Source organism: Stegodyphus dumicola, chromosome 6 (genome assembly GCF_044657685.1).
Source record: "Stegodyphus dumicola isolate Sdum_Otavi_A_Nest chromosome 6, ASM4465768v1".
NCBI classification, from domain to species: domain Eukaryota; kingdom Metazoa; phylum Arthropoda; class Arachnida; order Araneae; family Eresidae; genus Stegodyphus; species Stegodyphus dumicola.
The window spans coordinates 113,291,939-113,414,804 of record NC_140773.1 but is presented as its reverse complement, the minus strand read 5'-3'; the positions used below and the strand labels follow the sequence as shown (position 1 = coordinate 113,414,804).

Below are 122,866 nucleotides of genomic sequence, written 5' to 3'. Positions count from 1 at the left end.
AAGGGAAGTCACAGGAGAAGATGAAAATGACGTGCCACTTGAGAAATTAAGAAAAATTTATTTAAAAATTGCTGGATGTTCAGAAAGTTAGTGCTGAGAAAACGGCGGAATGGATGCTGTGTAATTCGTCAGACCCTGAGTTTCAAATTCTAAATAATGGTGAATTTATTGAAAGCGTGAGAAAAGAAAGTGAAAAGGAAGATGACCTTTTAATTTCGAAAATGAAGCAGACACGGGACCATCAGCTGACGAAGTGTTTGCTTGAAACTTTGTTGAAGCGGATGGAACGTCAGCTCGAGTATGACCGCATGTAACTTCTCATTGTCAAACGGATGCGCGACTTGGCTGCCCGAAAACGGATGAAGACAGTCAAACAGCTTACTTTGACTCAGATGTTCAGCAAGCAATGACTTTCAGCGCTTGTAAGTACTGTTTAATACGCTATATAACATGTACATAAAAGTGTTTCCTTTTCATTTCAATCAATTGAAATCTCATTTTCTCTAAAAATAGTTTTTTTTCTTTCATTTTCAACATACAGTAATTAATTAAGGTGTACTTAGAATCTTTCTTCCGGGGGGAGGGGAAATCCGAATTTTTGATTATGGGTCCGGTCCCAATTGATTTGGATAACTGGAGTTCTACTGTACCTTAATTCTGAAATTTAAATAAAGTGCTAAATGTTATAAAGAACAACTTTTAAATTACCTTCTAACAGGTACAAAAAAAGCTACTGTAAATATGTTGAAATTATTTTTATTTGCCTAATTTCCCTCTTTTGATGATAAGTATTTCCCCCTCTGTAGTTTCAAAATATTCAGATATGTGTCACGTTTTCTCTGTAAAATCCATTTCGTCCTTTTTTCTGAATATTTTTTACAAATTTCTGATTTTTACTCTCATGAAGTTTGCAAGTTAGTCCAATTAATTTAATTTTCATTAAATGGGGGAAAAAAAAGGAGAAAATAATATTTCAGATTATTGAAAAACTCTGTGTCTTGTAGCTTGTTTCTCAGAAAGGAATATTTTATTTATTTACTTATTTATTTTAACTACATAAACTTGATTTACCTACAGGGAGGGGAAAGGGAGATAGCCAATTATCCGGATTTTTCGCGTATCCGAAAGTGTTAAGATCCCAGATAATCTGGATATTTGGATTTTTCTATTGCGTTTAAATCATGGAGTGTAGAATTTAAAGTCCTTTTCTCTATCTTAAGCAAAATAAATGTAACTTATATAAAATTTTACTAACATTATTGATCATTTTTAGTTTTTTGAAAATGCGAGAATTTAATTTGAATTTTATTTTCCAAGAAATTTAAATCATTACAACTATTGTTAATTCCAAAGTTTATCTCAAACAACTAGTTTGATTTCAGAGATGCATGCTTAAATAATCATAAAATGGTTCTAATTAATTTTTCAGTTACATATGATGAGTAGGGTCAGCATTTCTCACCAATACCAAGCACGCAATTCCATTCTGCTTTTCGTCTAGAGTTTATCCAAGTCGAGGTCTGAAGTACGATTTATCGATGAAATATACTGGCTTCATACGTGTGGCAACTGTACCAATGCAGCTCATGGGGTCTTTAAAGTAGTGGCAAAGTTTCCTCGGTGCCATCCTATGTCGTCGAAGTGTTTGGCAACACATCCCTTTGCTTACATCACAATCAGAACTTGTAGTGCATTCGTCATCTGAAAAGTTAAAACAAGCTTATTAAAATTGTTCAATAATTTATTTGTATAAATTATTTTTTAATTAGTGGAATATTTTTGATATGTCTTCTTACCTCATATTTTGGCATCTAATATTAGTCCTCTCTCCTCTCTCATGAATTAATGTCACCGACTTACTTTTGAAATTGGTTAGTTTCTTTTCTATTAACCTTGTCATGATTGACAAATTTTAAAATATTCTTTAAAAATATGCTGTTGATTCAGTCACACTGCTATCAAACAATAGAGCCATTAAAATTAATAGTACCGCATATTTGGCAATGGTTTGTCCGTTTATGTATTTGCTTAATTTTATCTCATCTTTTGTATCTCATCTTCCGTCATTCGTGTGTAAAATTAAGAGAATTTTCAAGTTATGTCTATTTTTACGAAAAGTATTGAACCAAAGGTACTAATTATGCCACCGAAGAATAATGCAAATTTTCAGAGTGAAATGCGTGCATGCCTGCGCAGCTGTGATTGTGAAGGGGATTTAAGCGCGCGGAGGGGTTTTCGGCGCTTTGACGTACTACCCTTCATATTAAACTTCGCCAACGCAGACCCAAAAGTGCAATAATCTCGTTTTTCTCCCTGCTCATAGTTAATAAATCTCATCAAAGCAACAGATATTAGACTAAAGAATGTGATTTAAAATTAGCAAAGTATTAGGTTTTTTGTTTTGAATTCTCCAAAACGGTAATAGGACTTCGTGTACCTTATCAACCCATATTATTACTCTCAACGCATTTTCATTATTCTAGCATTAGCGCATTTAAACTTAGCAAATAATTTTCAAGTCCTCATCGCAAGAATACTATTTCTTGATATATAATTTACTTCATCTATGTTTATTAAGTTTCAACTTTATTAAGCATTTTCCATAGAGCAAATAAAATTTTCATATTTGTTTTACTTAGATACTAATCTAAGTCGCGCAAGAGTGCTTATTCTTCTATTTCCAGCCAAAGGCCTCAGAGCACAGCGCCAACCTAGAGGTCAAAACTTCTACCTCTAGGTTGATACCTCAAGAACCACTAGCTACGTCGGATGTCCGATTTCGGCGATTTGTGTGCTCGTACTCCTTCACGACATTCGCCGCGTTTCTCGCAAGGTTTGGGTGAAAGAGGTTATAATAACCTAATCTAGTCTATTCTAACCTTCTTAGTTTGGGTTATATTGATCATTTGCGGTCAAGTCGTAAATTACCAAGCGAGGGGCGGGAGACGAAGATGTTAGAAGAAGGGAAGCTCGGATTTAAGCAAAAACCTAGGCGTCCATCAAACATTTAACTTCTTTCATTCTCTTTTATTTTGATTTTAGCTGTCGAATAACATTTGTGACGCTGAGAAATTACTTAAAAGATATTTCTGAGTTTCAAAGACTTTCGAAAGCTTTCCTCCAGGCTTAGGACTGGCAGATTAGATGCAAATTTAACAAAGGGCTGAACGAGCTTCCCTACAGCTTACCAGTGCATTTTTGTGGTTTTCCTTAAGTTTAATATAAATATGAGCTTTATATAAAATCCTTAAGTTTTATATAAAAAGTTTAATATACCTATTCTTCCTGGAAAATTCTGCACAAAAGCTTGCCTTTGCCAGCCCTTTACCATATTCAATTAAATAAACACACAAAATCTCCTTATAAACATTGATCGTATGAATGCAGTTATTCGCGAGAACTGGCACATCACTATTAAAGAGCTCATGTCGATGCTTTCAGTCAGTCTTGAGGATGTAGATACCATTGCACAGAAAAAAAAAAAAAAAAAAAAAAAAAAAAAAAAAAAAAAAAAACATTTTTAAAGTCTATAGCGACCTCAGAGAAAAGTGGGTTCCCTACATCATTGCCGAGCTCCAGGCTTAAATTCCACTTGGAAGGCATGCAGTTTTGTGGATAATAATATCGTCAACGTCAGTGCTTAGAAGTGGATTCACGGCTTGAATTCAAACGTCGTGAATTTTCATCTGCTAATAGTCTTAAATTTTTGGAACCTAATGTGAGAATTCTTACTTTAAAAAGGATTTAAACAATAACTACGTAGTTCGCTGTTTGTTTCATGTCATAATTTGTTATCTTTTGGAGTTACTTGATTGTTCAGCAGATTTTTTACATGAGCATTTATTATTTATTGTTCTTTCTTCTTTGCTAAACAGTATATTACTAAAGATTGAACAGTGAGTAAAGGATATTTTTTATTTTTCATAATTCTAGCAGTTAATTGAATTAATGTATAAAGTCGGTTATATGCGTCTTATAAGTATAAAATTAAATAGAATCTTAAAATATTTTAATTCTATTTCGTAAACTATATAATATTCAGTTTTCACAATTATTATTTCTCAGATTATATAAATTCGTTGTTTCATCATAAAAAATGTTACCTAAGTTGCATTAATTCTTCCCATTTTTTAGATTTTATAACTAACTTATATAATATTTAAGGTTAATATACTATGACCAACTCTATATATGTATAATGTAGGAAGCTCAGCACAAAGATATCACATTCAGAATTTATCAGTCTTGGGCTATTCTAAGATTGAATGGATTTCATACGAATCTTAGGAGTACATTGGAACATAGACATAAATATATGTAAAAGTTTCCGCTCCTACAATAAGCGCATTACTTTTCACCAATCTTTATTGAATCCACTACTTTAAAAGTATCCACATTTTGTCTGTATAATTTTAATATAATTAATTATCTTCATACGACGTTATATAATCTAGCGCATATTTTCAAATAGTTTTGTCCTTGGAGCTCTTGATATATAGTGAGTATTTTGGGAGTAAAAATTACGGAATTTGTAATTGTTTTATGGCAGATTGTCCAATATCTTTACAGATCCTATAATGATCTGCTGTGTTGTTTGTTGTTACTAATACCAAGGAGTGTAAACTCTCTGAGTCCCTGATTTCGTTAATTCTGAAAAAAATTGAAAAAATAAGAAAAGGGTCGGTGAGGAACTCTTGTGTAGTAAATTAAGCATAAGACAGAAAATGACAAGAGCTGGTTCGTTCAAAATTTCATTTATTGCAAATATGAAAACCTTCAAGATGGCGATTCAGTTTGAGAATCTGAGACACTTGAGAAGATCATTGACGAGTCTAGAGAACATAGTTTGGTAGGAACTTCATGGTTGAGAATATTTCCTAGGAATTTCATGGTTGAGAATATTTCGAAGGTAAGTACAATGGTACGAATCATGGGCAGGTGGAAAAACTCCAAATACGCCAAAACTTTTACTAATTTTTTGTCTGATACCAATGTGAAGAGATTCATTTCGATATAAAGAAAAAAAATCTCGAAGAATGAATGCTAGTTTAAAATTGGCTTGACAGAAAAGATTTTTTGACTTCAATAGGGTCAAGCATAGGATTCGTCGTTACATGCAGACGAAAACCTTCTGTTAGTTGCTATTTCTGTAAACGTTAAATACAAACATTAAATGCTAGTTTTGTTGATGCTTTTGAGTTATCTTGAGAGAGAAAAACTCTTCTTCGCAAATAAGAATAATTTTATTTTTTTAAAGAAACACAACAAATTCCCCATGTATCACATAGTATCACATGGGGTTTACAGAAGTAAGTATGAAACACAATACAAAATAAACAGAAAATAAAACTGAAATAAAATTAAGGATGATTACAAAGTTTTACAATGAATTGACAAAAAGTGTCAAAAGCACTTCTCTCGGAAATAAATTGGTAAAACTCTGGAGGCCAGTTAATATTAAAATTTTTCAGTCCCAGATTCAAGACTTTTCTTTCGCTCTCATATTTAGGACATAGAAGAAGCACATGTTTAACATTCTCCTCGCCGCCGAGGCCACAGTCACATACAGACTCAGGACTCAACTTAAATCTGTTCAAATAACTCTTAAAATTCCCATGTCCAGTAAGAAACTGGGTTAATTTGTAATTTGTGAAGAAATGATGACATGACAATCTCATTTTAATAGAAGAGAAAAATCTCCTAGTTAGACTCCCTTTATTTGAATTAATGAATTCGTGATTCCACGACTCCACAATGCTTTCATACATGACCTTCTTATAAAAGGAATTAGGGATATTGACCAAAAGTGTCAATTTCCCGCTTAGTCGCAGTCTTAGCAAGGAAATCGGCTCGTTCGTTCCCAACAACACCTGTATGACCACGAACAAATGAAAATGAAACCGAAATATTTTTATCCTTTAAATTTTTTAAATTCTTTTTGAATCTCGATAATGATATTATTAGAAGACGTACATTTTAAGATCTCCAAGGATGAAAGGGAATCAGTACAAATCAGATAGTCTGAAACAGCACTGTTTTGTTTAGAGACCCATTTGACGGCGAAGTTTAAGCACAAAAGTTCAGCTATGAAAACGGTACATTCATCTCTGATTCTAAATTGAAAGTGTTCAAATTTAAGACCATTTTTGAAGACAACAAATGCGAGACCAACCTTGCCATCAATTTTGCTTACGGTACGATATCTACATATGACCCGAAGAAGTATCCGCCTTTGAACACGTCGTAAATATCTATAATTTATCTTCTTCTTGAGCAATATACCTTAGACTCTAGAGCCATACCTAATGAAGGGTGCAATTTTTTTTATATAAATGAGCGAATGAACGTTGTAATTAATACCGTACGTGTTGCGTGCAATACGACTTAATCCACGCTGTAATTTATCACATTTCTCTGATATATAAGTGTTGTTTCCAAGAAAATTTACGGTCAAGAAAAACCCCAAGATATTTCATTTGCTTTACTACAGTCAAAGGGGTGCCATCGAGAGATAACTGAAATGCATCATAACAGATGTTTCGCTTTTCAATAATCATAACCCTGGTTTTATCAGGATTAAAATCTAATTTAAAACCTTTTGACCAGTTTGAGGCGAAATTTAAAGTCTCTTGTGCCTGTAAAAAAGTAGCAGAAAGGTCCCTACTCTGGAAGCAAAACAAAACATCATCCGCAAAGGCTATAGTATCACAACAAGCAAGATTTTTCAGCTTTAATAGGAGATCATTAATAATAATATTCCAAAACGTAGGTCCTGAAACAGAGCCCTGAGGGCAACCCCTTTCAAGGTGACGGATCGCAGAAGCCGAGCCCAATTGCAGTTTGGCCGCCCGATCATTTAAAAAATCAGCAGCAAGTGAAAAAATATTCATTGGAAGGTCCACTTTTTTGAGAAGACTGAGAATAGTCGCATAGTCGAAGGCGCCCTTAATATCCAAAAAGACCAAAATAGTGTGCAAGTTTTTCTTTTTTCCTCTCTGAACAATTTCATTTAAGCGTAAAAGAGCGTCTTCGGAACTTTTTTGAGGTGTAAAACCATACTGATTACCAGAAAGAAGATCTCCATGGCGGAGATACCAGCAAATTCTGTTAATAAAAAGTTTTTCCAAGCACTTACCTAAAACAGGAAGTAAGCTTATACATCTAAGGTTATCTAGGTGAGGAATCCTAGACTCATTTCCTTTAGGAATAAGAATTACTTGAGCATGTTTCCAAATACGTGGGAAAATGCCAACATTTAGGCAAACGTTAAAAAGTTTATGGAGAAATTGAGGAAACATTAAATGAAACTGTTTAATAATCTCATTCGAAATAGAGTCAGGACCAGGTGATTTATTTGGTTCCAGCATAGAAATAACTGTATTAACTTCATCACAAAAAAACATAGGATCTACAAAAGAAGAATAAGCAGTACGCGCAGCTTGACGGTATTCCTTATGCAAATCATCACCATTTTCCTCTAGATCCGAGGGGAAAGATTTCTGAAGCACAGCAGTAATCGTCTCTTCTAAAGAGTTGGTTGTCTCTCCAGTGGAAAGACAAATACCAGTTATTTCAATTTTTTTCATGAAATCTCTTTTAACTCCATACGTGTAAATCTTTTTCCATATACTGTGAACATCAATGGTCAAAAGAAATGTTTTCCAAGACTGAGATTTAACATCAGCAAGCTTTAGATTGTAAACTTTTCTATATTCGAGATATTTACTTTTATAAAGTTCTCTAAGAAGCGGATTTTTACAACGCTGAAATCTACGCCTAGAGGCATTAAGCCTCTTTCTCATACAAAAAATTTCGGCAGACCACCAAGGAACATTGTGCTTACCATGATTCCTAACAGGTATGGAAATTTGAGATGCCTGAAGAAGAACAAAACTAAAATTCTCAACAAGATTATATTTAGGCGAGAATCGTCAGTACAGTCGTTAAGAATATCAATGAAACGGGTGATGCGAGAAGAACAAAATTTTCGAAAACGATCCCAATTTGCTTTTCCTGTATTGAAGATTTTAAAAGGAACATTTGAGGTGTCTCGTAAAAACGTAGAGAGACAAAATTCAAATTCAATCATCATGTGATCAGAAAGGGATTCTTTTTCAGACAGCCGCCAACTCGAAACATCCTGGAGAAGATCTGAACCAATAACAGTAACATCAATATAACTAAAACCTTGAGTTGCCTGAAACGTAGGTCCATAATCTTCATTAATAACAAATAGGTTGTTGGCAGAAATAAATTCACTCAGTTTATCTCAGAGTCTGAATAGGGACTAAACCATAATTCAGATTTGCCATTAGAGTCCATGCACCAAACCAGTCGATTAAGATTTTTGGACAAAAAGACTTGACTAATTTTATGAAGATCTAAGTCAATGTTTCTTGAGGGTTCAAAATAGTATGAAAAAAGAGTGAGCACAGTTGAGCCAACAGTAATATCCAAGGTGACCATATTATAATCCGTATTTTTATAATCAAGAAATGTTGATAGATCACATGATCAAATGATGATTGCCGCCTTTACATTGTCAGAATTAGGATCACAATAAAATCTATAAGTGCCAGGATATCCTGGAAGAAATGTAATAATGAGGTTCCTGAACCAAAGCACAGTCAATATCATCAGCTTCCATATTTAAAATTAGCTGTTGTGTCGCAAATTTGGATTTATGAAGATTTAACTGCACACACTTTAGAACGCGTCTAGCCAATCTAGCCATAATTAATTCGAGATTTAATGTTCTTTCTCATAAATTCATGACTAGGACAGCATTCTGAAAAGGGCTTGTGATTAACATTCACTTTTTTATAGCTTTTATTTGTTTTATGATTGAAGCGGATGCAATTTATACAAGCTACAGCATTCCTATTCGAACAATCCTTTGCCTTGTGTTCTCCAGAACAGTTAAAACAGGCTGTTCGCTCACGACATTCATCAGCACGATGGTTGTATCTAAGACACTTAAAACATCTATTGATGATAATAAAATTGTCAATTTCACATATACTCCAATTAATTTTCAACCTGGCTTGATTCAAAATACGTTTACGAACCATAGGGTGCGTTTCAATCACAATGTGCCTCGTGAACTGGAAGGTTTTTAAAGTAAAACAAACACTACATATACTTCTGTTTTCATCAGATTCAACAACTTCGGGATTTTGTGCAAAAATCACTTTCAGAAGATCTTCATTAGGTATTTCATTTGGCACATTTTTTACAAGTAAAACAGGATTCCTCTTTTTTGGCAAGGACGTGTTCAATCCCGGAGACTTTTCATTAATCTCGGCTTGAAGTCGATTCCGATCATTTTCTGTCAAACACTTAACCAAGACTTTATCTTTTCCAATATTTTTTAAAGTATATACACCTAACTTAGCTTCTAATGGATTAATTTTCAGTTTAATAACTTTCTTAGCATCCTCAGAAGAGCAGTTTTCAGAGTCTACAATTAAACAACAATCCGAAGAAATCAAGGACTTTTCATTAATCCTTGTAACATCAAATGGCACCACCACACTAGCATAATTAGGTCTTTGTTTCACATTGTTTACAGAAGATGGCAGCACAGCACTAGCATACGTTGGTTTTACGAAAATGTCTTTAAGACTTTCCCTACAAGCTTCACGGTAACCCAACGACTTAATACGTTCAAAATTCTTAGCAATCAAACACTTTAACTCACACATTGCATGCCTTGCCTCTTCACGAATATTTTGGTTCATATTACACTTTGACTCAATAGCCGTTTCAAGTTTATCATAGCAACATTTAAGCGCACTATAAAACGCATCATCGTCTTCTTCGTCCATCCTGGCATTCCTTTATTTCGTAATACTACTCAAAGAAGTAAACAAATCGTCAAGCTAGGCTTAACCATGCCGAAATCTTGCAAGAGCCATAATGTTAACAATACTTCTTTCAACTTGAAATAAATTGCACAAATATAAAGCAGAACACTTACACAAATAAAATTCATTAATTACCGCAAGCTGAAAATCAGAGCTCAAGAAAACACACACAGCAATGGCCAAACAATAACAACAAAATGTTAAACGATTTCTCTTTTATGAAAAAAGGCGAAATATGAGAAAAATAACTTTAAACGCTTTTATAGACGAAAAGTATTTTAGTTGTAGGAAACAATGCAATTTTTGAAAGGGAAAGCTTTCGAGTTGTTTTTAGCGCTCGTAATTTTTGAATTTGGAATTTTTTGATGGAATTTTTTGAGTAATCAAGCATGCAGTCGTTTTTTCAAACCTTTCACTTTCAGGCAGAGAAAACAGACTTTCGACCTCGAGGGCATGCAGGCAGACATCGACGACTTGAGTGATCTGCTTGCAACACGATTTCAAACGATGATTATACCCGTTAACTTGTTTTTTGTCTACCTTCCTTTCTTCTGTACCTCTTCCCACGCATACTGCTAATCATACAACGAGTGATCATTGTTTCTCTAATTCTGAAATATGAATTGCCCTGAATATTTCTATTTTATATAAGCTCTGCATTTATAATACCATCTTTACTTTTACTAATGATAGTATTATTTTATGTTATATGCGTCATTAGGTATTAGGTAGCCGGTTATACTTTGGCTAAAAAGGCCTAAAAATTTCCCTTGTTAGGTTATAAAAATTGCTTCTTGACTGTTCTGCATTTTTTGCATTTGTTTTGCGAAAGCTCTCAAAAGAACGTTCAATTTCACAACAACGTGAAAAGTTGTACTTTTAGATACCGTCCGTGAAACCGAGAAAGCGTGAAGCACTCTTTTGCATATCGGATGTGCCTATGTAAGGTTTCCTAATAATATTTCATAAATTAAAAACTTTCATAAAAGGCATATCGTATCTGGAGTATTATACAATGAAGTGAAAATAAATAACATTCATTTCAGTTACAATATCTTATTTATTTATTTTTTTTTTTCTGATTCCTCTAAAAATTCTAAAATTTTTACAGTTTATCCTAATCTAGGTTGCAGGAAACTATCAAAATAAAAAGAAGGTGAGGGTCTAGCGTCAGCAGACAATGCTCCAATACAAACTGAGGGATGGAGGTACCTATGACACATAGAGTCATAAAAAAGGAATCCAGTTTTTTGACAACAGAGCCAATTTGGAATTTTGGCATTCCTTACTTGTTGAACAGTATTCCACTGCTAGCAAAGCTACAAAAAGACAGATAAAGAAAAGAATGGTTTTGAAACGGTAAAAATAACGGAAAGGAGTTTTAGAAAGGTGTGAAATTTAATCAATAAAAACTCAAATAATAATAATAAATAAAGTTACAGAAATAAAATATAACATAATGTATAAGTAAATAAAAAATGGTAGCATGCTATTTGCTTTCAAACTGATTTGAAAATATAAGCTGCATAAAATTCTGCTACAAATAGAAATGAGAATGTAAAAGAAAGGTAATATTGCTTTTAGTAAGCAGAAGACAGGCTATTATGGCAATTCTGTTTCAGCACAACAGATATCAGGTACTTGATCCCCTATTCTGGAACCCATTTTAGATCTAGTCGTTGTAATATGGACTCAGGCTCATGGATCGAATCGGCAGGTTGAACGTCAGGATTTCATACGAGGAAAACCCGATGTCTCCAACAATCAGCGATAAATAGCACTGCCACCGCAAGACTTTAATTACATCAGTGTGATTTGCTGCTCTCAGATGATCCGAAATTGCAAAGCGTATCCCTATAATGTTACTAGTGAGTATTGCAAAGAATTTTGAGGAAAATTAAACCCCTTCCCTAAGCGGGAGAAGGAAAGGAGGGAGTTTTAAAGAGTAAAAAATTAATGTGTATTTATTTCCAGCCAAGTACATCTTTTAATATAAAGGTTTCAGATTGCTGACCTCACTATGGAAACGGTTGCAGCGATGTGCACAGGACATGATAGTTATCAGTCTGAATTTTATTGATTCGAGGTTAATTTAGTACCTTCAGTATTTATTTTCGCCATAAGTTTACACATGATTTATTACCATATGACTACGGGCGATTTTAATGTAACAAAAGGATGAAGCGCAAGCTATCTCCAAACTGACATATATTCTTCGGTAATGGACACAGCTTCAGCAAAGCTACATCAAGATTATTACATTTATTAAATAATAATAAAGAGAGTTTGGTAGGTTTAAAACAATTAAAACTTATCTAAAATTAACGTAAATTAAATATGAACCTGACACTTTCAGAAGAGATTCCTTCTGTATTCACATGCAGGTATTAGAGCTTTCATTATGACATAAATGTTCTCTCGAATTTTATGAAGTTAAAGCTATTGGTTTAATTTCTAATTAATGACTTAAAACAAATCAATTGTCTTCAAAAATTAATGATTTCGATATCCTCAAGACCAAGAAGCTAAGGAACGCTAAACACGACTTTTAATATTGATAAAACGATTCTGCTTGAATAAAAACGTTGTCTGAAGAACTTTATGCGTCTAGAGAATTTTGGTAATTATATCGCATTTGTAGTGATTTTGACGCATTTATAGTGATTTGGTAAAATAGAAAATAAGTAATTTTTACTGAGATGTTTTAAGGCGGTAAGAATAGTCTTGCAAAAGGCAAACATGACGAAAAAAACTGAAAACTTCACGAAGATTACGCACAAGACATAGTACTCTGGAGAAAACAATAGTTTCTGGTAGAAACGAAATTCAGAATCGTCCGTCATTCGCATAATTGTCAGATTCGGTAGCCCCCCCCCCTAGTTTTTCTTTTATTTGCATGGCTGAAATCCAGTGTAAAAGGTCAGCGTTTTGACTTAGATTTTTTTATTCAAGCTGATCAGGTAAGGATAACTTTCAAAATTTATTTCCTCCATACTTACACACACGTCAACAATTGAAGATTAATTAGTTAATAAGTATTATTAATGTCGCGCAAACTGCTGTGGTATTAATTAAGAAAGAACTAAAATATGTAGAATCAATATGAACCAAGATTGGTAAATTATCTAACAAGAATGCAAAAATTAAAAACAACTGAAGCAAAAACGTGGAAAACAAAACTGAAATAAAAGTAAATTAATACAAAATAAGACAGTAAAAAGAAATCTGAAATGTTTCAGATTTTAATGTTCGGTCGAAAGGGTTTGATAAGGTTTTTCACGTTCTCGCTGACCTACTAGTCCACCAGTTTACTGTTGCAATCACTCCTGAAGTATTGTAATCGCGAAAAGTTTCAGGCAGCGTATTTCAACGAAAATATCCATTTTGACCGCTATCGAATGAAATTTAACGATGTTTTTTCGTGGTATCTGCACGTAAAGACAGAATAAAAGACGCTTTTCCTCCAAAAAAATTATAAAACTGCTTTAAAATGAATTCTGAAGAGAATTTTTCGTGGCGTCTGTACGAACGTATGTACTTATCTCGCATAACTCAAAAACGAGTAGTCTCAGGAACGTTGAAATTTTGTATATAGGACTACTATAACATGTAGATGTGCACCTCGTATTTTGGTTGCAATCGGCCGCGCCAAAAGTATATAAATATATTTATATATATATCCACTTTGTTACCCGGCTCAGTGATCTCAGTTTCTTTACTCTTATATCTTTGTAAATTGTACATTTTTTGCTTTAAAAATGATTGAATTATGTTGTTCTTATCTTCCGGTTAAGGTTTTTATGCCTTTAGTAAATCTGTATGCAATATTTTTAGAACTATCAACAATTTTAAAGTTGTTTAAGTGCCGCTAAGCCTAATAATTTTTTTTGATGTTGGCCATTGCTTGTTTACATTTGAAACAGCAGACTAGTGGATTTGTTGCCAATCTAGAGAAACGTAGCTTCGCAACAACAAAAATAACGCCTTCATTTATTATTGCGAATTAAATCCTGCTTAATCCTTTCTGGAATTTTTTCGAGGAAGTAAGTGTTTAAGATTTACTTCGTAAATTTTAATACAGATATTTTGAGTTTTTATGTATTTTTGCCTTGTCGCGAAGTAAGAACTGAATTAATTGAATCAGAAATACTCAATCGTCTGTGGAAAACTGTTTCTTTTTTGTTTTGTTTGCTAATTTCTTTTATACATCGTTCTAGCTTCTATTTGAATAGAACATGTGGCAATGATTAGATAATTCTTTAAATGATATAAATTTTGTGCATTCTGAGTTATAATATGAACGAAATATCATACTGTTGAGTGAACCTAGCGCCAGTGTGTCGCTATGGTAAATAAATAGAGTGGATTTTAAAGAATGCATTTATTCTATTGTGGTTTATGCGCTGTCTGCGAAGTAGATTTAATTCAATCCAATAAGTTTAAACGAAATGCTAGAAAAAATGCGTATAATTTAATATTCCGTACAAGGAAGTCATGTGGTGTACACATCAGTTTTTTTTGTGGCTTTATTATTAAGTATCGTTTTCTTCGCATTTACGCCATGTTCAATTCAATAGTAAAATCATAAAAATTTTAAAAGCAGCATAGCAGCATATGTTTTGAATTCCCGATGCAGTGTTAAAATGTGGGCATACATTTTTCTATTTTTCTTTTCGGTCTTTTCTCAGTTCATCATATCAAAGTTCAGTTTTCTTAGTAAGATGCTTATAATTTTTTTTGTGTGTGTTTTATTATTAAAATTTTGTTTATAACTTTATTTATTAAATATCACGCTCTTCGCATTACGTCACGAAAACATTGAATATTTTTAATTAGATAGATGATGAATTAAACGCATTTTTATTATTTAAATCAATCCGATTCAAAAGTAAGAACCGAATATTCTTAAAGAACTGCATCTATTGGTTTCAAATAGCTTAGCTTGTTAATCCACAACAGACGGATTCAATTTGAAAGATAAATATCTTAAATTTTGCCAAATGGCAACAGACTCGAATGCGACGCATCATTTATAGTGATCTGACGGAAAATCGAGTTTCCTTTTGGGCTACTAAGACAGTAATAATAAAATATTAAATAATAGTTTCCAAATAATTTTTTACTATTCCTTGGTGTTTGTCAAGGTACAACTAAAAGATTTATTAATAAAACTATGTTTTAAAGTCTATCTAGAGTAAATTAAAAAATATAATTATTGATTTTAGGACTTTTTAATTTATTATTATTATCATTATTGCGATTCATTGCTTCATTTATTTCAATCGTTTTTAATTTGCGCGGTCAATTAGATAGCACAGCGCTCTAGCTTGATGTTAGCTCTATATACTTTTTCTCTTTATATATGCACATATAAGAGTAGAAAATAGGGAATTTTTATCTTTCGTTAAGAAGCAGCAGTTTCTAAAGAAAAACTGCATAAATGTTTAAAATTGGCTTAATCTATACATATATAAGCAAAATACTACTGACTCATCACGAGATCTCCGAAACTATACACCCGATTGACTTGAAATTTTGCATGGTCACTCATTCCACGATATAAACCTGCACTAAGAATGGATTTTACGTAAATCTTGCCAAAATGGATTTTTGTCATACAATAGAAATTTCTCATACATTTGGTTTTCAAATCCAAGTTCAGAATTTTCTTTTCTTGTTGCCGAAACAAGATATGAAATACAATATTGCCAATGAATGCATTTACTTTAAAATTATTAAATTTGTAAATAACTTGCATCTATCCAACGAATAAAAACAAAATTTAAATGATAAGATTAATAATAACATTTATATTTAAGTTAAATTAAGTTTATATTTAAGTTAAAATACTGTTATCATAAGTTTCACGAAAATAAATCTTATTTTTAAGAGAAATAAATGATAGTGATAAAAAATAAAAATGTTGTTCTTTTTTATAAAAATTGCCATACATAAAAAATCAAGGACAAATAATTATAATTGATTTAAAAAATTGATAACAAAGATAATAACATTTATTTTCATGAAACGTATGATAACAGTTAAATATATATAAACCTTAATTTTATGTTGGCAATTTTTCATGGTGTAGGCCTACTGGGGATCCCGCCACGTTAAATAATGGGAACGCATTCCAAAATGCAGTACCTCATGGTGATGGGGAAATCAGTGTATGACAGATTCACTGACTGGCACTATATTTCTCGGCTTTAAATTTAAAAAAAATTTACATTAATTATCAATTCGTAATTAGACATTTCATCCATATAAGAAGTCTAGGTTCACATTTAAATAGATAGTGTGCCCAGCAAAGCGGGCGGTTATAATCTAATATATTATAACGCAGATACCGAGATATTAATCGTGGAAGTGAGTGAATAAATAGAAAGATATAATTTAGTACAAAATTAAAAGAAAAACGAGTTGATATTTCTTATAGTCTTTTCGATAAACAGCCAAAGGAATTATGCACGGAACCGCGATTCTGATTCTACAACTAGATAAACTGCTGATTCTCTGCTCCCCCCAAAAAAAGAAAAGAATTAAGAGAAAAATGCAAAAATTCTTATAATTTTAATCGTTTGATATTTAAATGAAACATTTATCAAGATACATAACTGCTACGATGTGGTTTGACTTAAAAAGTTTGTTAAGTGACTTATGAAACTAAATTCTAGATTGATTCAATTACGGAAAAAGAAAGGAAAAACTCCACCATCCTTTGCCATGAAATCCGTACTTAAAAATCCATAACATTCACCTTCTTTCACCCTTGCAAAGATTTCGTTATGCTTTTAAGATGACTAACCAACTGATTTGCTATCTTATCTCTATCACCAGCATGCTGCCATTCAATAAAGCGTAGAATATTTAACTTTCACATTAAACATCCAATTTAACATCCGGTTCGCCTGTAATCGAACCCAGGTTTAAATACTAGTTTAGTGAGTTTATTATTTGGCTACTGACGGGCACGTGATGCAAGATGAGTTGATTTTATTGATGTAGGATATTCAAGCACAAGTCTTATTCAGAACAATAACAATTGGCCAACTTCACTTTTTGAATTTAAAAAGACATTCGAGAGAAATATCTACAAATAAAAGATTGTTACCGAACTAACATTATTCATTTTCTTCTCTTCTTATCTACTAGAAGTAGTTTCTAGTCAAGTTAATAATTTACTACAGAAAGTATGAAAAACGTTAAATCTTTTTGAACGATGTGATTTAAGTATCAAGTACTTTTGTGCCAAATATTTAAAATTCGGTCAATACATCAAGCGCAGCAAACACATTCATAAAAATCGAGTTTTGGGGCAATTAGAATCTGTGATTTTGTTCTTGAAAATTTGTTTTTATTTGTAAAATTAGTAATAACACAAAAATAATAAAATGCAAATTTAATAAACCTCTTTCTTCGAAACTTTTTATTTTTTTATTTTTAATGTACTTGCTATCTTAAGTTATTTATGTGTAAATATTTGTGTTATGCTTATATTATATGCTGTATTATTATAGGGAAAAATGCAAAGAGGTACAGAAAGAAAGCCATTCTTTTAAAACGAGTAGATGAAAGAAAAGGGTTAGAAATTCCTGATATAACATCGTCCGTTACAAGCAGCTTTGGAATGCCAGTAAGTGAATAATGGGTTTATGCTTTGCTGATTACCTTGTTAGAAATGTGCTCAAATTAAATGAAAGGATGGATAATTTTCTTTAACTGTGTATAAAAACAGCATATCCTCCGCAATTTAGTTAATTTAACATTTATGAATAACTGGTCATTGTGAGAAATTTAAAAGTGATTTTTATTTATATTTAGTATTATAGTTATATATAAAATGGAATATATTTATATTTAGCCTAAAGGGGCAATTTGTCCTGAAGGACTATTATTTTCGTTTTGCGATTTTGCGCTGAAACCTTTAAAAGTCTGTTTCACTTTTCAAAGCGTTGCCATCAAATATTAACGCCCTGTATTATATCTGAAGAAATTAAATAATGAAGAATCTTCATAAATGTATGAATGTTTCTTGCATTGTGATAAAACAACGGTACCTAGAGCCATCAAAATTTGACTAACGTAATCTTCCACAGAATATGGAAGCCCTAATTTGAATTTGAAATTTGTTTTATTATCGATTTCATATTTTGTAACACTTCAACGAATTTTTGATTAAAAAACTAAACGATTTCAAAGCGAGAAATCTTCTTCCCAAGGCAAAGTGGTAGTGAAATATAAAATGGAAGAAGAATGTGCCAGATTCCCAGCAAAATGTAAGCATCTGAGTATGCCAAATATGAATAAGAAATAAGCATTTTTTTCTGCTAGTTTTCTGAATGAGACAAATCTTGACCTTACTTAAGCAGTTTCATGAATTCTGCAACTTTAAATACAATTACCGTTTTTTAACCCATTATTTAATCAAAAAGCTTCCTTTTCGCTGACAGTATTCTATATTTAGAAGCAAGCTGATAAATTAGAATTATTCCGTTTTCTGAAGATCCAGGTTCAGACACATTTCAAAGAACAAAAAAGTTTTAAACGACAATGGAATATACTGCTGCCAAGCGAACGTGATAAAGTATATTTTCGTTGTTTTTATAAATTCTCAAATAGGTAGCAAAATTGCAATGGACTTTTTAAAAATTTATTACGATCGCCTTGCTTTCGATTACATAGACCTTTTAGGAAACATTTCATGTTAATATATCGTATTTTGTAAGAAATATAAATTTATTTGTTTAATTTTAGTACATTCTTAGTTTAAAGTATTGAAAGAAGATAAGAATACTTTTTTTAAATATTGATTGTATTTTGACTCAAACATTACTTCTTTATTACCTTTGAAGTAACCGACTGAAAATATAATTAACTTGGCTTGATCTAACAGCTTCTGGTCTTGCTTTTAATTTTTATTACTCGTGCATATCCCGCAAATGCCTGAATGAAGTCAAGTTTAACTTAGCTAGAGAATTTAAATAATATTTTTTCTAATAAATCTTTATTGCCTTTTCAATGAAGTTTTATCAAATTCAGTGTTTAACTATTAATTTAGCTTCTATTCGAAATAAACACATTCAAACATCATAATCGAGTAAATAGATATTATTCTGCATTTAGGCCATTTCCTAAAAATTTCATTTACAGTGAAATTTGATTCATTCTCAAATAGTGAAAAGTTTACTATTTTCGCTTCCGAATGCATTTTGAATCTTGTATATGCAATACTTATATATTAAATACCTTATATTATCTTATATTACAAGTATCTTATATATTACAGTGAATTACTAATAAACAAGTAAGTAAGTATAAAGTTAACGGATATTTCCCCAAAATTCTCCACGTTTCATTTCAGAAAGTTTACAAGAACATCTTTATTTTTAATCCTTTTATGTTTAATTTCCTTCATCTCAAATAATGTTTCGAGCATGTTTCTTAAAATTTTCAGTTTTCCAAAATTCATTTGCGAATAACTGTAATATTATGCTTTCAAAATATATTTTTTTTAGGAAAATTCCTTATTGATAACCTTTTGGACCTTTAGAATATATAATCTCTTTTTTTTTTTACATTGCTACAACTGCTAATCATCAAAATTTCAGTTATTTTACTATTACTACTTATTTTTACAATGCCTTCTACGGATTTGGGAACATATTTTATTAAAGTTACAGTGGTTTATTTAATACTTTTTTGCGTGTTTGGGAGATTCAGCTTGAAAGGAAATAGAATTTATATTATATAATACTGTACTAGATTAAATTTCTGTGACATTGATATATTCTTAGGCACATGTCATTTTATCATGTTTTTTAGTAAAATGTAAAGCAGAACGATTCCTTAGTCGTTTTGAAAATTCTTGCTATATTTTGCTCAAAGTAAAATGTTCGTAACTTACTAGCAAAGTAATTTATGCATATAAAACTTTGTTGAATTCTTGGCTAATTTTCAAACTGCTGCTAATCTATGAAATTTGATTTCTAGTTAAATGCTGAAGTGATTACTGACTTCCAGGCATTTCTAAAGGATTTAGTTGTCAGTTCGTATTAGTGCTGAGTACACAACATTCTTCTAAACATAGAAGTTAGGAGATTACGTTGTCAGTTCGTTGTAGTGCTCAGTACAGAAAATTCTTTTGAACATTTAACCGTTGAGTCCAAGTAGGGGCATTTTTCAAAAAAATTCCCTTATCTTCTTTCAGTACTATAAATTAAATATATGCTAAAATTAATAAAATAAATTTAAATATTTCTCATAAAATATGGTATATTAACACAAAAGGTTTCCTAACATGTGTATGTGGTGGAAAACAGGTGATCATAATAAATTAAAAAAAGAGTTGATAGTGCATTATAATTTTGCTACATATCTGATAATTCATAAAAAACGCAAAAAAGTAGTTTATCGCTTTCGCTTGGTTATGGCATATTTCACTCTCGTTCGAAACCTTTCGGAATTTTAATTGCAATATTTCTAAACCTGAATCTTCAGAAAACGAAATCATTCAGATTTATCAACTTGCTCCTAGAAGTTGAATACAGTCATAAAAACTGAAGATTTAGAACAAGTAATGTGTTACAGATAAGGAAAATTCCTTTTATATTTTGCTATTGCTGCATGCTGTGGAAAGAAGTTTTTTCCGTAGATTTTGTAATTTCTCTTTTCTCTTACACGTCTGGGATTGTTGTAAGAAATTGCTTTACATACTAGTGTTTAAATTCCTTCTTACATAATAATTATTTAAACTCTTTAAAGTGATTAAACTCAAATGAAAGATCATCATCTTAAGATTCATCTGTAGAATAAAGTACACTTGCTTTAGGACCTCTTCCACGAATGCGTGTTTTTCTTAATCCTTTACAAGCTTTTCCCTTATTGTAAATTATTTAAATTGCTTTCCCTACCTTTTCTTAAATTTGTGAAGTATTCTTGTGTGAATATCTGTATTTGATTTTATTTAGTTGTCTTTAAAGTGCATGTATATTTTGATAAATGTGTAGCAAAGGAGGATCACTAACAACGAATGGTTGCAAACGCTTACCACTGTATCTCTTTTTCTTCATTTTTCTCAAGCATACAACCAGTTAAAAGAGAAAATATGCTTCGCACATTGCGGAATGTGTTTCATTTATTTATTTTGTACGGTGGTCATGAGAAATTAAATAGTATATATGTTCGAAGAATTGTATTGCTCAGTGTTTAATTAAAATAAGGCTTTTTTTAAAGTGTGTTATTTTTTAGATTAAGTCATACTAAAATTGTATTAATTTTTTTGACGTTGTTGATTATGTTGGATCATTATATGAGGTTTATGACAATATTACCTGTAGTATATGAAGTTTAAGCATCATTTCATTTGTTAAGTTATGATAAAGGAAATATTAAATGTTGTGCATAACCTGTAAAAGTTCAATGTTAAATAACATCATCATCAAGTAATGTCAATTTGAAGTGCGGGCCTCAGATTAGAATGAATGTGCTAAAACGCTAAAATTATGTCAATGTGAAATGTGTATGTTCTTAAGTTAGAATAAATATGTGTCAAAAAACTTTAAAGTTCATAAAAATGATGATAATGGTTGAAAATATTATTCCAAATCGGGGAAAGGGGAGAAGCTTTCATTTTGACGCTTGAACATTATTTGTATGGGTATTTTGAGACTCTCTTTTGAGTTCGCCCTCACCGACGTGGATATAATTCCAGTTTAACATATTAAAATGTGGAAATTCTTCTCTATAGTTGAAAGTAATTCAAATTCCATGTACCTTGTTACGGAAGTCAAAGCCCTTTAAATTTGAATATAGTAGCGGTTATGAGGCTGTATCGTAGATGGTGGCATAAAGTTAAGAATCGGTGTAAAGTTTTCACATGAAGGAAACCAAGTTTCAGCTTATATTTAGTGGTTCAAGGTAGGATATATACAATAAAATCCAAGATGTTTTTGCAAAATGTTTCAAACAGCTAACAGGCTCTTTGTTAGAAATATAAATGAGCCCTTCTCTTGAATAAAAAAGGAATGTTCTATGTAGATTCCCATAAACGTCTGTATCGTAAAATAATAAAAAATGAATTATTTCTAATAGGCATTTCAATTAAACTGGGTAGAAATGCGTATGCATTTGTTTAAGAAGACTTTATGCAATGAAAATTTATTATTACTGAATTATAAGATTTAAATCAGTTGAAGTCAGGTGTTCTTCCAGTAAAGAAACTTGTGTAAGTCTGTTTTTTAATTTTAAAAAGTAGGAATTAGAAACGTAACATGAATATGCTTTAAAAGTAGGATAAATTTTAAATATAAGAAAAAAATCTGTAAATATAAAATGAAAAGAGTAAAATTTACATTTGCTAGACATACTTTATTGAATCTTTCAACTGAAAATAAAATGTATGAAAGAGATTTCGTGATGTTTTACATAGATGCAATTCGGTGAAAATTTTAAATAAAAATAAGACGTATAAAAGAGAATCCGTGATGTTTCATATAGTGTTTTGAAAATGTCAATTAAAAATAATTACAGATTAAATAGTTAAAAGTAATAAAGTTGATTAATTAAAAAGTAACGTTATTCAAACAGGGAGCTAAAAAGGACGTTGCCAGAAAAATGGAAAAAAAATTTCGCTGATACGAAACAAACAAACAAACACACACACACACACACACACACCAAAAAAAAAAAAAAAAAAAAAAAAAAAAAAAAAAAAAAAAAAAAAAAAAAAAACTTTGAAAAAATATTGTCATTGCACAAAATAAAACTAAACTTTGGTAAATTTTGCGTCATTCAAGCATATCTACGTCATTCAAGCACATCTACGTCACTTCCGGAAGAATCCAAGATGGCGACATATTAGCCGGCTGCAAGATGGCGGTGGCCATGCCCTTTATGTGACGTCAATTGCGCCTGCCATGTTCTTCTGGCTACTACTACTTCCGTCACCCGGTTACCTTGCCTTACTATTTGTAATTAAACAGTTACATAAGTCTTCATACTTCCATCTATGGTACCTTTATTATTATTCAAAATAACATAAGTCAGAAGGTTGTGCAGCTTTCGACGTGCGAATGAGAGAGGATCACTTTCGGAATACAATATCATGAAACATTTTAATTCGTGTAAATGAAATATACAACCGAATGGAGAACTTGCTTGAATAATTAGTGACGAAATATATAAGAACGCAATAAAAATTATTATGATATATGTAGAATGCTCTGCAAACATTTCCCAAACTTTGCATAACGGTCTTTTGCCTCTGAATACATAAAAACTGGCCAATAACTATATTCTTAAGACCTACAGTGTTCGTGAGAAAGCGGACTGAAAGATAGCGCTACAGCAGGTTCGCGAAAAATAAATTTTATTTGATATCTTATAAATGTCAGATCCATTGAAAATATGTTAATTTACCAATATGTTTAAAAAATGTTAAGCGATATGTTAGGTATACGTAGGCTATTTACGATGGATAAATTCATTATAAAAATTTTCAAAGAATATGTTAATTCAAACCTATTGGGTATCAGAATACATATTATTAGTAAGTGGTTATTTTGCGCTTCCTCTGAAATCAAGTAAAACGTGTACTGGTGTATAAGGTCTATATTTTCCTTGTATGAAACTGGCGTTACATTTTACAGTCCTACATTTATTGAAAACTCCGACTCATGCTTCGTCGTTACTTTTTTTTCCACTCAGAGTTACAAATAATGTTGTGAAATTTTTATGCGGTATTTGTGAAGCATTCTTGCTTATGCGAAATACCACTGACAAAAGGTGAGCCCAATCATTCTACGATTGAGTTATTTGTAGTATGAATAACGCATTACATGTTTTGTGCCTTTATTTACAATTCACCCATGACATGACACAAAATCAAACTTTTATCAAAATGCAGTCTTTCAATTACAGTCTATTGTTTTAGAATATACAGAACTTGGAGGCCCTTTCTCCCCTTTCTCTGACTTGTCTCGTAACCAGAGTTTCTGTGACTGTGATCTCTTCGCCAAAATGAAAGAACTACTAAGAGGGATTAATTACAACAACCGAAAGTAATCGAAAGAAGATACCCTTATCAGCCATCGCTATCTTGGTGAGGCATTGACCAAAGGTGAAAGTGCTGATGGTGTGCGACTCTTTCCAGTAACTTGTCAGAAAGGTGGTAGAAACGGCAAGGGATTATATTCAGAAACTCTAATTATTTGCATCTGTGGTAATAGATTAACTAATGAATAATTTTGACGATTCGTCACCAATAATTGTTCATTAGTAATAAAAACTAATGAACAATTATTGTTGACGAATCGCATTCTCCTACATAACAATGTGCGGTGCCATGATGCGAGCGCTTTCCCGGATCGTCTACGATGATGGCATTGAGAAGTCCAGAAACACCTACCATACTGACAGGATATGAGTTTCTGTGACTATGATATTTTCGCTAAAATGAAAGAACCATTCAGAGAGATTAATTACAACAACCGAAAGTAAGATATCTACCCTTCCAGGACTATCTTAGTGAGGCATCAACGAAGATGAAAGTCCTCCAGCAACTTGGCAGAAAGGAGGAAGATATGGCAAGTGATTATATTGAGGAAGTCTAATTATTTGTACCTGTGGTAATAAAGTATTTTCAGAATTATTGACATGTTTCCACTACTTTTATACTACCCCCGTAGATTCTTTGCACTCTGCTTTTATAGAAAAGGCTACAGTTTACTCAGGAGGACGGCGCAGCAAATGCTCTTAATTAATATTATCTGTCGTGGAATTAAATCCAGTTTTCCATTTTGCTAACTTAATAAAACTATTAGCAATGAAAAAAGAGCTCGACACTGACAAAATATTTATTAATTCTTTACATCCGTAATGTAATCAAACATCCATTCATGTAATATGTATATCATTTATTTTTTCAGCGTTATGTTTTCTTTATTGTTTCTTTATTGTTTACACTTATAAATTGAAAGATAGTCTAAAAATAGATAAGTGTTCGCGTTTTCTAGTCGTTATTCTTGTCGTAACACAGTTTTAATAAGGGAAAGAATGTTGAAATTTTAACCTAATCTGGGCTGATTAAGAGGATCAAAATATGACATAGGTGCCGGTTTAGCATCAGGAGATACGGGTCCAATGCAATCATACGTGTCAAAATATAGTTGGCAAGAAGATCTATAAAAAGGGAATCCAGAATTATGACAACATTCCCCTTCAGAGTTTTTGCATTCCTCACTTGTTGTGCACTCTTCTCCTAAATTTCCTAATTAAAAAATAGTAAACATGTAGATTTTAACTTATTTGAGGAAAAATAAACGAAAACTCAAGTATATATTAACAATAACATAAAGATATATAAAAAAGTCAAAACTGAAAAACAAATCAAACAAATCTATCAAATCTGAAAAACTAATCTATTTGAGTGCTGGTTTTATTCAAACTACAATAAAAAAAATCTTGCATGAAAAAAAGTGTAGAAATAAAAAATATGAAAATATTCGCTTGAAATCTTTTACAAAATATGAAAATTATCTATTAAAAATTAGGCAAAATGGAACGTTAGATGAGTCAATTTCGTGTAGTAAACCATAATTTTGATTTTGGGTTTGCAAAAATTATCCAAAAGGCTTCTTCCATAGGTGAATTGGATTTTCTTGAGGCTTTTCACATTCACAAAGCTTTAGCAGGTTTAGTTAATGATTTGAAGTCCAATCCAGTCCTTCCTAATGCCTTTAAAATTCTACTATCTTAATTCAGTTATGTTTGCCGATATATGGCGTTACCTCCTCGCGTTTGGTACTACCAGAGGGTATAAAAATCCGTTCACTGGTTGCTTTCCATTATTTGAAGTTCAGATGAAATCCATAAGGTGCATTTGCCCCTCGCTCCCTATTTTAACTTCGCTAATTTTTCTTGTCCTTTATGCTTGATCAGATAGCCTGGCTCAGTAAAATTAGGCCGCCAGTGCAACTCTAATTAAAAATCCAGTTATAACCACGTGCAGTGCTGATAAGAACCACGTGTTTCTGTGACTCCTTCTCCTTTATTTTCTTCTTTCTAGGTATTTCTTTCTCTTGATGAGGAGGGACCTGTAGCTGCCCTCGAAATCGATTGAGTGTTTCATTGTACCTACGCTAAATACAAGGTTGTCTTTACGATTTTGATTGTCACATTAGCGTGTTTCTCTTCTAGTCCTGAATAAAAAGTATTGGTGAAATTTAGTAACAATCAAATATTTAGGAAAATTGCATTTTGTTGAACTAAGTTAAAAAGTACAGGGAGATGTTGATGACATAGTGGCAGGCTGGGAAGACGAACAGATGATGCCGACACAAAAATTAATTAGAAGAATTCCCATTCTTTATTTCCACGCATATAAAATCATCTCAGTAGATATTTATCCACTCTTTATGAAATCAGATACATTTCTATGTTTCGGTCATAATGTAATATGACAAATTTCTATGTACATTGGTTTTTTAAAGATAAGACGCAGGCATTTTAAACAGGGAAGTAAAGCAGTTTGAATCTTGACGTAGCGGAAGCTAGGAGAAGACGCAGTTTATTTGCGAGTAGTATTTATACTAAGTACATGCAGAAAGTACTCGAAACTAATGACTGATTAACTTGAGGTTGTTATATGATCATGGAAGAATCACGAATTTGAGAGAACAAATGCATTTAAGGGGAAAACACCAAATCTAGAATATTAATTTTGAGGTTGCCAATTATTGTTAAAGCAGCTATCGTATTTTCTTATATCTTACATATATACATATATTAGTCTTAATGCAGTACACATATCTAGGATAACACCTAATTAATAAAAAGAAGGATGCGGACACTTCCCATTGACTTCTCGCAAACAGCTAGCATTTTCATCGACCTTTCACATTTTTGTAGGCAGGCTTCATGTTAGTCAACTAACTACACTCGATCCCTTATTCTCTTTCAGATCGTTATTTAAATTTAATGGTTATTTGATTTTTCAATATGAGAAGGCTACGCAAGCCAGCTTTCCATTTTATTCCTTTCACATCCATGGCAACACTGTTGACAATCTTTTAAGTTTAATTTACTAAAGTTTACTTTCTTAGGATTTACATCACATAACGTTCAACAGCAAATTAAAACTTTTTTCCAAACTTCCTCTAATTTTTAGAATTTTTCCTCCTTCTTAAAAATAATTGTCTCCGCGAGACCAACTGCTTTTTGGTTGCCATGTTATATATGATGAAAGATCAGAATTTGTTGAAATACTAAGATCAAAGCTCCAAATTTTACCCCAAACCTCTAAACCTTCCGGAAAGTGCTTTTTTGGACTCAAAACTAAAAACCGTATTACCTACTTTCAGCGCAGCTGTAAAGGAAATGTAGACGGATCTTTAAAGCTTCATTTTTGGCATCGCCATTTTCATATCGAAATTAATATTCGGATACTTGATATTTGGGTCGAGGATTTCAAGTTTCATTTTAATACTAAACTATTTTAAGCAATCCATTTCGTCTTGAATAAAGACTAGTTAACTACTTCTCCTGCAGATTAACCTCATATAATTAATTACTCGTTAATCTCTATTGAAAATACAAGTTTTTCTGGAGGGGGAAGGAAGGCTAGCTTCTCTTTCTTTTTTCACCAAATAACTATACTGCAATGCGAATAGAAAATATTAAATTTGCTTGGTATTCCGTTGATACAATCCCTTCTTCTCACGGTTTGAACGCGAATTGTGGGCCCGCTATGTGTGTTTTGGTACGCTGATTAACAAAGCAAATATAAACTATTCTTGCCTAGCGGGCTCCCAGATCGCTTTTTTATAAAGTCTGCTTTTTAAAATTAGAAACTCATCTGAATAACGGTACAGTCATCCTTATGCTAAAGACCCTTTCGAAATCTTTTGTCCTTTCGAACAATGGTCAATTTGCGTAAAGGTGCAGGCACCTCTATGCAGATTTGCCATTATCTGCAGTCGTATAGTATTATATATATGGTTCCTGTATACGCCGTTGAGCATGGTATTCTTGTAAATGTGTTCTTATTACCTGATGTTACAGATGAGAACACGATTGTGCCATATTGCAATAGGACGGTAAATTCTGACTAAATTATTTTTTAACCTTAAAATTAGTAAATCTACCTTAAATTTACTTACGAAGTGTCTTCTTTTTGATGGATCTTTCTTCTAATTGGCAAGTTTTGAGAGGTCCAGCAGTACCAGAATCCGCACAGATGAGACCAGATCCACATTCTGAATCTTCTTTGCAAGGCTGATAGGAAACTTTGCGGAAGATGGGTAAACAAGTGCCTGAAGCTAAACAGAATAAATAACAGAAGAATTTCACTACGCACCCAAATTTCCTTTTAGTACACATTTTGAAAAACACTAAGACATAAGAAAATTTTAATAAAGAGTTTAATTTTGTTAAAATTTAACACCCTATGTTTTTTGCAAATCTGATCTCTCTAAGTATATGAAATTACAGTTTTAAATTTCTGATGGTTTCCTTAATACTCACGCACTCAGATTTATTTAATTTAATTTATAATTAGTTGTTTTCCTCTTAATAAACTCAGATTGTATTACTTTTATAAGTTCTCAATTCCGTTTTCTGAATTATACCATCAATTTCATACTGAATTACATTCAAGTAATTTGCATATAAAAATATACATAAAAAACATTGAAATATTCCATTTCTAAAAAAATGTATATTCTATTTTATAAGTAAAATGAAGTTGCTGAGCAACTGCGAAAGTTGTGACTATAAATTCTCTTTTTACAAAGATAAACTTATAACTTTTTAAAAATATAAAAATAACTTCCACTAACAACAATTTATGTAATTAATTTATCATTGACAAACTAATTAATTTAAGCATTTTTCATCAGTACGGAGATTCTTCTGAGATTGTATCATTTCACTCCTCATTGCTTTTATTTTTCAACGTTTGAATACTTTTAAACCTACTAACTTGATGACTGCTGATATTATTACTTCTTGGGAGTGTAGAGGAAACAGATGTATAACAGACTCACAAAGACAGTTAGTTCTCAAAGATACGTTCTAATCTTTCTGTGAACAGAAAGAATCTCTCTCTTTTTTTTTTTTTTTTTTTTTGTTATATCACGGGATTACTCAGGGATATTCAGGAAATTTCAGTTAAGCTTTTCATGTGTGGCGTTTTGTGAAAGATGCCGTTTGTTAAGCAGCATGTAAACATTAAGTTTCCTGTGTACAGACAGATGTCCAAAAGTACACAGATATGGTTGCTCACAAATTAAAAAAAATAAACAGAAAACATTATCCTAATATTCACTGGTAAATAATTTATGGAAACAAAATACAAAGAGCAAAAACCACGAAGAATAATCGTTGAAAATATTAAAGCATTTTGCTTATAAAATATGCTGTGTGAGATATGACAGCAATGAGAACTGAGTGAAAATATAGCTAAACATTACTAATTACATTAAGAGATTACTATAACAATTACAATATATTTAAGTATTTAAACTATATCACAATAAAAATTTACAAATCGTTAACTTTAAAATTTTTGAAAAGCTTAATATCTTTTTCTAAATGAGCTGTTGCATGCCTTAATTAAAAAATAATATAATTATTGATTAGGTAATTTAGAAGCAGAAGACGTGCAAAATGCGCAGTGCCCTCGTTAAGATTCGAACCTGGATCTCTTGAATACGCGCCGAGTCTGCCACCGTTTACGCCACGAAGGCATGCTGGAAGGATTGAGAAAAATACTTTATATACTACCCCCTTTAAAGGGCAACTGGGGATTAGGGGACCCAAATACCAAATCTTGGTGTTGATGAATTATTGTCCACCACCTCTTAGTTCAGACGCCACTGTACAGCCATTAGGATTATTTTTTTAAACAGGAAATGTGAAGAATGTGCAATGCTCTCGCTGGGACTCAAACCTGAACCTCTCGAATACGCGATGAGTGCACTACCATTACACCGCGAAGACATACTGGAATTAGGAAGAAAATAGGGAACGGTCAAACATAAAGTGTTTAAAGACGCCTGATTAGTTAATTGAACCTTTCATAAATTTGTAAGAAAGCTATAGTTCACTTTTTGACAGACTAACAAAAAGAAACATCAGATATTAAGTTTTAAGTATATAAATTTATAATTAAACTTATAATTTAACTATATAAACCTCAGCCACTTATAATTAAAAAAAATATTATTGAAAACAACGGTTTCCTAGCGAAAAAGTAGAAATGTTTTTACACTTTTGATAGATCTCTATATATGAGCAGATTGCTTTAAAAGTCCAGTATCTTAGGAATAAATTGCTATTCTCCACGACGACAGTGGTCTCGCCATTGGGTGTTTCTTACGAAAACCAGACTTAGCATCACCTAACTTGAACTTTCATCTTATCACTTTGAAATTTCGCTTTGTGACAAGAAGATCACTTCTTCAAGGCTTCCTACATCAATATTGCAGCTCTTGAAAGAAAAGTTCCATTCGTTCCTGTCATCAGATTGATCTCACTGTCATCGATAGGGTATTATTGAAGTAAAAGCCTCGACTGATTTTATGCGTCTAAGTAAGGGAAGTCGTTTTGAAAAAATTCTGTAAAATTCTATAAGATTATTTACTTAAGTGAGTCCATGTTTTTATTTTATGTAACAATATTTTCCCCATATACAGAAGAATATCAAATATATAGACTAACTAAAACCACAACACATATGGATTCGAAAAGTTCGGATCGCTGTATTCTTCTCATAGTTTGCAGTTAAAAAAAGTATTATATTTCAAATTCAGTAAAAATACTACTGTATTCCTAAGAACAAATATACTAGACAGATATACAAAACTAACAAACATCCACAGATTAAAAAAAATCTGCATATAAAACAAACAGCGATCTAAAAACAAAATCAAAATTTTTTCTCAAAGATTAAAAAACGCATGCCCCCTGTTCTCCCCAGAACAGTGTATACTGTTCTGGGGAGGGAAGAACAAGACGTCCAGCAAAACTGGAATTATGAGTAAGTTGTTAGAATGGGGCAAAGCACAAGAAAGGTTAGCTGCCTAAGGAGAGGGATACCTTCGTGGAGGACTTTCGAATATTCACAATATTCAACTGCAATGTTACACAAAATATTTTTTTTTACTAAATATTTCGAAGAACATAAATCAGAGCATACTTTTAGTTATAAATATGCATAAGTTAGAAAACTGGATGAATATGATAGATACTACGTATATTTTTGCGTGCTGCAGTTTCATAGAGATATACTTAAATAACTAGTCGAGATGAATAGAAAGATTTGAATCTTTCCTAAAATCAGTAATAGCTTATAAACTAGACAAACGGCTATGTATAGCTTAACGTAGGGAAGAAGAGAGATAAGGCGAAATTCTCCTTATCATGCGAGGAATATCGCAAACCACTAAAATCGTTCATAGAGTAAATACTCAGCAGTAATTATCCAATCAGATGCTCTCTAGCAAAATAATCGCAGACTTAATTGACTGATTGACTGGAGGCTATAATACAGCTATTATTTATTGGGTTGCTCAAGGGATAGGATAAGCACTTCTGGGAACTTTGAGAAAAATCTTAGCACCTCGAAAACGCTTTTATCAAAACCTCACAAAATTGAAAAAAAATCTCGAAATGATGCCAGGTTGACGAGTGAACGTATTGTGATGGCCTGGTAGGATTGCTTTGCCCATATCTCTAGTTTTACTTGAGCTGTTCTTATAATTCAAACATCAGCTGCTTCAGAATTAAAAAATGCATTATGCAAATAGCATGGTCCAATGTTCAGATGTTCGAAAGATGCAGGCAGGTTCATTATAAAAACTCACATGTGCGGGGAATGCTTGAAGAAGTAAATAATATGGCATAGATAGAAAAAGTATTTATGGTAAATGCAATTACAATTAGCAATCGAAAAATACATTAAACTATAAAGATAAACATAGAACAGTTACATAAGTTAGATAAAGCATGTGGTATCCACATTAGTTTATTAAGGATGGCCACAGAATGATTATTAAGAACATTTTCTGGGGAGCAATAGTTATAATTATACATTAGGGTAATGTTCTGGTCTTTAATGAGGAGGTACATAAGTTGATTAATACCAAGTTCTTCGTGAATTTTGTTATTTCTGATGGTCCATGGGCCAGCCAGATATTTGTTTCAGGATGCAGTTCTCAGCCGTTTGTGACTGTTTTGCGATTGGTGCGGCAGGAGTATGCCTAAATTAGGAAGAGTAATAAAGTGTGGGACGCAAAAGGATTTTGTATTTGAACAACTTGTTGTCAACAGATAAAACGCTGTTCCGCACAGTTAAGGGGCAGTTTTGCTTTACGTGCCTGGAGCTTCTCGACAGTAGAGCGTATGTGTGAAGACCTTAAAAGATTTCGGTAGAGGATTACACTGAGATGTGACTCGTCTAGACAAGGTCAATGTGGTTTCATGTTTTCTAACAAGAGAGCCAGCGATTTTGCTATTCTTGACGAAGACAATTGCTGTGGATTAAATTAAGAGGCCTCAAATTCAAAATTAAATATATTGCCCAGCAAGTGAACTTAAACAATTAATTAATTAAATACCTATGTGAATTAATATAGTAATACAATAGTCAAATTAAAGTAAAAAAATCTAATTATAAAGGTGCTAAATACAAATAGAATTAAAAAAATTTACAACAGTACAAAGCTCCTAATCAAATGATATCAAGGCAAAGGAAAAACACAAAAATAGAAGTGTCAAATAAAATATGACTACAATAAAAAAATACTTCCTGTCTTTTACCTCCTTCTATATCTACGCATGCTGCACCCTTGCAACATTCTTCTGAATGCTCGCATTTTCGTCCAAAGCAACGATCCTCTTCTCGATCCATAAGAGCTTCTAACATTTCTCCGTCTTTTTTCTCAGCCTGGGAAAAAAAAAAAAAAAAAAAAAAAAAAAAAACAATTCACCGCCATTTTAAAACTATATATTGAGACAGTTTTTCAAATCATTCAATACAAAACTTGAGGTGACTAAAACAGCACAGGAAAGTACCTATTGCTTAATTCTCAATATTGTTTTCGAAAGAATTTTTTTTTTGGGGGGGGGGAACTTGTATACTGTGAAAATAAAAATAATTTATTAAATTGCAACTGTAAAAGGGCTTCCCTTAAAAAAAAAAAAAAAAAAATTGACAGAACAGAAGGATTAGAAAGAAACTAGAAGCAGACCTCGGCAAGTGTTTCTGCTAGGCGACACATAAGAGCTTTAATTTATCGTGCTCACGATCTCGCGCATAGCGGATTATCGAAGCGCTGTCATTCGCAAAAGCATAAGATTTAAAATTAGGGAGAACAGCAACCGTTCACTGGCGTAGATTTTGAATAAAATCTTGCTGATTTTAAGTGCTATCAGACATAAGTAAACATTCTTCAGAACCAAAAATGTTTCCTAAAATAGGAGGAGCAACAATTTTATTTACATGCAGAAGCATTCATGAAACAAAGTGAATAGGAACGTAGCGCCATCTCTTGAGGAAAACAGTAATAAAAAGCTGTAAAAATTATCTTTACTGTATTGCATTACTGTTTAGAATTTGAAATTAGAATTTAAAAAGTGTTAGGAAGAAATGCGGCTAAAACTTTCAAAATAATTAACATATGTAATCATCATAATAGAATGAACAGATATTAACAGAACAGATTTTCTTTCCGATGTTCTGCTTAGCCTTAATTCAGCCCTGCTAGGGTGATTTATAGAAAAAAGACTTAAAGCTAAATATAAAAAAATGATTATTTCGAAAGAGGATATCCATGATTGCAGAAAAATGCTGCGATTTGAAGTTATATTTAAATCTGAATATGACAGGCAATATATTTTAGAGTTGACCACTATTTAAAAATTAAACTTATTTCTATTATTCTTAAATTTGTTTATAAAGTACCAAAGAAAAAAATCATACTCAAAGGTGTTCCGCAAGGCAGCGTTCTCTCGCCAAAATTATTCCGTAACAATATATGTACATATACATACATACATACATATATATATATGTATATGTATTGTTACGGATTTTGTATTTAGTTGGCTATTTTTAGTAGAACTGTAATTAAAATTGTTTTATTTTCCAGTGCAATGAAGCGCGTGACGAATTTTAAGAGAAAGCTACGCCAGAAAAGTAAAAATATAAGAGCACGTCCATTTAACATTTTAATAAAAGTTTATCTTCATAATTGATATTTAATATGAATAAATGTAATTGACTACAATGTTAACTGTAACTGTAATTCTACGCTTTTTGCTTTCGAAAAGTTGCTAGAACTCTCTCATGCGGCCGATTTAAAAAACTATAAAAGCCAGAGAGAGAACATCTCAACTCAGTGGTTTTTAGATAACTGTTGTTTATTGACTGTAGCGAATTCGCGGTGAGATCGAATTCGCTTTCGCTGCGCTTTGGATTGTGTTCTATTTAATGTTTTAGCAGTTTAAAATTTAGCTATTGATTATATTGCGTGATATTGGGATTTTGTACGAATATCTTTGAAGAAAAATCCAGCGTTTTTGTTATATTTCTTGTGATAAGAATAAATTTTGTTAACTTTTATCGGACTTGTGCAATCAATCTATTATGAACCCCTATCGCCCGCAACAATATTGTTACGAATTTGGTATTTAAAAAGCTAATGTTAGTTCAATTATAAATTAAATGGTTTTATTTCTCGCGCAGTGCAGCGCGTGACGAATATTAAAAGAAAACTAAGCCGGAAAATTGAAAATACAAGAGCGTGTGCATTACATAAATAAATATCTCTTTTTGATTTCGAGAAAGTACTAGAAAATTCTAGCGCGTGATTTTTTAAAATCTTATAAAAGGAGGAAAACATCTCAGTTCGTAGCACTTATGGACATGATCCGTGTACCTGGATCTTCAAAGCTCTGATTATTTATTGCTAGTGTAAAATGTTTTTCACCATTTGCTACTTCGCTCAAATACCGCCGTCCCTATATGTACATAGTGTATAGTTTCAGTAACTCATGTGGCTCAGTGTTGTACAAGAACTTAGTGTTTCATTTCTCAGACCAAGACTTCACTGAATTGTGATATCTACTGTTTCAAGATGCATTGGCTGTGGACAGTTCACGGGAGAGTGACCTCCACGTGACTACCACTGTCCAATCTGTGTTTTACAGCAAGGATGAATTTGAATATTTTGTTTAGCTAACCTGTTGCACTTAGTTGTGCCATTTCTTCATTTAGATCGCGATATTAGTTTAATTATTCCAATCTGGATAACCTGTTTCAAAACTTGATAATTATTAACATATCCAATATTTCTCATTGCACGCGTAGGTTGCTTTGCTCGGAGTCTGAGCTTGGGTGGGTGACCACCCACGTGACAGGCTCCTGCCAATCATCTCCCTCCACTCCCCCTACATTTCACAAAATTTGACAAGTTTCGCCTAGTTGGCGCGGCGTAAATCGCCTTAATTAAAAACTTAGTACCAACGCCTTAGGACAATTTACCAACAGAGACGATTAAAGTAGCGGTTGGCTACTAATTGCCGCCTAGCCATTGACTCGATTTCGATTTCGATTTCAGTTCGTAGTAGTTGCTTAGTTTGTTGTTGTTTAGAAAACTGCTCTTGTTGATTGTAGCGATATCGCGGATTAGCTTTCTTTAGCTGTTTTGAATTAAGTTCTATTGGACATTTGAGTAGTTAAAAGATAACTACTATGAGATATTGTAATACTGCATGATAACTTGAGAAAATTTAAGCATTTTTGTTGTGATAATAATAAATTTTTGTTCATTTTTCATTGGACTTGTGCATTCATTTCATAACGAACCCGTACGCACGCAACAATGTTTGGTGTCAGGAGTGGGATTTGAATGCCAATAACAAGAGCGATGGAAGAACAATTCAGGCAAATGATGACTGCATTTGCTGCTTTCCAAGAAAAGATGGAAGGAGCTGTCAACTCCGTTAAGGAAGAAATGAAATTGGGCCAAGATTCCGTTAAAGGAGAGATGAGATCCGTTAAAAAGGAAATGGAAGCCGTTCACGAAAAGTTGGAAGCTGGTCAAGTAACTTTTAAAGAAGACATAAAAGCTGAACAAGAAAAGATTGAAGCAGGTCAAGACGAAATGAAAAGAGAAATAACCTGCGTAATAGAAAGTAAATTTGAGGCTATGGAAGACAGAATAGGAGCTGTCGAAAATAAAGTCGGGCAAATTGAAGAAAAGGTTTCTTCTGTCAGAGATGAAATAGACGATAGAGTGTCGGCTGTGGAGCAACGAGTCGAAGGAAGAGTTTCGGCCTTCCAACAACAAATTGAAGAAAGAGTTTCTGCCGTCCAAGGACATATTGAACAACAAATCGAAGACAGAGTTTCTGCCGTCCAAGGACATATTGAACAACAAATCGAAGACAGAGTTTCTGCCGTCCAAGGACATATTGAACAACAAATCGAAGACAGAATTTCTGCTGTCGTCGCTAAAGAAGTTGACACTATAAAGATATTCGTAGCGACGGCAGGGAGCACTTCGGATGGTTTAAAATTTCTACCCATGCCTGCTCGTTCCTCTCTGAAGCTATCGACATATGATGGGAAGACCTCCTGGCAGGTGTATAAAACACAATTTTCTATAGTGGCGGATGCGAATGGATGGGATTCCCAAACTAGTGCCTGTCATCTCGCCGCTTCTCTGAGAGCAGACGCAGTGGATATCCTGCAGACGCTTCCCGAAAACCAAAGACATGACTTCGAAGCTCTAACCGGCGCATTGGAGCTGCGCTTTGGCGAGAAATGTTTAAAAGACTACAGCTGGCTTCAATTAAAATCTCGTCAACAGAAGCCCACCGAATCACTCCAGGAACTCGCCACGGATGTTGAAAGGCTGTCCCACCTCGCCTTTACGGAGTGCTCGAGAGAAACGAGGGAAATCCTGTCGCTGCAATATTTCGTCGATGGCATCCGGGACCCTGAAATACAGAAAGCACAGCGAATGGCGGATGTTAAAGATTTGAAAAGCGCTTTAGTGTATGCCATGAAATTCGAGGCAGCCCAGCAAGCCACTCGTCGAGACCGCTACCCAGTCAGAGCTGTGCGAGTCCATGAGCCAGTAGATCAATTGATGGCTCGTTTAGATGATTTATCCAGACAAGTCGACGCTTTGATACGGAGTAGCAGTGAGAACAAAGTGGCTCTAAGGTGTTGGAGATGTGGTTCTGAAGGTCACCTACGACGGCATTGCAGAACACCCCAGGGCACGGATAATAAAACGGATGAGTTGACAAGACCAGTGAATGCTTTAAGACGGAATAGTGGTGAAAAGAAACCGACCCTAAAGTGCTGGAATTGCGGTGTTGAAAGCCACCTACGAAGGAACTGCAGAACACTCCAGAGCACGGAAAATAAGGCATACGATTTAAACAGACAATCAAATGCCACGGGGAGGAAAAGGACTGACAAGAAACCGAAGTGCTGGAACTATGGAGTTGAAGGCCACGTACGAAAGAATTGCAGAACACCCCAGGGTACGAAAATTGAGACCATTTCTGAGCAACGACGCAGGAAACAAATTAATGACCATATCAAGGAACGGAGGTTGCCAGATAATGAAAAACCCTGTTTTAAAGCGCTTAAGATCTCTATAGTGAGTGGCAACAATAACGGACTGTCCATCAATGGGAATATCGATGGAGTTCCTTGCACTATGATCATTGACACAGGAGCTAATGTTACCATCATTAGGAAAGATTTAGCTGAACAGTTTAAAGATAAACTTATTTGGACGCCATCCTGTGTTACCCTTCAGACTGAGCCTGGTGATAAGATCGACATAACTGGGAAGTTAAACGTGAGCATCACGTTTGGAAGTGCCGCCTACCATCACACGGCTTATGTGGCGGATATTACAGATCCATGCATACTCGGATTGGACTTTTTAAGGAAATACAATTTTTCCTTAGGCTTCAAAAACAACAAACTGCTTTCAGCATCTGGTGACATGACTATCCATCTTCAGGAGAGATCCTCACCTGGAAATGTCGACGCCTTGTCCGAAAGACCCAGCTCGGGAAGCCGCCGAAATAATGCTAGGGTCGAAAAGAAACGCAAGAGTATCAGCTATTCTCCATCCCAGAAACTCTTCGGTCGAGACCTTCGTCTGCCTTGTGACCGCCTGTTTCATCGCCGTACGGATGCGCCTTCATCGCCTGAGGAACACATCCAAGATGTCCAGGCCCGGTTTGAGGGGATGCACCGTTCTGCAGGAAAGCGAGTCAACTTGCCGACGGAGAAACCAAAGACCAGATACGACACGAGAGCTACTGGACACAGATGCAACAAAGGAGACAAGGTGTGGTTGTGGAACCCGATTCCACGAAAAGGACTCAGTCCTAAATTACAGTCACCTTCGGATGGTCCATATACAGTGCTGAACAGGCCGAATGACGTCGTGATTCGAATCCGTAAGTCTTCGAACTCTGAACCTAAAGTCGTTCTTTACGACAGGTTAGTTCATTACTATGGCCGTAGTACGTAATGTAAATAATTGTAAATAGTATAAGACCATGGTCCTTTTTGTTTTTAAATGTGTATTTGATTTGATTTGTATTTAGTATTTGATTTGTATTTTGTATTTGATTTGTACTTTGTATTTGATTTGTATTTTGTATTTGATTTGTATTTGATAGCATTTGATTTGTTTTATTTATTGCATTTATTGTTCATGTTGTTTATTATTGTAATGTAATGCTTATTATTGTATTTATACTTTCAGTTGTAAGTTTGGCTTCCTGTCCAGGGATTGTACTGCCCGGAACGTGCAGTCCTTGGGAAGGGGGCAGTGTTACGAATTTGGTATTTAAAAAGCTAATGTTAGTTCAGTTATAAATTAAATGGTTTTATTGCTCGCGCAGTGCAGCGCGTGACGAATATTAAAAGAAAGCTAAGCCGGAAAATTGAAAATACAAGAGCGCGTGCATTAAATAAATAAATATCTCTTTTTGATTTCGAGAAAGTACTAGAAAATTCTAGGGCATGATTTTTAAAATCTTATAAAAGGAGGAAAATATCTCAGTTCGTAGTAGTTGCTTAGTTTGTTGTTGTTTAGAAAACTGCTCTTGTTGATTGTAGCGAATTCGCGGATTAGCTTTCTTTAGCTGTTTTGAATTACGTTCTATTGGGCATTTGAGTAGTTAAAAATAACTACTGTGAGATATTGTAATACTGCATGATAATTTGAGAAAATTTAAGCATTTTTGTTGTGATAATAATAAATTTTTGTTCATTTTTCATCGGACTTGTGCATTCATTTCATAACGAACACGTACGCACGCAACAATATTATTTGTAGAAACCCGTATGAAATCATTATTAGAATTATGACGAAAATAAATATGTCTCAAAATTAAATCCTGAACTTCCTTATTAGATTCTTTACAGCAAATATTATGGCGGCGCATTTCTTTTCTGTGGTAGAGTACTTTTTTTCAGTTTCTGTAAACTTCTTACTGAGGTATAATACTGGATGTTTATTGTCTCGTTCATCTTTTTGAGCTAAAATGACACCCATACCAGAGTCTGAAACATCAATTTGCAAAATAAATTCCTTATTGAAATCAGGCGAGTGTGACAAAGGCTTTTGTGGCAGTTTTGCTTCTTCAACAACTCGCTATTGTCTGTTTAGTTTCTTTAAAAACTTCTCTTTGACTTGCATCTCAACTTCAGAACTTGGCAATTCATCTGGAACTTTTAACTGAGAATCGTTTAATTTTATCAGTTCTTTCTTGTAAGATAGTTTTTGCTCTTTGCGAGATGAATCTTTGTTCTTATCTGCTACTTGCACTCTCATTGAATGTGGCAACTTTGAGTATCCTTCATCATGTTTGTGCCTCTTTGCTAACTTTTCTGACGTGTGCGTAGATTCTGAATGTATTTTTAATTTCTTAGCTTTAGAAGCATCTTCATGAGTTCTTTTATCAGAAGTTCTTTGATCTGCTGTTAACAAACTGTCAAACACATCTTTACTTTTTGGAGAAGAAGGAACTGGGGAACTTGTAGAGGAATAATCATACACATTATCCATAGAAGATGAATCACCAGGTAAATAAGGTGAGTCAACTTCCATATAAATAACTTCAGTTTTCTCATCAAGAGATGAACGCTTAGATTGTTTGTCAGATTTCTGTGAAGCATTGATAGAGGCTTGACTCTTAGGAGGGTGAGTATTGACCAAATTACCCTGAGTCTTAGCACTATTATTTGTTTGGTTCTGAATCAAAGTTGTGTAGTTCTGCATTTGATCTCTATATTTTTCAAGAATAACAATTACTTCCCTTTCATTTCCATTTTTATCTAATTTATTTTTCTCCTTTATTTTGAAATAACTTCCGAAATTTTCACTTTTAGCTTCGCTAAGCATTGAGATTAGATCTCTGCTTTGATGCTGAGATTCAATTAATTCCTTTGAATTAGCATTAATTATTTTCTTAATTTCTTTGTCTTTCTCATCAGCTTGCGGTAAAATATCTTCGTCAGACTCAATAACAAACAGTTCTTCTTTTTTCCCCATTTCGGTGTCTCTACTTCGATCTCCTTCTCGAGATCGTTTTACTTGAGATCGTGTCAAAACCGCATTTATCCTTTCTAAATTTAAGAACTGCTTATCTTTGAACAACTGAGCAGTTTTGTTACCCAATACATATCTGCCAGGATCATTTGTAACAACAGCTGCTTTTGTCTTTATATGACCAAGTTCGCAATTAATTTCAACTTCCGCTAACGGTAGACACACTAAATGGTCATTTAATAGATATTGTATCCAGACATGTTCTCCAGTCATTTTTGCGTTATCTATGTATTTCCGACAAATAACATCAACAGTGGCTCTTGTGTCTCGAAGAATAGGCATTTCATGCCCATTAACTAAACCGTTAATTGTATATTTCTTTAACAAATCATCATTCGAAAATACGCAATTTACCTTTTCATTTGGTTTTAAGCGAGGGCACTGAGGCTTAAAATGTTCGTATGACCCACACTCGAAACAACGTGGTCGATATCTTTTGTCACATAAATTTTCTTGGTTTGTTTTGAAATTGACTTCTTTGTCGGTGACCTTTCTGGTATTTTGAATCGTCCCATTTATCAGAATGCTTAAAATGAGGCGGATGCTCTATTTTTTTCACAAAGTTATCACAACGTGGTTTAAATGATCCTTTGTTAATTTTCTCAGTCTGATTGACAGAAAATTTCAGTTTTATTGTTTTCCTCACATCTTCAATTTTCTTAACTATTTCAGTAGGTGAAATGATGGTTGTCCATTGATCCATAAAATGTTCTTTGAAATCAGGAGAGGTATGCTTTTTTATTTGATCAAACAGCATGAGATCTTTTAGCTGTTCAAAAGTTTTAATCCGTTAAGCCATCCTTCTAAATAATTCTTTAATTCATAGTAGAAATCATACCAAGTACTTTCAGTAGATTTTTGGTGTTTATTAAATAGTTGTCGAAATTTTTCCGCACTTAATTTAAATCGTTGTAACAGTAAAGTTTTTACATATTCATACTTTTTCGCGTCCTCTTCTGGTTCTCTAGCAATAAGCTGAACAATGTCGGGAGGCAGCAATGAAATAAGTTGAGTCACTTGATTTTCAGCAGGTATATTCATTATTTTAGCTTGACGCTCAAATAACACCAGAAATAAACTTATTTCATCTTCTTTAGGGTTGAAACGTGGCATGAGATCGTGAATTCTGATTTTTAAAGGCTACTCAGGTAACTGCGTAGTTTCTACCGGCTGTGCTGTTACAGTCATTGCTTCCAACTGAAGTTTCTGTAGCTCAAAGGCTCTAATTCGCTCTTCTCTCTCACGCTCTTTTTTCTTTCCCTTTCTTCTCTTTCGCGTTCTTCTCTTCTTTCCCTTTCTTCCCTTTCGCGTTCTTCTCTTTCTCTTTCTTCTCTTTCGCGTTCCTTTTCTCTTTCTTCTCTTTCGCGTTCTTTTTCTCTTTCTTCCCTTTCGCGTTCCTTTTCTCTTTCTTCTCTTTCGCGTTCTTCTCTTCTTTCTCTTTCTTCTCTTTCGCGTTCCTTTTCTCTTTCTTCTCTTTCTTCTCTTTCGCATTCTTCTTTTCGTTCCCTTTCTTCTCTAATTGTAGCCAGTAGTTCTCGAGTAAACTCCTCATCATAATCGGGACTTTCAGTAATCAGTTTATGCAACTGAGCAATCTTAAATTCAGGTTTCACGGTTAAACCTAACTCTTCTGCTAGTACTTTTAAATCCTGTTTTTTACTCCTAGCTAAGAATGACATGTTGACAGAAGTTACTTTTAATAGGCTTCCTTTTGAAATTCAATCTAAAAGCTCGTACTTGTATTAAAACTATATAATTTCTGGCGAGATTTAATTTCTCGAATACGAAATTCACACTAACCAATTGGAGAGAATTATTTAAACAACTTTGCCAGGTTGGCACAAAATAATTTAATACTACGTCGGGTTGACGTTTTAACTCACTATTCACAAGCCTCGTTAGCTATAACTATATAAACACCTTTGCCAGTTAGGCAATACAATGGAATTTTACCAACGTCAGTTTGACGATTTTACTATCTATCTTCACTCCTGGTTGGCGATAACAAAAACAATTTTTGCCAGTTTGGCAATACAACTTTTAGAATATACAATCTGTAATACGTCGGGATGACGTTACTATCTACCACACGCCTGAATGGCGAGAACTTAGACTTTGCCAATTCTGCAGTATAATCAATTCACTTTACGTCAGTTTGATGTTATTACTTATTTTCACGCGCCTGCTTGGCAACAAATTCAAAAACTCAGCTAGCAGTTCTTTTTTTTTTTTTTTTTTTTTTTTTTTATAAATGCCGGATAGCTTACACATATCAATTATCAACATAAAATTTCAATACAAATAAAAGTAAAGCATAAATAATAATTTTAAAATATTTCTTTACCACAAATATCAATTATAAATTTAAGCTGAATATTTTTAGCGTTAGTTATTTTAAACAAAATCTTACACGATAAACTATAATTCTGAAACAAAGTATTAAAATTCAATGAAAGCTTTTTTAAGAAAACCAAATGTTAATCTTATCTTCAGAGATCACCAGTATCCTGTTTTTGATAATTTTTTCTCGGACGCAAGTTATAGAAGCACAGAAGATAACCTTAATGATCCGCTTCAAATCTGGCTTTAAAACAGCAGACTTCTTGCATCCATTTCTCCTTGAAATAAACAAACTCGGCAATTGGTATTAGCAAACTTGTTCTAAAAAATTCAGCAAATTTCTGGGATTAGGAGACCAGCACCATCAAAATTGATAATTGCACTCCTAATTTCCAGTATCTCGGTGGAACCTCCAATTTATTAAGACTGTAATGTATTTTGCAGTAATTTACAAAACAGACAATCTTCTTAGTAGAACATAAATTTTATTTCTAGTTCTCGGTGATAGACAAATTTTATACAATTCTTAAGTGGCAAAATTTTAATACTACTCCTAGCAGGCAAAATCTTCAGAATACAAAATCTTTTTAAAACAATATCTCTCGTTGCTGAGTAACGGTTTGATACAAATATGGCGTTGCCACTTCAACAATAATTATATTTATTTATTAAATAACAAGATATTACACTACCTAGTATAGAAATCAGAAATTTATTTAATTTATAAAGAAGTGGAGACCATAATTATAGTTATATGTCGAAAAACGTAAAATACTTCAAAAATCTCGACGGGAAAACACCCAGGAATGGTCCAATGACGATTCGACTGAGCTGGACTTTAAGTACTTCGAGTGATGCGAATTACCATTTAAAATGTCATAAGAGTAGAAGAGGCAGAGAATGATGTTAAAAATACAAGCGAAGAAGATACTGATGATAACAATAGTCGCACCGCCCAACTGGTAAAATTGTTAGCGTCGCTGATTACTGTGTCCTAGGTCCCGGGTTGAATCCCCGAGAAGGATGGATGCTTGTAAATATATAGTGTCCGTGTGGCATGGAGGTACTCTAAATATGTGCGAGCCAAACGTCCTCTCGAGAGAATACTGGTAGGGGAAGAAGGGTGAGAGACCCTCGTACTTGTTTTCCCGGGGTGCTCTCCATCAAAATTGAGGGGTGGAACTGAGCTATTTCGCACTGTTGCCAATGACAGGCGTATCTTGTGCTCCTTGCCACGAGGAATTTTGGGGGCTTGAGCTGACTACAGATCGGAAAAGTGAGCATTAGTAACAACAACACAATAGTCTCGAGACAGCAGCGACTTCTGTAGAAACTCTTATTGGACTTTCGTCAACCAAAGGGGATTCGAATACAATGAGAAAATCATATTTCGAAAAATACGCAGTGAAATTCCATAAATATTTAAACGCTCTCAAAAATAAAGTAAAATTACTGAATTTTTAAAGAAATAAACGCATACAAAGTTCATGACAATGGATAGTTAGGATTATCCGTAACTTGCTTCCCCAGCCCAAATAATCGAAAGTACACTGTATACCTACATTCTGGAATTCGTTAAGAAATAAGATTCAGAAATATTTTTAACAGCCTGCGATTATAACTCATTTCTTAGCTGTAGAGCCTACAAATATCTACGAAGAAAAATTTGCTGACCCCTATATAAGGCATTAATTATGCCTCTTACTATTTTGGTAACCGATGTTATTATTCCGTTATAGATATCATTGAAATTTTATTATTATTTTATTTATTAATAAAATATGTCTAAGAAGTTTTTCTGCTTAAGGAGTTTATTTCACAAAGTTCTAAATACATTTTGTTGTTTCGATAATATTAAATTTTCTCGCATAAAATACTTTATGTCTTTTCTTGCTTAAGAATTTCGCACTTCCTAATTCTTGAAACTTTTTCATTCTTTGCAATGTCGTTTTTTTTTCCTCCTCTATTTTTCTCCAAACAAATTCTTATTGAATGCAGTTATTTCCTCAGTTTGAACTAGAAAATGAACACATCAATCTAGTTTTTAAAACAGTGTAGGCTCTTTATACAGTGTTGCCAATGCCTTCGACTTACCACATACCACTTGCTGTCATCATAATAGTTAGCAAGTTACCCAAGTGAAATAGTCACTTAAGATGTCGGCAGACCCTGCTAAATTTCGATCCATTTTTTTAACCTTCCTTTTACGACATGGAGCATATAAAAGCGGACTACTTAGAACAGAAAAAAGAAAACCTTTTAGTTAGCCTTTTTCTAATGCTTTGAATATGTAAGTGGAAACCAAAATCTTATTAACCGAATTTGGTTCCTGTATGTAAACCGTCAGGCGACATTTTGCCCCTAACTTAGTAAAACAACTCAGGATAAGGTTAAAATAAACCTTTTTGTTACAATTGAGTACAAATACACAGATCACACTTGCAAAATCAAACCCCGCTGAAGGAATTTAAGCTAACAGAAAATATTAGATGAAGCGTTAAAATGCAATTAACGCTTGAAATTCGCTAGGCAATTTTCTATTAAGCTTTGATCCAGATTTTTCAATGCACGAGTTACACAGCTAGTAAACTTATCTAACAGCTAGTAACACTTCAGCCGACTTATATAATTTTACGAGCTGGGCATGGATATGAAAATATCACGAAGGTCAGCGTGTCTGCCAAAAGCTCACATCCTAACTTATAACTTGTATAGTTAACATATATAAGAACTCTGAACTAACTAATTTATTATCTTATAACTTATTAGCTCAAAAGGATCGTTAACCTAAATCGGCTATTAGTCTTGAAAAGGGATTTTTTTGTTGAATCGCTACGAACGGCGGATCACTTTTCAAATTCTTGCCACCAAATGTTATCGCCCTGTATTATTTTGAGAAAAATTAAACAATGAAGAAGCTGCATGAATGTGGGATGTTTTTCGAAATGTGAAAAACGACGGTACCTAGAGCCATCAAATTTTGAACAACGTAGTCCTCCAACCGAAAATGGGCACCTGGAAGCCCGACTTTTGAATTTCGAATTTGATTTATTATCTATTTTATGTTTTGTAAAACTTTAATGAATTTTTGATTAACAAATTCAACGATTTGAAAGCGAACAGTGGTAATACTGTATGAAATAAAACATTTTTATCGACAGCGCGCGAGACTGTCAATCGAAAATTTTTAAAGATATACTTTTTTTAAGTATCTGGTGACTTTGCAGATTATGTGGCTTAAGTGCGAAAATCGTGATGTTTAATAAATAAAGTTAACACTCAATACCTTAATAATAAAAAGACAAAACCATTGTTGCTAGCCATTTTACTAAGAAAACTGAACACTGATATGATGAACTGAGAAAAAAGTGAAACAAACAATAAAAATATATGTGAATGTTTAACACAGCATCGAGAATTTTAAATTTTATAAAATCAAATAAAATTTTTGTGATTTTGCTGTTGAACTGTATATGGTATAATTGTGAAGAAAATGTTGCTTAATAATGAAGCTAAAAAGGCGAAAACAAAGGTGTTAGCAAAAGGGAGTGCAACAACAGACTAAGTAGACAGTGAGCTCAGTGAGAGAGTAAAAAGAACCTTAACAAACTCTTTTTGTCGATCCTTAAAATTTGAAACATTTCAGATTTTTGGTCGTCGTTAATTAAGTTGGATTTCGGGGAGAGCCGAGAAAAGTGATAGTACAGATAAAATAATAAGATAATGTGTGAATTAATAAAAATCCTTAGAAATGGTATCCTCGATAATGAAACTTTAAAAATTTTCATTAAGTTGTACTTGAAGAAAGATGTGTTAAGTCTATAAAATGTGCAGGTAACTTCCTTCTATTCATAAAACGAGAGGATAAGAAAAGAGTACTAGTTCATCTTTTCTATATCTTTTAAAGTGGTATCGTCCACTTCATGATAAATAATTTTCTTTTCAAAAATTAATTAATGAATAAAAATTTTATTTGGAAAACGGTGTGCTAAATTTGTAAAAAAGGGAGTCTTTTACAATTTTTTCGTACATTTAAATAAAATTTAGGAAATTAAATTCTGAAATAATTTCGTTGAAATTAAAGTTATTAAAATTTCATTATTTTATTAAAAATGTCAATTTTTAAATAGCAGTTTAATTGAAAAGTAAAGTTAATATGAATTACTCAAATTAAATTTAAGAATAAAAGTAAATAAATGTAATTTCAAAAGTATAACTAAAGCTGCAAACCTAATATTATGTTAATTAGCAAGCTGTTTTGTGAATAACAGTAATTCTGAACTTGTTGTTCTCGTCAAAAAAATTTTCAAATTGAAGTTTTATATGTGAATCCTTTAGAAAGCTTCTCATGTGGTTTCTGCTGTAATAAGACTTAATAACATTTTGTTTTAGTATTTTGCATGAATATTAGAATTGAACATGCTTTATACGTTTTAGAAACATAATAGCAAATTATCTATTGTAAAGTCCATCAAATATTTTGTTGTATATGTCTGTGTGTCAAACAAGAGATTACGCATTCATCCACATGTCATCAAAATCTGTTCAACAGCTGAAAAAGAGTTGTGATACTATTGAACGCAGTGAGTAGCTGAAAAATTACGATATAACCACTTGTTTTCTTCATTTTTTCCGCTGTATTAAATTTCATAAAAAGAAATTAAAAAAATGGTTTTTACTAATTTATTGGTATTGTTCTGTTATTGGAACCGGAATCGTCGCCAAATGTTTTGCTAATTTTGCCAGGAGATTGGTTGATATGAAGTCTCCAGTGTTTACTTTTAAATTCGTTATAATGTTTACATTTTAAAATGTAAAATAATGTCTTTTCAAAATTGGCAACGAGAATACAAATTCTAAAGAACGTAACGTAATTTGTATTTTCATTATTATTGTAATTAGCATGGATATGAAAATTTGGAACTTACTTCTTGATGAAACATCCTCCATATAGTTTCTACAGGAACGAGAAATTCTTCACTCTGAAGAAAAGTGCGCGGAAAAACCATAAAATGCAGCTCTACTTTAATTCGATGGAAACACCAAAATGGAGATGTAAAGATATGGATGTACCGAGATAAAAAAAGGATTATATTCTCAAAACTGAATTGAAGGATCGAAATCAGTTTCTTAACGGCAAGTGTTTAGAATTAACTTCTCTTGAATTTGGTCAGTATCAGCTTGATATGAATAATTGCACTGTTGTTACTTGGAACAGTTACATAAGGGAAGTCTGTGACCGTTAAAATATGCGGAACTGGTAATATTGTCGAAGTTGACGAAAGTCTGTTTTCCCGTCAAAAAAAAAAAAAAAAAAAAAAAAAAAAAAAAAATTAATATAAAAAAAATCTGAAATGTTTCAGATTTTAAATTACGTCCAAAGGGGCGTTTTTTAACATTTTGTGTGTTACCTTTCTTTATTAAATATCATGTTCCTCGCACTTAAACCATAAGATCCAGTGCAACAGCAATATCGCAAAATAGTTTTAAAACGAGCATATTTTTAGAATTTCCGATACAGAGACTCACGCGCTGGAGATAAAAATGTTTTTTCTGCACAACGTTGCCATTGCTCGCTTTGAAATCCTTGAGTTTGTTAATCAAAAATTCGTCAAAGTTTTAAAAAATAGGAAATCGATCATAAAACAAATTTCAAATTTCAAATTTGGTCTTTCACATGCTCATATTCGTTGGAGGATTACGTTATTCAAAATTCGATGACTCTATGTACCGTTGTTTTATCACAATACGAGAAATATACATACATTTATGCAGATTTTTCATTATTTAATTTCTTCAAATATAATGCAAGACTCTAACATTTTGTGGCAACAGCTTGAAAAGTGAACCGACATTTATGAGTCCGACGCAAAATGCCAAAACGAAACTAATAGTCCTTCGGGATTCAAATCCCTTTGGACTAAAAAAAAAAAAAAAAAAAAATATGTTAATCGTATCCTTTCTCCCTAGAGGGTGTAGCATGGAGGTAGGAAGTAAGATGGAGTCTCCCTAAACAAGTTTCTCCGTACCCTGCTCTGAAGCACCGGCGATCCCTACGTGGTGACCAAAACATTGGGTCATTTACCATTGAGTTCTATGGGATTTGACTCATTCGGGTGTAAATATTTTGTAATTACGTCGCAAATATACATATAAATGTATATAATTTCTTTTTTTACAACACTTCAGAGTCCTAAGTATGTGAAAACAACATATTTTTAAACAACATTTCATTCTGAACGGAATTAAATGCTATACTTTTCACAGGACAGTTTTCTCAGAATGGTTTAATTTGAATGAAATATTTTCACAAGTTTTCGTTAATTACATTAGAAAAAAAAATTAAGGTAATTCGATTTTATTCGGTTAAGGTACAAAAATTAAGATCAAAGTTTATTGTATTATTAACATTAAAATTATGCATTATTTCTTTTCTATTTATAGAGCTTCTTCCTAAAATACTTTCTTAAATATGACATGATTTTTTGGCTTCTTTTAAATCGAAAAATGTAAGTCAATTTATAATTAATGCTCTATTCGGTTCATTTTAAATTAGAAAATTATTAGGAATTAGCGAAATACTTTAAATAAGTATTTCGCTAATTCCTAATAATTAAATAGGTATTAAATAGTATTTTAATTATACTTATCAGATTTTTTTTTTACCCTTCATTTCAACAATACATATTCCAAAACTCTTTATTACGTTCTTAAGTGCGCATCTCATAGCATTTGCTTTACAATACCTTTTAACAGATTGCTTTCCAATACGAACAATTCTTGCTTAAATAGTTTTATAACGTATTTGTCAACAGGATTTCAATTTATGTTTACAATTCAATATTAAGGTTATTATATATTTAGATAACATTTATAATCATTATAAATTAGATACATTTAATCATTAGATTTCTTCACAGTACTTTCACAGTTGTTTATAAGTGAATAAATTCTTCATTTCAAATACATTTATAAATAATTTAATGAATATTTAAGTATTTTGTCAAAGGCAGATACATGCTTTTTGCAAGCACATGCATAAATACCCATACATATTTCCTATTTATCATTTCCGGCATGTGCAAATCTTTAATTTCTGTGCATTCACTATATTTTTCGTGTAAAGTAATTTACACTAATTTAGCATACACCCAAAAGTTTTACATAAAAATTATATATGAATATAATTTGAATGAAAATTATAAGTATTATTTTTAATACCCACTCAAAGGTCAGTTTTTCTTCAAAATTCCTCCACGATCGCATCTCTCTCTTTAGGCAGATAGCCCTTGCATGCGTTACTCTATTTAATAAAAATTTAATCTGACCTATGTGCCTAATTACAAATATTTTAACATACATAATTTTATATTTACATTTAGCCATCAAGTTTCAACCTTTTCAAATCTTCTAGAAAATAAATTTTGGCAGATCTCTTTTAGCAATTTTCTTAAAATCTATATTTTTGTAGTGCAACAGCTTAGAATTTTATAAAACAAATTCATAATCAAAATCGCTGTTGTTAGTTATCGAAAAATAACCAAGATATGATTTTTGCGTAAATGTCAGTAAACTATACAAATTGCTATTATCCATCACACTATGAATGTTTCTTTCATGCGAGAGTGTCCCTTTTTCGATTTCTATGGAACTGTCGTGTGTCGAAATACTATCAGAATCTTGTCAAGCGAGCTTCTGAATGTAAACAAAGAACACCCCGTCTGGTGTCCCAAGCTTCAAAGCAGTGCTTCACTTCTAGCGCGGAATGGCCCCTCCTCCCTTTCCTACCTCCATGGGGTGTAGGGCGGGATTTGCGGAGAAAACAAAAGAAAGTGTTTTATTTGCTATGCCTAACCGTTCTACCAGAACTTATTATTGAAGCTATTGAAGAAAACATTATTGATGGCATTATAATATTATAATAGACTATTGAATAAAATTAGCATTATAATAAACTGTTGGAAAGGATACAACACTAAAGAATTAACAAAGATAGGATTTGAACTTTTCTTATTATTAAAGATTATGGAGCGGAAGTGTGAAATGACGAAATAAAACTCAACATGTCACTGATCATAACGAATGAGATTATATTTAATTAAGTTTATGTGGCGGCAAAAGCGTCCTAAAACGCAAATGTTTTGAGATATTTTAAATGATATCTGCAGTTTCATGACTCCGCGTTGATCTCAGTTTGCTAATTGAATTCTTTTTTTTCTGATTTCTTTGAGAAGTGTTGTGTTGTGACTTATCTCACTTCTCCGACAGTAACATCAGAACAGGCCTATGAAATTCATCCTGGCAAGGAGAGCAAGATTATGCATGTCATTGGCAAGAGCACTGAGCACCATACAGATGACAGTACAACTCCTCACAGTTCCGTCCCCAGTTTTGATGGAGAGTACCCCGGGAGGACAGTTCTGAAGGTCTTGCAACCCCCTCTTTCCTTACCAACAACCTCTTGAGAGAGCTTTCGGCTCGACATGTATTTAGCCCCATGTCAGAAAGAAACTATACTTTTACAAATATCCATGCTCTCTGAGCGATTCGAGCCCGGGCCCTTCGGTACCAGACTAGGCTCCCCTAACCACTATACTGTCTGCGCAGCTCTTTGGGAAATTATTTAATTTACATTAAATTTTCTAATTTTACGAATTTCCGTTATGTTATTTTTTCCCTTAAATTTTTCTTCAAATTAGCTGTGTCTTAAATATTTTAGTGATTATTTTCAAATTTTTCAACAGATCATCAGATTTTGTCAGTATCTGAATCCGGAACCGATAAGAGAACAGTTCCAATTTATTTACATATCATTTACAAGTAAAATTTAACAAAACTTTTCCAAAAATATAAGAAACTCTCTATTTCACAGATAATGCAAAAATGTAAGACCACTGCAGCAATTTGATATACATAATTATGTTGATAATGTCGAAACCCTGAACTGGTCACAAGCATAAAAAATCTTGGATGAATTTATAAATATTTATTTCCTTATTTTCAATGGTTTAGCAGATAATTCTCTGTTAATTTCTCTTTTACTTAAATAAATTTGGTAGCTATAGCGTGCCTTCGTGGTGTAACGGTAGCACGCTGGGCCGGTATTCCAGAGGTCCGTGGTTCGATTTCCGGCGAAGGCGGTTGCATATTTTTCATCTTTTCTGCTTCCGATTAACCTAATGACTCTACAAAGTTATTTCAAATTATATGGTTTTTAATTACAATTAACTTTTAAAGCTGGTAATGTTTTCGGGGAGAAGAGGTATATAGATCTACTCATCTAAAAATACTCATACTCCTTTCCTTTTTAAACGTCGGGCGTTTTATTTATTAGCCATTAGCCTTGGCCTCTACAAGGGCCAGAAAAGGTGACCATTTCAGTATGGAAGCACCTAATAGGTGGCCAACATTGTCTTTTATGAAGGGACGGACAGTTACAACCATGCTTTCTCCGGGATTCGAACCGGGACCCATCGTTACGGCAGTCAGGATCACTATCCAATGTACCTGCTGAGCAGCAAAAACACTTACCAATAATAATAATAAATTGATCAATAACTGAAACAAGCAAATTAAAAAATACAAAATGCCAATACAACGTTATTTGATTCACTGGTTTTATTAAATTATGACAAAGCTTAAGAGAAAGGTATGCAGGATTTTCTAAAACAAATTTGCTCGTAATCATGTTGCACATGGGGAAAATTATCACATTTGGCGAAGCAACAATACTTTTGTGTTACTTAGAATTTTAAAAGCTTTCTTGAGTTCCTAGATAACTAATGCCTGAAACAAAAATATAGCAGAATTAGAAATACATACGCAGGCATTTGTTGATATACAAGTATCATTAATTTCTATTTTAGCTATAAGTTATTATTAGCAACATAGTTGTTTGTTTACATATTTGTAAATATTTTTTTATATATTTTTCAACAGTTCATGAAGATATATGTAAATATTTTTAAAAAGTAACAGCGAAGTCATAAAAATCTTTCCCGATGTATGAACTCCTAGATGCTTATCAGCTCAACCAATCGAAATAAAATTTCAGATGTTCATGATTGCGATGATTTAGAACAGAGATCTAACTGTTTACAGTGAAAATTTTCGAAATTTTTTAACGGCAACACCCATGTTTTTTCTTCGCAAGTTGATTAACGCATTGAAAACCATAAATGGCGTTGGAACGTTGCACGTATGACGAAAACTAACCAGCGTAAAATATCTGCAAAGAAAAACATTGCAAAAGACTAGTGAACGTTTATTCGAACAGCAAGTTTTCAACCAGTACAACGTTTCAAGATATGAGTCATCTCCCATAACTTTGAAGTTTCGTGTACACCGAGATCCCTCGACACCACTCCTATAGATTTCGGGTTCTGGTGTTACCTAAAATCTAAGATGTACACATCAGATCCATGAGACTTGCAGAATTGGAAAAGATGCCATAAACCGCTAAGCTATACAGATCCCTCCTGCAATTTTGTGTTCGTCATTGTTGTCAGCAATCTCCAGTATGCATGCGTTATCTTCGATGAAGATGGGCATGCTGAAAACTTGTTAATTTCAATAAAAGTTCTTTTCCTCTCTTTTGTGTTGTCATTATTCCTTTACTTATGCTGTCATTATTCTTGATCTATGCAAATGTTTTACGCCGCAATTTTCGTCACGCGTCTATCATGCTAACACCATTTATGGTTCTTCAGGGCGCCGATCAATTTATGCAGGAAGAAAGCAGGTGCTGCCATTCAAAAATTTTCGAAATGTTTTCACTATAACCGTGAGCTCTGTTGTTTTAAATCATCACAATCTCAAGCGCATACTTTCAAATAATAATATCTCAAATTTTATATCGATTGGTTGAACGCATAGGCCAAGGTTTCATACATCGGGAAAGTATTTTTATGACCACCTTGTTTATATATATGTGTGTATAAGCATTTTTTTCTTTGTCAATGCGAATTAATACGGTTATTGAGGATTCAATGCTTCTTTCCACTGGTTTTTGCTAAGAATACTTGTATTTATATCTCACGTATTTATTTTTACGAATTTCATGTATATATTATTATGCAAAAATGTGAATTTTTTGAAATGAAAGAAACGCTTTGCTGTAATACGGTAACGGTTTCTTGACAGTTTTGATTTCTCCTGCCGTGGAAAGAATGCTATTTTTGATCGCTTTAGCGTCTTCTGGTTTGATAGACTTTAGATGTCTTGGCATGTTTCTTGTTGATTCTGTTTCTTTTCTAATTCCTAAATTTTCAACGCCGAATTGCTCCATATTCTTTTTTCATCGAATATTGTCTTATAGAAAATAAAAAATACGAGAAAAACTACTGAAAATTTCATAGAAATTTGCGCCGTAACAACTATTAAAATTTACAACCAATTAAATATAAATTCGCATCACTGGACGAAATGCTAATTCATTTTTACCATACTTCTGTTCATTGACCAGCACATTACTATATAGCTCATCGTGCTCAGAATGAAAATGACACCGAAATATTAGCTGCAATAAAATAGTATTAGTTACGGAATCAATTAAGAATACAGACCCAAAAATTCAGTTTGGGCATGAATAAAATAAAATAAAATTATTTCAATCTTAGAAACTTCAATCAGATGCTAAATCTAGTTTCCAAGTCGATGAAAGTCGATATGTTGATTCCACGAGTACTTCAACAACATTAATTAATATTTCTATATAATGTAAAATTTATTTCTCATAAAATTAGATGATGACTTTGAAGAAATAAGAATATGCTGTTCCTTTTTAGAAAGAAATCACTATAAAACTGATATCGACAAGAAGGAACAAACATTAGCATTCCGTAGCCAAACCATAATCTTTGATTATGTACACTTCCATAGATTTCTTAACCTTGAACCCAGAAGAATTTAAAATTGTCATATTCCTGATTAGCGTACAAAAATTAATTCTAAAACTAGTTTTTATGTCTATGCTTTTTTTCACTGCCTTTTAAAAACTTCAGTGGCAATTATTAGCACTAGATTAATGGGACACGTCATTTTGACGGGTTTTGGATTTCATGAGTAAAATTATAAAAGCCATTCTTTTATAGTTTTCTAATTTATAATGATATTTATCAATGAAGATAAGGTAGCTTCATAGTTAATCGTGATAAGCTGATTTTTTTTATGAAATTATTTTTTCTAGTGACAAATGTAGTAGTAGTTAGAAAGGTATCATAATTCAACGGAAAATATTTTCCTATAATTTCGAACCCAATATCAACACACTATGATAAGACTAAGAATGATCTGTAGTCATTGACTTCTAGTCAATGTGTCGAGACGTTTTAAAAAAAGTTTCAGTTACTTTTTTTAAAGAAAATACGTGATTTGCTATGCCGTCAATTTAACGGGTGTATAAAAGTTGTATGTAAAACTAGTGTTAAGCATTTATTAGAGATAGAGAAAATGAACAGAAAAGCATCACTAAAACATTAATTGCAACTAAAATAAGTAAACCATTAAAAACTATAAAATTCGAAATAAGCTTTTTTCTGAAAGGCATCGTCAAACTTTTACCAAAGCGTAGGATTTTAAAAAATTATGCTTTTGCTGTTGTGTATTTTTTTGTTGTCATATATTCTTGTGATTACTGGATACTTTCTTTGCAATAAATCATTGTTTTAACTATAAGACACTCATTAAAATCCCAAGTTTATTCTTTTCAGGTATAAATGTTTAAAATATTTTAAAAGTTAGAGCAAATTAGTGTTTGTACGAAATTACATGTTTGTACGAAAAAAACTATGCAATGAGCAAAACTTTTAAAATCTTATTTAAAAAAGTTGTTCTATGCTTCTGCTTATTTTTAGATTTTGAACATTAAGCTGAGAAATAGAGATGAAAAAGGCAGTTTTTAGAATTTTCTAATGCATGCTACCCAACCATTATATTAAAGCACGCAAAACAAGCATTTCATTTTTTATTAGTTGTACGAAGCTTGTTAAGCCAAATGAATTTCAAATACTTTTTTCTCTTTACGTGCGAAATGGTTTTCCCAGAGTTAATTGAACTTGACATTAACAGATACGGAACTTTTAAATTCTTTAGTGAGGATTATAGTTTTTTTTTCTAATGATATTTCCTTTTTATGTTTAAATCAAAGAATATTTTTTAGCTAAAATTTAGTGATTGAGTTTTTATTCAAGGTTGTAATTACTGAAAGTCTAACTGATCAAGGGTTTAATATTTATTAACATAAAACAGAGAAATTAAATTTTAACTATCTTTCATTGCTAATAAATAAAATAATTTTCTTGCGTGACATAAAATAGCTGACGATATTATTAACTATAAATAAAATAATTTATATTATTTCCGTTTACGAGCAATGTTAATAAGAATTCGTAATTAATTTTCTTAAAAAAATAATCGTTTTTAAACTTAAATGTTATTTCTTATTAAATTTTTGAAATGATTAATATGAAACACATCCCACAGTTATGCTATTAGCAATTGTATGGATAATTAACATTTAAACACCGTTAACATTATTTATAAGTTAATATTATATTTTTAAAACTTATGTACAGTTAATGATGGAATTCACGACAGCAGAGGCGAGTTAAAAGCATTTTGAGTCTATAAGGTATTTTCTCCCTCCTTTCAGCATGCCTTCGTTGTGTAACGGTAGCACATACGGCGTATATTCGAGAGGTCCAGGGTTCAAGTCGCTACTAGGGCATCGCATATTTTTCACGTCTCCTGTCTCGGAAAAGAGTTTAATGACTGTACAGTGGCGCCCGAACAAAAAGGTGATGGACGATAATTCGTCACCACCAGGATTTGGCGATTAAGTCCCCTCATCACCAGTCGTCCTTCAAAAGGGGGATATATAAGGTATTTCCATCCTTCTTTCATCATGCCTTTGTGGTGTAACGGTAGCACACTCGCTGCGTATTCGAGAGGTCCAGGGTTCGAGTCCCGATGAGGGCACTGCTCATTTTTCATGTCTCCTGCTTCAAAATAACCTAATGGCTCTACAAATCGTTATTAACGTTCATTATTATTCGTTCATGTATAAGTCACAGACTATCACTACATCTTTGTCTTTATCGTAACTTGTTATTTACACAAATGCAACTTGTTATTTATACAAATGCAACAATTTTACTGCCAAGGTATACCACAATTGTTTGTAATCAATCATTCATTTTCAATAATGTACTCACGTATTTGAATTAGTGTTGTCTTAAGGGTTCTCTAGATCATGGTGGACGTGGTGCTATACTAATTAACCGTATGGTAGAGGCATAGTGCCCACGTCCCCCGTTCCTTATCCTTATCCTTATAAGTCAATTAATGTAAGATTGAGAGACGAATTTAATTTATAAAGCAATACACACACACACACACATATATATATTCCTCTATGTTGCATAATGAATACATATTTTTCAAAAATTAAGAAACAAGCATTTCTGTCGCTAAATTTTTGCAAAAATAAATAGCAAAGACATTAGATAAAGTTATCAGAAGATGTTACTTTCACTTATATCACTTATCTCACAGTAACATCGGAACAAGTCCACGAAATTCATCGTAGCAAGGAGTGAAAGACCGTACCTGTCGTTGTCAACAGCGATGAGGATCATACAGGTGACAGTACGACTTTTCTCAGTAATAAATAATATAATCTTGGAATAAAATATTTATTTGTCCAGCGTGCTAAACTGTTTATCGCAAACTGTTGTTTTTAAATATTTTTCGCCCCTGGTTTATCAACAGAAATTATTGATAGAGGAATAACGAAATATTTTATAGGATATTAGATGAATATGCATGTAAACTACCATGACAACGCTATATATCTTCCGTATATTTAAAAGTGAAAAAATGCATAAAGTAATTCTACAAAAATATTTGATGTTTTTATTTAGATATATCGTGAATTAAATTCATTTTTATTTAAATTCCTCATATTAAAAAAAAATACTGCTCTTAAGAACTGAATCTATTTCTTTCACATAGTTTATTTTGTTAATTAATAACAGAGAGATAAAATTTATAAGAGTAATATATTACGCTTTGCTGCATAGTAAGAGATTCGAGTGAAAACTGAAATAACGTAAAATCGTGTTTCGGGAATTTTTGTCTAAAAAAAGGCCTGAATGGGTTCATATCTTTCAATGTTTATTGTGATTTATCCCTTTTATCAAGAGAGATGGTCTAGGTCAGCGATTCTCAACCTTTTAACTAACGCGTACCATCTAAACAAAAATTGAAAACTTTTGGTACCACCACTACAAAGTACTACTACCACCACCACACTTGAACAAAGCTCAGATCGCATAAGTTTACGAGTGTTAGAGAAAAAACTCAATTAAAATATTGGGGTTTTAATTTTTGAATTTAACAGTTAAAAATACTTTGCTTCTTTGCGTACCACCTATTTTCTCTTGCGTACCACCGGTTGAGAGCCCCTGGTTTAGGTGAAAGAGTGAAACATTTTATACAGGATACTGGATGGATGTACATTTAAGACTAAATTGGGAACGTTATACGTAGTACGCCCATTTGAAAGGAGAAAAAATATATAACGTAATTCTATAAAAATATTTAATGTTTTTAGTTAGATACGGGATGAATTAAATACTTTTTTTCACCTAAAAATCAATCAGATTTAAAAAAAAAGTAAAAAAATTGTTATTAAGAACTATATCTGTTGCTTTTAAGGCTATTTGTGGCTTAGTATGTTAATCAATAACAGACAAATTGAGTTTTAAGGATAAATATTTTACATTTTGCCGAAAGGTAAGAGATTCAAATGAAAAATAAAACTACGCATTTAAGTGAATCAACGCAAAATCATGTTTCGAGGCTAATAGTCTTTTCGGCCTTAAAAAAATAATAACAAATAAAATAATTCGATAAAACTTATTATTAAATAACGTTAGTTTTATAAAATTTTATTGACTAAGGGAAACTCTGAACATGTTTATCTGAAAATTTCATTTTGCCAGTGGTGCCAATATTGCGGCCCATAAATGATTTATCATTTCTTCTTTAAGCATGCTCAGTTATTGCCAATAAGTAATGTAGTACACATATTATTCGCTGTGTAACATTTCACACAACGTTTTAGCAATAGCACTGAGTACAATATTTTGCATCTTAAAAAAATGTTGCACATACGAATGAATACACTGGAATAGCTTAAAACAAAGACGTTATTTTGAAGGTTGCTTCTGTTAAGTATTGTCCGAAATTGTTTTTAGTCTGATAAAGTCTGATAATGTTTAGTCTAATCAAAAACTATCTTTTGTGCGTCGTTTTCTAGCATTTAGGTAGGTAAATACGGCGTTTTATGTAATATGCAGGCTTTGAGTTATAATTACTGAGGCAAATTTGCGCAGGCTGTGAATTAAAATAAGTTGACATTGATATTGTCTCATCCTCCATATGAGTAAGATATTTTTAGTATTTAATGAGTTTCTTTATTTTTCTCGAAACCTAGTATAATCTGATGGGATACCATTTGAGAAATGCTGCTATAAATTTATTTTTTAATCCTTATAGGAATTAAAAATTAAATTAATTTAATTTTAATCCCTATAAGGATTAAAAATTTAAAATGAAATTTTTTCCATTTAAAATAAAAAATCTTTCACATAGTCAGATTATTTGAAATCGTGACAAAAAACGTTAACTTCAACAATTCGCCTGTTTATTGCTTTGTGCTTTCTTAGCTAGATTTAAATTGCCCCCATATTCTATTTTCAGCCTTCTTCACTTTTTCTACTTTCCGAAGCGCAGCTTAAAGCACTTCCTTTGAAAATTTTCTTTTTACCTTTGTACGTGACTTTGGAGTTATCCTTTTATGTCAGTTACTTGATGTTTATTTCCTGCAACTTTCTCGCTATTTTCAGGCATAATAGAAGACTCATAAAAAGTTAAGGAATAGAACTTCGATCGAAAACAACTGCTTCAGATTTATGCGAGAAAGAATGAGGTTAATATTAAATATTTGTGGAAAATGTTTATAACGCAAGAATTTTAATCGTTCCATTTTCTAAAGCTCTTGTTTCGAGAAAAATCTTTTGAAAGATTAGAATATAATATTTACGTGAAGTATTCTAACTATGCTTCTTCTATAATTTATATATTTATATATGTTACCGGCAAAGTATGAAACACGGCATTCAACAGAATGTCTACGCATTTTAATAGAATGCCAAGAATCCCCCCCCTCCAATATACAGAACGATTACACATTTCACACATTGCCTAGGTATTTTATAGAATGCCAAATGACAAACCAGCAAAGTATGAAATTCATCGGCGATTCTTTTCGAATAACCAAAACTACTTATCAGAAGTTTATGATGAAAAAAAGCCAAAATGACTACTGAGGAGGAACCACTATACTATTGGTTGCTGAATCGCTTTATGATATGGTGTTTGCGGAAAACAAAAGTAAATTCTTTTATCCTGTTAAAAAAAGCGTCAGTACTGCAGAGCATTACGCCACGAACACTAAGTTATTTAATATATTTCATCAAATTCACTTATCTGTTCGACACTAAGGACGTAACAGAATATTAAGTGACTTTCAACCAAACCCTTCGGAATAATTTACATTTAGCGGGATTGAGCTTCAGATTGGCTTCTTGCAGTTTCTGAACACCTTTCTAAGATTTTCTAGATGCTCTTTAAAACTCTTTCCGACGATGATGATGTCGTCCAGGTATATCAGACAGGCTTCGTAGGAAAGACCTTTCAAAACAGTCTCCATGAGGCGTTCGAATGTTGCCGGCGCATTACACAGTCCAAACGGCATCACCTTGAACTGCCAAAGCCCTTGTCCCGTAGTAAATGCCGTCTTTTCTCGGTCATCAGGATAAATTTCTACCTGCCAATACGCACTCTTTAAATCAAGTGTTGAGAACCACTTGCTTCCAGAAAGAGTGTCTAGAATGTCGTCAGTTCTAGGAAGAGGGTAACTGTCTTTCTTCGTGACCTCATTCAACCGGCGATAGTCAACGCAAAATCTCGTTGAACCGCCTTTCTTCCTGACGAGAACGATGGGAGATGCCCATGGACTTTCTTGAAGGCTCGATGACATCGCCCTCTTCCATATCTTTTTGGCACCTCTTCCTGTTTAGCAAACGGTAGACATCTTGGATGTTGCTTGATTGGGGGATGATCGCCGGTATCGATTCTATGTTGCGTCAAACTAGTTCGACTCACGTCAGAAGACGAGCGGGAGAAAACAACTTGAAGATCTTTAATGACGCGATTGGCAGCATTCCTCTCTTTATATATCTCTTTCCTCTGCAATAACTCCGATGTAATGCTCTCTGAGGACATTTCTGGGATGTTACTCTTTCTTTCAACGCTGGTTACTGGAGTACATACTGCAACCCAGTTATTGGGATATTCTATGATGCCGATTGGGATATTCCAGAATGCAGAGATCCACGTGGAATCTTCAATCAAAAATGCAAAACATCCTTTATCGTACAGTAACTGAAAAAGATGGTAGTTTACGGAGCAGCTATTTGGGAACATCCAATGAACGCACGCAAGCGAAGAACACTGGTTTCAATCCAACGACCATTCCTCCTCCAAATAACGAAAAGAGTTTCGTGCAACAGCCAACTGTCGCCATATGTGTGTTAACAGGAATTCCTTCCCTACTGCATTATGTGCAGAAGAGGAAGATAACACGGGAAAAATTCTACAATTAAAAAATCAATTACACATTAATAATCAAGAAATAAACCATTTACAATACGAATTTCTGAGGAACTTATACTTGCGGCACCCAGCATCAATTTGGAATATCAAAATTGACAACAAAGCAGAAGTTAATGCGCTAATCGAATACCCAATGGCCTATACAGACGGTTAGAAAACTAACATCAAATTCGAGAGTGACCGTATTATTCTAATTTCAGAACTCGAAAGCGAAATCTGGAAAGGCCAACTGCGTGATTATAACGTATTCTATGCTGAGTTGACAGTTATAAGAGAACTTATTTGGGCAACACATCGAAACATCAACTTAATTCCCATTTTTTTTTCGGATAGTCAGGCAATGATTCAGGAGTTCCAAATTACAGAAATAAATCTCCAACTGTGGATAAATAATAAAAACTACAATATCTTAAAAAAAGTTGGTTGTTATTACTTCCTTGTACGAAGTATTGTAATCGCGAAAAGTTTCGGATATCATACTTCAACAAAAATATTCATTTCAACCGCTCTCGAAACCATTTGAATGATGTTTTTTGCGTGACATCTGTACGTATTTACAGAATAAAGGACTGTTTTTACCAAAATGTTTGGTAAAATGGATTCAATATGGATTCAGAAGAGTTTTTTTTTGACGTCCGTATGTACGTATGTATGTATCTCTCATAACTCAAGAACGAATAATCGTAGAACTTTGAAATTTTGTATATGGGACTGCTGTAACATGTAGTTGTGCACCTCGTCTTTTCGTTGCAATCGGCTCCAACGGTATATATATATATATATCCCCATTCTGTTACTTGGCTTAGTGAGGTTAGTTTTTCATTCTTATATGCTGGTACATTGTGCATATTTTGCTTTAAAAGGGAATGAATTATGTGTTTTTTATGTTCCGGTTAAGGGTTTTATGCTTTTAGTTAATCTGCGTGCAATAGTTGTAGAATTATCAACAATTTAAAAGTTGTATAAGTGCCACTAAGCCTAACGAAGTACCATTTGTTTACATTTGAAACTCAGTAAAATAAGGAATTTAGTCAGCCTCTCAGTGCCTTTTTGCCGACTGGAATCAAAAGTAAACTTTCAGTTTTGGGCATCAAAAAGTCTGCCATCTTGCACGCTCGCCGAATGCTTGCTTTTGCGTAGAAACTCTAATTTTAATTGTAATTTTTTTTTAAAAATTTTTAACTGTATTTGGTGTTTTATGTTTTCTGTATTTTACAATTTTTGATGAGGCTGTTTTGAAATTTTATGTATTTTTGCTTTGCCGTGAAGTGAGAAATGAATTAATTGAATGAAAATTATATAGTAATGAAATTCTAGGAAATGAGTTTAAATGAAATGTAGCAAAAAATAGTCATAATTTAATAGGTCATACAAGGAGGTCATGTGGCGTCTACATCAGATTGGTAAAATGACAATCAATGATATCTAATGGTTTATAATGAGAAAATCGCAAAATTACTTAACCAATTAACGTAAAGGTCAGTTTTCATCAAATCTGCAGTCAAACATATGATAGACTGTTTCCTCTCACACATTTAAGGTGCGCCCACATTTTGCAAATCAAACATTGCACTCTTCCTTCGCAGGTTAACCACAGCCACTTTTCTGTTTCTGAATCTGTATCTGAGTTCAAAATCCTCTTCTTTCCTTATTTTATCCCTTTATTTATTACTATTTTTTTAAGATTTATTTCTTTAACTTTTTTCCCCTCTTTCCTTTATCTCTCTTTTATTTTTCTTTTCTTATTAATTATAGTTTCGTATTCTTTTTCCAATGCTTCTGTTTCGGGTGCGACAGTTAGAATGACAGATTTCCTTTTGCGTCTGCCACTGTTTCTGTCCACTTAGACTGTTTCCGAGGTGAAGCCTTAAGGAAAGGTCTAATCTTTGATGGGTAAAAATCGATATTTATATTTTGGAAAATAAATCTAGATAGAATAATGTAATTACATGTTAACGTTTAAAAAGGAAAGTTAACTACAGGAATCAAGAGCTCAGAGAAATTTGTAAGATACTACAGCTTGTTCCGATATTGTGTAACAACTTGCCTCATCATAAGGTTTCTGAAATTTTTTTTTTAAATTTATAAAATAATATAGCTGTTAGTAAAAAACTAAGGCAGCATTTTAAAGCCTAATACGTAGAAGGAATAAAAAGTAAAACCACGAATTAACTTACCATAAATCAACATTTACAAAATATTATATTTCACTATTAACTAGCTAGAACGGGGCCACGTGTGCACACAACCTCCAGTTATCTGTCTCGGCGGGACACTGACAGTGCTTACGCCATAGGGCCCTTCGCAATAATCATGTTTAGTAAAAATTCTGCAAAAAGGCGGTGGTTTTTAAACTAAAGTTGACTTTATCTATTTACATCACTAAGTTGAGCATCAGTAAAGTTGATTTTATCTATTTTTAAAATTAATTGGAATTTCTTACATTTATTAAAAGAGAAATGTTTTGAAATATTTAAAAATTTTTAATTAGTAAAACCATGTAACAATATTTATTTCTTTACATTACGTTGCTGCGAAAATGATTTTTACCTTAACTTCCTCCTCCTTTAAAATCTGTTACTACGTACCACTGTTACAAAATTTGTTACTACGTACCACTGTTACAAAACCTGTTATTACGTACAACTGTTACAAAATCTCTTTTTACGTACCCCTGTTACAACTTAGCTCCTCTATACAAGGGCAACCAATAAAAAAATTATAAATTATGTCTTTCTTCTATTTCAGCGAAGGATGTTGAAGATTTGTTTTCTAAATTCCACTGGAGCTCACATTATTGGGCAAACTATCGATTTTCAACCTACTTTTATCTCAAAAAAACTTGAAACAAATTTTTAGCAGAAAATGAAGACAATGAAAGAACCTCTCTTACAATAGCAGTGGCTTTTTTCTGTAATAGAGAATACTGATTCATGGCCTTAAAAATCCTCGTATTTACAGCAGAAAATATGAAACCTACAAAATATATTATCCTGGATTTCCATGAACCTGGATTTCCTGATTTCCATGTAAATCCTGAGCCTGGAAATGAGATAATGGTTTTCCATGTAAAGCTTTGTAAGAATCTGTTATCAGAATTTCTTTTTGAAGAGAAATTTATGGAACTATTTGGTGAGCATAATAATGATGAAATCATTTGAATAACGTTGTATTAACAGTTTCAAGCCACGATATTGAAGGTACTACAATTTATCTATTTTATGACCATGTGTATATTTCTTCAGAAATATTTAGTGTTAAATTTTAAAGCATAAAAATAGAATATTAAATCTCCATTAAGTTAATTAAAAATCACATAAAGCTGTTTTTCATACATTTTAAGTAATGCAATGTTGAATTTTCAGGTTTAGCTTTTAATTTTATAAACCAATTTAAAAACATCACTAAAGTTGACTTTATTTATTTTTAAAGTTAATGAGAATTCTTTACATTTATTTAAAGAGAAATGCTTTGAACTATTTAAAAGTTTCTAAATTAGTAAAATCATGTAACAGTTTTTATTTCTTTACATTGTGTTACTGCGAAAATGTATTTTTTACCTTGACTTCCTCCTCCTTTAAAATCTGTTCGGTTAATCAACAGGAGAAAATAGAAGCAGGATATTAAAAACCAAGAAGAAAGACCTGGCAGGAAATTAAGACGAGAATATGAATAGCTTATGCAATCTTATTTGCATGGAAAAAAGGAAAGTCATTTATTAAAAGCATAAATTTCTGGGTCTTTTTTTTTTTTTTTTTTTTTGCTACAACTCTGTTCTTTCATTTTCTTTTCCTTTCGAAGAAAACTTATTTGGGTGGCTTCAAAGCACTTATTACATGGAAATGTTTTAAGATACCATAGTTTTCAAGAAATATTTCAGCGTCGGAAAATATTATAAATTCTGAGTAGACATTTCTTAGAACGTTTTATGTAGTCTAACGATGAATACAACAACTTAAGTTTTGTTGGTACATTAAAGCTATTTCGTATATAAGGATAAATGACTTTTTTAAACACCTGTTTATCAGAAAGTGTTTAGGTTTAAAAGCTATGCTAAATTTTAAAACTGCTATATTAACATCTTTGTTTAAAGAGTAAAGTATAGAATTCTCCTTTTGTCAGCCAACGTATATATCTGGAAAACATAAGTCATGCCAAAAGAAACTGTTTGTAAGAAAGCCAATTATAATTAGCGTAGATTTAATTCTAACAGAAAAGCTTTCAGCTATTAAATATTATCTGCTTCTTCAGCTATAGCTAAATGAAAGACAAGCAAAAAAGAGAAATAATAAATTTTCTAGAGCAGAGTAACTAAATACGATGCCCTCTATAATGAAAGGCAAAAACAAAAAGTGCCAACTAAAGATGGAAAATGAAACTTAGAAATTACCTGTTTATAGATGAGTGGGGAAAAACGAATTAGAATTTAAGTCATTGTCAGATAGATGTATAAAAATTTTTACAGATTCGTATCTTAATAACGGAGGGATTTATTCTGATGTTTCCCTTATTAATATACATGAATGAAGTTAAACAACTATGAATTCTGGAATGCTGCAGAATGCATTCATTTGTCAAATAAACAAATAAATAAAATTTAAATTTAAAAAAAAACTGAAACTTTCAGATTTTATATTACGCCAAAGAAGCTTCCTCCCCTTTTACGCATACACACACATTTCGAGAGCATTTAAGTTAATGCCCCTTTGGCTAAAAATATTAAAAAACAGTATATCTGTAGAAATTCGGATAGATATTTCGGATTTCCGATAGATATTCCGCACAGTGTATCGTCACTGCTCGCTTTGAAATCGTCAAATTTCTTAATAAAAAATTCGTTAAAAAGTTAAAAAAATATAAAATAGATAATAAAACAAATACGAAAGTCAAGTTTCTGGCTTCCAGGTGCCCATATTTGGATTTTTTCAAAATTTGGTGGCTCTAGATACCGTTGTTTTTTCACAAGACGCGAAACATAACTGCTTTCATGCAGATTTTTCATTATTTAATTTCTTTAAATATAATACAAAGCGATAATATTTGACGGCAACAATTTGAAAAGCGATACAGCCATTTATAGTGATTTGACGCAAAATGCCGTTTTCAAACTAATAGCCTTTCTGGGCTAACGCCCCATTGAGCCAAATAAGGTTTTTATATATAACTACTTTCTCCGCAAATTTTCTCTATAGCCTAACTATTATTATAATTTGAAAGATACATCAAAGGCCCACGTTTTTAGCAATTATTTATTGATTCAATATTACATTTTTGTTTTAAATTTCTTTATTAATTTAAAAAACAATAATAATTTTAAGCTAAGTACTTTATATATAGAAATAGTAAATATTGTTACGAATTTGGTATTTAAAAAGCTAATATTAGTTCAATTATAAATTAATTGGTTTTATTTCTCGCGCAGTGCAGCGCGTGACGAATATTAAAAGAAAGCTAAGCCGGAAAATTGAAAATACAAGAGCGCGTGCATTAAATAAATAAATATCTCTTTTTGATTTCGAGAAAGTACTGGAAAATTCTAGCGCGTGATTTTAAAATCTTATAAAAGGAGGAAAACATCTCAGTTTGTAGTAGTTGCTTAGTTTGTTGTTGTTTAGAAAACTACTGTTGTTGATTGTAGCGAATTCGCGGATTAGCGTTCTTTAGCTGTTTTGAATTACGTTCTATTGGACATTTGAGTAGTTAAAAGATAACTACTGTGAGATATTGTAATACTGCATGATAATTTGAGAAAATTTAAGCATTTTTGTTGTGATAATAATAAATTTTTGTTCATTTTTCATCGGACTTGTGCATTCATTTCATAACGAACACGTACGCACGCAACAATATTATTTGTAGAAACCCGTATGAAATCATTATTAGAATTATGACGAAAATAAATATGTCTCAAAATTAAATCCTGAATTTCCTTATTAGATTCGGGGCTCCTACGACGTCGATATCCTAGTAATTTGATATAACAAATGTATACAATCTCTGGGTCGCGAGCAATTATGGCCCGGAAAATTAAAGCGGAGTCACGAGGTGAACGAAAAAATTGAAAATAAATTTAATTGAATACAAATGAAACACTGACAGACTTATTTGAGAAAAAATTTTGTTTTTTAATGTAGGAAATTTTATTAAATTCTAAACTCTATGTTTAGAACAATGATTTCAAAGAGATATACATTATTTCTTTAAAACAATAGTTGTTCTAAAATTTAGTTTGGTCTAAACATGCCTCGGACGACGCCATGTACTGTCTAGCTATCGCAAAAACAGCTCCCGAAACACACATATATTACTGGAGTCTCTAAATTGATAAATGAAGGCCATTACTGCTCGATCCCTAAAGATCCTTCAACTTCGGACCTCATGAAAGTAAAAAGTGCTATTAAATCTTCCCACATTCTGCCAACTCAGTTGAAGAAATCACTTATTCCGCCTATTACTAATTGCGCTAGACTTTATGCTCTTCCAAACGTCCACAAAACCGGTATTCCTTTTCGACCAATTGTTTCCAACATAGGTACTGCTTCATATCCTTTGGCCAAATATTTAGTTTCCAGATTTTCTCCTCTACTTGATAACAATATTCACACTGTAAAAAATTCTGTTGAAGTCATTGATAAACTTAAAAATATTTCCCCACTTCGTTCCATTATGGTTTCATTTGATGTCAAATCATTGTTTACTAATGTTCCGGTCGAAGGAGCACTAAATTGTCTTGAAACTAGGCTTCGGGAATTTCACTTCACACATACTGAAATTAATGAGTTGGTTTCGCTTACTAAAGTTTCTCTAAGTCAAACCCACTTTGTTTTCCAAAATGCATATTTTCGTCAAGTTGAAGGATTGGCTATGGGTAATCCTCTCAGTCCGGTACTTGCTGACATTTATATGCACTATTTTGAGATGAAATTATTTGATAAATTATCTTTTCGTCTTTGGATTCGGTATGTTGACGACACTTTCGCACTTTTTGACGGTTATAAAGAGGATTTATCCGAGATTCTATCTATTATGAATTCAATTGATCCAGCCATCCAATTCACTCTTGAAATTGAATCCAACAATTCCCTCCCCTTCCTCGATATTCTTATAATCCGCAATGAAACCGATTTTAGCACCACTGTGTACCGTAAACCCTTTGCAGTTTGTTTACCACCCCATGCCAAGTCATGCCACCCTGTTAAGCAAAAAATGGCTTCTTTTTACTATTATGTTTTCCGCGCGCTAAAAGTTTGTTCCTCTGAATCTTTGCTTACCAATGAACTTAATTATTTGAGAGCAGTTGCGATTGACCGTGGATTTTCTCCCGTGATTATTGATAAAGCCGTCAAAAAATTTTCAGATTCCCATCAAAGAAGACATTCCACTGTTAGAAATAATATCAATGACCTTGTCGTGCTTCCATTTTATCCTTCTGTTAGCTATAAAATTGCACGGATTCTCCAGAAATTCAATTTTCAAGTCGGTTTCTCCCCTATTAATAAAATTCACCCTTCGATTCTAAAAGATTGCGTTTCTGTCTTGAATTCTTGGGGAATTTATAGTATATCATGTCAGTGTGGTTTAAGATATATTGGCCAAACAAAAAGAGCGTTGAAGTTTCGTATCAAGGAACATGAATCTTATGTGAAAAAAGGGGAAATTAACAAGTCTTCAATAGCGTATCATAGCTGGACTTTTAACCATAATTTTGATTTTGGGTCTGCAAAAATCATCCAAAAGGCTTCTTCCATAGGCGAATTGGATTTTCTTGAGGCTTTTCACATTCACAAAGATTTAGAAAGTTTAGTTAATGATTTGAAGTCCAATCCAGTCCTTCCTAATGCCTTTAAAATTCTACTGTCTTAATTCAATTATTTTTGCCGATAGATGGCGTTACCTCCTCGCACTTGGTACTACCAGAGGGTATAAAAATCCGTTCAGTGGTTGCTTTCCATTATTTGAAGTTCAGATTTTGAGCGTAATGTGCATTTGCCCCTCGCTCCCTATTTTAACTTCGCTAATATTTCTTTATGCTTGATCAGACAGCCTTGCTCAGTAAAAGTAGGCGGCCAGTGCAACTCTGATTAAAAATCTAGTTATAACCACGTGCAGTGCTGATAAGCACCACGTGTTTCTGTGATTCCTATTTTCTTCTTTCTATGTATTTCTTTCTCCTGATGAGGAGGGACCTTTAGCTGCCCTCGAAATCGATTGAGTGTTTCATTATACCTACGCTAAATATAAGGTTGTTTTTTACGATTTTGATTGTCACATTAGCGTGTTTCTCTTCTAGTCTAATTTGAAAACTGTTGATAATTTTATGACTAATGCATGCAAATTAACTAAGGCATAAAAACCTTAACCGGAACATAAGAACGGCATAATTCAATCACTTTTAAAGCAAAAATGCTCAATTTAGCAACATGTAAGAATAAAAACATTATTCTCACCGAGCCGGGTAACAGAGTGGTTATATATATACGTTTGGTTTGCTGCAGCCGATCACCCCCAAAAAGTACATACTATAGCTGTTCCATATACAAAATTTCAATGCTCTGAGGTTAGTCGTTTCAGAGTTATGCGAGGTACGTTCATACGTACGTACATACAGACATCAAGAAAAAATTCTTCTGAATCCACTTTACAATCCTTTTTGGGAAGAAGATTCCTTTATTCTGCCCGTAAGTACAGGTGGCATACAAAAATACTGTTCAAATTGATTCGAGAGCGTCAAAAGGCATATTTTCGTTGAAATATGATACTGGAAATTTTTCGCGATAATAATACTTCGTACAAGGAAAAAAGAAACTCTGGAAGAAGTATAACACGCACTGTAAGGTACTGTTGCCCATAGGGGCCTCAGAATGTTTCGAAATACTGAAAGTTTGTGAGCGTTTAATTACTTAGTATCGCCATATCATTTCAATGTAAACTTTATGTACGTCACACTATATATCCTAACTTCCTCATTCGAAAATAGTTTTAACCAAAATCTCAGGGTAGGAATCAAGTACACTTAGAATTGCGACAAATCAATGTCACAAAACATAAAAGTAAAGTTCATTAAAAAAAAAAAAAAAAAACCGGTTGATTTCGAGAGTTTAACGTCATACCTGGACCATGAATGCAGATCATGTTACAGTATTTTGATGTTTTTACAGTATATTTGCGGTTGTTTTAAAACTAGATGTTACTCTCGAGACGTAAATCCATCCATCCAACTTCAGTCACAGTAGATAATTCTGCTGCCGTAGAAAATCTCTTAACTGAAGGTTGTCAACAAATCGGAAAGTATGAGCTCCATTCTTCACAATCTTCATTTTAATAACATGGCCTTTATTCATTCCTTTATTTTACTATCATTGTCAATAAACGAGTATTTATCTCAATGTCTTTAACATTTTCCAAGTACTTTCTTCTGAAAAATGTAAACATAATTATATTACATTGCATAGATTTCTTAGTATACGATATAATAGGAAATTTATATTACATTAGATTTATCACAGAAGATTTCAGAGCATTATTTTTATTGTATAATAGGGAATTATTATTATATCGTATAATAGGAAATATATATGTGTAACAAGGACTGTAATATTAAGTTTATAATATTAATATGAAATTTCTATTTCTTCATTTTTGTAATAAAACGTCATTAGATCTTTTTATATCATAGATAAGTTGCTAACTATTTTGTTTCTTCTATTTTATAACAAATAGGATCTAATTTTCAGAATGTTTTGCTTCATTTATTTCACACAACAAAAGCTATCGTATACCATATAAGTAAAACGAATTCGAGAAGTTCATCCATACAAGGTACCAGAATTATATAACTGCAAAATAACTTTGAACCACATTGTAATGGTCTACAATAACCATAACAAGGAAAATTGTCAGAGAAACCTAAGCACGTCCCTTGGCCATAAAAACTGCGCGTGACGAATTTCTTTACGGAGAGAAGCTAACAAAGAAAAGATAATTTTTATCACGAGGAAAGCGAATTGTTCGATTTCCTTTCCATCCAGAATTATTATAATCGTTTGTTTGAAATATTGAAGAGAATTTCCGAAAAATGTAGCTTCGAATACCAATTATATAAAACACGCAAATGTTCCTGTTCATTTTATGGTTTATTGGTTTATTAGATTACGGCAAAGCACTCGAGGACTATCTGCCTTAAGGGAGGGATGCCTTCGTGGAGGACTTTTTAAGGGGAACTGGCTCGTATACACGTTACACATGGGGAAAACCACGAAAACACCCATGCAGCCAGCCCGTTCGCGGGATTCGAACCTCGGACCGAACTACCAGTGTTCAGAGACGTTACCGCTCGGCCGCTCTGTTCATTTTATGATGCTCCTCTTTTTAAGCAATAATAATATTTTCGCGTGTGCTATTGTAATAAGATGGTTAGCACATTGAATTGGTTTTCGAAGATCACATATTTTGCTCTAACCAAATATTTATTTTTAAGCAATTAAGCATTTCTTTCTCCCAAATTCTTCTTTTCTTAACACATTCCTCCAGCAATATTTTCTGCTATTTTTTTTCCAAATAATGCCTTCTCGTCCGAAGTGTAAAAAGGATTCGTCATATTTTTGTATTGTAATATCTCAAACTGATTCCAGTAGAGAACTCAATGTTGTTTTAATCAAAAATATAATTTTAATGTTATTTTAGCTATTTTCATATTACACATTAATTTGAATATTATTTAAACAAATCAGAACGTGAGACTACATGAAACAAATAAGAGTCATTGCTCCTAGACTATTACATAATACGAGTGCAGTTGCTGTACACTTTTCGGAGAAATTGTAAAGGGAATACGCTTTGGCTGTTGCAGGAAACCATATGGCTCATATATGAGCCGGTCGGTCGCGAGCGCATTCAAAAATAGAAATATGTAGTGAAACCGCTGTTTAGGTTATTCTATAATATGATGAATCTGGAATAAAAGCATTAATAAACAACTTATTTAATATGATGAATCTGGAATAAAAGCAGTAATAAACAACTTATTTAATTTAAGCTTTCTCTGATTTATAAAAAAATTGCATTGTAACAAATTTGCTTAATATTCCATGCATTTTGAATTCAACAAGTATATTTTTGAAAGCACAGACGATCTTAAGAATTGATTTGAAATAGTATTTTATAAGGAAATAATTTACATTAAGGACTAAAGTAACTTTTTTGTGCATTTATTTACACATTCAAGTTGTTAAAAAACTCACAAAAAAAAATGCTGGACATACACACACACAGGTTTCAGAGTTTCTCATGAATAAAGTAAAAAAAATCTTGAAAATAATTTAATTACCGTAAGTGTCCATTAAAAATGATATCTAACCTTTTACATAACCTCCATAGTGCAATAATACCTATTACAGAAAAATATGTTATGCTTTAATTAATTAAATAAAAAGTACTCCTCAACTGTTTTCCAAATATTTTGGCAAAATTACTAAATCTTAGAATTCTGTGCATAAATGAATGTAACATTTAAGTACTTAAAACGGAGTAAATATTTCACTAACAAAATTTTTTGTTTTATATGGATTCCTTAAAATATTGTTGCTATGAAAATATAAATAATTTAAAATGCTATTATATATATAAATACTAGAGGTGGTAAAACCCCTATATTGAAAATGTTTTTATAAAACAGCCAACCTATTTTGATAAATTCTATAAATGAAGGAGCGTTTCTAGGACTAATATTTAAGGAAATAAAACTCATAATCACTTTTTACGAGAACCCTGTATGCAAGCTTCAAAGGAAAATCCGTACACACCCATTTAGGTCAATGTGAACGGTATCAGACAGTTAATAGAACGGTATCAGACTGTTAGGTCAATATAACGGTATCAGACTAGTTGTAGTAAAATGGTTACGCCGAACAGAGTAAAATCACCTGAGCCTTATAACAAAACAATAATTCAGTGTAACTACGCAACAGAGAGACATTAACGAAAAGGAGAAAATGGAGAGAATTCAACTTTGGAGAGAATTTAACTGCAAAAATAATATCGCATAATGTAACTACTCCGAATAGATATCCAGACATGCACTAACACACAATAATGACCTATGATAGGTCACTGAATGTAAATCGATTGCAGATGATACTGTTTTAGCATATATATGTTTATAATTTAATTTTTATCATATTTAGTTGTGGTTTTTATCATTAGAGACAAATTCTTAATTTCTGATTCAAAATTTGTCACACACACACCTGCTTCGTTTATCAACTTATGCTTCATTTAAAAATGTCAAAGAAAATTCCGAAGTCATTCGAACATCAAAGTCTAGAGCTGCTGTTAATATCTTGTTATTTAATAAATAAATTTAATTATTGTTGAAGTGGCAACGCCATATTTGTATCAAACCGTTACTCAGCAACGAGAGATATTGTTTTAAAAAGATTTAGTATTCTGAAGTTTTTGCCAGCTAGGAGTAGTATTAAAATTTTGCCACTTAAGAATTGTGTAAAATTTGCCTATCACCGAGAACTAGAAATAAAATTTATGTTATACTAAGAAGATTGTCTGTTTTGTAAATTACTGCAAAATACATTACAGTCTTAATAAATTCGAGGTTCCACCGAGATACTGGAAATTAGGAGTGCAATTATCAATTTCGATGGTGCTGGTCTCCTAATCCCAGAAATTTACTGAAATTTTTAGAACAAGTTTGCTAATACCAATTGCCGAGTTTGTTTATTTCAAGGAGAAATGGATGTAAGAAGTTTGCCGTTTTAAAGACAGATTTGAAGCGGATCATTCAAAGGTTGTCTTCTGTGCTTCTATAACTTGCGTCCGAGCAAAAATCTGTCAAAACAGGATACTGCTGATCTCTGAAGATAAGATTAACTTTTAGTTTTCTTAAAAAAAGATTTTATTGAATTTTAATACTTTGTTTCAGAATTATAGTTTATCGAGTAAGATTTTGTTTAAAATAACTGACGCTAAAAATATTCAGCTTAAATTTATAATTGGTATTTGTGGTAAAGAAGTATTTTGAAATTATTATTTATGCTTTACTTTTATTTGTATTGAATTTTTATGTTGATAAATGATATGTGTAAGCCATCCCGGCATTTATAAAAAAAAGAACTTCTAGCTGAGTTTTTGAATTACAGGCGCGTGAAAATAAGTAATAACGTCAAACTGACGTAGTGTGATTTGATTATACTGCTGAATTGGCAAAGATGTTTTCTTAGTTCTCGCCATCCAGGCGTGTGATAGATAGTAACGTCATCCCGACGTATTACAGATTGTATATTCTAAAAGTTGTATTGCCAAACTGGCAAAAATTGTTTTTGTTATCGCCAACCAGGAGTGAAGATAGATAGTAAAATCGTCAAACTGACGTTGGTAAAATTCCATTGTATTGCCTAACTGGCAAAGGTGTTTATATAGTTATAGCTCACGAGGCTTGTGAATATTGAGTTAAAAAGTCAACCCGACGTAGAATTATAGTATTTTGTGCCAACCTGGCAAAGTTGTTTAAATAAATCTCTCCAATTGGTTGGTGTGAATTTCGTATTTGAGAAATTAAGTCTCTCCAAAAATTATATATTTTTAATACAAGTACGAGCTTTTAGATTGTATTTCAAAAGGAAGCCTATTAAAGGTAACTTGTGTCAACATGTCATTCTTAGCCAGGAGTAAAAAACAGGATTTAAAAGTATTATCAGAAGAGTTAGGATTAACCGTGAAACCTGAATTTAAGATTGCTCAATTGCACAAACTGATTACTGAAAGTCCCGATTATGATGAGGAGTTTACTTGAGAACTGCTGGCTGCAATTAGAGAAGAAAGGGAACGAAAAGAAGAATGTGAAAGAGAAGAAAGAGAAAAGGAACGTGAAAGAGAAGAAAGAGAAAGAGAAAAAGAACGCGAAAGAGAAGAGAGAGAAAGAGAAAGAAGAGAAGAACGCGAAAGGGAAGAAAGAGAAAAAGAACGTGAAAGAGAAGAAAGAGAAAGAAGAGAAGAACGCGAAAGGGAAGAAAGAGAAAGGGAACGCGAAAGGGAAGAAAGAGAAAGGGAACGCGAAAGAGAAGAAAGAGAAAAGGAACGCGAAAGAAAAGAAAGAGAAAAGGAACGAGAAAGAGAAGAAAGAGAAAGGGAACGCGAAAGAGAAGAAAGAGAAAGAAAAGAAGAGCGTGAAAGAGAAGAGCGAATAAGAGTCTTTGAGCTACAGAAACTTCAGTTGGAAGCAATGGCTGCAACAGTGCAGCCGGTAGAAACTACGCAGTTACCTGAGCAGCCTTTAAAAATCAGAATTCATGATGTCATGCCACGTTTCAACCCTAAAGAAGATGAAATAAGTTTATTTCTGGTGTTATTTGAGCGTCAAGCTAAAATAATGAATATACCTGCTGAAAATCAAGTGACTCAACTTATTTCATTGCTGCCTCCCGACATTGTTCAGCTTATTGCTAGAGAACCAGAAGAAGACGCGAAAAGGTATGAATATGTAAAACCTTTACTGTTACAACGATATAAATTAAGTGCGGAAAAATTTCGACAACTATTTAATAAACACCAAAAATCTACTGAAAGTACTTGGTATGATTTCTACTATGAATTAAAGAATTATTTAGAAGGATGGCTTAACGGATTAAACATTAAAACTTTTGAACAGCTAAAAAAATCTCATGCTGGTTGATCAAATAAAAAAGCGTACTTCTCCTGATTTCAAAGAACATTTTATGGATCAATGGACAACCATCATTTCACCTACTGAAATAGTTAAGAAAATTGAAGATTTTAAAGATGTGAGGAAAACAACAAAACCAAAATTTTTTGTCAATCAGACTGAGAAAATTAACAAAGGATCATTTAAACCGGGTTATGATAATTTTGTGAAAAAAATAGAGCATCCGCCTCATTTTAAGCATTCTGATAGATGGGATGATTCTGTATTGGGTAACAAAACTGCCCAATTGTTCAAAAGTAAATCATTCTTAAATTTAGAAAAAATAAATGCAGTTTTGACACGATCTCAAGTAAAAAGATCTCATGAAGATCATCGAAGCAGAGAAATTGATTTGGAGAAACTAGAAGAACTGAAGTTTATTGAAACTGAGGAAGATATTTTACCTCAAGCTGATGAGGAAAACAAGGAACTTAAGAAAGTGATTAATGTTAATTCAAAGGAATTAATTGAATCTCAGCATCAAAGCAGAGATCTAGCGTCATTGCTTAACGAAGCTAAAAATGAAAATTCCAGCAAGACAAATGATTTCAAAGTAAAAGAAAATGGATTGTTGGTGGAAAGGAAAATAGATAAAAATGGAAATGAAAGGGAATTAATTGTTATTCCTGAAAAATATAGGGATCAAATAAAGTCATTATGTCATGATAGCACATCTGGACATTTAGGCGTCGTCAAAACTAAAGATAGATTAACAAGATACTTTTACTGGCCTAATTGCTATAAAGAAATAGAAGAGTATGTTAAAACTTGCGATCCATGTCAAAGAGTGGGAAAATCTAATGATAAAGCCGAAGCACCTTTGACTTTAGTACCAATTATTGCAGAAGTATTTTCAAAAATTAACTTTGACGCATGCGGTCCTTTACCAATAAAACCGAATGACAATAGATATTTAATTACAGCTATTTGTTTAGCTTCAAAATATCCGGATGTTGTACCTGTTCCTAATATTGGCGCAACGTCAGTAATTGAAGCCATGTTACAAATATTTAGTAGAATGGGTTTCCCGAAAGAAATACAAACTGATCAAGGTACCTCCTTTATGAGCAATCTAGCCATAAAATTTGTAGAAAAATTTAGAATAAAAGTAACTAGAAGTACACCATCCGCAGAGCAACCCTGTTGAAAGATTTCACCGAACAATCAAACGAAATTTAAAAGTTTTATGTATCGAAGCAGCCCCTGAGTGGTAGAAGCAAGTTCCTGCAGCTCTATTTGCTTTAAGAACAATAACGCACGAGAGTACGGGATTTACACCTGCAGAATTAGTATATGGTCGAAATCTTAGAACACCTGTAACATTATTATATGAACAATGGATGAATCCTGAAGACGAAGGAAATAATGTTGTTGAATACGTTTTTCAATTGATAAATCGGTTAAAAAGATGCAAAGAGCTGGCTACAGATAAAATGCTGGAAATGCAAACCAAAAGAAAGGTGTGGTACGATCGTAAAGGTATAAAAAGAGAATTCTCTGAAGGGGATTTAGTATTAGTTGTATCAACGAGTAAACCAAACAGACTAGCAGTTGAATGGAAAGGTCCTGGGAAGGTTGAGAAGAAATTATCCGAAACTAATTATGCTGTGAGTTTCGAAGAAAAAAATGACTTTAACCAAGTCTACCATGTTAACATGCTAAAACCCTATCATAGACGAGCAGAATCGGTTAACCTTATGATTACAGAAGATCAGTCTGAAATTGATGATATGGAGGAAAATTTCCCAACAATTGACGCTGAACCAACATTGTTCGATTTTGAGGACATCAAAGAAAACAGCTTCTTAAGTGATAAGCTAAATGAACAACAGATTCAAGAATTGCATGATATGCTGCTGAAGTTTTCAAAAATCTTTTCTAATAAACCTGGAAAAACTCATTTAATAACGCATGATATTCAATTGACAGAAAACACCCCAATCCACTGTAAACCATACAGAATGTCTCCTAGACAAACGGATATATTAAAAACAGAAATCGATAAAATGCTTCAGCATAAAATAATTGAAATAGGAGATTCAGATTACACTTCTAATATGATTTTAGTAGAAGTAGCAGGGAGGGATCCAAGACCTTGTATCGACTATAGAAAATTGAATAAATTGACTAAAACACAATTCTTCCCCTTGCCTAACATCGGACAACGAGTAGAAACGGTAGCAGGCGCAAAATATATAACTCTTTTGGATTTAACAAAGGGATTTTGGCAAATACCTTTAACACCTAATGCTCAAAGATTAGCCACTTTTGTTACAAGTTTTGGCACATTTAGACCTCTACGGATGCCTTTCGGACTTAAAAATGCACCATTTTCATTTAGTAAAATGATGGCCGAAATCCTTCACGGTTGTGAAAACTTTGCTGTTCCATATTTAAATGACGTGGCAATCTTTTCAAACACCTGGGAAGAACATCTAAGTCACCTGAAAGCCGTTTTGAACAAAATAAAGGACGCTGGTTTAACTATTAAGCCAATAAAATGTAAATTTGCTCAAGATAGAGTAAAATATCTAGGACATATTGTAGGTCGTGGTATAAGAATGCCAAGCGAAGTGAAAGTAAAAGCTATTCTTGATTTTCCAGTGCCATCCACAAAAAGTCAAGTCAGAGCATTTTTAGGATTAGCGGGATATTATAATCATTACATTCCCATGTTCTCATCTATCGCAGCACCTTGAACAGAAACTTTGAAAGGAAACTTAAAGAAAGGGAAAATAAATTGGACAGAAGAGTGCACAAAAGCATTTGAAGAGCTAAAGGAAAAACTGTCTCAAAGGCCTATACTACTCGTAGATAAGAAAAATAATTTGTTCCTTCCTCTCTTCTTCAGTGTATGTTATTATGTTATTTCTTGTTTAATTCTCCTTTAAATGCTTGTATTTTAATTCTGTGTTGTGCTGATATTATTGTTTTAAAAACTGTAAACTTTAATTTATAAAAATATAAATTAAAGTTTATCTGGAGGGGGGAGAGGTTGTAATATCTTGTTATTTAATAAATAAATATAATTATTGTTGAAGTGGCAACGCCATATTTGTATAAAACCGTTACTCAGCAACGAGAGATATTATTTAAAAAAAGAGATTTTGTATTCTGAAGATTTTGCCAGCTAGGAGTAGTATTAAAATTTTGCCACTTAAGAATTGTATAAAATTTGTCTATCACCGAGAACTAGAAATAAAATTTATGTTCTACTAAGAAGATTGTCTGTTTTGTAAATTACTGCAAAATACATTACACTGCTAAACCATCGAATGGTGCTACCATCTCTTTAGAAAGGCCATCTGTTTTGGAAATGGTTTCGGCAGTTGAATGCAAAACAGAAAGGAAACTTCGGAAATATCTCCTAGAAGCATCTCTGGTATTACGATTAATACTGGCCATAAAGTATTATAGTCTGAGAATACTGCTCGAATTCAGCAGCACGCCATCAGAAGCTTTGAGATGATCTACATATCTCCTTCTTCACTTTAATGGCCTAGAGGTTAATAACACTTTCTATTTGGTAGACATAGATATTCGGTTATTAGAATGAATCTGGAAATTCTGTCTTGGGATAGCCATTCCAAACTTGAGCAAGAAATTAATGTGAGAAATCAATGGAATACTTCAACCGGTGTATAAAATTCTTAGCAAGCATGGTGTTAATCACTGTGAAGTAAATACTATCAAATATGACATAAATTAGCGTATGACTAGTTATTCGTTGAAACAAAGTATTTTCTCATCCAGTGGTTTTCAATTTTTATTGCTTCATTAGCCCTTTCTTATAATAAGACAAAATTTCATCCTCCTCAGGCTTTATTTGTTTATGCATTTAAATTGAAGTTTTGAATAAGAGGTAAAATTGAAATTTGAAATATAGTGTACTGTAAAGGTATGCTATAGAGCAGCGATTCTGAACCGATGGTACGCAACAGAAAAATAGGTGGTACGTAAAGAAACAAAGTATTTTCAATTATCAAGTTCGAAAAATCTAGTGAAGATAAAGAATAATTGATGGAAATTTCCTGTGATCAAACTCTAACTGAAGATTTCAAGAATTTAAAGGCACTTCAAGTAAAGCTATTAAATTCGTATTGTCATTTTGCACAACCTATTTGAGTGAACAATAAATTTCTTCTGTGTTATATTCGAAAAGTAAATGCAGAACAAAATTAAAAGTGGATCTCAATTTACGTTTAAAACTAAGTGAAATAACACTAGGCATAAACAAATTGATCTTCCTTAAACAGACCAAGATTTCACAGTAAATTTTAGAATTGAAGTGTTATAATTTAAATTTTGATAATTAAAATGGTAACCAATTTTTAATCTAATATTTTTTCATGTGTGCATATTTAATACAAATAGCCAATAGGTTTTGCAAATGACAAAAAAAATTTTAATATTTATTTTCAGAAATTGAAAAATAATTATTGTAAAGTGTTGTGGTGGTACTCAAGATTTTCAATTTTTTTGTTGGTACTCGTTAGTTAAAAGGTTGAGAACCGCTGCTATACAGAGGGATTTTTAAATTCAACTTTTATTACATTTCGTATATGATGTACTCATATACTTTAAATGACATTATTATTACTATATTTCGTCATCATAACGTTCCTATTGATTTTATTGCACTTACATCATGTCTAATTTAAGTTTTTTTTTCATGTTTTTTGTGTTACGTGATTTCAATCTTGCCTTCATTATTCTTTGCCGTGAACTTTCTGTTAAAGTTTGCAATGTGGTCAAACATTTCTACTTTAAAGCAGTTGTTATGGTGCTTTTTAAAAGGACACCACACACCTATTAAATATTCCTAAAACCTAATCTAAACCATTTTTGACATTGCGTTGTGATTAATAATTCCGAACAACCCTCGTGTGGATGTCTGGTGAGGATCATGAGTAAAGATTAAATAAAACATACAATTGTTATTTCAAGAAAAACCTGATATTTATTAATCAATGGTAGAGATATCATAATTTGTTCCTAAACCTGAGATGGCGGTATAAGTTGGATGACTATCAGTTGAAGGATTTGTATATAGTGTAATTACTCAGTTGTATATATTGTAAAAAGCTAATTGTCTTCAGATTTATGCTGTTACTATGCTGTTACTAAAAAAATGGGCCTATTTCATAATCTTTAGTCTGTCAAATAGCTCTTTGACAGTGAAAATTCCTTTTCTCCTTCCTTAAATTCCTAATTGTTTCGACACGACAATTAGCCAGAAATTAATTAATTTCCATTCACTAGTATTTTCAAAAAAAAATTTAACAGACGGTTTCACTCAAATAAGAATTCCACAGAATACATCCCTCAAGAATTCCGAGTCCCACCCACTACCATAAATTACTTCACCCAAGTCTTACCGACTGATATTATTCAAAGCCCCCGATGCCGCTAAGAATTTTTCGGAAACACTACACTTCTGAGTCAGACGCGAAGAGAACACTTTGCCGACTCCCCACTAGAAAGAACGTAAGTTAATTAATACTTTTTATGGCCTTTATATCTTTATGTACATTCAATTTTCTAATTATATTTTTTATTTTTATATTATTTTTGATTTGTTTTTACAAAGTTTGCATTATTTATCTTATATTTTGTAATCTTCTAATGTTTATTTCAACTTTATACTTTGAATTCTATTTCATAATGACAATTTCCAATGTTTAATTTTTACAAATGATATTGAACTCAAATGCATAAACACGAGGGTGTCGGGGGACGGTTACTCGAGTTTTTTCGAAATTCACTGTAGAAATTGCTTTTCACTCAAAATTGAATTGGCTAAAATGCTTCATAGGAATAAGTTCTTTGAATATCAGCATTGGTTCATAATCCCTTCTATTCACGGAAATATTTGGCCTGACTTGAATTGCCGGTTTGGCTTATAGCTCGAGTAAAAACGAAACACCTTCGTATTTATTTATTAATTATTGTTCATTGAACCGGAGTTGGTTTGTTCCCCTTGAAAAGTCAACTTATTTCCGATCAATGACAATGATTACATGCAATTAATTTAATTCTTGCCTTTAATTCATTCCTTTTACAATTGAAACATTATTAACATTTTACTTTCAAGTTACTTCAAAACAGCTTTCAAAATATAACTTACTAGTATGGATTCACTCTTTTAAGATCATTCTATTTTAATTAAACTTAGGAGGTAATATCATCAATTAATCAATATTATTTAGTAAATAAATTATATATATATGTAGTGCCTATCGCTTGGAGCTGTGATGAAAACCAGATGCCGTGACGTCATTCTCTCTACGAGCTGCGAAGGCGCCAAGCAAAAATTAGGGGAATTACCGTTTTGAGATGATAGACGATTGACGTGAAAGCAGAGACGCTGCTTCTGTTCAAAAAGAACTTTGACGAATCATTACTTGTTTAATTCTCTTAAATGTTAAATTTATGTAATAATCGTTTGTCTAATTAAAATGTCTTTCGTTAATTAATTTGTTCATCGCTTAAAATCCCCACAAAAATTTTCTCAGAAGTGGGATTCAAACCCACGCCCACAATTTAAAGTTAAGTTGTAAGAACAAACGAAAAAAGACCTATATGGTAAAAAATTTTGCGTATTGTGCTGCAAAAATTAAGGAAATTAGAAGATAAATTTTAGTACGCACCCTAGAAAGTTACCCAAAACTGTGGCTCCTTGAAAACTTCAACATAAGCATATTTAGTAGCTATGAAATGTGTGAACAAGGAGAAAAATACACCATTTGAATATTTACAAGTAAAATTAATAAAAAGTAAGCTATATGCTAAACTAATTAAGTAATTTAAAACCCCCCCCAAAAAAAAAAAAAACAAATCAATTGATCAAGGTAAAAATAAAAATAGTAAGCTATATGCTAAACGAATAAGGTTTAAAACACAGTAAAATACTAATCAATTGATCGAAGTAAAAACAAAAATAAAAATTATAAAAGCGGTAAATGGTTAATTAGCCCAATTCGAAGTTCATTTTGGCTCGCCAAGGGAAATTTTTAAAATGAATTTCGAACTAAGCTAACTCCATCAAGCGTTCCGCCGAAACAGACAATTGAAACTTTGCGCGACAAATGTTTTAATGAATTAAATAAACTATGTCAAAAACTTTAGTTTCAATTCTCTGTTCGAATTTCCCGACGCGTCCGCTTATTTTGACACATTAAGGTGTAAAAAAGATAAAAAATAAAAAAATGGAAAGGCAATTCCGAAGTACAGAAAAAATAAATAGCGATATGCTATTAGTCAAAATATACAAGATCTTATGGGTTGGACCTGCGAGCTTAAGGAATTAAAACTTTGTAAAAGTACCGTAAATTATATTTAAATCAAAAAGGAAAAGATAATTTAAAAGACGATTAGAAGCATGGGGTCTTCCCAAGACCTAGAAAAAACTTTTAGAGAAAAAATTATTAAAAACAGACCTGGAACAAGGCCGTCTTCCTTGGTGACTAGGAAACTCGAAAAAAGGTGGGCAAACCCCCGAGCGTTTCCATTACCCTCCAACTTGCCGGATGACGTAGAAAGGGGGCAAAACAACGTCACTGGGTAATAGCCAATGCCAACTGACTGTCCGTTGGCAGCAACCTGACTCATAGCAAAGGGGGGTGAAAAATGCGGAAAACGTTCCAAATGGCGTCTTGTCATAGTAGGTTGAAAAAAATTGGACTCTGAAAAGTGAAAATGGCTAATTCAGCAAAAAATTACCTAAAATGGCCTCTAAAGTAAGCAGAAATAATGAAAAAATAGTAATTTGTTAATTAAAGTCGTAATTCTTCAAGGTAGAGAACGTTCAAGCTGCCAGAAACGAAAATAGCCCGTAAGTTAATGATAGAATAGAATTGGCCATCAAAGATTTTTAAAAACTATTTAAAAATAGTATTAAAAATATTATGCCAAATTTTAAGAGGAAAAAAAGACGTTGTGACAGGAATTATTTGTACATTTATACATTAGATTTTCAGAATCAGCTATCCACTTTATACCGTCCCATACAAATTTGGATTCCAACATATTGTACATAAAAATTAATCAAAACACAGCATTTAACAAAATTCCTAGAAGGATCATCTACTACTAAAGGATTATTGAATTCATACAAGAGGTATTTGCTTAATTTTTCACTATTGCACTAATTTAATTCTTTACAAAAAATTTCTTTACAGCAGGTACGAGAAGGTATACTCAAATCTAGGAGCATTAACAATTAAATAACTTTAACAAGATATTTTTAATTCATTGAGTTATAGGTAACTTAAAAAAAAAAAAAAAAAAAAAAAAAAAAAGAATTTCCTTAACATTTTTTTAGGTATAGTTAGGTCTTAAGCATTAAAACAAATTAATAATTAAGGTTTGGGATTAGAAATTATTCATTTTTGATCCACCTACAGCTCTATAACAGTGGCAAATTAATTGATGGTTAATAAGCCTTTTCATAAAGGAAATTACATTAATACTTCCTACATAATAATTTACGAATGCGTACAAGGAGTAATGAACAAAAAAAAAAAAAAAAATGTGACTAATTCTATGGAAATCAGATTTTCAGAAGAAATTAAGATGAGAATTAATTAATTAGGATTCAACAAACTACAATTTTCGTAAAGGTTTGACTTAACTGATTCGATGATTTGAAGCATGGGTCAGCCAGAAGCAGGAACAACGTTAAGCCAGAAGCAGGATCAACTGGACTGGACAGAAGTCTGGTGAGAAGAACCGAAAGTTCTAGAGTACCACTTAGATGATACGCAGCTTTAAGGACGGCTTCGATGACATGTAGCTTTAAGGGCCGCTTCGATGACATGCGATAGGCACGGTTCTACCTCAGATATTGAAGACACTCACAAGTAAAACACACTGAAGATCAAAACCTCCTCCGGACCTCTTCTGGGACAAGTGACATTCCACCGCTCACATTTCTCGAATATTGAAGAAAACTCATAAGGAGCTCATTCGAAAATTAACAGACATTTAACCGTTGAGTCAAAAAAAGATTTTAACTGTTAAGGACCATTGTAGCTGTAAGTTGATCGAAAAGTGAATCTGCAATCAGTTGAAGTATTTAATTAATCAGGAACATAACTATAGGCAATGATTTGAGTGGTCAAGTAGATTATAAATTTTTCTTTTCTTCACAGTTCACGAAGGGAGATATGTCCGAAAGGACTTGCACGGCCACTTGGGGGAACGGCCCCCATAAATTTGGCGAGAAGCATCTCAGACTCCCAAAAGTCGAAGATATATCCGTACCCCTTACCTTTTCGTCGTGTACATCGTGCGAGAGCTAGGAAAAAGTGCCGTCAGCCTGAAATCATCCCGTTTTGTTAAGCAAGGTTATCACCAACGACAATATATGCTCAAAATTGTGACAAAACTAGTTTTTACAACCACCGCCTCACGCTGTGTAAAATTTCTCCTTTCTCCGCGCCGTTGAACTAAATTCAAATTTAAACCTCATTAAAGTCTCGCTAAGCCTGGAACATCTGCGAAGGTCGAGCTGACAAACATCAACTAACCCCATCGGATGCGTATGGAAGAGGACTAGAAATCTTGTCAAAAACTGTGTTTCAGTCTCTTCCTCCCATTATTTCCCATTGGCTCTATCCAATAATTTAGCATGTTTCCGTTTCCCTAAATCTTCGCGTAAAATCTTATGACACACATCACGATTTAAATTAAGTTCTTCTAATATCATACGCACAGTTACACGACGGTCTTCTTGCAATAAATGCCATACGGTTGCATCGGTATGTGCAATAGACGTTTAGGTATGTCCACGTTTGCACTGGTATGTGCAATAGAGGGGTGACCAGCTCTGGGATCATCTTGCACTGAGTCTCTGCCTTCGTTATTTCTGTGCTACTAGAAAACACGACTTCTTGAAAAGTGCCTCGCCTACATATGCTTGCTCAATCATGGTCCAAGTTTCACTAGGGGTTTTCCGAGCTTAATGCAGAACTTAATGTTCACTCGTTGCTCACAAGCAGCATCCATTGCATCACACCTTAATGAATGCGACAACAATGCGAACAGTATGTTGCTAATTACAGCCATACCCAAGTAAGTTCGCCTGGAAGCACGGCCAAGCTCATATCAAGTAAGAGTACATAACAAGTAACATAAAAAACATTTGTTCCTTTTTAGTACTGAAAACTCAGAAATAAAAAAAAAAAAAAATGTCGTGGATGTTTTCTGACAAAGGATGTAGATTCATGAAATTAATTTTATCAAAAGAAACACTTCAGAGGTCTAGAACTTACAAATAAATAGTCGTGCAATTCTTCACGGTATCACAGAGTACACTCAGACTTAAATTTCAAACTACTAAAAATGAGAAACACGACGCAATGCAAAGCGCATCTAAAGAGCGAAGCAGAACCGGAGATATCTCCGTACTCCGGACTCACACTGAACTAACAACTAATAATAACAACTGAGAAACTGATACCCTCTACGGTATTATATAGTTGTCACCCGGCCGTCGAGATATTTCTAGTACTTTCTGCTGGAAGGTGAGAAATGGCCCACGTATCTATGATCTTGAATCGCATGAGGTAGTTGGGCCATTTCTCACGTACCTCACGCGATTCAAGATCATAGATGATGACATGTGCTCCTGTGGCCAACCTGGCTCACCAGACCACTACGTATTTGACTGCCCTGCCACCAGTCAGTATCACCTCCAAGGCCCTCAGAGCAATTTTGGCCCGAATGGGCAAAAGTGATTATGCAGCGGCCGATACCCCCTCGACAGCTCCAGAATGTCATTGATTACTGCATCCACAACTGCACTTCTTAACGCATAATTTGCATTGGCCACTCCCCTCTTCTCCATTTTACACTCCCCATTGTACTCACGTACTCACTATAGTCGTCATCTATGTTATTATTATTGTAAATATTCTATGAATTACTAATTGCATTGTTTATGGTACTTACTGAATGTACTCAATGACTACGTCTAATTTATATTATAATATTTTTCATATTTACTCATTCACTTTTATTAATACTAATCATGCATTGACTGTACTGATTGTAATGCGTTCCGTTTGCACCACCCACTGAATTCTATTCACTGTTACGTAATGCAGTATCCTGTACAACCTCTCGTTTTACAACAAGACCAAAGTAGTGTACTCACCACTATATGTAATTTTTATCTGATTGTACTGCCGCTCGTATTTAAATACCCTCAGTTTTTATACATTCCTTACAATGACAGCATTCATATTTTACTCCGTTCCTACAGAATATTGTATATATTGGCTATCTCTTCTTGTAACTCACCTATGGATTTAATTTAAATTCGCACTACTATTTTAATTATTCGCAACCACTGATTATATGTAGCCATTTATTATTATTATTTCTAACTATGCACTGACTGTATGGATTGTAATGTTAATCATATACTGATAGCATTGAATATTGTGTAGTCTTATCGTACCACACACCGATTTCTACACGCTGTTATTCAAAATTGCAATCTGCTCAGCCTATAGCATTGCAATATGACCACAGTACTGTACTTACTACTATATGTATTTATAACCAGCTTGTACTGTAGCTCGTCCTGAAGACAGTCTGCAGTGACAACAGGTCACTAACATTATACATGCAGACTCTCTTTATTTGCAAATGTTGGTACCACGTACTTTATTATATGTATTTACGTACCGCTAATTTATATTTAACTTTCTATTGTTTTTACTGTAAGCACAACTAGCTATGTACAGTTTGTTTTGAATTTTGTATCTGTACTGAACCCGATTACATATGGCACCATACTATTTTTAATTACTTACCACTAATAAATTTAACTAATTACTGATTGTACTGTAAGCACAAAGAGCTATGTACAGGTTGTTTCGAATATTGTGTATACTCCCTGCATTTGATAACACACGGTACTTTACCATATGTAATTATTTACCACTAATATTTACAACTATTTTCCGATTGTACTGTAAGCTCAAATATCCATGTACAGTTTGTTTCGAATATTGTATTTACTCTCTGGATTTAATTTCACACGGCACTTTGCTATACGTAATTTTTACCACTTATTTATATAACCTTCTGCTGATTGTACTTTAAGCACAAATAGCCATGCACAGATTAGTTCGAATATTGTACTTACTCTCTGCATTTGATTACACATGGCACTTTATGTAATTATTTACCACTAATATATACTGATTGTACTGTAAGCATGAATAACTATGTACAGATTGTATCGAATAGTGTATTTACTCTCTGTACTTAATTACACACGACACTTAGCTATATGTAAATATTTACCACTCATTTACATAATCATCTGCTGATTGTACTGTAAGCACAAATAGCTATGTACAGATTATTTTGAATATTATATTTACTTTCTGCAATTGATTACACACGGTACTTCATGTAATTATCTATCACTAATGCGTATAACCATTTACTGACTGTACTGTATGCACGAAAACTTATGTACGGATTGTTTCGAATATTGTATATACTCTTACCATCTACGGATTGTACTGTAAGCATAAATAGCAATATACAGTTTGTATTGAATATTGTGTCTACTCTCTACACTTGTTTGTGCACGGTACTGTGCTATATGTAATTTTGCAATTACTCTCTACAGTTGTTTGCACACGGCACTTTACTATATGTAATTACTTACCACTAATATTTATCACTAATTTCTGATTATAATGTATGCACAGATAGCTTTGTACAGATTGCTTTGAATATTATATCTAACCACTGCACTTGATTATACACGGTTTGTACTAATGTCAGCTTTACTTATCCACTACTATTATACCTAATCAAGTACTTACGTTTAATGATCCACCATTACATTATGCAATCATTATCTGTAACTTCTGAATGCACATTGTAGCACGAAAGTGCAAAGACGTTTATGTAAAAAAAAATTGTGACTCTGTAACATTTTTAAGATTTTTTATGCGCTCCCGGGCTGCGTAATGGAGTTCTGTTTTCGCTGTATGGGCATTATTCTGATAGGTATAACCTTATGTCGGAAGACCTTACAGCGGTGATCGGTGATCGGTACTTTCTGCTTCTCTAAATTACTGGAAGGCATATGAGGGCCGAATACAGTTACAGTTACATAAAACATAAATTACAGTTATTCAATTAACAATATCCATTACAGTTATACAGAAACGGGACAAAAATGTCGCTAACTATTCGCGACTTTTGGAGATTTTTTGACAAAATTTGACTACAAAAGTTAGTTGCCAGCTTGGCGATATCTCTCCAAATTAACGAAATAGCCATCTACTCAGTGTTAAATAGACGTGCCCCTGTATTCTTATTTTTCGGGAAGAGCAACATTTCTCTCAGCTTTTCATGTTACATTATACAAACAAATAAAGTTTCACATGTAATTTCAATAAAATTATCTATCTGTGGGCAAAATTCGTAATACTGTATTTTAATATTTTTCAGTTGAAGTTAATGGTATTAAAAAGATAAAAACGCTTGTTTATCAAAGTTTAAATTGCGCAACTTATTTTTTAATACTAAAATATCTTCAATAACTGAAAAAATGTATCCTCAAAAAATATTCTGAAATGTATACAAAGACACTTTTTTATTTTATCCATTTATGAGTAAAAAACGTGAGAAGTAAGATTAAAATAAAAAAATTTATATAACTAAAGAGTTACGTTTCCGCATTTAAATTGATATATGTATCATTTTCTATCATAATTACAGGGATGCAGTTTGGAATAAAATATAAATAAGAAATCTTTTGAAGTTATGCATAGATTGAATAAAAAATACTAAAGAGTAAAATAATTAATAACACAATGATTAAAAATAAAACAGCGGCTCTTCAGCAAAGACTGATTCTTAAATCAAAATTATAAAAAAAATGTATCGCATGAAATTATTTGTACATATTCATTATTTCAATGCTTCCCGTGCTCCTTGAAATTCTGTTAATACTTCAATACACTCTTATAGTTTCAAATTAAAATTTTAATCATCTATGACTAAGAATTTTGTTACAGTTACGAAACATTTTTAATTTTAATGTATACTTACGAAAAATGCGTTTTATATATATTTATTTTATGCTCATTACACTAAAGAAGCAAAAATCTAACAGTGAAGGAAAAATACCCCTTTGACAGTAAGAAAATTCTTTCTAATCAGCATAGCAGTTAAATACTGACATTATATTTTTTTCATGTGTGTGGTTTCCAAGCGATATCATGTGAAGTCTGAAAGAAAATAATAATATTACAGTATTATTAAAAAATGATGCGAAGTATTAAAATATTGTAAAAAATAACCTAAATAATACTTTTTTGTATATTCTTGCTTTAAAAGAAGTTGAAAGGTTCGATTCTGTAAAAATTATCAAAAGTCACCAAGCTAGCTTAGAAATTCGGAGCAAGTTCCTTTAGAAAAATATTTTCCTAAAATATCTAATATTTGGCTGATTCATCAATTGATTAAAGCGAAGCATTCGAAGGCTATCTATATAAGGGTAGGGGTCATAATTAAAGGTAATTACTGATGCACATTTTTAAGAAAAAGTTAATTACTTTATGCACGGAGAAAACGCTAAGCAACCCATACAGTCAGCCGTTCGCCAGGATCTAAACTTAGGTCGAACTATCAGTATCCAGCGATTAAACAGATATACTCCGTCCTTAGTAGACCCTCACCCGATAATACAAAATTCTAAATTTGCAATAATTATTTTAACTGTTAAGAAGAATATGGACTAAAATTCGTAAACATATCTATTCAGTATTACACAAAAAGGAATGAATATCGAATTTTGAAAATCTATGTGAAATACTGTATTGTCATCGAAATATATAAGCAAAATTCTATGAAAGTCCACTAGATAGAATTAAGCCAAATTTCATGCGAGCAAACAAGTAGAAAACTAATCTAAATAAAAACGTGAAAAAAATATGTACATCTTCTGAAACAAAAGCGAAAATAAATTAAAAGGCACATACGTATCCAGTAAAGTAAGAAAGGATAGTTTGGTGTAATTGCATGGCAAATATATTTAAATTTATAAAGAAGTTGCAAGCAAATCTGGAAACATACCAAATTTATATAATAAAAATGCTACTTTTTGCTGTACTTAATCGCGTACAGTACTTACGTATAGAAAAACAGTACTTATTCGCATATATTTTCACATTATTAATGTTCTAATATTTTGCACTATTTTTCTGATATTTTTAAGTAAAACGTTAACATTTTAATACAAGCAAGTTATTTGGAAACATACACGGAATTTCCTGATAACAGTTGTTTTTATAAACATATGCTGCCTGAAATGATTTAAAAATTTTGTAGATCTATCAGAAAGCGACAGGAAAAGTAATAAAATATATTTGTTGCCGAAACTTATTTTATATAAGCGTTTCATTTTCCCATATTGTAATTTTTAATATCTCACTAATATAAAACATAATGATAGTGATATTCAAAAAAGTGATATTTTAAAAATATAAAATTTTTTACAGTTAAGTGAACCCAATAATAAGTAACTTTTAAAGTAACGGGTGGCAGTCAATTTTATGTAAGAATTTTCTCCATAGTACACTTCCATTCAGTTTATTTTAATCTGCCTTCTTACGCAAATAATTTAAATCCCAAGGTTTTCATAGCTGCGATACATTTTTAGCATTCGTTCAAAGAAATGTAAAATGTGAATTAATTATGAAGTATCAGGCTTTTCTCTTTTGAGCATAAGCAATACTTTTAGCAGCAAACAATAAAATAAACATTTTCTGAATACCGAAATTTTTGTAGTTAGGTATCAATTGCTATTACAAGAAGGAATAAAATTTTAGAAAGAAGAAAAAGAAATAAATACTTCTGAAATAATATAATTTTTTATTTTCGTTTTAAAACAATAGTAGATATCTTAGAAAAATACATTCATAGGAGTCAGATTCTATTTTTATTGCACATGCATAGTTATAATAATATAATTTATCCTGAGAAATAAAAGAAACACTTATTATTAGATAAATATTATATTATTAGATAAATACACACGTATTTAGATAAATATTACTGTGAAAGTGTCTGTGGAAAAAAGAGTGAAAATAGCGAGCATTAATAATTAGATAAATGTAAATAATTTTCATCATACATGAAAATACAGAATAGTACATTACCACAACAATCTTTTTGCATAGTATTTAATGGACTCACCTTTCAACTTGAATTTTAAGAAATTAAAACCATTATTTGAAAACTAATTTTTTTTAAAACTACGGGATCAATTAAGTTCTATATATACAAGTGGTTGTATATTGTTCCAAAGTACCTTTTAAAGTTTCTGCTAAAGACGTAGATGTATATATGTTAATAATCGTAGTTAAATACTATAGTTATTCTCGTATTACTCCTTTTTTTTTTAAGTCTTTCAGAGCGAAATCGCCCGTGCGTTCGCACATTTGGCAAGTCACCCGAAGGGCCCTGCGTCCATTTTCTACTCCGTGCTTTTCTCCATCACGTTAGCGCATTAGTTTCGGGATTTGTTAAATGATATGCTAACCATTCTTTTGAAGAGACAAAAAGCTTTTTACTAGAACACTTCTATTTGAATACACCTTTTCTCTCCTTGGTTTAGGTTCAACGTTTAGCTATTGATACTCGCATTTGCAATCTCATTCTAAAGGAAAATTGTACATAGTGGATGAAACCGCAAAAAGATCCTCAAGAGAGTAGTAGCATTGAAGTAGATTATTGCTACGATTATAGCATTCTACTTCGCACGTGATAATGAAATGCATTCCAACAGAAATTCACATACAGGGATTTTTCAGATGTTTGAGAGGAACAGATTTTGGCCTCTACCGCTGCGGAAAAGTTAACTGATTTTTTTTCCTTGAAAAGCAAGAGGATAAAATTATGCGGCGTATATCATTTCTGAAAGGAGGACTAAAGGAGTAACTTGGAAGATTAGAAGAATATGTCATTTGATCTATTAGGTATTATTTTATTTTGTATTTTAGTTACTCAGTTATTGCTTTTAGTTGCATATTATGTACTTTGTTAGTGGACCATAAGCTGTACCTTGATATCATAAATAGTAGTTTTTAAATCATATGCTGAAATATTAGGGGAGAATACATCCTGAGGAAAAATATACGAATATAATATTCGGTTTCAATAAGAAAGATAACAATGCATTTCAAAAGACGTATCATGGTTTCTGATCTTCAAAACCAATTCACATTATTTACTAATATAGTAAAACTACGAATGTCGGTTATTTCGTGATAAGATAAAAAATTTGAAACATTCAAATTTTTTATCTTATCACGAAATATAATTTACGATACAGATTACGCTGGAGATAAAAAAATTGTTTTTCGTGCAGTGTTACTATTGCTTGCTTTGAAATCGTTTAGTTTTTTAATCATAAATTCGTTTAAGTGTTACAAAATCTGAAATCGATAATAAAATAAATTTTAAAAATTTTTAATTAAAATTAGAGCTTCCACATGGTCCATATTCTATGGAAGATTATGTTATTCAAATTTTGATGGCTCTATGTACCGCTGTTTTATCACAATGCGAGAAACATACATGCATTTATGCGGATTCTTCATTAATTAATTTCTTTAAATATAAGACAGTGCGATAATGTATGGCGCCAACAATTTGAAATGTGATACAGCCTTTTAAAGTTTTCGAAGCAAAATGCCAAAACGAAATTAACTGTCAGGGAAAATTGCCCCTTTGGACTAATAAATGTTTTAAAGATTATAACTGTAAAGCTGGAAAAAAAGCACATATAAGTATAGTAAGCCCTTGTTAGGTCAAACCTTAATAAGATCAATTTCACTTAATTCAGAAAATCTCGAAAATAATATTAAATAATGTGCAATTAAGCATTTGACAGGGAGAAAAAAAAGAAATCTAGATAAAAGCAAGTGAGTTCCAGTGAAGAACATGAAGACTCAAGCTGAGCGAGTTGTAGTAGTACTAGTAGTAGCATTTATTATAGAAAGTACCATTTAAATTACGTGATAGAAAATGCATAGCGTGTAAGAGTAGATATTGTTTTGAAGAGAAACAAATATGTAAGGCTTCACCATGATTTATTTATGGAATAAATAAATTCAAATGCAATATCACCCCTTCGGAAAATAATAATCGCCAATTCCTCCATCCCAGTTTGTTCGACAATCAACTGACCTAGAAAATCATCATCTTGAAAACAAATGTGGGTATGGGTTAAACCAAAAAATTCTCTGTCAACATATAAAAATACTAACTGTACTCAGAAAAATACCTGATTACAATTGGCAAAGAATAAGCTGAATTTCAAAAATGCAAGAATAAATCTAGCATTAAAACTGTGTATGCAATTTGTATTTCATGTATTTATGCTGGTTAAAATGTTTTAAAAACTGAAAGAACGTTGATTCATTGTGTCAACGTCAGAACTAAATGTGGAACACACACAAATATGTCAAACAAATTAAATTTCCTGCAATTATATATCTTATTATTAATGGCTTTCTGCTTATATTAATAATGATTTTAAAACTTTGCCGACTCAAGAAACCATACAACTATAATTCTTTTTTTTAACTCTAATATACTTAGAAAAGTAAATGTTAAACAAACGTTGAAAATATATCAATTGTTCTTACATTTTGTGTGGAAAATAATAAGATCATTATTTCAAGGTAATTTTGCACTCGATAATCTGTACGCAAGCTCCGTAAGTATAGTTCTTGATTACTTTATGTTACACAAATTCAATGGTTAAAATACGTTTGCAATTTTATTAACGAATTGTGTTTGAAATTTTTTCTAACTCTGTCCCTTTTTGTTGTTATCTGTACATACTTCTGTATTTTGATTTTGTAATTCTTCGGTGTTCAATGTACTTCTGTATTTTGATTTTGTAGTTCCATAGTTTTAAAATGATTGTTGACTCAGATAATTTGTGACGAAGGGCCATGATTTTTGTAGCTTTTTTTTAGAAATTTTGGCATATTCTACATAAATTTCTACATACCAAGCCTCAAGTAATTCTTGTTGATGTTTAATTGTTAATGTCACTTTGTTCAGGTAATTTTAACTGGAAATATGAATTATAAATCAAGCTCTTGAGAGTGTGAAGCCCTTACAGCTTGAATAACAATAATAATAATAATCTTACAATATCAGTAAAAATAATGTCAATTACTCCTTCCCCAAACTCTTTGTATTTTTGTATTTTGTAGTTAGTAGGTCCTATTAATGCATGGACTCGTATGGAAATAGATTAACGTATTATTATTCCTTGTTTTTCCCTATTTTGCTTTTATTACATGCGAATGAGTGGAGACCTATATATCTAATTCAAAATTTTAAATAATAATAACAATGTAAGGTATAAATTAGTTAATTACTTTAGATGATTATCTATGCCGTCTACTTCGAATTTTGATTTTGACTTCCGGAACTCTTAGAAAAGTTTAATGGAATCCCAAGTTTCCGTGGAAGACCGCTGATATAAGTATAAAAACTTATTTTTCAAAGAAGTTGAAAGATCTGGATTATAAAATTCCGTAACTTACTTTAAAATTTTATTTATTTCATATTGTCAAATTCTGGTGTTATTTCATTTAATTTGGACTTTTATTAACTCGGACAGCTAAGAAATCTTCTTATTTTGGGTCTGAGATTCTAGTGTAGAAGAAATATTGATGGAATTTCACAACAAATCATTTTCGGTGTTGGCACAGAAAGTAAATAAAATTGAACTCCCTTTTCCTTACCTGCATTTCGTCTGCAGATGGCCAGTTTCCATTCAGCGAAGAAGTAGAAAGCATTTCCTGATTCCGAACTACGGAAAAAGTGAAGAGTATGAAACAGAATGTTATTAAAAGAGACATCGCCAAGAAAGTTTTGCGTTTCCGAAGTAAATTATGAGAGGAGGTTCTGGAGCGATTCTTGGGATGAGCTGTGTCGGAATGAAAAGAAAGGGAAGAAATGCGAAGCTTTAATACGCGCCGCAGATTCGAATATTCTCTCCCACGTGCGCAGAGCCAACAACATTTGGAATCTGCTACGCAGCTGCAATATATATGAAAATAATTATTAATCACAAGCACTATTAACTTATTGTTTCAAACATTCTTAAAAGGTACATTTTAAATCTAAATTAAAAAAATATCTAAATTTGGATTTCGATAAATAGTGCCCTATACGATAAAAACTGAAGCAAATTTTTAAACAACAATTTTAATTTTATGCACCAATTTTTCTAATAAAAAAATAATACAAACACAGGAAACCTAAGCGCTTGCACAAAACTTAAAATTCAGTTCAAATTTAAAATTTAAATGTAATGAATTTTAGTGTCATGTAATATGCAAATTAGCGACATAAAGTTCTAAAGCGTTCTAAAGCGATTCTTTAGCGACATAAAATTAAAAATCCTTCACAGTGAAGGCGACTGCAAAATTATAAAATTAGTTGTTGATTTTATAAAGCTTTCAATTTTAAAAACAGTTCTTAAACATTTTTGAATAGCTTTAAATAAAATAAAAGCATTACCATTATTTTTTATAAATATTATTTCTATATTATGACTTGTTTTCGTCGTCAATAAAACGGCTAGTTATTTGTATGAAGCACTTTTATAATTCGCTGCATTAGAATGTTGAACGTATTTGTAAATTATGTAACTGGTTTTTCTTATTTTATTCAAGTTTTCTATGCTTTCAGATTTATAGACTCAAATACGTGTTATTTCTAGCGGTATAAAAAAGGAGAGAAAAAAGTAGTAATAAAAGAACAAAAATGTACACGAAATTAATGCATTGTTTTCAGTATCCCGGGTTAGCAAACTCTTTAACGAATATCTTTTAGTTACATAAAAATTTTATCACCTGAAATCGTGTTTTTAGAAAAATGTCATATTAAAATAGTACTCATTAATTCTGTGTCTTATCTGAAAACTCAGTGCTGTGCTTAGTACTTTGTGAATGCTAGTAGTCAAACCGGCAAGAAACACACATTTTACTACATATTACTTGCGTTTTAACTTTAGTATTATTTTAAATCTTACGTAAGACTAAGCATATAAATTATTTGCATTGGAAGGGGGGTGAATCTCCGATCTTTCTCAAGGTATTTTCTTTATAATTAAGATTCAGGCTCTCTTTTCGCGAATGAAATTCTTTCGCCCCTGTGGTACACCCTGAGTAAAGCACTCGCTGATGAGATGACTAAATGACTGAACGGTTCAACCATTTCTAACAAATGGCTTAGTTAGCAAAGTATCCAGCCATTTGAGAAGGAAAGAACTCTTTCAGAGGCTTCAGAATATTTCAAAATGTAACTTTTCACTACTTCCTTTAATTTTTTCAATATTCTTAAGTTTCTAGGTCAAAGTTAACTATTACAGAATTATTCTACTGTCTTAATACGCATTCTGTATGTGTATATACGGAGGCTGCTCTCATATTTATTAGACGATTTTGCTTTGCTATAAAAATGTTGTTTGCTTGGAATTTTTCTTAACTGCAACTATATTTTTTGAAAGTGTAAGTTATCATTTGCTATTTGATAGTTTTGATTTCATGCAAAATGGCGCTTTTAAAGAAGCAGTGGATGGAAGGCTATGTTTGTGCTCTTTCTGAAAAAATTTATTCGTATCTAGGTATTAAAAAAACGCTGTGAATGCCATGGTTTTTCGATATTTGAAGCTATGATAGGTAATATACCAAAACAACAACAAAAAAGGAACAAGTCACAAGAAAGTCTACAAGAAAGGAAAAAAAAACGTCAAAGTTTGGCTTCAAGTGCAAAAATTGTTTCAAATTCATATCCAAGGGAAAACGGAATGTTTCGAATGTTGCAAAGATAAGCTCTTTAACGCTAAAAGAAATTCAGCCAAGTCTAAAGACAGTTGCAAAATCTTTAAAATGCTCAGTATCAACTGCAAACAAAGTGATTCATACTGAATTGAATCTTAAAAAGGCGAAAATATATAACCCCCCCCCCCACAAAAAATGGAGAAAATGTCTCCCATGAGATGAATCTCGGGTACATTTAAATGACTGCAATAAAAGGCTATCCATTTATTATAATCAGAGAGGAGAAAATACCTTAAAACATATTTCAAAGAATTCAAAAAACGTTTTTCAGAGGAATCTATTATTGTTTCTGGTTTTTCATATAACGACAAATTAAAAGTAAAAAGATTGGATAAAAATTTTAATATCAATTTAACATATTATTAGGAATATATTTTATACCAATTTTTAAATATGAATAACCTTCTCCTTAGCCACAGCTCCATCAATCGGTAGAACTGCCTGAAGGCAAAGAAGGCAGCCGTACGTCAATTTCCTGGAAAAAATGGATTAAGAAACGGGTATCAAGGCTATCAATCGGTAGAATTGCCTCAATGCAAAGCAAGCAGCCATACGTCAATTTCCATTGTTAATTTCCTGGAGAAAACGGAATAAGAAACGGGTATCAAAGCCATCAATCGGTAGAACTGCCTCAAGGCAAAGCAAGCAGCCATACGTCAATTTCCATTGTTAATTTCCTGGAAAAAATGGCATAAGAAACAGGTATCAAGGGCTATTCCTTTACTCATATCGCTACTAAAACTGTTGATGTATCAAGTATAGATTTTTTCTCGTCTGAACTTTTAAAAAGCAGATTGCCCAAATGTCGACCTAGAACCCTTTTTAGACCTTGGAAAACTGTTCAAGAGGAATGGGATAAAATAACTCATCAGATACTATAAAAGGCATTATTGTCTTGGAAATTATGGGGTAGAAAGATAGTGAAGAATAAGAGTTATAAAGCAGAATATTTAAAACACAAAAATTTGAGGTAAAATATTTCTGTAAATAGAATGTAAATCGTCTAAAAAGTGTGAGAACAGCCTCTGCACAACGAGGATAGGAACTACTAGTTTTCCTGAGAAAGAACTTCAGACCATTATGATAACATTCCTGCGTTTCAGCAGATAGCGCTAATATGCTGTGCTATAATCGAAAAAATCTAGTGATCAGAATTCTAAAGTCATAAAAAAAGGCTCACAGGAAACTTTAGGTATTACTTGAAACTTTTTTGAAAAAAAAAAAAAAAAATATTCATTTAATCTTATGAAAGCTGCTGATTCGTTTGCATAATTATTTGATTTTAAGTAAGCAGTTGAAGTAAATTTCTGGAAAAGGCTGATTTTTTCTTCATACTACTACCTCCAAGTATTAGTATGTCTTATTTTGTTATATCTCCAAGTATTAGTATGTCTTATTTTGAAAACAAGGGAAATCGTAAAATTTTGAAGCAGTTTTTAAGCACTGTCAGATCATTGAATCCATGAAACTTGAAAAAGATTTTAAATACAAAAACTTTAAACTTCCTATTCGTACCTTATGAGTCTAGGTTTAGAAAAAGCATTAAATACTTTAACTCAAAATTTTTGGAAAGGCAAGTTTTACTGATGTCCGACAAAAGCCTTCACTTATAAAAAAAAATGTGCGTAAGGAAAGAAAAAGACCTCGATTGTTGCAATTTCAGAGACACCTGGATCACCAACATCACCTGGTGGACACCCAGATCACTCCCTGCCAAAGACTCAGTGTCGCAGAAATCCTACTGAAATTTTAAGTAATTAGCTGCATTTTCTCTAAAATTCTCGAAAATAATTTCTGAATCTTCTTGCTAATTCTGAACATACGTAACTTAACGTACTATTAATAGATCCCAAGTCTTTCTGGCTGTTCATGCAGTAATAAGTTGCATTGTATAAATCAGAGTTTCTTAAACTTTTCTCAGTCGCGACCCCTTTTTATCACTCAGATTCTTTGGCGACCTCCAGGACCCCATAATATTTACGAAAATTTTGTGGGACTGCATAAGCATTGCACAAATCCGACACACGCGTGTGGAAAGTGTCAATTTTTTCACTTGTACTGTAACATACTGTTGCAGTTTTAGGTCATTTCTAATTTTAAAATATAGAACAATGTGAAAATTTTAAATAAGTAACAGACGAAATGACAGCGTCACGTGCAAAGCAAGTAAAATGAACGTTTCTATTATAAAAAGAATGGGTCGAAATGTTTTCTTTTTTTTCTTTGTCTGTATTGTCTTATCTTTATCTATTTTCAGATACATTGTTTAAAAATATTTGGTAATTGTAAAATTATTATAATAAGTTAAAGAAATATCAAAACTGCTAAATTTTTTGGCGACCCTCCTGGGAGTCGCGACCCACAGTTTAAGAAACGCTGGTGTTAATGATTCTGGTTATCTACCAGTTGATCTATTCAGGCTTGACTGTATCATTTTCAACTATTAGCGCAAACTAGAATTCTTAATCAAATATGTTTTGATTAAACAGAGGAAATTAATCTCAGCATTCAGGAACTTTAATTGTATACTTCATTTATTGAATTTTGTTTGAGTTTTCTTAATCAACATGTAGTCCATTTTTAAAAACTGTATATTTAAACTTGTTTCGCGAAAATTATACTTTATTTAACAGGCTTTAATATTAAGTAGCAGTTTTCTTTTTCTTCTTCTTATTATTATTTGAAGGATACGAGATGTTTCAGAACCTCTCAAAATTCAGATGACCAACAAAATATAAATAAAAATTCGTGTCAAATCCAGTATTTTTATGTCATGCAAATGTAAATTACAGGCCAGGAAACAAAGATTTCTGGCTGCTTTTCCACTAATTTTATCAAATTTTGTAATATTTGTCACTTATTTTTTAACATTCAGGAATCTGTAGAATTTCGAAGTTTAAAAATAACTGTAAGAATCTAAAATCCGATATCCATCTCACTTGAGATTAACATTGTGTAAAATCTCTAACGAGCACTATTGAATCTCATTAATAACATTAAATCTCCAGTAGAATTTACTAGGTTTAAAAATATACTAAGGATATTCTGTTTAAAAATGCATATTTTAATTATAATCCAATATAATATTAAAATTAAAATGATTTAAATTTAGATTCGATTTTGTTTATAAAATATATATTAAATAAGTAACAGTATATGTTTATCTCATATGTCGTATTCTTTGAATTATGTGTAATACTTTTAAATTCATTACTGCCATTTTGTTTGGTACTTTAAACCTTAAAATCGTATACCTTTTAGGAGTGAAAGAATCAGTAGAAAATTAAAGTAGTAGCTTGATTTCTTCAGCCAGAGACGAAACAGTAAGTGTAATCTACTCAATTTCTTTCTTAGTTCACAAACGTTATACCGTCAATATTATTCAAAGCGCAAAGAATTTATGCAATATGTAGAAATTTAGTTGTCTTCAAAACAGCAATTTTAAATCCTGAACAGCTGGGAGACTATACATCTGCTGACATTTTAACTTTGAGGAAATATGAACACCACCTCAAAAACGAAATTTACAGTTATAAAACAAAAATAGTCTAAAAGACAGTTTAAAGGAAGGCCAATTAAAATATACATTTCACGTTTCTCTGTCGACAGTACAGGTGGTCCGTATGTTGACGCATTTGTCTTAGTGATTTCTGTCGAGATGACATAACAACGGTCTATACATAGAGGCTATAGACTATACTTATTTCTATATTTAAACTTTCTTAACAGATGATAATTAAGACACATCTAGGAGGGAGCCAAAAAAAAAAAAATCTGAAATGTTTCAGATTTTAAATTACTTACAAAAGGGCGTTTTTTTAACGTTTTGTGTGTTACCTTTATTTAATAAATATCATGTTCTTTGCACTTAAACCATAAAATTCAATTCAATAGTAATTTTGCAAAATAATAACTTTAAAATGAGCATATTTTTAGAATTTCCAATACACAGTTCCGCGCGCTGGAGAAGGTTTTTTTTTTTTTTTTTTTTTTTTTTTTTTTTCTCCGTAGAGTGTTGCTATTGCTCGCTTTGAAATCCTTGAGTTTGTTAATCAAAAATTCGTTAAGTTTTACAAAATAGGAAATCGATGATAAAACAAATTCCAAATTTCAAATTTGGTCTTTCACATGCTCATATTCGTAGGAGGATTACGTCATTCAAAATTCGATGGCTCTATGTACCGTTGTTTTATCACAATGTGAGAAATATACATACATTTATGCAGATTTTTTCATTATTTAATTTCTTCAAATATAATTCAGGACTCTAACATTTGGTGGCAACAGTTTGAAAAGTGAAATGGACATTTATAGTGATTCAACGCAAAATCACAAAACGAAAACAATAGTCGTTCAGGGATAAAGCTCCTTTGGACTAAAAAAAAAAAAAAAAAAAAAAAAAAAAAAAAGAGAGATTTCCATGTGGGAAATGACTTTTAGTGTAGGAATGGTTATAATTATACATTACATGAGTTTAAGCAATTATCTTGCATAGAATTACCACATTCCCTCGCAAACCTGTTGGGGTGCAAGTGGTTGCCACATACAGTTAGCAGTCGGAAAATCTGACGAATAACACTAAATCGAATCTCGGCAAAGGCGTAGATAATTTCTGACGTTTCCTGTTTCTAAAAACCTAGTCCGCTCCATAACCTTATGTAATTGCCAATTATTCATAGTTACTATAGATCGCAACCGGTATGCACTTCAGTTATTAAGCAAGGTTACAATTGATTATTACACAGTGCGAGTATTTATACCACAGACGTTCAACCATTTAGCTTCCTTGAGCAGTACTGGGAGAAGATGTGATATTTTAGGTCATGCAAATTATTTCTAACAATAGTGGCAGTTCTTGACCTCCAAAATAAGCAAATCACAATGCATAGGTTTCATTGAATATTTCGGGTTTCCTCATGTTTGACTGCTGAAAGAAAATTTTAATTTCACCTTTAGGAGAGGAATGTGCGGGTTTGAACCACGTTAGTTCAAAATTGTTCAGTGCAAGAAAGCGCATATATAGAAATATTTTAAGTGAATCAGTGGCGAGCCTTAATATTAAAGATCATATTCTACTGCCTAATATCAAGGATAGCTCATGTACCAAAAACGTAAAAAAGCAAAAAATTATTTAAGTAATTAAAATTTTATTATTTTATAAGGTATTTCTCCCGCCTTGTCAACATGCTTTCGTGGTATAGTGGTCAGCACGTTCAGCGTGTATTCGAGAGGTCCTTGGTTCGAGTTCTGGCGAGGGCATTGCTCATTGTTCATGTCTTCTACTTCAAAATAAAAATCCTAATGTCTCTACAGTGGTGCCCGAACTAAAAGTGTAGTTGATGATGATTCTCCACCACCAGGATTTGGTGACTGGATCCCCTAATCCCTAGGATTAGGATTAGGAACGGGGAAGACGGGCACTACACGTTTACCCTTTCCCCTTTAAAAGTCGTACCCTAGTCGCCCTTTAAAAGGGGGACTGGGACTATATAAGGTATTTCTCCCGCCGTTCTTAGCATGGCTTCGTGGTTTAGTGATCTGATCAGCACGCTTGGCGCATATTCGAGAGGTTCGTGATTCGAGTCCCGGCGAGGGTGCTGCTAATTTTTTATGTCCCCTGCTTCGAAATAACCTAATGTCTCTACAATTTTTAGATTTTTTAAATATTATGACAACAACACAGAATTATGTTTACATTTTTTAACATTTAATGACATATTATGACGGAATTAATTTTACAACTTTAACATTTGATACGTAACATTTCATTATAAATTTTATTTATAATTATACAGATACCAAGAAATCATAAAATTATTGTGATATTTTCCTTAGATTTGAGAAACTAATGCGTTCTGGTTCCATAATGATGAGTTCTCAAGGTGCTCATCGATATTTTGCTTCTGATTTTACTTTTATAGTATGCATCTGTCTTGAAAATAGTGATTCACAAACGCACGTGCTCCAAAATAATAACGCATGATTGTGCAAGGAGGCATATTCGTCTCTGGGTCAAAATAAAGATAATCATTTCGCGTATAAGTCAAAAGAAGATTTGACACAGCCACTTCACTTAAAATATATTTTATTTCGCTTCAGTTTGGAGTGTCAAATAACCTGTCAGTCCATATTGAAAGCAACCCTCGAACTCCGATCACAGCAGTAAAATATATCATCGGAGAGGTGTTTTGATATTTCTTTTGCACTTCGCGCTCGCTTATTGGGCCGCATGAGATCTCTATAAATATTCTTTTATATAAATATTCTGCGCACATAAATCCGTGCCAAATGTAAATACTTGAGTTCAATAAAAGGGTCTTTAATAGCATTTCCTCATTGTATTCATCTTCTAGTTTCAGCAAAAAGTCGCTACCTAAATTTTAACGTAAATCTAACAGAAGTGAATGCTTACCAAGGATACTAGACAGTATAACCTCAACTTTCAGTTTGTTTCCCCGAACTCCAGTATGTGCTGGAATCCACTGTATATATCTGATAATTCAGTTTCTGCTGTGCCGTCCAATATGGTCTGCAGAGAGTCAAAATTAATATATGTAATGACATTACCTAGTGCAATGTCGGGTTGCTGTTCTGTTAATCCCGCTCTTAAAGTAAGCACGATTCTAATCACGAAAGTAGAAGGCACTTGACGAAACCACCGTGGATTGCAGACGGTGGAAAACAACAGCAGTTATCAAACTTTTCCTCTTTTTAACTTACACTTTCACTCGTTATGAAAACTCCACCTAATTTACATTTCTGGTGGATCTGTTGGAAGAAATAAAAAACACAGGATAGATTAAAAATAAAAATAAAGTGTTAATTAAAATAAACCTTACAGCTATTCTTCAAATATTTTGTAATTTATAAAATATTTCTTCTTTTTGGCATTTTCAGGGTAACTGTTTTGTACAACATGAAATGTAAGTGATACAATTCACCAATGAACATACTACATCGAAGATACATGGAGATAGATTTATATCTTTGTTCACCAATTATGCGTACGATATTATTGTGATCCCTTACTTTCATTGTGAAATATGTATTTCTCTTTAACAAATAAAACAAATATAAAAATTATTTTAAGAAGTTAGAGATGAATCACTTTTAATTTAATGTTACTTTCCATCATTGTTTTTTAAGCGGAACTTCTATTAAGCAAAACTCAACTACTCATTTTTGCTTTCATTTATTATTTTATCTGCGTAATTAAAGAAAACTCTTTATATTGAAATTCGACTATAACAGTACATAATTCTGTTCTTTAATGCAAATATGTTTACTACCTAATAATAAAAATACATACCACATAAGTATTATACTTTTATTGATATTTATATAATAATAAATTCAGCAAAGTACAAGAAGAAGCTTGAAACTGAATTTATACCATATAAATTGAAAATACGTTTTATATCCCCAATTTTCTATAATGCCTGCGATTTTCTCTTTAAATAAATTATTCCAGGGTTCGAGTCCTGGCGAGGGCACTGCACATTTTTCACCATCCAGTATAAAAAAAAATAAAATGAATCATCAGTGGCGCCCGAACTAAAAGGTGATGGACAATAATTTGTCAACCAGGATTTGGCGACTGGGTCGTCTAATCCCCAATCACCCTTTAAAAGGGGGGTATATAAGATATTTTCATCCTCTTTCCTGCATGCCTTCATGGCGTAACGGTACCACACTCGGTGCGTATTCGAAATCCAGGTTCTAGACCCGGCGAGGGCTAGCTCATTTTTCATGTCTCTTGCTTCAAAACAACCTAATGATGTCACAGTATTACTACACACATAAGCAACGTTGCAAATAATTTGTAGCATTCACTGAGAAAAATAAATTCAAATCTTCACTATCCAAAATGTTTTCGAACCTTATCTCGTATAATTTCCCCAACATTTTCTTAGTACGAGGGAAGTTTCCAAAGTTCTAAGAATTTTTTTATTTGCCAATTTCCATCAACATCAGAATGCAGTTTTTCAACTTAATCTTAATTTAATATACTTATCCCTACCAAAAACTAATTTTTTAAAGCCGTCCTCAAAGGAATTTTTCGGTGTCTCATAAATCCATCCAATTATGACAAAAAAAAAAAAAAAAAAAAAAAAAAAAGATTACTCTTCTCATGTTTCGTAGTTCCAAAAACAATGCTACAAAAATGCGCCTATATCAAACAGCGCTGAATCGGAATGTAACAATACTGCTCGTTGCTCGTGATAGCAGTATAAGCATGTCAAGATCTGTGTCTGACTGATAACATTGCTTATAAGTTCTAGAAACCGAGATACACTTAGAATTTGGAAAGCACACCGCGTAGATAGTGCTAAATGACGGTAACATTATTAGCAACTGAAGTATATAATGGAACAATTGCTATTGAAATTTAGTCAGTTATGGCAAAGGGGGTGACGACATCCGTCTAAAAGGAAGGTCTAAGGGAAACTGACTTATAAACGTTTATGTTACATATAGGAACCATAAAACATATAGAAAACCATGAAAATGCTCATACAACCAGTTCACAGGGATTGAACCCGAGTCGAGCAAACCACCATCCGGTGGTTTTATCGTTTGCCACTTCTGGACCTAATTGCTACTGAACGAACGTGTCACCACATTTGTGTTTTTAATTGCATGGAATTCTTTCACTTGGATTAATTCTAAAGCTCAGACGCTTTAATGATTAAAATTTAAATCAGTTTTTATTTCTCATTTTGTTTAATAAATTACCTGCTTATTTAGTTAATCTGTAAACATAAAATAATTCTTGAAAGCACACTTTTATATAATACTTAAGCATTGTATTTACACTGCTTTATCAATCTACTGTTTAGCACCAGAAGTGCTATTAGTCTCGAAACTCACTTTTTATCCGTACCACTTTTATGTCCGAATTACTTTTCAACCTGCTGAGACCAAATGCTAGCGCGATTCATTAAAAATGATAATAAATAATGAAGCATCTGCATGTAGTATATATATATATATATATATACTACAATATATATATATATACTATATATATATATATACTATATATATATATATACTATATATATATATATATACTATATATATATATATATACTACAAGCAGATGCTTGATGAATATTATATATTATATATATATATATACAGGGTGTTTCATAGGCCATGGGACAAACTTGGAGGGGTGGTGGAGCGTACTAAAACATGCATTTTTTGTATAGAAATGTAGGGTCTAAAGTGACGGGATAAGGCAGGAAAGAGAAAAAAAAAAAAAAAAAAAAAAAAAAAAAAAAAAAACGACACGAGAGGAAAATGTGTTTACGTACAAAATCAACGCAAAGGGCTTCTTTGCAGCGATACGGTATTCACAATAAATGTTCAAAAAAGGGAACAGTAATAGGAACTACAACTGTGATTGGTTGGCAATGCAGCGGTAGAGGGCGGTAGTGAGCCGGACAAACCACGATCCGATGCATCAGAGGATCATTCGCAATTCTGATGTCGAGTGTGATGGGTGAGTTTACGCACAGGGAAAAAGCTGTCATGCATCTCATGAATGGTGCTGCTAATGGGAGCGGGGGAGCAGCGCTACGGTTGTACCAGGAACGGTTTCCGAATAGGCTTATGCCGAAGCACACAATGTTCGAAAGGTTGCATCGGTCTCTGTGTGAAAACGGGTCATTTGAAGGCACCTCTGACACTAGGAGTGGAAGAAGAAGTGCACGACAACCTCGCAGTGAAGAATCGATCTTGAACATTATGCATGAATCACCTCAGACAAGTACAAGAGCTATTGCACGTCGTCTGCAGCTGAGTCATTCCACCGTTTGGAGAGTATCGCATGAAAATGGTTTGCACTCATACCATTTGCAGAGAGTCCAAGCCTTACAAGAGACAGATTAGCCTCTTTGAGTTTATTCCTGTCATTGGTTCTTGCAGCAGTGTGCGGCGCAGGCAGATTTCCCATCCCGGATGTGCTATTCACGGACGAGGCAACTTTTTCACAGGACGTCATCTTCAATAACCACAACACAACATGCACGTGTGGGCAACTCATAATCCACACGGCACACGTCCACATGCATTCCAAACCCGCTTCTCCGTGAATGTGTGGGCGGGTATTGTTAACGACTAACCTCATAGGCCCATACCTCTTACCTGCACGTACAAATGGCTTATTTTATCATATTTTTCTGCAAGAGATGCTACCGGAATTGCTCCAGGATGTTCCGGCTGTCGTTCGTGATCGCATGTGGTTCCAGCATGATGGTGCACCAGCCCATAACCATGTGCGGATCCGCAAGGCACATTTCCGGGCCGATGGATTAACCGTGGTGGACCCTTTCGATGGCCACCCAAGGATCTCGTTGCACGACTATCCATTGCAGCTGCAAGCGTGCACGAAATGCCTGTCGTTTTTCAAAATGTTCGTCAATCCCTTCTGCGACGTTACCAAGCACGTGTTACTGTTGGTGGCTGTAATTTTGAACATTTATTGTGAATACTGTATTGTTACAAAGAAGTACTTTGCGTTGATTTTGTACATAAACACATTTTCCTCTCGTGTCTTTTTTTTTTTTTTTTTTTTTTTTTTTTTTCCGTTTCTGCCGTAATCCTTCACTTTAAACCCTACATTCCTATAAAAAAATGCATGTTTTAGTACGCTCCACCACCCCTCCAAGTTTGGCCCATGTCTATGAAACACCCTGTATGTTCCTCGCATTGTGGAAAAACGACGGCATGTAGAGCCCGAATTTTTAATATATGTAGTCCTCCACCCGAACATAGATTTTGAATTCCTCTATCCGAATTTTGGGCTTCCAGTTTCTTTTTTATTTATTAGCCTAAACCAGATGGGTTATTAGTCTCAAAACGGTATTTTGTGTCAAATAGAACATTTAAAATGTCCGGATCACTTTTCAAATTGTTGCCACCAAATATTATCTCCTTGTATTATATTTCAAGAAATCAAATAATGAAGAATCTGCATGAAAGTATGTATGCTTCTCGTATTGTGAAAAAACAACAGTATCTAAGAGCCATCAAATATTTAATAACGTAGTCCTTCACCCGAATATGGGCACCTGGAAGCCAGAAGCTTGAATTTCGGATTTGTTTTATTATCTATTTCATATTTTTTTTAACTTTAACGAATTTTTGATAAAGATACTTGACGATTTTGAAGCGAGCGGTAGCAACACACTCTACGGAATAAAATATTTTTATCTCCAGCGCGCGAGACTGTCCATCGGAAATTCTAAAGTATGCTGTTTTTAAATAAATGCAATGTGACGTTAGCCCAAATGCTCTCGAAATATGTATGTGTCTGTGAACGAAAAACAATGCCTGTTTGGGCATAATATAAAATGCGAAAGCTTTCAGATTTTTTCTCGCATTTTACACAAATTCAATGAATTTTTGGTTACTAAATTCATTGATTTGAAAGCGAGATGTGGCACTGTTCAAAATATTTTTTTTATTATTTTTAGTACTCCAGACTGTGACCATTCGTCAAATTGATACATATTTACCTTTCAATTTGAATCCACAGATTTAGCTATTTGGAAGGAATGTGTTACCACTGCCCCAAATAGAATACTTATATTCTCCACACACCAGATATTGACACTCAGTAAAGCGTAGGATACTTAATTTTTACATTTAATCTTTCTCTTATTAAGCGGCAAACCAAGAGACTGAAAAGCAATAAAAACAATTCTTAAAAATATTTTTTCTACTTTTTAATCTGATTGATTTAAATAAAATGCATTTAAATCATGAGATGTCTAATTAGAAATATGAAATATTTATATCAAATGAGTTTTTAAATATTTCGTGATTTTGTTCTTGAATTTATGTGACGTAAGTGCGAAGAAAGCTATGTTTGATAATAAAGCTTAAAAGACTCCCTTAAAAAAGAAAGAAAGAAATGTCTTAGCATGAGTGAGTTTGATAGTAATTTGGTAACCTGCTAGGCTCGGCGACAGCATAAAAAATCTTAAATCCTCTGGTGCGACGTTAAGGTCTGAATCCTTTCAGGCTTTGTTTCGATTTTTTTTCTTTTCATTATAACTTTGAAATACTGTTTGTGCATTCACCACAGAAATATAATTTTGTATCTTCGACAATCATTGATATCGATGAGTAAGAGACTCTAAAGCAGTTAATCTATTTTATTATTATGTGTTTGTGATATTGTAAAATAAACATTAGAATTTACAGTCCACATGCGTGTTATTATTGAGTAATATCATTCAAATACTTTGAATCGGCTAATTTTTTGTTTCTGGGGCAAAATATTAGAAGCACCTTTGGAATACCACCTATGGATTTCTAGACATAACTAGCTTCGCCTTACCTCTATACGTACAGACAATTCTTCAATCAGTATGTACGAATCTCCTATTTTGCTGTAGAAACTCACAGCTGGCATTGACAAGTGCCTCATTGCTGTAATATTTCAATCTTTCATACATCGTTATTTGGGATAGATAGTCAATAAAAGAATTTCTAAAATCATTCAAATAATAATACATATGTGTTTGCAATTCAGCAAATCATTCTATTTAAAGAGAAAAAAATATTTTTCTTCAATTTCTTGAAGTTATATGTGTTTGAAGTAACCAATCACTTAAAAATATTACATGAACTTCAGTTATATAACTAATGAAATATATAAGAAAAACTGCTTAAGATCAACAGTGATAAACTGTTAAAAGGATCCATAGAAATACATTTTCAAAATATTCTTAAATAACGCTTTCTATTCAGATTTCTTAGCATGAATGAAGTATTAGTATTAAAAAATGTCTTTAATTTACATACTAAAGCCCTCCGATTTTCGCCAATTAAATAAAATTTTTAATATTCGGCTTACAACATTTTAACACAACTGACCATATAGTATTTTCTCTGTTTATGAAGATGATACCAGGGACGATTCCAGGTTAATTTGAAACCACGTTTAATACGAGGGCAGTTGAAATTACAAGAAAAAGAAATAATAACTATATTACAATTAACAGAAAAATATTATTGGGAATTTACCTACATTTTCAAGCAGTTTAAGTAGTAGAGTAGTTCCCTTTCGTAACCTAATTTACCGAAATTACCTAAATTAAACAACATTCAAAACAGATACATACACATGCAATAAATGACGAAGAAATAAATTATAAAAATGAAGAAACTGAGTTATAAATGGCATGCACAGAAGAATGCTGACTGAATTATTCGAAGTGAGTAATTCGAATTTAATTATTTCAAGAAAATAATCCAGTTCGCGTCAAAATGCCCGTTAAAACTTGCTTTTTTGTTGTACACTGCTTATATAGTCTAGATTATGTAGGTTTAAATTATCTACTGTCGTGGATAAAAACAGCTTCCAAGTTCTATAACAGGTGCAGGTAGTGGGTGGGACACCAGAATTTCACCAATGGTCGTACAGGTATAGTATCGCAGTAGGTTCGAAGTACAGGGGCCCGGGGGGTTGGTCCGAGGGACTCCCACTCCTCTTACTCTCACTCCCTTACCATCAGTCTCGAGAGAACTTTCGGCTCGCCATGCATTTTCAATGTCCTCTTTCCGCGCAGACACTATACGCTCATAAACATCAATACCTTCTTCGGAATTCGAGCATGGGTCCATCGGTACGACAGTTAACGTCACTAACCACTGTTTCAATATTTGCGCTGGGCGGCCCAATATTGTAACATCATATATTTTTAGTTTTTGTAAGGCTCATCAGTAGTCGAGCGGTCACAAGTGACGGAACACTCGTAGTTCGGCCTAGATTCAAACTCAGGGGAACAGGCTGGCTGCCCGAGTGTTTTCTAGTGCAACGTGGATACGAGCCGATTTTCCATAAAAAATCATCTATGAATTTCTTCCCTTGGGCAGAGATTCCTTCTCTGCTTTGCCATAATCAAACAATGCAAATTTTATTTTCCATAAATAGTTTTGTTTTATGCCCATGGTTTTTTTATAACAAAGTTTCCATTGTTCGGTATTAAACAAACTTAATTTGTTTCAGTTAATGTACCGTCCAGTCATTCAGAAGTTTGATATCAATTTTGTATAGATTTTGTGTTTATGTATTAAACTTTACATTTTATAAAAAACAGAATCTCTGATTCCCAATTCAAATTAGTCTCATTTCTAATCCCTAGTTTCGTACTTCGTCTTTAATTCCAAGCTGACCTTAGTATACGCATTTGAGTACAGAAGGCTAACCCAAGAAAAATCCCTAAGGTATTTAGTAACAGCTTAAAACAAATGGAATTTAGAATGATATTCTAAAAATTGCATTAGATTTAACGTAAGTTTAAGAAATGCACTAAACAGGCACCACTGTGAGATATTTTTGGTAACAGCCGAAAACATCGCTTAAAAAATATTGCGGACGAAAACTTAGCGGAGAAAACATGGCAAGGCGGAAACGTCGTGGTACAAAGCATCGTGGGAGAAAAGAAAGCAAAGAGAAAACTTCACAGTTCTAAAACATCGTACAAAATATCGTCGTCGAAAATAAAGCGGTTTAAAAGCTTTAAAAACTTCGCAGTTTAAAAGCATCGTCGTCGAAAATATAGTGGTAAAAAATAAAGCATCTACAAATCATCGCACGACAATAACATCGCGCACATGTGCTTTTCAGGTTTTAAACGTTGTAAATGCATATTCGCATAAAGATTTGGAAGAGCAAGAAATGTTAACGGCACTTTACGAATAAACGGAAACAAAACAAGATATAATTTCAGCAAAACAATATCAGATTAACAAACGTGAAAGAAAGTAATGTAATAATTAACTAAGCAAATTTTTTAGAAGTAACATCATGCAGTTATTTATCTCCCTTTTCCTAAGCATTTTTAGGCTGTATTTTTCATGAAAAATTATGAGTAAAACTTTATAAAAAAGATTAATTTATTAATGACCTTTGTTAATTAAATATGTAAATTTAAAATTCCATTAAGTGCTCTAAGTTGCATTAATTTTCTACTCATTTTCAAGTTTTAAATGCTTAAGTTTCCTGCTTACGTTTTTAGCAAAAATTTATAAGTTCATTCAAAAATATGAAATATAAACGTGAAAATATCCCTCTTTCCTTCTTGCGCTCCCAAATCATTATGCAAAAATGCATTTGCAGCTTTTAAAACCTGAAAAACGCATGTGCACGATGTTATCGTCATGCTATGATTTGTAGGTACTTTATTTTTTACCACGACATTTTCGACAACGATGCCTTTAAATTGGGAAGGTATTGAACCGCTTTATTATTGCGATATTTTGTACCACGATGTTTTAGATGCGACGTTTTCTCTTTGCTTTCTTTTCTCCCACGATATTTTGTACCACGATGTTTTCGCCTTGCGTTTGTTTTCTCCGCGAAGTTTTCGTTCGCAGTGTTTTCGACGGACATCGAAACTTTTATAGTTTTAACCAACTGGGCTTTTTATTTGCTCTCTTGTTTGTTTCGTTTCGTCTCCTCTTTTATACCTTATCTATTGTCTAAGAAGAAGACATGCTTAAAATTTTGAAACTGCATTCGTCTATAATTTACGTTCATTATTCTGATAATGTATTGTAAATATTGTTCTTTCGAATTTATTTTATTTGGCTTTTTTTCCTGTTTAAAAGCCGATGGTGTATTATGTATTAACGCTGGAATAAATATGACGCTTAAAAGTTTACATGTGTTTTCTGCAAACTTAGTTAAAATAAATGGGATGGATTAATTTGTTGTAGACATAAAAGTAGAATAAAAAAGGCAAAACATAATCCTCTGTGTCCCATTTTTGACGTTAAAATAAACTGACATCCTTCTCAGAAGAACATCCTCAGAACTGACATCCTCCTTCTTAGAAAGTCCTAAAAATTAATAGAAAGTTGATTAAGCTTTCAGTCACTTGCAAATTTCATTTTTACCAGTTCGCAAAATTACAAATGATTACATCAAAACATATTTTATTTAAAAACAAAACTAAAATTTAAATTCTTTAAGACATTCTTAAAGACACAAGCACAACGGTGAAATATACGAAAAAGAAATGTAGTAGTAAACAGAATTATATACGTCAGCACAGGAAATGCGTTGCGAAGGTTCACTTTGACAGGACTTCAGTATAGACCCCAAAGTTGCCTATGATTATTTTTTATCAGTATATAGCTTCCTAATGCAATTATCAGTTTTAGATTGATGCTAAGGTAGAAAGCGCATATAATCTTGAGAACTGTGTGGAAAAGAATATTCATAGAAGCTTCTTGATTTAGGAAATTATTTAAAGTCACAAGAGTTAATATTTGGAAAACACAAAAAGTGGTTCAGAACTACCCAATCCCACCTTGCGGGCAAATCGCTGACTTTACCAACCATATTAAAAAAAGGGTATCGTTACACAGGATAATGACTAAAGTTGTCAGAAAGAAACACATTTTCTTCCGTGAGATTTCATATAGACTGCATTGCAAGAAATGTATTTTTAAGTTTAATCATAGCTATTTCGAGAATAAAATCACGTGGTGGAAAATCGTACTCAACCACGTTTTTAGGAAGTGCAGAACTATAATATTTTTACTCATTAGATATTTTAAGGCATATTTTGTACAAGCGTTCCTATGATTTACCCAAGGTGATGATTTTTTGTAGAAATTCCTATATAAACCTAGTTTCTAGTTGTCATCCCTGCGGCCCTGCAGAGCAGCGGACCAGTAGTTTTGTTATCGTGTTCGGATACTTCCATACGTTATGAGGTATGCTGAAATGGCGTCCTTTCCATTAGTGGCTTCGGTTCTGGATAATATCTGTGCTTTTTAAGGTTTAATCTGTGCTTTAGGCTCTGGGTCTCTTCCCTTCTCCTGCCTTATCCTTAGAAACTCGCAGAGGTCCTAATCGAAGCGAGATAAAAATATTATTATTACTATAAGCCCAAACGGGATCAATCATGGGGGGGGGGATATTCTAGAAACGGCATTTTGCGTCGATTCACCAAAAGCGTTAATCACTTTTCCAGTTGTTGCCATAAAATATTATCGCCATGTATTAGACTTAAAGAAATTAAATAATGAAGACTCTGCATTAATGTATGTATGTTTCTCGCATGGTGAAAAAACGATGGTACTTAGAGCCAACAAATTTTGAAAAACGTAGTCCTCTACCCAAATATGGGGCACCTGGAAGTTTAACTATGAATTTTTAATTTTTTTTACCCTTCTATATTTTGTAAAATTTCAAAGATTTTTTTATTAAAGAACTCAACGATTTCAAAAGTGAGCGGTGGCAACACTGTACGGAATAAAACATTTTTATCTCCAGCGCGCGAAACTGTTTGTCGGAGATTCTAAACATATGCCGTTTTTAATTAGTTTTAGTGCAATGTGGCGTTAGCCCAAATGCTCTCGAAACGTGTGTGTGTATGCAAATGAAAAAAGCTCCCCTTTGGGGTAATAAAAAATTAGAAAGCTTTCAGATTTTCTTCAGTCTTTTTTAATTATTATTAGTATTGTTGTTAATTATAATCATAATTTATTATTATTATTAGCCTCTTCACGATCATGCCCAGTACCATATCACGATAGTCTGCCACTTTCCTCCCTGTGAGTCCCCACGCATGCCATTTCTTGCCGCAGTGTTTTTGCAGAGATTTCAGCTCGTATTTTCCTTACTGAGAATGCTTTCACCGGACAGCTCGTGAACAATCTGGCGTCAATCATAGGCTGGCGAATCAGACACGGCCGTCGAATATTTAACTGAAATGTAAGGTCTTTCAAGCATTTAAAAGCAATAATGTTCCTCTTAAACGTGCTATACAGCAATGCATTAGCTTCACAGCGTTTAGAAGCCTGACCTGCCAGCTTTGTACATTTGGTCCCACATTTGAAGTTTTTACAATCAATTATTGGTACCGGATTTCTTTAGGGTGTACAATCTCATGGACGTGATTTCGCCCTGCTAGTCTTTGGGGATGAGCAACAACAACAGCAAGTTTTTACAACCAAACGATAATCTAGTACTTTGAATAAATGCCTCATCATCAAACTCAGAACAAGTAAAATCCCTTCACTGCATATTTAAAACTTAGCAATTAGCTGATTTAGTTCCTAACTTTGTTTTCAAGCACGGTAGTTTTCTATAAGATCTCAATAGGTAAATAGAAATAGAATAGAATAGAATCTCAATAGAAAGCAGTAAATTTACTTATTCAAAATAAAACCGAGGCCTTAATTTTCGGCCAAATTTTAAAGCAGAAGCTGATTGTTCATTATATAACCATGTTCATTTAACGATGCTTTCATTTTTAATGTACTTTTCGTGTCGTACAACTTAAATATCATCAAAGTCATATTTGCAATAATTCCAAAGCACAGATCTTTATTTTGAAAATTTCGACTGGCAATTCCCCAAAACCGGCAGTTTTGAAGAGTAGATCTTCTGTCTCATAAAGCATTAAAAAATCAAGTGTTTAAACTCAGCCTAATGCCAATCAGGCAATCAGGGCAATTTGAAATTATGCCGTTTTGGATATCAAATGGTCATCGCACAATCACCAAATATTACTTCAAATATCATAGCAAAACTTAGTCATGTGGGACTTTTCCTCTTATCTTGCATAAATTACTTGTTTTCATGTAAAAGATCATTCGATAATTAACTAAGCGCAAAATCTTTTTCATCATGTTCAAGTTACTCTTGTAATTGATTGTCTCTTAAATGGAGAAGAGAAAATCAGAGAGGTTTGATGAAGTAGATTATATGATTGATTTCTCTTTGGCCGACTTGAAGTTTCACAAAAGTATTCTTCTTTTCTATCTCTCAATTTTCGGGTCGTCTTTATATCTTCCATATTCTCTTTTTATCTATTTATTTAAAGTTCTCCTTTATGATGAATGTGAGTTTCATAACATAAACATGCATTCCTCAGAATTCCATTTTCGACAGGAATGTAATGCTACGATTTCTCGAAACGTTTTTAAGCCATGCAACAAGAGTTTTTATTTATTATTATTTTTCATAAGTTTTCTTATTATTCAATCTTTACAGTAACAAGATTGTGATTACGTAACAGTTAATCCAAATTTCAAACCGCACGAGCTTCTCTTTCATTTATTTTAGGCTAATTTGAATCAATTAGAGTTAGAATTCAGAGTATTTTCAAAAATGGGGGAACTCATAAAACTGTAATTAAATTAGTAACCGTTTGCAAAAATCTGAAGTAATCCTTACAATATTTTATGGACTTTAAAATTAGTGGAAAATGCCTGAATTTTAAAACGAAATTCGCTTAATTCCAATTCATTAAAATGTTTCATCCACTTAATTCACAAGTATGAAACTTAAATAAATCTTCTAGCCTTCTAAAAGATTTGGTCAAAGTTCGAGAATATGAGATAAAAAGTTGAAAGCTTTGAAAATTGCGTGAGTTAAAAAACATAACCCAACTTTATCACCAAACTAAATAATCAACTTCGATTCAGAAAATAAATGAAGTAAATTAAAAGTCTAAAGCTGAGAAAAGAAACGTACCCTTTAATAAAAAATATGAATAACAGGATTTAAATCCCTAGTAAAATAATTAATTTAAAGAGGAGAGCTGCCAATCCCCATTTGTTCTCCTTCCCATGTTCTAAATTTAGAAAACTCTGCAGCAAAGTTTTAAGAAGATTTAAAGAATATGTATTGAAATTCTAAAGAATATGTATAAAAATTAAATAGGAACAAAGGTGAGAATAAAATGAAACAATTAATTTAGTAGTTGAAAAAGAGATACTTAGCATTACGTAGAATGCACGAAAGATCTCAAAAATGCATCATTGTGAATGCTTTTTTAAATTACTTATTTGGATTATAAATAAATTACTCGGAAGGTATCATTATAATAAAAAATCTGATGCGGACACCACATTGACTTCCTTTTAAGGCCTATATATTATGCACAATTTTTTCTGCATTTCGTTTAAACTTATTTCCCTAAATTTCATTAGAGATATATTCTCATTCAATGAATTCAGTTCTCACTTCGCGGCAAGGAAAAAAATACATAAAAACTCAAAACATCTTCATTAAAAATTGTAAAATACAGACTTTAAACACCAAACATAATTAAAAAACCGTTAAAAACAATTTTTATAATTAGAATTAGGCAGAAAACAGATTTTTCGGTGCACAAAGTCTTTGGCCCCACTCCGCAAAAAGACACTAAAGTTGGTGAAGAAATTCACTATGCTACTAGTTCCAAATGTATACAAATAGGGGCGACGTTAGGCCTAGTGAAACTTAAAGAACTTTAAACTGTTGAAAATTCTACGACACTTGCAAGCAGATTAGCTAAAGGCATAAAAACCTTAATCGGAACATAAGAATAAATATAATTCAATCACGTTTTCAATCACTTTAAAGAAACAATGCACAATTTACCAATATATAAGAATAAAAAAACTTAACTCACCGAGCCGAGTAACAAAGTGGGTATATATATATATATATATATATACCAAAAACGTAAGAAGGAAACTTAAGCATTCGAAAATTTAAAATGAAAAGAAAATTAATGCAACTTACAGCACTTAATTTTGAATTTACATAGTTAATTAACAAAGTTGTTATTAATAACTTAATCGTTTTTACAAAGTTTTACTAGTAATTTTTCATGAAAAATACAGTCTAAAAATGTTTAGAAAAAGGAAGATAAATAACTGCATGAGGTTACCTCTATACAAATTGCTTAGTAATTTTATCAAATTATTTTCTTTCACGTTTGCTAATCTGTTATTGTTTTAGTGAAAATCATATCTTGTTTTGTTTCCGTTTATTCTTAAAGTGTCGCTAACATTTTCACTCTCTTTCCCTCTTCTTCTTTTTGCGCTTCCGAATCATTACGCGAAAATCATTTACAACTTTTAAAACCTGAAAAACATGTGTGCGATGTTTTCCATGTGATGATTTGTAGGTACTTTATTTTTTACCGCGATATTTTCGATGACGATGTTTTTAAACTGCGAAGTTTTGGAACCGCTTTATTTTGTACCATGATATTTTAAAACAGCGGCGTTTTCTCTTTGCTTTCTCTTCTCCCAGATGTTTTTGTACTATGACGCTTTCGCCTTGCGTTGTTTTCTCCTCGACGTTTTCGCCTGCGATGTTTCTAGCTGTAACCACGTATAGAATTCTTGAAAAGAATCTCTTCTGAATGCATTTTAAATCCGTTTTGGGGAAAAAAGACTCATTTATTCTGTCCGTATGTTGTCTGTAAGCAAAGGCATCGTTCAAATGGAATCGTCAAAGGTCAAAATGTATACTTTCGTTGAAATAAGAAAACCCGAAATTATTCGCGATTACAATACTTCTCTTACTTCGTACAAGGAAGTAAAACAGGCTGGATTAAAAATAAAAAAAAATTAGTGATTTAAAATGTGGATTAACTTCGAACAATAGATACATTGATTAATAATAAAGATTAAAATTTACGGCAATAAACAAATGAAGCAAATAAGTTAGCAAGACTTTAATTAATGCTGTTAATAAGTTTTGCAGCTGCAATGGTTTTGTAATAACCATGGAAAAGAAAATTTAAAATAAATGCTACATCATATTGATACAAACACACAAAAAAATATTGTATTGATTCCAAAAATGTATGTTATTCCCTTCTTAAAATGCTCTAATATAATCAATATACGTCTTATATAGCAGATTAAGATTTAAAAGATACATTAATATAATTCATCCTTTCGTCCTTAAAACCCTCTGACTGGCATGGTGTTTCGCTAAGAAGACACAAATTTCCCAAAACTATTTCAAAAAAGAGATATTTTCTTGATTTTAATGCCAAAATATCCCTGATACTTTATACCTGTATTTGTATTCCTTTAATATATTGTCAATTTGTATAGAGGTAACCTCATGCAGTTATTTGTCTTCCTTTTTTTTAAACATATTTAGACTGTATTTTTTATGAAAAATTACTAGTAAAACTTTATACAAAACGATTAAGTTATTAATAACAACTTTGTTAATTAACTATGTAAATTCAAAATATTAAGTGCTGTAAGTTTCATTAATTTTCTTTTCATTTTAAATTTTCAAATGCTTAAGTCTCCTTCTTACTTTATATTAAAAGGCTTCTTCGGCAATATTTCTAGAATATATTTCAAGATGCAAACTTTCTTAAAAACGTCACAAAAGGTATTCTAGGACGTATATATGCGACCTTGCCGATCAGAGAGCTTTAATATTTGTTAAATTATTTTATGATAATTAATTATTTATTACGATTTAAACCTTAATTATAGCTTCTTTACTGCAGTCCTCACTGGGATGCGAATTAGATGACAGAGTATTTAAATAGATAAACAAACAGACACAGAAATAAAATTACTTTAAATTTATTTTACTTTGCCACTTGTGAAGGGTTAATTAAAATATACAAAGTACCAGCCAACTGGATTTGTCAAAAAACACAAGTTTCTTTTACACTTGCTATAAATTCAAAAATTTAAGCTAATCTCTTAGAAACTGCAAGCTTCATGTAGACCGTGATAAGTAAAAGTGGGCGGTACACTAGAAATTTCCTATTGGTTATACAGGTATAGTCCTGCAGCACTAACTGTGCAGTTTCGCCCCAATTTTATAGGAGAACATATCGGCAGGTGATTAGAAGGAGTGCCACGCCTCTCACTAACCACTAATCTCGAGAGGACATGTACTTTGAACGTCCTCGTTTCGCAAAGACACTATACGCTTACAAACCTCTATGCCTTCTTCGAGATTCGAACCCGGGCGCATTTGTAGAGCAGTAAGAATCACTACCCACTATACTGGCTGGGCGACTCTACACTTCGACGGAATGGAATCAAATGTTCAACTTACCAAACCTGAATATATTCTTATTCGACAATATTCAATTCGAGACCAGCAATGGAGTCACCAAATGCGATAACTTTAGTCGGCAAGGCTGATATGTTAGCAGGTCAAAACTCTTACACACAGTTCCTTTAATTTTATAGTAAAATTACTTACCACTTAAATGTACCTAAATTCTGGAATGAATAAGCCTCGTGGTGAAGAGAGGCAAAAAGGGAAGATGTAAGTTAAATATCGTTTCGTTAGTAAAATTTACATAAATTAGGACAACTGTCAAATTGGGAAAAATTAAGCCTTATTTCGAATTGATTTTAAATACAACGTCATAGTGCATTTCGAGACTCCTGTCATTGTATTTTATAATCACATAATCCACTGGATGAAATTTAAACCAAACTAAGCAGGTATTTTGACATGAATTTGTGAAGAACGTTTTGAATTTGACACTTTTTGAATTTGTGAAACTAAGTAGGTGTTTTGACACACATTTGAATGAAACATGCGGGTAGTAAAAATGTTGAAACTGTAGCCACGGAAAAGAACTTCCTCACACAATATCTGAAATGAGCAGGACCGTCTTAACACTTGGACTTGCTTAGTACTTGCTCGGGAGCACCTTAAGCACAGGGACTCCATACTAATCCGTTTATATTTCATTCACATTTTGTTTCAGCGAATGATTGTCGTAGGGGTTCCAGCACATTAGTTCACACGGCGGTCTATAATGTTATAAAGGCGGCACTGGAAACGAGGCTAGTGTTTGATTATCTTGCAAGAACACAATCTGAAATTGAAGAAACAACTACAATGATAATGTTCAACAAAACAAATATCCATCTTTGTAGTAGTTAGAAACCAGCAGTATCATTCAAAAACCTTTCCCTACTGCCCCTACTCCAGATATAGTTGACCTACAAAGTCAGCACCAATATCCTTTGAAGCATATGCTGCCAAAACCACTAAAAAATATACATATATTTTGCTATCCTTTACAATTTCCCATATTATGTTCCTCAGAAAGGACAAAAAAGAAAAAAAAAAGGTAGATTTTGAGAATATATGCTTATTAAATACAGTGATCTTCAGAGTAGTCTCTTTCTCCATTTTATGCACAATCCTGTGTTCTCACCCAGTTCGATATAATATATATGCACCCAGAAGAATTCGAGCCACAATCACGGAACTCGGCAAGAATGTCGTCTGGTAAGAGATATGCAAATGATTTAAATTTCGAAGCCAATGAGAGAAGGGTAGGCGCGCTATGCGCATATGAGATGAGCGGCTGGGTGTGTTTAAAAGCATGATTGCTCGTGCCGTAGGGTATTCAAACTAATCTGTCGGACTTTGATAGACGACAGTGACTAGAGATGCCTCTAAAGCGTAACCGGCGGCAGTACGAACAATTGTCGGAGTTTGAGAACGGGCGTATTGTAGAAGCATGTTGGTAAAACATACGCATCGGCCGCCACCTTGGTAGGAGTGATATGGTAATTGCTCAGTGTTGGCGAAAATGGACCACGGAAAGGATTGTTTACCATCGGGAGGGTCCCAGGAACGCACTTGAGGATCACGCAATCATAAGAGCAGTCACTTCCGCACCAACAACATCCCTAGCATCGATTCGACGTCATTTACCCGTGGTATCAAGGAAAACCATTCAGAAACAACTGACTGACGCTGCTATATGCTGCCGACTTCCATTAAGACGGCTACCACTGACTCCACATCATATGCAGTGTCGATTGGACTTTTGCCGAACTCGGGCAAGCTGAAGTGTGACCGACTGT

At 32.7% G+C, this 122,866-nt stretch overlaps 1 protein-coding gene across 3 annotated transcripts; it reads right to left on the bottom strand.

The window, feature by feature from the left end:
• Positions 1 to 1,292: 1,292 nt before the first annotated feature.
• spab (space blanket) lies at positions 1,293 to 96,344 on the bottom strand. Of its 3 annotated transcripts, none has more exons than XM_085818838.1 (4): positions 96,125 to 96,344; positions 32,685 to 32,811; positions 28,025 to 28,183; positions 1,293 to 1,701 (listed from the first exon to the last, which is right to left on the bottom strand). In XM_085818838.1, the coding sequence occupies exons 1-4, from the start codon at positions 96,239 to 96,241 to the stop codon at positions 1,505 to 1,507; spliced, it is 600 nt and encodes a 199-aa protein (XP_085674964.1). In that variant the 5' UTR covers positions 96,242 to 96,344; the 3' UTR covers positions 1,293 to 1,504. The 3 variants fall into 3 exon arrangements, with proteins under 3 accessions (XP_085674964.1, XP_085674965.1, XP_085674963.1); XM_085818839.1 differs by lacking the exon at positions 1,293 to 1,701 and adding an exon at positions 10,909 to 11,185; XM_085818837.1 differs by lacking the exon at positions 1,293 to 1,701 and adding an exon at positions 24,704 to 25,134 and having other exon boundaries at positions 96,125 to 96,343.
• Between the last annotated feature and the right edge of the window lie 26,522 nt (positions 96,345 to 122,866).

What these genes read in the sequence shown, in the direction of transcription:
- spab (XM_085818837.1), bottom strand. Translation starts at nt 96,241, where the DNA reads ATGTCTCTTTTAATAACATTCTGTTTCATACTCTTCACTTTTTCCGTA. An exon ending in CATCTGCAGACGAAATGCAG is followed by an intron (nt 32,812 to 96,124) that starts GTAAGGAAAAGG and finishes TTTTTTTCCCAG; the next exon opens with GCTGAGAAAAAAGACGGAGA. An exon ending in CATCAAAAAGAAGACACTTC is followed by an intron (nt 25,135 to 28,024) that starts GTAAGTAAATTT and finishes TTTTTTAATTAG; the next exon opens with GAAATTTAGGAGAAGAGTGC.